Below are 127,488 nucleotides of genomic sequence, written 5' to 3' on the forward strand. Positions count from 1 at the left end.
GTGGAGTAAACAGACAAACGAGCCAATTACTGAAAAGCTCTGGCCTGGCTGCTCGTCTTTTTGTGCAACTTGCTCGAAATATTCAAATCAGGAAGACTGGAATCCAACACCACCAGTCAGTGCATTGTCAGGGCTGCCTCCTTAATCAGGCATATTAGTGCCTGCAAAGCTCTGATACCTTCAGGAGCACTGCCTGCTCCAGGTCTGAATATCTACCAGCTACACTTAATATCACATCCTTCATCATTGTCATTCCTGTGTAATCAACAGTGGCTGCCAATTTCATGCTGCTATAGATAGCAAAAATAAAAATGTACATCTATATGCAAACATCTTGATTCATAGGTACATCGCTGTGCGTGTGTGAAGCTGTGAATATACACAGGAAAAGTTATGGGTTTTTTTCCCTGAGAAATTAATTTCTTAATAATTTCCCATCAACAGAACATCTCATTATATATAAATGTTGTGAAAGACCTTATAAGACAGATAGACATGTGAGGGATAAAATAAAAAGTTGCTGTGGAAACCGCAACCTGAAATAAATCGTTCTTCTGTGCACTCAAAATCCCAGTCTTTGTCTTCTATTAGAATATTGTTTGCATATCATTTCCCTCTTTTAGAAAGAATCTGAATTTCTGATACACAAATGGAAATGCCATATTGACAGTGACTGTAAAGTGCATCTCAGATTAATGGAATTTTTTTTTCCTCTGCTGTGAGTATTTTAAGCCTTTCTCTTGTCTTGGTATCAGTCTGGTGTAAGGCAGAAAAAAAATGTAATCCCTGTTGGTCAGTACAGCCTGCACCATACAACCTGCAGCAGTTTTGAACTGATTATATTAATTGGACCTAATTTTGATGTAGGAGACAGCTTGGGGTAAGCTATAAAGGAGAGAATAAGAAACACATAGAAGATGCTAAGGCAGAGAGGAAATGTTTGGCTAAACACAAAACATTCTTTAGCTCTCAGCTTGCAGCTGTCATCATCCCTCTATAGCACATTCTTAGAAAAACACATTTCAAATAGGGCCTGTCAAATGAGCAAAAAGAGATTTGAGCTCTGGTATGGAGAGGCTGGATCACGTTCTGTCCTTGGGACTCTCCTGTAGCTGCTGTTCTCTGCAGTCATCTGTTGGCAGATGCATTCACACAGTGTTAGCCTGGGTCAGGAATGTGCTTTTGAAAAGAAGCTCCTGGTGCTCCCATGCTCACTGTGAGGGGTTGGTATTGTCCAGCAGCCTTGCAGCACACAGCAAACGCTGCATCTTTTCTGCAGCACCCCTGGCCTTCACCTAAAGCTCTCCAGCTGCTCATGGGTGTTCAGCTCACAGGATCAGACCAGAGCTAGCCCAAAATAAAATCCCCCAGCTCGTGCTGTGCTCTGTCAAATCACTCTTGCTGAGCTACGCAGCTGATGAGATAAACTTAGCTTTTGTTAAACAAGCCCTTCCTGCAGTGTGATTCTTCTTTTTAATCTGTTTGTATGCAAGAAATAACTTCAGCATCAGCTCCAAGAAGGCACTGAAAAATACCGATTTGCAGTGTTCATGAACTGAAGATCTTTTTTGATCACTCAAAGGATGTGTGTGGAAAAGATGAGACCAGCTATTGAGTGTGTTCCTCTGATTCTCAGTCTAGCAAAAAGCATTGGGGACTGATTCTTGACCTGCTAAAACTGGATTGCTTGGCAAGAAAACATAGCAGATATGGCTTCATGCAGGCGTTATTGCTGGCTAAGCCTCATGTTTTCTTCACAAATGCTGAAATACCACAAAGAATGATTAAAGAGAAATCTGCACAATTATTTGCAAATGCATTAGTCCCATTTCCTTTATTCAGTGTATATATATATATATAAACTGGCATAGAATTTCTACTATTCTATTGCACAACAGCTTGCATTTGAAAGGTCATTGTGCTTAAGTGCCAATGGAGAATTAGCATATCTGTAAAAAAAAGGAGGGTATGTGTGTGACAAAAAAATGTGTAAAAAGCCAAATTCTTGGCATACATCTACTAGATGTAATGTCAAAGGCAGTCCCATATCTGGAGTTCACCCTCAGCAAACATTTTAGATACAGACACTGTCTGATGGGCAGGGAATTCTTCTGCCCTTCCAGTTTTAGTGTCATCGATGGAGAGCTCAGCCTGGTAGAGTTTGATGGAATTGGGTGTGAATCAGTACCTGAATGTCTCTGTGGTGTCTTATGCCCTGCCCATGGCAGGGGAGGCTGGAACCAAATGAACTTTGGGGTCCCCTTCCAACCCAAACATTTCCATGATTTTATTATTTGAATGAGGAGCTGGCTGTGAAATAAGCCCAGACATTGAGAAACATTCTGGAGATGGCTTGAGAGTTTTTTAACTTTGTGTAATATTTTACAAGATGGTTCAGAATGGTCAGAAGAGAAAAGACCATAGGAAACCACGGCTATCTGACCCTTTGAAAACCTTGCTCAGCTTCTTACAGTCAGGGGTTTAGGACTTTGTGAGATGGAGGTTGTGTTTGAATAATCTCTTAACAGCCACTGATAAACCTGCCCTTCTTAATTCTTTCAATGTCTTTTAACCTTTTTTATGTTTTACATCTATAAGATAAGATCCAGCAATGAGTTCCACAAATTTAATTATGTTCTGTGACAAAATGTTTTTGCTGGTGATTGAAACCTACTTCTTGGTAGTTAAATGCTGAGAGGAGGAGGCATTACTGTGGTGAAGCTGAAGAAAACAATCAACAAGTAGCAAAAGAAACAGTAGTGGCAAAGAAGAGGAGCAAAGCACCTCACTGCAAAAGAGAGGCAAGAGTCAGGAAGAAGGATAGTAGGGAGAGGACCTCAAAGATTCCCACCTGTCCCCAAAAGGGCACATCCAGGAGTGTAAACAACCCTGGCTAAGGAAAAATTGGTCAGGTTTTCACTGGTGAATGGGAGACTCGTGAACCACATCCCTAAGGAAGGACTAGGACAGGGTGTTGAGGTTGAAAAAGATTCTGAAGGTCATAGGAAGGATCAACACTGGATTTTTCCCTGTTTAAAAAAAAACTGTCAGTGACCAAAGGGAATAAAAAAAATTACTGTGTGAAAGTGATATTCAACAAAGACTTGGTTTAGGTGAAATTTGGTAGGAAGGAAGGACAGAAAAGTTCCTCCAGATCACTGCTGTCAGTGCAAGGAGTGTGGTTGGAAGGAAAAGCCATGAAAAGGAGCAGCCCCCATGTGAGGGTGGATAATGCTGAAGACACAGCTTCCTGGAATCACACTTAACAAGGCTTGTGAAAAGAAATCTAAAGAAATAAATGAATAAAATTGTTTGGAAAAGTAGTGAAGTCCTTAGAGGTGTTTTTATAATACAAGGAGAAGGGGAAAAGGAGTAAAACTGCTGCCCACTGTAGTTAAGTGGGCAATATCTAAGTATATGCTTTTATATACCTAGAAAGTATGGTCAGGAGACAACAGATATGGTGTTCACACCATACAAGTGTTTATTGCAAGTGTTGTTGGAGCAGGAAACTGAATATCCTCGTCAAGTTAATCAATTACATTGAGGTGGAAGAGACGCAGTGATTATTACATGACAGGAGCAATCATGTTAGAAATGGGCTGTACAGAAATGATAGAATAATGGTTTTAAAGGTATTGGAGGAGTAGAAACATGTTTAAAAGATGTTAAGAAAAAAAAGGGTAATGTGGATAATGTAGATTAGTTTCCATCAGAATTATTCCAGGAAAAGATGTCAAAGGAAGCCCTCCTGGGATAGACTGGGGAGTTGAATTCGGATACAAATAAAGAATTACTGAATGCTTTTAGAGAGTGAAATACTCCAGAGAATTGTGTCACAGGAAATTTTCCTAGTCATCCAGACTGAAAACCATTAGCAATCATATGCCATGGGAGTGACAACAGAAGATCTATTTAACTCCACAGTCAATGAACCAGGGACTGATATGACTTAAAATTTTGTTTCTGAGACTAAACATTAATAACTTAGAGGAGATGTAGAAAAACTCTTGAGTGAGCAAGTGAGGTTGATTTCGTTGATGTGACCTGGAACATGGGTATGTGATCCCAGTTTAAAAAGGGAAAATCATGCATAACTAGGGGGAACTAAATGGTGAAGAACAGACCAAAAAAGCTCAAGATTTCATTTTAAATGAAGCTGGGAGTTTCTTTATGTTAAAGATGCAGAGATGTTGGGGACTTCTCTTCTAAACCAAAGAAAACATCAGCCCAGCCAGCTCTGGAAATAAGGGAAAATTCAATTAAAATGAATATTAGGAACACGGGGAAACCCTGAAAGGATGGGGAAAGATGATTGCCCTGCAAAAAGACCTGTGCTAAGGATCAAGAATTTCAGGGAATTGCTAACACCTGTGCAATTGCACAGCTGGTCTTGCAAAATACCTTTAATTGCTAAGCAGGGAGCTTGCTAGGATTTGGACAAGAAAAGCTGTCGTGAGAGCAGCTCTGAGCCCTAAAGCTCTCATTGCATCTGTGTACTTTGGGAGAGCCAGAGGACCTTGTGGGGTTGGAGTCATGGACAGCCAGTGCTCTGTAAGTAGGAAAAGGGTGTGTGGGGATAAGAGCTGCTGCAGAGGAACGTTTGGAGTTTTTCTGTAATGAGTGGAGCATTTTGGTCCAAGTTTGCTTTTGGAACCTGGTAAGGTGGGCTGGGCCAGGGTTCTGTGTTAGCCCAGACACTCCTGTGATATGAGGCACCTGTTTGAGGAAGAAGGGGGTCAGTCTGAGCAGTGAAAAGCCTTGAGAAATGGTACAAATTAAGTCTTTCACTGCAAAGTGTTAGGAAATTTTAATTATCAGTCTCATCACTAATTTGATGTGTGATGGCTTCACATCAGAGGATTTAGCAGCTGTTTGGGCAGAGATGGAAATGAATCTGTGTTGATGCAAGGCAGACATTCAGTATGACTCCCTTACGTTTTTTGTGTCCATTCTTTGGGTGTGTGTGGGGATAAATAGACACACCAAAAATCACCACTTGCCTAAGGAGGGTGTGCCCCTCCTCAAATCCTGTAGTGGCTGAATCTGGATCAGAAAACTGCTGGATATGGTAAGAGGTTGACATCTCCTTGATGTTTGGAAGATCACACCCTTCCTCAGGCTACCGAGTGGCAGCCTGAGGAGCCATCTTAGTGTGATGTTGAATGGACAGAGTGAAAATTTGATTGTGGCCTTCCACAGAAACCTGCTTAACATTTTTCCTACTGGCTTGATGCAAAATTTCCTCATGTGAAATAATTTTTCACTTTCCACTATCTCTGAAAACACAAGCTGACTACAGCTTTGTTTGTTTTCACTGATTACTCACAGAGTCTCTGATGGTTTTTGCTTTGTTTTACCTTAAAATTCCACTTGTTTGAGTCACAGTTTTGGTGTTTGGTTACTCTGTGTTCCTGGATTTTAAGATGATTGACAACCCAGTGGATCTGACACCACAGCTGTTAATGGCAAATTAAGTAAATCTCAATTGTACTATTTTTGAAGCCCCAGCTATGACTTCAAACAGTAATGGTTAACAATAAAGAGACTAGCCAAAAATAATAATTTTTATATACTTTAATTAAATCTCTACTCTAGACCCTGCACTTTTACGTTAAAGAATGTCCCTTGCTTGTTTCCTTCAACATTTTACAGACTTAAAAATGACACAATGAAGCCTAAGTAGACAATCAAATCATGTCGTAGTAGGTGAGGAGAACTGGGTTTAGTTCTTTGTTGCTGTTTTCTTTTGTGATCTTGGGCAATAGTTTCTCCTTCTCTGTCTCTCTCTCCGGTATGATTTTTTTATGTCTAACTGAGGACACAGAAGAAAGGAAACTTTCTTGTTTCTCTTGGAGATGCATTCTTTTAATTACTATAAAAGACAATGAAGAGTTCAGACAGTAAAGCAAGGGGATTGCGTCAAATACGAGAGGGAAAAAAAACCCAAAGCCACTCTGAGGCTTTTTACTTAAGGCTGGATTGTTTAAATATCTCCATCAATTTGTTGTGCGCTCTGTGAAGATGGGAAGTGAGGACACTAATAACATGTGCACCTTACTGGGTAAGAGAGACAAACTCTGCTGCCAACTCAAACCTTGGTCTCACTTTTACAAACATCTTTGCAACTGCTAATCTCTGATGTTGAAAAAGACTGTAGAGAAGACATCCATCAGTGAAATGGAAGTGTAGAATGAAATGGCATTTTCTTTTTCTGGTTTTTGGTGGCTTTTTTTTTTTTTTTTTTTTTTTTTTTTTTTTTTTTGTGCCTAGATGACTACAGCTTGGGCTTATTAACAACTTTGAAAAGGAGATGAGTTGATCAGCAAGGGAATGGCACATCACATTGATCTCCCATAACTATCAAGACTGTCCACAAATGGTGCTCACTGATACCTTGGATTTGATGAACTTCAGGCATAAGCAGCCTGGCAGGAAGGAGCTTCCCTGCAACATCTAGACAAAACAGCTACCTGACAGGACAAACTGCTGGCTGATAGCACTATCATTTAGATGAATGTCTGGTTTATTGCCATTTTTTCTTTTTTTTTTTTTAATCCCCATTTGCTTGGGGAGTGTTCTTTAACCTTTTTGGGACAAGGTAATATCTGTATTTCTGTACTTGAAAAAAAGTCCAGGTGCTTGACCTTGCTCTTTTGATACACTTGGAAATGTGCTAATGGAAAAACCCATGAATTTGTGGACAGTAATTCTGCACATAGAAGCTACGTATCAGATTCTGGCTGCCCTGTGGTCTGAAAAGCCTCTCTAAGCAGTAGGCTACCGGTGAAGAAGAGGGTTGTACTGAAGCAGGAGGAGATCACGGTGATGGGGTTAGAGCAAGGAAATGACCACAGTGTGGGGGATGTGTGAAAGAAGGAAATAGAAGTACACCTCTAAAGACCAGGGAGGAAATGGTAGCACATGTCATTCTTTTGCTTCATTAAAAAATAATTATTTTGTATTTTGGGTTACTAAGCCATGCTTTATATGAATAGATAGTCAGATCAGAAAATGTGTTGCTGAGGACAGTGATACTCCTCATCCCATTCTGGCAACAAAGGCCAGAGTCATCTGGAGCATATTCATGGTCGGCATTGTTTCCACAGCTGATGCCAAGCAAAGGGCAAGCTGGACTAATTGGTCAGCAGGGGACTTCCTTGTATGAAAAAGGCCCTCAAAAGGCTCAGGAGTGACCATACCTTAATGACAGCAGACTGTCTAGTGAGCAGGGTTTGTATTTCAGTGGAAGGACTAAAGGGGCCTGTCATCTTCCTTGGCTGTGTTTGGGCTGGCCTTTCCCTGACTGAAGTGACCCCAGCCCGGTGGACCTGTCAGCCAGCCTGTCCCACACTGTCCTTCTGCAGCTGCTGCTGGGACACCAGCTCAGCTGAACACTGAGACCACTCTTGGGAGGGTGCTCTCCCTGGGTGCTGCTTTGTGGATTTCCCTCATGCTGGTTGTGCTCCAAGCCACACTCAGCAGACTGGCTCACCATCAATCTTCCTTTTCCTTACCAGGACCTGGGGAAGCTCCTATCCTTATTTGTTTCACATCAACTTGCTTCATTTTACCTTGGGGCCTTTGACAGGTACCTTGTGTGATGCAGAGATGATCATTCACTCATCTGTGATCTCCTGAGGTGTTGGTGACAGTGTTTGAACTTCCCTGCTACAGTAATGAAACTCCAGGAGATGCATTTGAGCAAGGAGACCTCCCATGCCAGAACATTTGTCTGGATGTTATGTAATGACAAAAATAAATAAGTTGAGGCAGGGGAATAAGGGAAGGAGTTTACTCCACACATGCTTATTGTATGGCTAACTACTGCAGGTAGAAAGAGTCCCTGTGATATTTTTGCATAATGTTGAATATTTTAAAGAGCACTATCTGGCAAGAGATCCTACCCACACGTTTCTGGGCAATTGAATAGGAGGATGTGGTTTGCACTGCATCATGGTGGTGCTGAATGCAGGGTTACTGTTCATACATCTCTCCAAACAACCTGAAAATGTGAATTCTCTGCTAAAACTAGCTTGGCTTGAGGGTGTCTGAATATCTGTAATTACCACCTCTATAGCAATATATTCCACAGCAGAAGGGAATGAGATGGGATCATACTGCCACTGTGTATTCCCTTGGAAATGCAGCATGTATAACTGTAACTAGCCTCACAGTTGTGATGAAAGATTTGGATTGATTTTTTTTGATCCTTGGTTTGATTTTATTTTCCCCTCCCCCTTAGAATCCAACAAAACTTGTAAAGAAATTTCCAGGTCTGGCAAAGTTTTTGTGTGTTTTTTTTGGTTTGTTTTGTTTATTTGTTTCTTTGTTTTGTGTCTGTATGACAGTGAAGAAAGTATGCAGGACAGAAAAAAAAGAGATGTTGACAGAAGCACAGGAGTTAAAAAATCTGTCATAATTTTCCTTTCTTAGCTTTGCAAAGCAGCTCAAGTATTTCTGTGGCTTTTGTGCTGCCTAGATTTTAAAAAAGAAGAAAAAGCAAATTCAAACTGCAAGTGAATTGCATAAACAATTCTAGATTTACTTTTCCAGAAACAGGAATAGAATTGGACAGCTGACAAGAACAAGCTGAAGCACTTGGGTATAAATCAATGGTTAGGCAATGCATGAGAGAGAATTTCTTAACATGAAAAATGCCAGGGGAATTAGAAACAGCCCTTTCTAGAACACTTCCTGAGGTCTCAGAAAAACAGTTCCTTCTCTTGCTCAGAAAAAATATGCTGTCGTGAATCCCTTATGTTTGCTAATTTCTAACTCTGAAAACGATTGTTTGTGGCACTTTAGTTCTGTGTTCATGTACAAATATTCGTGGCCTATATGTGTTTCTTTGTGTACGTGTTCTGGTCTCAGATGAGACTTTAAAGCTCCTCTCCTCAGTACTTGGAGTATGCATTGATGTACTGCTGCCCAGTATTCCAACAAATTCAGACCTACTGTTGGTAGAATTTCACAGAAAATGTATGAAGACAGTAAGAGTTCAGTCATTCACACTTCAGCATAATTCTTCTTTCCTGGAATGAAATTCCAGTCATTGGCCACTTTATAATTCCAGAGCATAACTCCCCACTGCCCTGTGCTTTGCTTTGTCCTTGTGCAGTATGAGAGGGGCTACAGATTTTGGAAATGAGGAAGTTTTGGCCACTTTGCACAGTACTGTGCAATATCAAAAACTGGTAAAGAGCAACTGTGAACAAAACCTCTAGTCCAGTAACTACAAACAAGTCCAAATCAAAACCAGTTATTATAAATAGTGTCATTACCTTAAATAGGGAGCTAAGGAGCTATTCCTGTAGTACCTGCTATTATTGATGAGTACTTAGAATTAAATCCTGAGATAAACCAAATACCACATCAGAAAGAACTGGCTTCTCTAGAAACTGCCTTAGAAGCTTCTACCTGTCACTGAGGCCTTTAATATTGTTTTATCAGCTCCCCTGATCTCTGATAATTTGTAGTTTTTCTCCCCTATGTACATTTTTCAACTGCAAAGGTGTTTCTGCACACCATTTCAAACGACAGTATTTTCTGACCTTTGCTTGGGAGGTCGTATACACACTGCTGAACTCCCCAGACTTGCCACCTTTAATTGGAATGCTCTGGAGTCCCATTCAGCTCACAAAATGTTACTTACTACCTCAGTCTTGAAGCAGTCATGAGAGGAAGCAAATGTCTTGTTCTCTTTCTGGGAAACCTCCATGTCCTCTGGCACCTGGTTGTCCCAGGAGCCTCGTGCTATGGGAGTTTTTACCCAGAGGAAAGCTCTATTGCAGCTCCCTTGTTCACCAAGCCAGCCTTCAACCCACTCTGTGCTCAGTGGCTCCTCCCAGGTTTTTGTCCCAGTGATGGTTCCTCATGTGAATTAAACTTTCACTGTGATTTTTCTTCCTTTTGTGTGTGTGGTGCCCCAAGTCTCTAAATGAGCAGGCGCTGCGGTGCATCAGGCACAGCAGCACTGGCTGCTGAGGGAGGTGATTGTTCTGCCCTGCACTGGTGTGGCCTTACCTCAAGTCCTGAGGGCATTTTTGTGTGCCATGATATAAAAGAGATGAAACCATTAGAGAATGTCCAAAGGGGAGCCATGAGGATGGTGAAGGGCCTGGAGGGAAAGCCTTATGAGGAATGGCTGAGATCTCTTGGTCTGTTCAGCCTGGAGGAGACTGAGGGGAGACCTCATTGTGGTCTTCAACACCCTCATGAGGGGAAGCAGAGTGGCTGACACAGCTCTCCCCTCTCCGGCTCCCAGCCCTGAGAGAATGGCATGGAGTTGTGTCGAGGAGGAGAAAGGGGCCTGGATATCAGGAAAAGGTTCCTTACCCAGAGGGTGGCTGTGGAACACGCTCCACAGCAAACTGGTCTCAGATCCAAGCCTGTGAGAGTTCAAGAAGGGCTTGGGCAAAGCTTTCGGGCACATGGCGTGATTGTTGGGGTGTGCAGGGCCGGGGGTTGGACTCGATGATCCTCGTGGCTCCTTTATAACTCAGGGTATTGTATGATTTTCTGATAAACCCCCCTACTGAACGGGAGTGCAGGTAGACATGGGGGTTCTGAAATTCTTGCTGGCAAAGGGGGGAATCCCATGCTGATGGTTTCCCCACTTGTCGGCACATTTGTTCCCCCGCCAGGGATGCCTGTCAGCCCGGGGTGCCATGCTGGGCACTCGGGGAGCGGGGCTTGGCAGCCAGCCGAGCCCGGCCCGGCCAGGAGGGTGTGTGGGGACGGCAGCCGGGGCTGTGACCCCCGGGCAGGGAGCGGGAGCTCGGCCGGGGCCGGGGCCGGGGCCGGTGCCGGGCTCAGGTGCCGCTAGAGGGACCCGCCCGCCCGGGAAAAGGCTCCGCGGCCCGGCGCATCCTCCGGCACATCCCCGGCCCTGCAGCGAGCCACCAGCGGCTCCGGGGCCTGGCACGGCCAGAACAACCCCAAATCACCTCCCGTCCCTCCTGTTCCCACCCCTGGCTGCGTTTCTTGTCCGCGGAGAGGGGCTGGGGTTGCCCTCTCACGAAGTGTCGGGGGCTGAAGCAAAGCTGCTCTGACCCGTGAGAACCCAGCCCTCGGTGAGAGCCTCCCCTTCCTCCTTCTCCCCTTTCTTCTGTGTTTCCCTTTCTGCACCTGAGCCAATAATCCCTCGCTCCTCTTTGGTTTTCTTTGTATAGTTGAGGATGAGAGAAGGAAAAGCAGGTTATCATTTCACAGCCTTCCTTGTTCCCCTGAAGGGTCTTTAAACGAGAGCTCTTTAGCCCAACTATACAAAATAAGTCAAACCTGCTACTGAAATAACTTTTCCCCTTCCGTCACAGTGTGTAGTTTGTTGTGGGTGAGAAGAGAGTGTGGAGAGGGGTGAATAGAAAGGGTGGTTTAGAGGAGTGTCACTTGATTTATTTTCTCTTAAATCTAGGCTGCTTCCTTCTATTTCTATTTTATGCCCTGTTTGCAGGATTAGAGCTTGGACGGTGTTTCATTCGCTTTTTGTTATTCTTCTCCAGTCAAGTGAAAGGGAGGAGTGCTGGAGTAAATTGTTATAGAGTGCTTTAACACCATGTTCAGTGAGCTGGAGACACAGGTGAGGGCCAGGCTGGCAGGGGCTGGGGAGGATTGGCATACACTGGGGTATTTAACTGAGAAGAGCAGGAAACGTGGTAGTGGTTTGACTGTGTAAGTTGTACTTCTGAAATATAAAGCAAGCTGAGCATCTATCCCTGCCACATCTAAAGCAAGGGACAAAGACTCCACTCAGCTCTCCGGGTGCTTGAGGTGGCTTTTGAGAAGGTGGGAGGGCATTGGAATGTAGGTAAGATTTTAAGATATCCTTTCTTACTGCTAATTTTTTTTTTTTTTTTCTGTCTGCTGTTTGTACCTCTCAAGATCTCAGTACTTGCAGTTCCCCAGCCTCACTGGCTGAGAACGGCTGGTGCTGACCAGAGTTGTCACAGCAGTTTTGGAGAAGGATCATGTGTGCTGGGCTGTGCAGTGCTGCACTGACCCTGCGTGGATGGAGGTGGCAAAACCACCTCCTCTCCCTCTCTCAGCTCCAGGAGGTGCCAGGCAGCTCCGAAGTGAACTGGCACTTCTGTTAGCTGGATCTGAGCTGTGATGAGTTCAAGCAAGTTTACTTCAAGGCTGCCAAGCCCTATAAGGAGAAAACTGCTCAGTCTTTCTCTCTCCCTGTTTTCCTCCTGCTTCTCCTTTCCTGATTTGCTTTGCTCCACAGGTCTCATTTTTCACCCCTCAGATAGTAGCATGTGATTCCTTGTGCAGTTAAGAAAGGCCTTCCTGCTCTCCCCCTCCTTTTACCTCCCGTCTACCCCAGGATCTCAGGATGAGGTACTGGCTGCCTTCTTCCCTTAGCTTTTGGTTTTCTGACTGTAAAAATGAGATAAGACCTACCTGAGATATTTAATTAATTATTAGTATTTCTTCCACACTTTGAAAACCAGATGAAAGCAATACTTCTCAAAATAGAGGAGACCATCAATGAAAGAGGTTTGAACCAGTCCAATAGTAACATATATTTATGTGAGTGAAAAATGAAGTCCTGCTTAGCTGTTACGGATATATCTTGCTTGAAAAACTGTTTTGGGTTCAAAATGATTGCAGTTTGTTGGCTGTTAGATTTGAAAGACAAATCCTTAACCTGAAAGCATGTAGCTTTGAATTTCTTTTCTTAAATTCCAGTATTTTTGCATATATTTAAGCTGATGGATCACCTCAAACTTCAGAGGTGAACTTTTTATGACAGAAAATGCAAGCCCTCTATTGACCAGAGATGTTGAAGTAATTCAATGCTGTTTTGCTAATCACTGGCATTCTCCTTGAAGGCATCTTTTTTTGTGTCTGACTGGGGAGCAGTGCTGCTCTGTGTTGAGCCCACCTGGCCATGAGTCAGTTCAGCCTGCCTCCAAAGTAGTAGATGAATGTGAAAGGTTTTTTTTTTCTTTTTCCTGTGGATGCAGGCACAGCTTTACTGCTATTAGTTAGTGGTGTGTGTTTGTGGGGCAACTATCTTCCAGTGACTGCCAGACTAGAAACATCTGGAGTGTAAACTGTCTGATTCCTTATTTCATGGCTGTGGACTGTTCATGCAGCTTTGTGCTGTGAAAGATAGGAAACCAGGCTTAGCCAAGAGCGAGTTGCTTAGCAGATGCTTGCTGTCATACAAATTAACCACAGCTTTTGCATCTTGGAGTGCTGCCAGAGCACAGAACCAGCTATTGCATTAAATGTCTACCACCAGTCATGATCTAAACTGAAAGTGAGAAGATTAATCCCTCTTCTAGCATTACCTTAGCAGTTAGCGCTTTTTGTGGTGTTAAACGTGTTTTTCATCTTCAAACCCAAACCATGAAATGCAGCTCTGAGTTTCAGATAAATGGATGTACAGGAAGAAAGGAAAGGTCTTAATTTAGTGAGGGGGAAAGTATCATCCATGTATAGGAGGTATCTTGCTTTAAAGTGGAAAAAGAGGCTAATTTTTATTAGTGCTGCCTATCTGGTGCATAGCAATGAATACTTTCAGAACAATATTTAAAATAATTTTAGGCCTATATTATATATATATAATAGTATTATATTATAAACAAGAGTAGATACAATTGGTTTGAGCTATTAGTGGATTAAAAGCAATAGCATTTGATAAGCAGCATCTTTGACTTTACACAGCCCCAATCCCAACCAGGATTTGAAATTCGTAATTGTACTGATGTACTTTGACTAATGAAACACAGTACTTTTTCCTGCCTGAAAATATTCCCTTCTGAAGTTTTCCTGAGATGCAGAGTTCTTACTCAAGAAGGAAGCCACTTGAATGTGAAGTAAACAACTGAAATTTATGAAACTCATACTTTGGTAAGTTAGGATAGAAAGTGAGGATATAAAGTTGCTTTCAGTCACTGGTGTTCATTATGCGTCGGGGATTTGACACCAGAAAGATTTGACTGTTTTGAATTTGGCTGGTAACCTTGGCTGTTCATAGCCCTTGCTGCTGACTTCTGTTTGTTCTGTCTTCTGTAATCTTTCCTCTTAGCCAAGATCAGTATCATCAAAGATTTCATTTTTTGGAGTTACTTTATGAGGGCTAGATAAACTAAATCACAAAACCATTTATGTTTCTTTTAGACGTTTAGCTTTCCTGGTTGAGAAGCGAAGTAAGAAATTTGATCCTGGTTTCCAGAAGACAATGAAAGATCTGAAAAAAAAATTGTTTTTAGTGATTTCAGGATTTCACAGGGAAGGAGATATCAACATCTTGCTGTTAATTTTTAGCAGTTCTGCTATTGGTAGTAGGACTGACACATATTAGGATTCTTCTTAATCTTTACAGGGCTACTACAAGGGTTTCCTCTCACTTTCTTGCAGGATTTACTCTTTGGTGTGCAGTTACAAAGAGCCCTTTTTTTGTTCCTTTTTTTTTTTTTTTTAGCAGCAGCTACAGCAGTGACTTTCTGTTTCTCTTCTGCGAGGGGAATCTGACGTGCAAAGGTCATGTAGTAATGTGTACTTGCCTAGAAATAATGTGCTGAGTTTGTAACTGCTGGAGAAAATAATTTGGCATGGAGCTATTTCCGTGCACATCCCCAGCAGTGAGAACAATCAGGCGCCAGCTGAAGACAGTGACTGCCAAAAGCACATTTGGATGAGGTGGGTGTTTCTGGGTGGTACAGTCATGTGTTAACAAGTGGGACTGCATCACTAAAACAAATGTATTTTTGAGCCCCCAAGCTCCTTGTAGGGGTATGCCATCCTCAGGAGGAAAGGACACCAATAAAGCATCTGGCAGGGAGGAAAGGCAAAGAAATGAGTACAGCACAACGAGGTGTTTCTAACTGCTTGTTGTTTGCCAAAACCATCCACCTGAGCTGGATATTGTGTTCACAGCTGCTTCAGGAACAATTCTCTGAAAGCTGAAGTGGGAGTGGGTCAGCTGCTCCAAATCCAGTTCTCTGGGTGTTGGAAGAAATCTAAACTGATGGGTGGGCAGCAAACAGTAATGGGGAGGGCAGAGCAGGGATAGAGACCCAAGCTTTATGCAAACTCAGGAGGACATGTAAACCCTTTCCCTGAAATACACACACAGAGTCTTCTGGCGGAGGTGGGAAACCAGACACTTTTTTTTTTTTTTTTTCTCTTTGCTGAGACTGAACTCTCACAGGGCACAGAGCTTGCAAAATAATCTTAGCTCCAGTCCATAAAATTGTGCTCCTTCAACCTGGTGCTAAGGTCCAGTGGTGGAAGACTGTGTGCTTCATGGGGAGGGAAAGCAGCATCCTGTGGACATCTTAACATCTATCCATTTTGAAAGGGGAATTCTTGTATTTTTTTTCTGGATGTATCACATGCATGGGTAAATGCTAGAGATGAAATGATACTGTGTGGTGCTGTGTGGGGAAGTGTTTGGCACAGTGGGTTCTGTAAGGGAACAAGAGATGAGTCGCAGTCAGACACCAAGAAATGATGGTCCACAAGCTGCAAGTGCTTTTAATGGAATAACTTCCCACTTGTTTGGTCAGATTTCTTGTAGTGCCTCTCCCACCGCTGTGCTGAAGGGTGAGCAGATACAGCTCAGTGAAAATGGTACAAAAGAAACCACCCTGCATCTTGAGAAATGTTTAGCAGCTTAATTAGTTTCAGAATATAATACTGTTAACAGTGCATAACTGACAGATATTTTCTGTTTATCTACATATGGTTCCTTCTTTCAGCTTCACCCATTATTATTTAAATGAGTATTTTAAGTATCTTTCCTCCTGAAAAGCAGCCCCTATTTTTCCTTCCAATTTGATTTCACAAAATATTGTCAAACATCTTACTAGTAAGAGGGTAAACAATATAGTCTATACTCCAGCAGCCATAAAGGAAGTGGCAGGGGGAGAGGAATGGATTCCCCCAAGACAGCCAGGGTTACGAATCAGGAAATGTGGGAAACAGAGGTCTTCAGGAGTGAATGATTTTGTGAGATTTTCTGTGCTGCCTCCTGCTAATCTGCTAATCCTTTTGGAAAGCTAAAATTCATGTCTCTTTCTGGAGACAGTAGAGCACAGCTGATGCTGAGAGCAATTTTTTCTGTCAGCATAATGCAGCCAGTGCTGAGGTCATGGGGGCTGCAGAGGCTGTGCTCTGACTGCAATGGGAATAAAGCGTGCTGGCATGCACTGAGCATGAGCCAATTCCTCTCTGTCGCATCCCAGTACCTTCAAAATTTAGCTGTGCCACTGCTGTGCTACAGCTCCATGGTATGACAAGTGAGCTTTCCATTAGATTCCTGGCTGTGTTAAAATCAACAGCAAATGCACTGTTCCTGCTAATTCTGAATAGCATTTCATTTGGACCTTGATGTGAAAGCAGAATACAGTAAGTTGTAAGTGACAGAAACAAATTAGTTCGGTATCTCAAGTTTCAAACCTCGTCATCTTGCAGGAAACCCTTTTGACAACTGTTGTGTCAGCTGGTAGCCAGCAGGGAAAATACAAAAATTATTACAAACTCCAGAGTTTGTAATAATTGTTGGCAGTGTTGACTTTTTTGTCTAATATAAACCACTGAAAATCTCTTGGAAGAACAATTGCAAGGGCCAGTGACACCTTTCCCCAGCTAAAGGTGACCATGGTGCTGTCATTTCTCGGTTCCTTTGTGGTGTTCCTAGGCTGGTGGCCCAGGTACCAAACTGGAAAACCTTTGCAGGAGGTTGCTGCTGCTGACAGTGGGGTTTGTAATCCCTGTAAGGAGCTTCAAGTCCCTGTTCCTGTGAGGCAGCACTGAATGTCTGACAAAGAATTTGAATCTGGGCTCTTAGTGACACAGCCTGAATCTGTTTGTCCTGAAAAGTGCAAAACCTGGACTTTGGTGTGGCTCTGAACAGCTTCATGGTGTGGCATCTAGTGCATATCAGTCAGGATTGGCCAAGCTGCCATCTTTCAGGCCTTAGAAGGGATTTGTTCATTTGACTAACTAAATTAGGGTGGGCTGGAGTTCCTGTAATGCCTTTTTAACTCTGCTGGGAATGGGGATATGGATGGATGCTCTGGGAGAAGGAGGGGTTTAGAGGTGAGCTTCTCAGTGAGCATCCCACAGGATCCCCTGCCCAGGGTGCAGTGCATACTGAGGTCACTCCCTCTTCCCTTGCTGCAGAAGGTGCTCCACAGCCTTTTCCAGAGACCCATGCTGCCACTTGCTTTCTCACTTGCTTGGAAAGGGAGCACAGTCCTGGTGCTTAGGGCAGTTGAGAAGAGGCTCAGGGGCATCAGGCTTCTGAGGATGGAGGGCTGAACATGCTGAGCTGGGGCTGTCAGCCCCAGATCTTCAAACCTTACTAAGCCACCCTCTGTCAGTGGTGCTCAGCCCTGGTATGAGCTGTGGCTGGTTTGGTGCCGCAGGTCACAGGCTCTGTGCCTGGACAGGTGTGAGGACATGGAGAAAGGGGAGTCTCCTTGTCTCCTGCTTCTCTCCCTTCTAATATCTCCACAAGGAGAACCAGCTGCGCTTTATGAACCTTCCCTTTCCCACACAAGTGGTGCCTCAAAGCACCAGGCACTCCATGTACTCAGCTCACTGGAGGTGCCCCAGATGTTTGGCTGTTTCCCTTGGGGTTATGCTCACATCTGCCCTGGGTGTGCAATGGCAGAGGGCTCCCAACACTGGCTTGCTATGAAACTGGTAACTCATGAGAGCCCCATGCCTGCTGCTGAGATGCTGTGTAACACAGGGAAGTCACCTATGGGAAAAGGCAGGGCTGCAGCTTACTGACTTAGGATGATGGTAGATATGTTTAAAGCTACTACCCTTGGCTGTGAATGGCTTGGCTCTATGCTGCAGGCCTGTGCCAGACTGTTAAAATCATGTTGTCATTCCATGGTGTATTTTCTATCTTATATCAGAAGGGTTTAAAACTTGTGTGTGTTGTTTTACTTAACATTTCATTGATGACCGAGGGTTACTTTTAAAAAACTTTTGTTTCTTCATCTACTTCAAGTGCATATTTTCTTCATATTTAAGGTAATACCTTATGCTTCAAGCTAGGCAGCTGTGCAATCTCAACTGGATCAGAGCTACCTCTTTTTCTAGAGCAAAACCAATCCCAGATGATCCATCTCTTTAAAGCTTGGGCAATCAATGCTCCCAATATTACCTATACAAAAAAAGTCATTATAATGTAAATGCAGAGTCCTGGTGCTTTGCCTTAAATACAACAAATGCCATCTCAGTTATATAAATTTATACAGGTTAAAAAACAATGACTGTGTTCTTATATGAACAAAAGCTCTTAAAGGTATTGCCCACACCGTACAAGCTTCTGGAAGGCTTTCTTGAAATCTTCATTAAAGATTGTGTAGATTAAAGGGTTAATAAGGGAGTTTATATATCCCAGCCATGCTAGGAAATTAGACATGTCCTCTGAGATGTGACATGTTTCACAGGTATTAACAACTACTTCTTTTACAAAAAATGGGAGCCAGCAGATCACAAATGCCCCCAGGATCAAACCCAGTGTCGTTGCTGCCTTTCTCTCTCTCGTGCTGGAGATTCTCTGTTTTTTCCAGGATTTCTCGTGCTTGGATTCAGACCTGGGACTTCGTAGGGTGATGTTGATTTTATCAGAGCTCACCAGCGGATCTGAGGTTTTCTCTGTTGTGCTGGGCATTGAAGTTGATTTGGTGCTTCTTTCACCTGCATCCAAAAGGACTTGTCCATTCACGCCCTCCTCCCTCACGATCCGGCTGACACTTCTCCTGTGAAATGTCTTTGCTGCTTTGTAGATCTTGTAGTAAAGGATCAGGATCAAGGCCAGAGGGATGTAGAAGGCGCCAAATGTGGAGTAAATGGTGAAAACAATGTGGTCGTGTTTGATGATGCATTCGTCCTCCCTGCTGGTTGTCTGGTGCCTCCAAAACAAAGGTGGCATGGAGATAAAAATGGATATGATCCATACAACTGCTATCATGATGCCAGCGTGCTTAGGTGTCCTTTTCCGGGCATATTCCACGGCATCCGTGATCGCTCTGTACCGGTCCAGAGCAATGGCGGAGAGGTGCAAGATGGAACAAGTGCAGCACGTGATGTCCACGCTCAGCCAAATGTCACACACCACCTGCCCCATGATCCAGGTCTCCTTTACGATGTAGACAATGCTGAAGGGCATCACCAGGACTGCCACAAGGAAGTCAGTCACTGCAAGAGAGCAGATTAGATAGTTGGCGGGGTGGTGGAGCTTTCTTGTCACAATTATTGCAGTCATCACGAGAGAATTGATGGCCGTTGTCATTAGAGCCAGCACAGACAGGGTAATGGAAATGAGAATCTTGGATGTCACCCATTTGAAAGGTTCTTCTGATGTGCTGTTTTGTTCAGTTGCATTTATTAAATCCATGTTCCCTTTTAAAGATGATCTTTACCCGTAGCAGTTACCTGTTGGAAAAGTAAAAACATTCAGATGACACACCCTTGATTTTTGTCGTCTTAAAAGACTATGGGCCCTAAGCTTACAAGAAGTTCAGACTTAGCATTAGAAATGATTCTGGCTCCAAACTGCAGCCTAGTTTCTTGAGTGGCTAAAAATACTTACTTCCCTTACTTATTCTAAATGCTTTATAGAGGAGTCCTGAAACTGGTTAAATGTGAACAACCTCATCCTAAAGTAAGCACTAATACTTCTTTTTAGGCTCGTGCTGTCTGCTCCACTAAGCAATGTAATGACTGTTGAAAACAATAATGCAGCAGGCTTAATGCTTATTTTCCCCATATAAACTCGTTTTCCCCATCAATACGTGACTCATTCCTCATGTATTAGCTAAACATGGGATTTCTTAACTTGGACATAGCTTTGAAGAGAAAACAGATTGTGAAACATTGCCATATGCCCTGGAGTGACACCATACAAACAGGAGAAGAAAAAACGGTGTGACAAAAGTGTCATTTTACATCTTCCTCTTACACATCTCTAAAATGAAACATCTTAATATGTTTTAAAGCTTCAGATGGTTCACTTATTGGCTAAGTGAAATATTAGATGTACATTAGAGTCCTGAGAACATCTTTACTTTTCCTCAAGTTTTGCTGTTCTGTGGTTTCTGCCAGAGAAGACTGAAGAAGACTTGGGTGCTACTTGTTCTGCTAATGACTCTTTCTATGGAAATAGCCTAACTCCTCCTATGGCTTTGCAGGAAGAAAAATACAAAGAAATACTGATGAAATAAGTTCTTGGTTGTTCTGGGGATGTGCTCTTATCAAAAAGAGTTTCTGAGTACCCTGCAGAGTGCAGCTGAATTGGAGTTTCCAGCTTTTACTGTGAGTGACAAGCTCTGCTCTAAAGAGGATCAGGTTTCATCCTCTAGTGAGTGTTGACCTGCAATTTCTTGTGTAAGATCTACTTGATGAACACCTAAGTGGGGCCCATCTTTCACAGATTTTTGAGTGTATTGAGTGAGTTGCACTTGTTTTACATTGGATGCCACAAGTAGGGAAATACGTGAAATTAGTGAATATTTTTTCTTTCAGAAATTTGGTTTCATTAACAAAACTAAAGCTTTTTGATATTATGCTGGAGTGGCTGAAAAAGAATCTTGTTTACTGTTTATAACCTTGGACCCAACTCATTCACTTGGTTTGATATTTTAGTCCAGGCAGTGCTTAATATGCTACTGACTGCTCAAGAATGTTTTTAGCACTGACTGACCAACATTTAATTGAATGGAAGCACAAGGAAAGGAAATGTATTTTATGTGGTGATATTTGCACATGCTTAGCAGATAATTGTCCTGTACATGAGCTGATCACAACATGTGTGTACTTTCTGTGTTCCTTTCTCTGAACTTGAAATATACTTTACACATGTCAAAACAGATCTTTCATCATGTCAGTGTCACCTTAAAACCTTCTGAATACACACTAATTTCTATTTTGCAGATATTTTTGTCTATAGCTAGCTGCCTTCTAGGGAAGGAACAGACACATATGCTATTATCTGGTGAATGCTCAACCTCTGCTAAATAAATCTTCCTTTTAAAGCTTGTGCAAATACATAGGGAAAAAAAGATTGTTGGGAAAAAAACTAAGATATCTGTTGATATTCAGCAATTGATCATACTATGGTTAATCACTCATTATGGTTAATCACCTTATAAATTTCTAACCCTTTGGATATTAGTCCTTAATTGCAAGCAAGGAAAAAGCAATTTAGAGCTAATGAAAGCTGATTAATCGTTTTTGAAAGATTCTTCAGTTTGAGACTGTGGAGTAAGGAAGACACTATGGGTAGATTTGTAAAAGTGGTGTGTAGGAATAAGCAGTTTCCTTAGTGCTGCTGTGATTTGGATGCTCTTTATGAGAAGCACAGTGGCAGAAATGTGCACATTTCTGTGCAGTAATTATGCCTCTCTGTGTGGAGGCAGAGCCATGAGGGCTGTGCTTGTTAGGACTGCCAGTCACAAAATTTGGTGGCTTTCCTGGTGGGGATCCATTTCGAACTGGTGCAGCTTTACTGGGTGATCATTACTAAAAAGATTGTTTTATAAATATGTGGAGGTGAAGCATTTGGCAGTATTTAAGGACTGCTGCTTCTTTCTTTTTTGATAATGGCCAGAAGTGACCTTATTCTGGTTTTTTTTTTTTTTTTTTTCTTAAGTGGAACTCAATTCAGTCAGTTGCAATGGCTGGCTTCTGTCCTCAGCAAGCAACCAACCCACTTTTAGGAGTATGAAGGATGATCCTGTAGACAGTGTACTGGATTAGGATGCAGGAGAGGTGACCTCTGCCCCTCTGCTTAAGCCTTTCCTTGTCAATTTTTGAGCAAATTCATTACAGTGCTTCTGATAATTCTTTGTAAAACAAGAGGAATTCCCTGGAACCTTAGTTTGTTTATTTTTATTGCTTTCTCTTAGTAGCATGATTTATCTCTTGTAGAATGGGTTTAGCAGTGACTATTTCAAGCATGCAGCTATTTTCAGAATTACTACAGTCCAGATGTTTGTAAGGCTACTTTTGTGGAGTTGGCAGCTCAGTGCCCCTCTTTTAGAATCTATCAGCTTATCACTGATAACTCAAATTCCATGGCACCTGCTCTTGCTGCAGATGGAAGTGTTGTTTTTTATTATCTTTTCAATAGTCAGCTGTTGTTCCAAAACGCTGGAAAGACTTGAAATTTTGATTGCATTGCATTGTCCTGAATTTAAGACTGGTGAAAATGGTGTCTTGTACTTTTTATTATTATTTATGATTGTTGAACAAGAGCTCTGTAAACCAAGGAAGCTGCTGTTCACCTAAGATAGCATGCCTCTTATCTTGGACACAGTAATATTATTATTTTGGAGGAATTAGCCACTTCTACAAATCTTTTTTCCTTCCCTTCCAGATCTGGCATATTAAGGTGACCTGCATGTAAATACTTCCTTTTCTGTAGACAGACACATATATCATCTTACTGATCATGTTTAGAAGGCATGGGTGAAAATGTCTGTGCAGCCTTATCATAAAAGTAAGCATTGAGTTTGTCTAGTGACCACTCAAGAAAAATGGATGTTGCAGGTGTTTCAGCTTTTCTTGAGCATGTGTGTGTGTTATTAAGCACATAACCCACCATTGTGACTAAGATTTACAAAATAACAATGTAATTGATCTTGTTTAACAGCCTTAGTCTGCCTTTCCAGGTTTGGAAAACAGCACTACTCTGCCTTTGAAAACATGAAAAATAATTAATGCCTAATGCTGGAGAAACCTGACTGGGAATACCTTTGAGAAAGGCATCATCGGTCTTCTGTTTGGGGTTCTGAATGTAGATTGAGGTGCTAGAAATGTACAGCTCTTGATTTTTGGGCCTTTTTCTGTTTTCTTTTTCTTTTTCTGTTTTCTCTTTTTCTGTTTTCTTTTTCTTTTTCTGTTTTCTTTTTCTTTTTCTGTTTTCTTTTTCTTTTTCTGTTTTCTTTTTCTTTTTCTGTTTTCTTTTTCTTTTTCTGTTTTCTCTTTTTCTGTTTTCTTTTTCTGTTTTCGTTTTCTTTTTCTGTTTTCGTTTTCTTTTTCTGTTTTCGTTTTCTTTTTCTGTTTTCGTTTTCTTTTTCTGTTTTCGTTTTCTTTTTCTGTTTTCGTTTCTTTTTCTGTTTCGTTTTCTTTTTCTGTTTTCGTTTTCTTTTTCTGTTTTCGTTTTCTTTTTCTGTTTTCGTTTTCTTTTTCTGTTTTCGTTTTCTTTTTCTGTTTTCTTTTTCTTTTCTGTTTTCGTTTTCTTTTTCTGTTTTCTTTTTCTGTTTCTTTTCTGTTTCTTTTTCTGTTTTCTGTTTTTTTTTTTTTAATATATATATTGCTTTTAGCATTGGTGGGGAGAAAAACTTGCTGATCAGTGTTTAAGTACTGCTTTTGAATACAGGTTTTCTGAAGGTACTGAGAAGGGTGGGAGAAGGTGTTTGCTTTTTTTCTGTGTGGGTTCATTAGCAAAATGTGTCTTAATTAAAAAACAGTAACAGTAATCAGACAGCAAAATAAGCCAGGGATTGAATTTAGGGCATTTAAACTGCTACAGGCAGCAATAGCAGCCTTTGTGCTTTAAGTAATCACAAAATTGTGCCAGGGCAGAGAAAGCTCCTACTTTTCCACCTTCCACCAGGCTTCAGGCAGCTTTGAAATGGAACACTTCACTTGCCAGCAGGTGTCTCTTGCTCTGTTGGACACTCTGACCTGCAAGCCAATTGGATCTAAAAATTTTTATGGGGCTTTATAAAATTGTACAAATCCCTCCTAATGTGACTTCCTAATGTGTGTCTTTAGATACTGACCAAGTGATGTACTAAAGACAATTAGCTTCATCCATCATATTAAGTATGAGTAGAGGGAAATATTGCTGCTTTGGATTAAAAAAATCCCATTTAAGAAAGAGGAGCTTCTACTTGGATCTGGTAGGGGATGTGTATTTTGATCTTGAACTCCCATGTCCCAACAGAGAAGGAAGGGTAGAGGGACACTTTCACCTGATTCGTGGTGTTCTTAAATTCTTTCCTGCCAATAACTCTTCCTAAGGCTCCTAAAGGCACAGTGCATCCCTGGGACAAGGTTTGTAAGGGAAGTTCCTTGCCAGCTGAAGGCTGCTGCAGCAAGCCTGCCTTTCCTGGAATGCAAAGTAGATGTCTGTCAGGAGATTGAAGTGCGAAGCAGAAATTACAAGGTTGCCAACTCTCCTTACCCAGTCTGCATTTCTTCATGCTTAAAACCTTATTTTTTCTTTTTTCCCTCCCATATCTGCCAGTTAACTCAGAGGTAGAATTATTTCCAGTTCTTAATCTGTCAGCAAATATTTGTATATGCATGTTAAAGTAATGCTTAAGATTCCCTGTTTGGGTGATGCTATCCAGTCCATGGGACTGAGCACAGTTTGGACCTGAAATGTATTGGCAGCTGGAGGAATATCTTAAAAGCTGTTTAGTTATTGTTGTATGAGTCTCCACAAACTGGAGTTATTTATAAATTCCACTTGTAAAAGGTCACAACAGACCTGGAAACACAGACAACAAATAACTGCAAAATTACAGATAAATCAATTGAACTAATATCAACTAAAGATAATGTGGAGTTCTGTCTCCCAAGCACGCCTCAGGAGAAGCATAGGCAAATAAATAGGCTTAGCAGCATGCTCTGAATAGCAACATAACACAGGAAGGAAACAAATCTGCATCCTGGAGAATAGGTATCTCCATGTCTGAGCACAGGTGCTCTGATTTCTTACAGAATGGCAAAGGAAAGTACCTTTCTATGCCTTGAACCTGGGTTTGGTGCTTTTCTTAGTTGTGTAACAGTCTTAAAAATCCTTTGGTTGGCAAAATGATGTGCTGCAGTGTGCTTTGTGTCAGGCACAACAAAGATTATGCTTGCTTTAGATTTTCTGGATGTTTCTTTAAATTTGTTCTGCCAGCAGAAATAATCCCAAATGGCTAAAATGACAAAGTCTGATAGACTTAGCCCTGAAAATTACCACCCCAAATGTCTACTTTGTCATGTTATTGCAACAGAGATAGGTAGTGCTTCCACTGAAGCAGCTGAAATGCCAAGTCTGAAGCCTTCCTTTAGCTGCTAGGGAAGGGGAATTTGCCCTCTGCCACTGGATGCTGACAGGAGAGATGCAAGCACCAACTCCAGCAGGACAGGAATGAAGACAGTGCTCTCTGGTAGAAGGGAAGCACTGGAATAGCTCTGTCCTCATCTCCTTGGTGTAATTAACTTACCTTCATATTTCCCACTGTGATTCCCTTGCCAGGTTCTCTGCTTGTGTGTCTAGGACTGCAGTGTAGTCCCAGACTGCCTGTCAAGCCTGCCTGGAGGATCCTCCCCTGCTTGTTGTCATCTTATCTGTAGCAACCACTGCATCTGCTTATGTGGAGGAATGTGATGTTCAGAGGGTAATTATGCATTCCTTGCTGCTGCTAACGTTGAAGTTAAGGGTTTGGCTTTCTGTCTCCTTTTGGAAAATTAGTCACTTGCCTGTGTTTGCTCTTTATTTCATGTCCCTCTGCCATCTGTTTTAATCTAGCTGAGGGGTGTGGGGGGGGAGGGAAGGAGGAGCAGCAAGAACACAGGATGATGGACTTGCTTATATAACACGAGTCCCAAATCCAGCTTCAGTTACTTGGGTGGTCACAGAATGAACCTGTTATGATTTGATCATATTTGGCTGGAGAAAGAGAAGATTTCATTCCTCTATTCATAGTTCTCCAGAGGATATGACAGTGATTTGTTTCTTTGTTAGGTGAAGGGATTTGGTTTCCTCCCTCATTTGAGGCTGATCTGAGTCCCTAGGCCAGATCTCCCAGAATAAAGGCCTGGCTAGTTGTCTGTTGTGTTGTGTATGTTGTGGAAGAGCCCCAGAAATCAGGTCCTGGACAGTAGTTCCCATGGGAGCTGCTTCCTGCCATCTCTGCTGCTGCTAATGCTCAAAGCTCTTTAAATAAATAACTATATGTGACTATAACTATAAATAACTATAGGGTGGTGTTTGAGCACCCCAGCCCCCAGTGTGACCTCCACACTGAGCAGAATGGCACGACCATGATGATAAAGACAAAATCTCATGTAACCCTGTGGCCACCACCCTGTCCTTAGAGGCACATACGCTCTTGGACTTGGGGTTGGGATCTGAACTTGAACCCTCCTTAACATAAGTGGGCCACTCACTTCCATCCCCACTCTTTGGCATTCATCCTTTGTTTAGTCTGGATCTAACATGCCTGAAATGTTCCATTCAACCAAAAATTTTCTGTATTAAGAAAAAGTTTAAAATTTTTACTTTAGTCCTAGTGAAGAAAAAGCAAGGTTCCTGTTTGTTTTTACTTGAAGTTTTTTTTTTTTTCTTGATTGGTAGTGAATCAAAGAAGTGACTAATCACCCATTTTTTACCTAAATTGTACAACTAGATTCTTCCTAGGCAGGAGTGGCTTGTTTTCATTGCTATCAACTAAATTTGTACAGGGGGTTGAAAATGCAGAATGGTTTCCTTGTGTTCCAAAAAACCTGCCTTTTCAGGTAGGGGCTTGAAACCTGTAGGAATTACAAGGCAATGCTGGAGCAAGGAGGTTGAGAGGCAGTTTTAGTTTGCTTGAACAGTCATAAAATGCAGCCTTGTTTCTCCCACTTCCTACTCATCCTTATGCTTTGAGGCCATGTGTTCTTTGACAGCCCTCTGAAAACACTTGTGTGTGCAGCTGCAAGTCCCAAACCTCCTTCACTGACAGACCTCCCTCTGAAACTCTATTGCAAGAAGGAAGTTCAGTAACAAAACAATCAATATTTTCAAATGTATGCCTGGAGAAGATCTCTATTTCAATCTATAGCATAACAAAATATAATTTTCAGACTATACCCTGGTCCAACAGTTGGGGAATTATTTTTCTGCTCTGTGATCACCAGGACAGCTTTGAGGGAGAATTGGTCTCAGAAGAGTTTGCTGGAAGAGGAGTGAAGACGACAAGTCCCTGTGCTCCTCATCTGCAGCAGGATTCTGTGTGACACAAGAACAAGTCTGTGGCTGAGCACTTACAGTTAGGAGAGATGGCAAAATTCACTTAATCTTTAATCTCATCTCATCTCTGACTAGTTTTTGGAGACTGATGGTATTTTAGATAGTATTCGTCTTACTGCATATTTCCCAGTGTCTTTTACTGTACTTCTTCTCACTGTGTCATTTGTCTTTGTTCTAGTCCTCATCTGATCATCTTGGAGACTGAAGGTCATTTCCCCTTGATCTTATTATCCATATGGCATGGTATAATCCTATCTGATGCAAACTCTGCATTGGATTTGCCCTAAACAGCACTTCTCTAACATTTCCTTTATCAGGACTAACTGAGACAATTCAGGCTATTTCCCCTAAATGATGTGCATGTAGTCCTGGCTAAGAAGTACTTAAAGCAAAACAAACAAAACAGTCCTTTAAGCTGATGATTTTGGAATAGGGAGGGATATTAAGAGCACCAACCTTTTATAGGAAGCAGAATTCAAGATTTTTATTTTTGTCCTGTCTCCAAGGGAAAGACAGGGAGGAAAGCTGCCAGAAAAGCTGGAAGAATTTGTGGAAAGCTTTCTCAAAGTGATGCATCCATGGCACAGGATTCTGTTGTGGAGAAATGTTTGGTTTTTTCTTTCAGACAATGCTTTTCTGCCAGAAGATGATAGGCTGCCTTGCCTTGATCACTTCTACTCACCTTGATGACTTGTACACTTAGGTCAGGGCTGTCATTCTAAAATTCAGATTCTTTGCCCTCAAACTTAGATCTATGCTAACCAGGACATGATTTTTGATATATTCTGCATGGGGTGCCACAGTGCTGGTGATACAATACAGAGAACTGTTCTTGTACCTGCTTTCTCCTGCATGGAGACAGAGCATTAATGTGGGCAGGTAACTGATCAGACTTTCCATGAGCATCACAGGATAACCAGAAAGTCCTCATTTGCTTCTTTCATGTGCTTTTCCTGTTGTGTGGAGTTTTTGTTGTTGGGGGTTTTTTCTGTTTGTTTGGTTTTAATTATATTTTTTTAGGGATTTAAATCCTAGCATCGACACAACTGAATATTTTAGCCAGAAGAATTATGCTCACGCAGTGGATTGGCATAAATGCTAATGGCAGAAACCCCATTGGTTCCAGGGCTGTTTAAACCATCTGTGTCTTGAGATCTGGGATTCAGCTATGCTGGCAAAACTTCTCTAGTGCAGATTGGGCTTTAGCTTTCCTCCTTTTCACATTTTCCAACTACTCTGTAGCTCTTAAGCATGCCTTTCTCTTTGCTTCAGTTTCTTACTGCACTGCAATGTGATTCTCTTTAAAAGCTCCTGTGTTAGGTAGAATGAGTCCCAGGACAGCCTGCATGGAATCAAGTGTGTGGTGAGGAGAGCTGGAGAGATAGGGGAGAGTACATCATGTGCAAGAGTTGTGAGGAGCACTTTAGGAAGTGGAATGGCTGGGAAGGAGGGCTGCTGGAGTAACCCCTGCTTAGTGTTGGCATGTGTCTGTATTCCACACTGGGGCTGAACTGCATGGAAATGATACAAATACAGAGCTAAGATGCATCAAACAGCACTTCCACACAGTGCTGTGGAGGTCACTGTTTGGGATTTCTGAGATTTCTGGCAGGTTTCCTTGGCTCAGTGTGTGTCTGCAGCAGCAAGGATGAGAGGAAGGCAAACTGGAGCAGCTGCCCCAAGCCCAGACTGGCAGCTGGTCTGGAAATGACTTGTGTGTGGTCAGAACTGGGAGCCCAGCAAAATCTCCCAAGATCCTATTTTGGCAGAGAATGACTGTCTCTGCGGTCAGCTGCCATCAAACTTGCTGAAGAATTTCTGGAAACATTCAGCCTTGGGTGTATTTTTAGGGGTACAACACTTTCCAGAAAGCTTGTAGCAGCAGGACAGTGTCAAAAGTGTCCAAACACAGAAACAAGGATTTATCTTCCTTAGGAAGCTCCCTGGATGCGCCAGGTCTCTTGTAGTAGATGCTGTGAATACTAAATCAGCTCTTAAGCTCTCTAAAGCTTTGTGAACTCATTTTCATTTCTGATAGGAAAATAACAGACTGTCACACACAACTTTTTTCCTTTGCATAATTCAGATGTAGTTGTGACACTTGACACACAGCACAGATGACTGTGAATGGCTCCTTAAAATTTAAACAGATGATTCAGAATTAATTATGAAAACTAACCTTATAGTTGTCCCAGGAATTCAATACAGATAATCATTGTCTAAGAAGATCACCCAGCTCCAGTTGAACCCCAAAATTTCTCATTGATAAAGCAGCTAAAGAATCTTGAATGATAGACTAAGGAAGTATTTAAAAGTTTTTGGTTTTCCTGTTGTTGATACTTTTTTTTTCCTTTGAGAATCTATTGATGTTGGCTTTCTAAGATCTTTAAAACACAACATCGTGACTATGAAAGCCTCAGCACTGTACAGAAGTTTAGGTACAACTTTGTCCTAGGGGTTCTTGTAGGCAGCACTTTAGCTCTTCGTTTCCTGAGTTAAAAAAAAACTATGCAGTTTCAAAAGAGGGTTGTGCAAATCTAAGATTTAGATTGTAATCATAGCATGAAGAGGAAATAATTCTAGCAGCTGACTTCTCCTTAAGAAAAGTTCTCCTTAAGTTGTATTCTGAGAAAATGAAATTTGTGGTTTTATATGATAAGAATGTTTCTTTGAAAACCTGGTGCACTTTTGCAATGTATTTCAGTGTATGTCACAACGACTGTTAAAAAAACCTGTTTGACTGTACTTGCACATGATAAAATGAAATATTAGTCTGGTTGTGAAAAGAAGCAATAAACAGGCTGGGTCTAATTGCCCAAATCCACAGAAGGCACATCAGTGCCCTGAACTGCTGCAGGAGAGCTCAGAAAACCTCCCATTGATTCTCAGCAATTGCAGGCTTTCTGTGGCCCCTGTTGTTTCTGAGAGAGATCAAGATTGTAAGATGTGCTTTCACATAATGACATGGTAAAAAGCAAGAGTAAAGGACAGAGCCAAATGGTTAAAGTGCTGATCTTCAGAGACTGGAAGAGGCCTGGAGAAGTCAAAAGTGAGTCCTTGCTTCAGCATGATCTGGCTTGTTTGTTATGTATGGAAACAACAACATCATGCTTAGCACTGCTGGAAATGCCGAATTCCTTTCCCTGGGTTGCTTACAGCCCAACTGTCATATTGGGAAGCTGGAGGATTTCCCTAAGGACTAGAGCATGAAAAACTATTTTTCTACTAGGAGATTGGAAAAGACCAAATTATAACTTCAAAGCTGTCTGCTCAAAAATGCTTTTTCAATTTTAACCTCTGAAGCTACTGAAATTTCTGGAAAAAGGCTTTTAACATTTTAACATCAATGTACTGTTGATAAGCAATGAGACCTCTAGGACAGGTTCTGACATTGTTTGCCCTTGTGTAGGTACACATGTGTATATTGCATTATATTTTTCCCCATCATTTCTGTGTTTTCTCTTTTAAGAAGTCATCATTGAAAACTACATTTCCTTAGTGTTCAAAATGCTTCTTTGCTCTTTGAAGCTGAAGAACGTTATAATGTTTACTCTTCTGGAAAGGAGCAATGAACAGATTCAGGCAAGTGCCCACTTCTGTAGAATACCTTGGGGTTTTTTTCCTCATTTCAAGTTTTCCCATTTTCAGCCACTAAATGCTGACATTACATTCTGTGTTTCTTTTTCCTCTTTGTTTCTTTATTTACAATCTTTTGGATGTGATTAGTTCATATATACCAATTATACCCCTCCTAGTCCCAAGGGTTAGAGGCTTTCTTAAAAGGACACAGGGGGTTATCTGTGCATAAATCAGGAGGATGTTCTCTCTAATCAGTTGACCTGAGTATCTAAGGCTTCAGGTAAGACTGAAGAGAAGTAGTCAGATCACCAGCTGTTGGAACAGGAGAAATGGATGTGGTTGTGCCAGCATCTGAAGAAACTATGTGTATTTTTACATGGAAGCTCCATCTGTTTGTAGTTGCCTAGCTCTGGGATTTGAGGTTGAAAATTCCAACACCATTAGCTGCAGTTCCTGGCTCTGCTGTTTCTTGACCTCTACTGCAAGGTTATTATCCTTTCTGAAAATTCAAATGGATTGTTTTAGACCTAGGCAAGTAGTCACAGTATTTTCTACCTGCAAAGAGTTTGAGTTTCTTTGTTCTCTCTGTTTCTGATAATGCTTCCTAATGAAAAAAAATCATTAGGCAATAATTTAGGCCATGCAGCAAACTTTATCTAAAATCTTAGAATCGGTCATGTGGGAAATAACATTATATTATACACTTACACTCTTTCTTTTGATTACTGCAGTATGACCTGGTTTGACCATAATATTGACTGTCAGTATTCACTACATAATAGGCAGCACTGCATGGAAGAAAACTGCAAAGATATAACCATTCATTTATCAACTATTCTAAGTCCAAATTCAATTTTTAATTTTGAAAAAAACTCCTATAACAAACAGAATAGGAGCTTTCAGAAAATTTGTAGTTTGAAGTTGTGTTGTTCAAGGTAAAAATGCAGTTCACTGAAGTCCTTGCTTCCCTGTTATTTTCAGCTAGTAGTGGAAAAAATGCTGCAGACCTTTAAATACCATGAAAGTTTTTCTTATCTCAGTTGGAGATAAGATATTTTGTGAAAAGTAGGTGCAGAAGAGCACTGAAGAAAGAAGCAACCCCCCCGCCCCGGCCTAAAAAAAAACCCAGAAAAATAGAAAACAACCACAACAAACCAACCCCCAAAAATAAAATTTGACTATGTCTTATAATCATCAAATACGGCAGAGGATCATTAGATTAACCTTTTGTTATGATGAAAAGCATTGCTGTAAGATGTTTTTCAGCTGTATTTAATGGGATCAGTAGGTTTATGCTCCTTATTACATTGAAACGGATAAAGATTTTAATTTAGATAAATGGGTACCTGACATGGTCTGTTATTGTGGGTTCTCTTTTTTATATAACTGCTGCTTTTATGTTGGCTTCTGACTTCTGGGATGATTAACAGATAATTACTTTTCCTGTAGTGAGCAGTGCTGAATTTGGGTGGCAAGAAAGAATTATGTTCTTTGTGTGGATGTTGCAGCAGGAATGGTGTAGCCAGTGTCCATGGGGGTAATCCTGAATAAAAGCAGCTGCATCTGCCCAACTTGGCTGCCCTTTTTGGTTTGCCTCTGCCCGATTTAGAGAGCTGTGTCAAAATGTGCCTCTTCAGGCCTGAGAAACAGATGAATCAGTTTAAATGCTAGAGGTTGTTATTCAGTTGGGAGAAGTTATCGGTGCCGAACCTGTTTTGGAAAGGACATTGTTGGATGTCAGAGCGGGACAATACAAAACAAATCAAGCAACTGTGCTGGCCCCTTCTTGCCTCTCTGAACTGATTTCTCTCTTCTCTACCAGGGCACCTCTTTGCCACCTTGGCATCCATCCTGCACGCCCAGGATCCCATGTGCCCTGCAGTGTTCAGCAGCTGGTGCCAAGCAGGGTGGTGGGTTCCCTGCTGTTGCTTTGTGACTGCTAGGAAATCGTGCTTCATGATGTACTAAGAGAGCTTGGTGAGTGAATGACTTCAGTATGTAAAATGGACAATCCAGGACTTGTGTTTCATAAATGTATTAACACTGTCACCTCTGCACATAGTCCTGCAATGGAAGGATTAAATTAAGGTGTAAAATGCATTTAGGCTAGAAAGTATCCAGCTCAAATAATCTGTTACAATTTCCAGCTGTTCTTCCTTCCATCTGAGTGCAGGATACTTTAATCACATCTCTTTAGTTTCATCCAAGGTTACTTGGATGCTGTGGTGTGGAGTGCCAGTGATGACCCCCAGAAAGTTGTGCTGCAGGGTCACTCAAAAATAACAATGCTCAGTATCTACAGGTGTCAGCATGGTCAAATGGTTGCACATTGCTCAAGGTAAGCTTTTTAAAAACAAGTGATGATGAGAAGTTTGGATCTCTGAAAGAGTGAATGGCTGAAGCCTCAGGGAGCTGCTATCAGCAGTGCTGTGTTCAGGGGCGCAGCAGGTTTTCCTTTCTTCTCTCATCCCCTCCTGTTTGCATAATGAAATGCAGCAAAAAGGGGGTTTGCTCATCAGATGCTTGAACACAAGGCAATTATTTATCTGTCCTTTTCCTCCAGTAATTCCTTTACAGCTGGAAAAAATAAAAGCATTCCAACCTGGGCTCCTTGCCCTGTGTCGCTGACAGTCTCATACACGTTTTTCCTACGTTCGGCTGAACAATTGCCAGATCAAGGCTTAGGGTCTGTAAGCCTTAACAGGTTTTAAGATAAGAACAGTTTGATTGTTACTTAATAATGTATTTTTTTAGCCTAATATGATTAAAAATCTGTTACTGCCATGATAGTTGCTACAGAATACCCAGAAGGAGGATATTGAACTGTCTTCGAATTACAAGAAGTAGGTGTCATTGTGGCTCTTTTGCTCACATGTAAGAGTAGGTGCTTTTGTAGGGAAGAGGTGCTTTTGACCTTTTTTTCAACTGCTGGGAGTGTGCTTTCTTGAGTATTTGTGTGGGTGGGAAGTATGCCTGAGAAGGAAGCTGGGCTGCGTCAGTGACAGCATTGTGCTAACAGAAGTCTGCAGAATAATTGCTGAGACATCCGTTTAGGAAATTGGTGGCAGGGGGCTCTTCATTTGCTTGACTCTGTGGCACAACAAAGTTATTTTCCAGTCTGGAGCTGAAGGAAGTATTTGGATTTTTGACTGCCACTGTATGAGAGATTCATAAGAACAATAATAATCACAGCAGTTACTTCAGGCTTCTTCTTCTCCATGTGTTGGCTGCATTGCAGGTTGCTAATAAAAGTGGTGTTATAGATTGCAGTGGCTTATATATGGGAATAGGTCTTTTTATATTCTCAGTTCACCATGGATGATGTTTACTGCATTTGCACTTTTAAAAGCAGTTACGTAACATCAGCAAAAGGTGTGTCAGAGGAAAGGCAATTGACTTTGAAAAGTTTTCATAAGCTGTGTTATTAATTATTTATCTGTGTGGTCTCAGAGCAGGTAGTCTGAAAAGTAACTGCCTTTAAGAATGTCACAAAGACTGCCTGGAACTGCTGGGAGAGCACTATTTGGACCATTTATCTATCAAAACAAGAGACTGATGAGCACAGAAACTTTCTTCTGACAAGAGTAAAAATGTCAATCTGAGCAGTTCTTGCCGTTTCAAGCCTTTGCTTTTCATTTAAAATTCTACTGCCGTTTGATCAGAACAATAAAGTCTTGCTCAAATTCTGTGTCCTGTTCAATCAGGAGATTTTTTTATTCCTCTGTGCATGTTACAGATTCTAGAGAACTAACAATTCATTTGGTAGGGAGTGAGGAGTCCACATCCTCCTTCTGGACATGGTTTTTTGTGGTTAGAAATTATATTATATTGGCTATAAAGAAGCTTTTAGTGCTAATGCCATAGTCATATATAGGGGAGTTTTTGAAAAGACAACAACCATACTGCCTATATTTATTGACTTTTGGCTAAAGTCATAGATTCAGCTGCTTGCTTTTTCTGAAGCTCTGTTTATGACCAGAGAAAAGCTCTAAGATATCCTGTTTTCCATGAAACTGGATAAAAAACCTCATGCATCAATTTCTTGAGAAGCTCTTTTAACATTTAGGTGACTTTCTGTATACCTTTAAAGAACATTTCATCTTGCATTGATATTTAACTCAAATGAGTCTCAACCTATAGGAAATACTACTGCTAAGTATCTAAAATTGAAGTGATTTAGAGGAATTAAATGCAGTTAAATAGTATTTTCCTATTCTGCTATATTGCAAACAGTATGTCAGGGACTGTATTTGTTTAATTGCATTTTTGTATTTTGTATTTAATGGTACATCTGTTCCTCTAGGCTCTACTGCAATTTTCCTACTTGTACATAAGGAGTTAATGAAATAAACCTTCTCTATCAAGGAGATGTAATCCTTCCTCCAGCTCATAGAATTATGATAATAATAATGATTGGCAATAGAATATTCACATACATATAAATTTAATTACCCATTTTTTGTCTTTGGACATCTGGATTGCCAACAAAACAGGGCACTTAAATTGGTTTTTCGGTTTCTTTGTCTTAATAATCACTCAGATGTTTGATAATATTAGCAGTAGAATGTCTATGAGTAGGGAGAGAAGTTGAATATTTCCTGGCTCCCCTTTTCCTTCCTCATCTACTAGAAACACAGACACTGGTGAAGTTAAAGACAAGATTTTTACCTTTTTGCATTAGCTGCAAAGAAATGTAAAAAATGGGTGACTTAATGCCCCAGGAGGGGTTGAATAAGTACTTTCCTTTTGCTCTAGTGGCAAAAATGTCTTGAAGTAAAGCTGAGCTCGGTCCCCTGTTTCATAGAGCTTTTAGAATATTTTTCCGTGCAATTTGACTGAATGCTCCCATTTGGCTGCCTTTCCCATTCCATACCCCTTGGCAGCAGCAAGTTGGTCACATTTCCCTTGCAATCTCTGCACAGTCTGCAAGCAGTCTGAGCCATGAGCACTGTCCATTAGTTCTGCAGCAGAGAACCCAGCAGCAAATCCTTCCTGATGCATCTCCTGGGGAGCAGATTTGCTTCTTGGGTCCACTGCTTCTGATCCATCAGGTAGAAATCCAGCCTAAGCACACTGAAAGGTTACAGAGGACTTTGTGAGCTCTTGCTTGAACTTCATGGGGTGATTTATTAAGCCTGGAGAGCCATTTGGAAATGTAATGAGTGTCTAGGATGCTGAAAAGCTGTCTGAGACCCAGAGCCTACCATTAAGGATGACATACTAGTTTCAGCAGCATTTGCATTTATAAGGTTTTTTTACCTTGAAGCAATTATGGTTTCACCCAGCTGTGGTAGTGTAGGAAGGTTTTTGAAGGTGCAAGCTGGAGTCCAGGGTGCAAGCACTTTGCACCAGTCCTTGGGAGCCTTGTTGTGTGCACAGGGTGAGCTGAAATCAAATGCTGATTGATCCTGTTAATTGATCCATCACAATCCCCCTGCCAAAAGGTGCTTTCTTCCAGAAGAAGCTATCCAAGTGCCTTAAACATCTAAAGCAGGGATTCAGACATGGCAAATCAACATGCTCACCATGACTTGCATAAGGATGCAGTAATTTTCTTAGTTGCTAGTGAACAAGAGAGCTGACTATAAATAACTTAAAGACAATTTAGCTGGTCAGCAGCTGAAAACTTCTCTCCAAGTAAAGCCAAAATTCTTTGACCGAGTACTTCTTGGTGTGCTTCAGCATAACAAGACAGAAGGAGGCTCTTGGGTTTTCTTCTAGCCGAGGCAGAGCTACAGGTGGAAGATCCTTTACATAAAAAGGTGTAGCTCAAGGATGTATCCATAAAAGACAATTTTTGTAGTATTTCTTTCTAAGTCTTATATTCTCTGGTAAGAAATTTTTTCTTTTCCAGAAACAAGAGTATGGCTGAAAATAACTCTGCCGTAATACCAAATGTGCTTCAAAGGGCAACAGTCTCCTCCTTTTCAAATTAACTTGTTACTTAACTTTAAAGTTGATCCCTTTTGCATTTCACATGGCTGAAGTTAAACTGTGGCACATATTTGATTCCACAGCTGTTGGCAAGAGCTATTGTTTGGAAGCAGTGGGACCAGAAAAGACACTTTTCTGCCAATGATGGCAGATGGCCCAGCTCCAGATGAGGCATCATCAGTGTTGTTCCTAGGGTAGATTATCCTTGCCATAAAGGGGTTGGGCATTATCCTTAGTGTGCTTGGCACCTCAAGAAGCAAAGCAAGCAGCAAAGCTCAGGAAGGAAAGTTGGAGTAATCTGTGTAGTTGGTAAGCTGTCTTCAAGCATATTTTCAACTTCCTCTCTTAGGCTGAGCTTTTCCTCCATGCCTTCCACTGAGTGATCTTGTGTTTCTTAGCAGAAGCTACATGAAGGATTAAAAGTAATAGCATATTTTTTTCTGTTGGAGAAAGGTATCCCTAGGCCTAAGCTTTTGGTAGTGGAGAAAGATCCATAGCTGATGTTTATTCTGACACTGTGGTACCTTGCTTGAGTGTATGGACAAAATAAAACCTGTCTGTGTCTGTCTTTGCACAGAAAGAAAGGGAACTGGGGACTGGGAAAGTGAGATAGCTCCCAAAGTGACCTCTCTGTTCCCTCTGGGAAACTGCCATTTATAATCTGGAAAGGAATGATCTTAGCAGCCACCCCTATTATAAATCCCAAAGGGACAAGCTTCAGGGAGCACCCTGTCTCCTTGTCAGTGCTGGTCAAAAGGATGAAATGCAGTCACTCAGGAGGTGTGTGGGAGTGACAGCTGCCTCATGCACCTCTAGCATGGCTGGAGGTGGTGTTTGTCTTCCCATTGCTCTTTCATCTGTGAACTGCAGCTTGAAAACCCCATGAGGAAGCTCAGAGAAGCTTTTCTCCCAGGAGGGCCTTCTGCTGTGTTCAAAATTTAAAAAGTACCGTGCTGGAGCATTAGAGAGCAAGCTGGAAGTAAATTATGACAAATCAATTAGCTACAAGTGCTATTTAGAGAGTGTTTTGGATTGAAATAGGCACCTAAGAGCGTGAAGTATTCTGTCAAATCCTTGAACATGAGGGTGAAAAATGGAGGAAGTCCATTTTAGTACACATGTTCAGCCACATTAATTAGAGCAAACTGATGATTTTCTTCTGCTGGGAAATGTTGAGTCTGTACTCTCAAAAGAAAATCAGCTCTTTAGAGGGAAAACTCTCCAGCAGGTTATTGTGCACAGGCTCCACTTACAACCATGTGAAATTTCCCTACCCATGTGTCATGCTCCACATTGGGAACATTGGGGGAAAAGAACATTTTAAACCATAAATGGCGGGATTTAAATGACTAAATGCAGCCATCTAATCCTTAATTGTCACCCTACACAGGGAAGCCGTCATCTCCAGGGCAGAGTTGTTCTCAGCCAAAGTAGCTGTCTCAGTTGAGTCAGGTGAATTATGCCTAGAGGTGCTTATTTCTCCCCAATGATTGTAAAGGGAGCCTGGGAAGACTGACTCAGATATAGAAGTGTGCAGTGTGGCCCTCTAGAGCTAAAGGAGAACCCTGACCAGGAGATCAATAGTAGAAAATCTAAAGGTAAGATTTCCAAGCAGAACATTTGTCATGTCCACTGTGGTGTTACACAGTGGCCAGAGAACACATGGAATGAAAATTTCAGAGCTGCAGTGGTTCATCAGTGAAAACCAACAGAGCAGGGCATGCAGGGAGCATTTTTTTAGGATGTTTGTAGTAATATCAACATTGAGTTGACCTGTGCTGGGGAATTGATCCCATTGGGGTTCACCAGCTGTCTTTATACCCTTGTAAAAGGCAACTCAGAGGAAAAGCAAGAGAACTTAGAATTTTATTTCAGCCTGTTTGTATTACTCTTAGAAGATAGGTGCTTTCCTGTAATACTTGTTATTAAAATTCTCCTTTCCCCTTTCTCTTCTAACTGGAAAATTGTATATGGTGCCACTTGGATTTTATCTTATTGGCAATGATCAGTTTCTCATAAACAAGAATATGGGAATATGAGATGTGAGGTAATGGTCCAATTTATGAAACTAAAGAACTTTCAGTGAGTCTTCAACAATGTATTTCAGTCTAAATTCACACATTTTAAAAATGTACCATGGACATAGGGATGTGTTAGGGCCTGTGTCTAGAACAACAAAAGTTGGCAGTTTCCCTATATTAAACTATAAAAACACTTCTAACTTCAAGGACATGGAACTGCAACCTGCTAAATATATATTTTTTTTGAACCAATATGTGTCTCTATAAAGACAATGAATTGTGACTGCCTTCTCATCTTGTGCAAAGAACAATAAGTCTTAGAAGGCAGAAGCTTTAAAGATTGGTACTTAATTAGAAAGTGTCCTAAATGAAAAGTCAGCGTTTTAATAAATTTCCTCTAGGATGAAAGAAATGTCTCTCAAAGGAAATTGCAGCAGATGTGTGAGTATTTGGGATCACTAGGGAGACCTTGGCATTTGAAGGCAGAGAACTTGAACTGTGAAGAGTTTACTCAGTAGTTTTGAAGTATGTGTCTGTGTGCAAACACTGTGTGTGCATAACATTGAAAAATGTCTATAAACACATAGATATATAGGGGTTTTTATACACACTAAAAAATCCCAAAACAACCCCCTCCAAAACCAGGAATAGGCATCTTTCTGAGTAGCACTAGTGGGTGGGAGGAGAAGTGGTAGCAGAAGTTGTTGTAGGGGTTTGTGAGGAAATAGCACAGCCTGAAAGGGATAACTGGAGCCAAAGATGGGACCTCTGATTCCCAGGGCTGGGAATCATGCATAAAATCACCCTTTCCTGCCTCCTTCATTGCTGGTGGGACGTTTGACAGCTTAGTACATGCCATAGGTCCTTGACAAAACAAAAGCTGTCAGGGATGGAAGGGAGTGGGGAATCTGCTTCCAGCAGCTGTTCCATGGTCCTTTTAGACACCAAGGCTTGGTGTTCCCAGAGTCTGGGTTCCAGCCTGCCCTGGGCCAGGTTAGGTGCAGCGAGGAGGGGCTTGCTCCTTCTGCACTGCTGCCCCCACCTGCTGTGCCCACAGCATTTTGGGGAAGTCTAATGGGGCAGGCTAGGAGCCATCCTCCCCATGTGGGTTTTGGTTACCTCATCCTTCCCACACCAATACCACTGGGAGTAATTTCCAATAGCTCTCACATCCTTCCTCCTAAGTGATCCATGAATAACTTGGAAAAGCTCCTTTGGGCCATTATTTCAAACTGGCAGCTGTGAGTGATGCTGCTGTGGGAAGCTGGTACACAGTGTCTTGCACTCTCTTTATGACCCAGCTCATTCAATATGCTGGTGCTTGCAATGGGCTTCAAGGGACTTTGATGCTTAATCTGTGTTTGAAGTCATGTTTGTTCCTAGCACTTTTTGTAATTGAACAATTACAGAAAGTTACTTCTGGTAATGTAGGCTGCTAGACTTTCTTCCTGGTAGTTTCAGACCGCTTAATACTAATTTTCTTAAATCAATGTAAAATTTGTTAAGTCCAGCAAAGTCCTGTATGAGTTTATTTCTCAGTTCAGACAGAAGTATTTTATAAACTCCTCTGCAGGAAATGTCCAATTGAGTTGTTAAAATTTCTAGCCAGGTTCAAAATTACATTAACTGTTTTACCAGCAGAACAGGGGATTGTTGAAGAAACATCTGTTCTGAAAGGCTTATCAAATTTTTACTCCCTCATCATCAGATTAGTTTGTTGTCTTGTTCATTCAGTTGTGTTGCCTGACAATTTACTGCAATTTTCTCCTCATTTCTTTGACCTAGAGTTTGGGATTTAAAGGTTATAAGTACTAGGCTAGTAGGAAGCATTGGTTTAGTAGGAGAGAGAGAAATATTTCCTGCATCATAGCACTTTTGATAATATTGGTAAGCAGAAGACTTTTCTTCATTATCAAGTAATGCAATGAATGTTTCTATCTGATAAGAGTCCTCAAATTGCTGCTCATACATCCTCAAGTTGCTGCATTGCAATGATAACTTTGTATTATGGGGAAAGACAACTTTGGGAGTTACTGTGTACCTGTGCTCCCAGAAACAGGAAGTTTCACATTTCACAGTGTCACTGCCCACCTTGCTGTACCTGAACAGCAGCCTCTGCTTGGCCTTCCTCAAATGGGTTAGTTCCTCCAAAATACACTCCCAGAATTACCTGCCCTCAGGAGCCAACAATTAAGTGGGTGCTCTCAACCAGCACTGGAATATTGATGCTAATTTTCCATACTTTATAGAGATATCTATTCCTATATTTTGATAAATATATGTACAAAACCTTGTCATATGAACTTTCTGTGAATTCCTTGCTGATTTTGAGAATTACAGGATGATGAAGGCCTTCTCAAACATTCTTTTCCTTAGAGAACAGTCCAGTTCTCTAGAATTCCATCTGGGATACTACAGTGCAGTGCAGATGAGCAACAGTTTCTGCCATTATCATTTTAGTTCTGCAATAATGGAATTGGTTCATTAATAGAATATCAATTCTCTAATTATCTAATTCTCTCTATTTCAAATCCCATAAACCTCATTTGTACAAGAAAGCTGATTAGCACAATGCTGCAGCATGAAGCTGTAACAGCACAACAATAAATGTGTTATGCATTTTCTTAGTAATACTTTTTTTTGGTGATAAATACCTAGCTATTTTTAAAGCAACAATTGCAAGACTTATTGCTTTAATTTCCGTGGGAATTACTAAGGGATGAACGATTTCATTGATATAATGAATATAACCTTGCATACAGATAATGCTAAATGATTGGGGAAAGCAAGGTTATTTGAAAGATTTTGTGTGCTTGTATACAAAGTAAGTGATCCTTAAGGACAAATAAGGAGAGAAATTTGCTAAGGAAGCAGGTTTTGCTGGCTTGATGATTTTTTTTAATTTGCTGGACTAATGGTTTAGGCGATCCATTAGGTATCTAATGGAAATGTTTAAACCAGCTCTTTTTAAATGACATTTTCAGTAGTAAGCAAGTAAGTCAAGTACAAATACAGTATGCAAATAGAGTATGTTAATAGAGTTCATGTGGTACACATCAAGTTTGGAAACCCAAACTCCATCCCATGCATGTCTATGTTTAGAGCAGGTCAGTGCAGTGATTCTAAATCTGAGAACATTGGTACTATTCAGAACTAGAACAAAAAGAGTGAAATAAGACAGAACTCTCACTCATTCTTTGAAAAAATTTGCAGAAGTTCCTTAACAGAAGAAATCACGTATCTTGCGCTTTGAACAGAGCACAAAGAAATGTGGGGGTTGTGACTGACAGGTTTCAGTCTTGAAAATGGTAAAAGTTTGAACATCTTTCAAAAAAGACTTTGAAAGTAAGAGTGGTTGAATCATGCTGTTTGCCTGTCTTTTCCATGATAGCCACCTTGAGCTGCAGAACACGATGTAGCTGTTTATAGTCCTTTTTAAAAGGGAATGGAGTATATGCACATAATGCTTTAAATATTTCTCTCTCTCTCTCTGGGGATACTAAAGTGGCCATTTTGGGAAGAAACAGAAAAAAAAAATAGAATTCTAGGTCTCTTCCGACTTCAGAGAAGCACTTGTTAAAAATAACCATTACATTTCTTCCTCAGAAACTCTAAAATCTGAGCAGCTTTGCCTTGCATTCAGATCACTGCAGTCTCAGCAAGCACAGGTGCAAATATGCAGCACAAAGGCCAGTCTCCCTGGGGATGCTGCTCTCCTGTATTTCTTCTCCAGCCCCTCCTGCTTGCCAGACTGTACTTCTCACACAGCAATTTCTTCAGTGTTACACGAGCTGCATTTCAGAGGAGTGTTTAGAAAAGCAAAACAAACATGAGTGATGCCTTTCTGGGGGCCTCTGGGGGGAAAAAAGCTGATGAACCACAGCCTTCCTACCTCCATGCAGCTGGTGGTAGCAGCCAACCCAAGGTGTACTAGCTGTGTTTACCTCTGGCAGAGATAAACTGGTCATCCTTGGCAGCCTCATGTCCTAGGACAATGGGGATACTTTAAGTTATAGCTGGCTGTGCCTTGCTGTGGGTCAGTAGGACAGGCAGGAATAATAACACAGATCTCTTGGAACCATCAGCTCAGAGCTTTAATGACCAGGTAGCCAAGCAGTCAGAAACTTGTATAGAGCTTGACTGAAGAGTGTTCTCTTCCTATCTTGGCCCAAAACAGTTGAGAAAATGGAAAGACAAAGTGCTGCTGAGAAAATAGGAAATGTAGAAGGTGATGAATGCTTCTTGTGCGTCCGTTTTTTGAAATGTGATGAGACAGTTGCCATAGAAATGCTGTTCTCTGCTCAATACAATGGGTGCCAGTTCCAGGAAGCCATTGACAGCTGTCACAAACAGCTTTCCATGAATTTAAATATCTAGAGTAATGTAAAGGGAAATAATTCCTTGTGTTTCCTTATAGATCAGATGCTGTAAGTTTTGATTTTACTTAGGGGAATATGACTGAGCAGAGCATCAGCTGTTACACATTGTCTGCAAAGTGAATGTAACTGCAGTTTGGTTTTGCTGTAAACAAAGAACAGCATATGTTTTCCAGAAAGAAATTAGCTTGCATCTTTTAAGATTGTTTGGATAGACCAGAACTTGCAACTATCTTGACTTACACTACCAGACTATAAAGCTACACAAATTTGTTTCAGAAGACAATTTTGGCAGTTTGAAACAATATCCTCCATAAGAATAAAGTGCTCAGTAAGGAACAGTTTTCAGCTGCAAATAGCTTAGGATATCCAAACTATTATGAATACAACTAGTAAGTGTATTATGAAAGGTCATTTAGCAAGAAGGAGGCTTCTTAGTTGTTTTTGTGGCCAACATTCCTTATCCCAGTTGTATGCTCAGATACTGCAGGAGGTAACAGCAGCTGGGGGAGAGCACCAAGCACGTTGTATGAGCTTCTAGTCTACTCTTTTGGGTTATCACTTTGTTCTACAGGCCTCAGTTGAAAGCAAACTCCTTTGGGCAGAAGTTACTCATCAGAACAGTCAAAGTTGAGCTGCCTCAGGGGAGAAAGAATGAGATGTACCAAACAGCCAATGGAAACAATGCGTAAGAAAATGAAGGCTCTAAAAGTGTTTTGCAGATGAAAGAGTCAATTCATGGATACATTTAGTAGCTCAAGCTATTTACAAAATTTTGGTGGTCAGACGTGATGCTTGTAAGAACTTGTTTCTTTCATTATGAGATGAGAAAGATGAAAATTAAATTATTTTATGTAAGCAAATCCCTTTATGGAAGACTAGACTCTGTTACAAATGAAGAGAGGGCCAGTTCATTTTCTTTTCCCCAGAGCTTGCTGGACTGGAACAGCATCCTTAAACAGCCTTATAGTAATTTAAAAACGGAGACTGACTTATTTTAAAGAGACTTGCTGCTTTCCTTTTCTGATAGTTAAATTTGGGTATGCAAAAAGACATGCCTGTAGTAATTACCTGTAAAATTTATCTGTCCAGGTGAATGTGTTATGTAACCTACAGACAGAGTGCTTACTGAAAACTGCAGCTGGAGGATTGTTACTTTGCTTCCCCTGCACTGCCCTTCTAGTCTAAAGGGACCTCTCTGGCCCATCACGTCTTAAAAATTGAGAGTAGGATAGCTGCAGGCTAATTTATTAATTAATGGGAAGACTTGAGTCTATGTGAGAGTCTAGGTCAGAGATTTAGTGTTCACTTTTCCTTTCCATGGAATCTGTCCAACGCTATAAATTGCCAAAATATTCACAGCTACTCTGATGGGGGAGAAAGAGCTTAGCAGCAAGACAGCACCCAATCCACCCTCAGGGCACAGTGATCTGGCACTTGTCTTGCTCCAAGGCCTCTGTGGATCCAGCAGGTGAGCATCACAACCTTCATCTCAGACTCAGTGCCTCCCCAGGTTCTGCTGGCCGGGTTTCTGGCTCTGCTCTCCTTGTTATTAATTCCTGCTGTGCAGCAAAGGTGCAAGGAGAGCCTGCTCAAGTCCTAAGGGGGCAGGGAGAATAGTTAATGATCCTCTGTGCTAGAACTGACTGAACATCACTCAGTGGGCTACAGATGCTGTACTGGAATCTGGGGATCAAGGGGGTCCCAAAATGACTGGGATCCAAGGGGATTCAAGGTGCAGATCTCTGATTGAGAGTTGTGGTCATCCCTGCTGAAGGGATACAATTGCTCAGCACTTTGCATCTTGGGAAACTTGCCAAGTTCTTGTTCATTATAGGGCAAACTTAATTTGGCACCACTGACTGCCAGAAGCCTGAAGTCACACTGAGGTTTAGTACTCTGTTTCCTGCAGCTACTGTAAACAAATATGTGCTGTCTGCTAAGAGCATAATGTACTGGTTCAGCATTAGACTTACAGACAGTTTTGTTCTTGGAGCAGTTCTTTTATTCATAAAAGAATAAGAATAAGAATTTGCAAACCTATTTTCTCAACATCAGTACTGATCCTATTCTTGCTTTTCAATCTCTGATTTGTTGAATATCGTTAATCTTGGCAGAATTCAATTGCTTGAAATAATCATATTGTCTAGCCTGAAATGGCCTACTGTGAGGCTTCAAATTTGAGGGCTCTTAGAGCTGCAGCGTAATTTACATGATGCTGCTAGCATTTTGGAAGTATTTATTTCAGTTTGTAAACATTCGTGCTTTGATGAATGGCAATCTATTGTCAATAATCCTGCACCTTCTTTCTACTTCTCTGCTTTCACAACCAGAGACAGGACTGATTTTACCCACACTGTGTGTGACTTTCTTCCTCTTTAAAAACATGTTTTTTTTCCATTCTGTTGAAATGGAGAAAATTTCTGCCACTGGGTGTGTGGATGTGACACTAGTACTATCATCTGTGGAGAAAATAAACACAACCTCTCTTGAAAGTGCACCACAGTACAAGGTTCTCATTTATGTCACTGCCCTTGGGAACCAAACCACTTCATGTCCTTCCTGCAATCCACAGCCTGTGCTATGAGATGGAGCTCCAGAAGGCTCCCTCCCTTCCCATACTGTCCTGAATAATGAAACTTGAACCTGCTTGGACAAATTTCCCCCTTTATATGCTCAAACATTTTATTCTTATGGTGATTTCTCCCCTCCCTGGAGGGAGAGGCAGTAAATCTACAGAAGATTTATGGCTTTCTGTCAGCTGAGGACAGCCTGATACACTGAAACCACTGTGATCTCCTAGAAACATGGCAGGCTAATCTATTGAGTCTTGTAAAGCACACAGCTGTCTTCTCTTAGAGAGGAGAAGGTCTTTCGGCTTGTAAAACCTTTGGAAATGAAGGATAAAGAGGGCTAAAAGTTGCCCAATTTCTGCGTTCTGGAAACTATGATAGATTTAAAAACTTTTTAAAGTAAATCAGTTACCTTTATATCTCTAAGTCATTGGAGTGAAAAATATCCTAAACAATACTTACATAATGTTGCAAGATTTCTTACTCCCAACTCATTAAATGTTGTTTTATTCTCTGACAGCCTATGCCTCCAGTAACAAATGCCTCCTTTGGGAATGATGCAGACTGTGCCGAGCAGGGCACAGTCCCTAAAGTGGATATGTCTAGGTCTGAATTTAGAGAGACTGATATTCCAGCTGGAGTGGGTGGTGTCTCAAAAACCTCAGGTAGGTAGCAGATGCATTATCACTCTAATTTCTTGGTGATGGGTTTGGAAGGCTCTGCTACCAGCCTGGTTACAACAAGAGCATCAGCATTCTGAATTAAATTGCTTGAGTCATAGCAGAATGCATCAAGAAAGATTAATTCCTGTCCAAGAATACCTGATAGGTGATGAGTTTTGAAATTTTTATTTATTAAAAAATAAACCAAACCAAATCAAACATCTCCCCTTTCCCTCTCGGCCAGTCCCCTGTCTGCTTATTATTTTGCTGTAGCTCAAGACCCAACACCATGCATGCTGTGGTGAAAAATGTCACTGATATTACATGAAGATAATTACTGTTTTCAGTACTGCTTGGAGCATTTAATTTTGTGTTCAATACAAATGAAACAAACTGCTTTCACAAAATAACTTCACAGTTTCTTCCCTTTGTGTTTCCATGGAGGAAATCTCCATCTCCTTCTGGATTATCTATTCTCTTCAAAGAATAATTTTGCCCTGGCTGAAAGTCCCTATGAGGATTGACCCTGACTTAAGGGAATACTGAGTGGGAGACTAACAGAATTGAGTTAGAGATTCTTTACTTTTAAATATCAGAAAGTAACAGAAGAGGAGGTTGCTTGAAATCTCTGTTAATCTGTTAGTCCACAGATTAAACCCTTTATCTTATTCATGAAATTCATGATGCTTGTGATAATGAGTGATTATTTGTCTTTTACCATTAGAGGCACAGTGTAGCTACTTGCTGCATGGATTTACAATCTGCCTTGCAAAGGGCAAGCCCCAAAGGGGCTACATTTCAATGAATAGGAAGAGAAGGAAAAGGACAGGTAGATGTGCAGCACTTCTGTACCTTTTTGCTTTCAAGTGCAGCTTTCTGAATAAAAGGCCATCTGACCACTGCAGCTGATGGCTCTCAGCTCCAGTTTACCATCTCCTTAAATTGAGTCAATGGTGATTGCAGGTATCTAAAGAAGAGCTATAGTGTGTAGTTTCTTGCTCTAGAATATTGCTTCAACCTTGAATATTCTTTTAAAGCAGCAACTTTTGACTTTTTTTATGGCAATTCTAGAAAATTGTACAGAGCAATGGCAAAGCCTGAAAGGCCACAAAACTTGAAATTATAAGCAGGCATATAACTTAGAAAATTGTCTTCTTTCTCCTTTGGTGTCATAACAATACTTTCTTGTAGTTTTGGTAGAGAAGAGACCATGAGATACAAGTCTTCCAGCATGCAAAATGTTTCTAGCACCAGGTAGGGCTTAGTCTATCTGCTGGAAGATCTGGAGCCCAGATTGTCTATGGCTTATCCTCATGCCGCAAGTAGAGAAAGCACAAGAAGGGAAAAGAGAGCTGACCTTAGTTTTGTAGTGAGCAGGACAAGGTAAATGCTGAATTCTGCCTTAGGGTATGACAAAAAGAAAACAGAACTTTTTGTGATTTTAAGATTGTTAGTTTGGGTTCTTGGGCAGTAGATGGCCTGGTAGCTCAGTGGTTTATCTATCCTGCACTGGTTTTGTGCTGTGTGTGCTTTGCTAAACTACTGCTGAGCTTCTGCTCTTGTGCAGGGGCCAGATTTCTGTAAAATTATCAAACAACACCTGTCTGCCCCTTGGGGATCCTGTGTGCTCAGTAAATCAGTTGTTAGACTGTAGAACTTTATTAAAACTTAGGTTTTTGCAATGTCCTTGGTAGTTCATCACTGCTAAGCAGAAAAGCAGCCTTGTAATTTCATAAAGGCCAGTTAGGCCTTTCAGAAATAACACCAGTAGTTATGTTGATAGATTAAGTGTGGGATCTCTGGATATAAAGCATTGCTGTTCATCATGGGATATAAAAATTTATATGGAGGGATCCTGTTGTGGGAGACTTTCTGTCTGTGTTGAAGTGGGTTGATCGTAGCTAGAATTTGATTATCTGTACCAGCACGTTTTTGAAGTGAGAAAAGCTATTTGCATAAAATACAATAATGCCTCCCACCTGACATTTAGAGAGGGAAGAAAAGAGTATTTTCCCAATTTTTACTACCCTTTGTTCATGGTGGTATCTTTAGCTACAGGCTTGTCTTGTTAATTGATTGAATTATTTAAGGTGCTGATTTATTTAGTGAAGGCAAAATTAGTATTTTTGTCTCTGACAGCCATAGGAAGAATAGTCAAGGTATTTCTCTTGTTCTTTCAGTGCATTACCCAAGAACATGTTTCTTGTGTACTAGATAAAAACAGATGGAGAAACCTGATTTCTTTCTTTTGAAAAGCTTACTTCATAGTCCCTAGAAAGTTCTCTCTACAGGCCTTTTGGTTCTTTCTCCCTACAGTGGCCTCCCCATAAAAGATCAGGATTTTTCTACAGCTCTGGATGAGCCTTATGAAACTCTTTAGAAAGGTGCATGTTGTCCTATATGTTGTTGTGTGTAAACCAGAATTCCAGTGTACGTATTTTGTGGGCATTTGTTCACTGTTTGTAGTGCTTGTCTGCACTGACAAACTCTGATGTTGGCTCAGCTCAGAAAGTCCTTCTGGGTTTGTGTGCTGTTGCTGCTTCCCGTGCCTCTGGCTTAACAGCCCCCTCACTTCCCTCTCCCAGCCTGTCCTGTAAAAATGTGTGAGCTGCCTTTGTCACCCCGGAGCCCTTTCCTCTCCAAAGTGAGCACAACACAACAGCATCTTGCAGATGCACCTCCTCACTTGTAATTTATCCTTTCTTCCACAAGGAGCAACGCTGCAAAGTCCTCTAACTGGGGATTAATCTTTCTGTCTTTTACTCTTTGAGTTACTGCCAATCAACTATTATTTATAAAACAAGCTCTTGGGTGATGATGGCACATCTTATAAGTCACTGCTCAGTTTCTGCCATACCTAACTGAGACTACTGCCATAAATTCAAGTACGTTCAGCTACTCATTTATAATTTGGTCAGTACAGAACAATTTTATCCCCAAATCACTGCCCATACTAGAACATCCAAGCCCCTTTATTTACCCCCTACAGCTGTACAGATCAGAAACAGAGGGCAGGAGTTACCCTGCTGTGATCTCCTGGGAGGTTATTCATAAATTCTATTCTACCCTGCAGTGCAGGAGCACTACTACTGAGATCCACCTTAGGAGAACTGGGTGAATTTTGGGGGAGAAGTAGGCTCTGAATCTCAGAAATGAGGGCTGATCATTTTGGAGATGCTAACAACGAGCTTCAGCAGTGTTTATATGGATTGGCCTTTATTGCTCATTCCTTTCTTTGCCTCTGAAGCTATTGCAGTATTACTGATAAAGCCGTCTTACCACACTAGTTCCAAGAGAGACATAGAAGCAAGGAGACAGATATGTGTTATTTAATCTGTTGTTTGCACCATGCTTCAATCTCTAGGTATGACATGGGTGGTCAGTGTTGTGTTAGTCACAAAGCCTTGTGCAAAGGTGAGCCTTGGCAATTTCAGATGCTTATGCAATGAATACTGGGTAAGTTGCTTGAACTTCTAAAACTTTCTGAGGAAAAAGCTCTTTTGGGATGTCAAATCTTGTATTCATGCTTTAAGCTAAGTCTAATAGCCTGAAATACCTTCTCTTACTGTTTTGCAACATTCCTGGATCTGATGTTATCCAAGCAATGCAGAAAGACAAAAAACCCCACCACAAATATGGGAGAGCAATCTGAGGATTCCACCAAATAAACCTCAGACTGTTTTCAAAAACCCTCAAACAATTCCTTCCCCTCCCCACCTTTTGTTTGTTTGTTTGTTTGTTTTGTTTTGTTTTTGTTTTTTTTTAATTCTGGGCATATATTCAGATTACTTTGCTACTAAACATGCAGCTTCCACCTCCCACAGTGGACATGCAGTGCTGGTTAAAATCCAATCTCATTTAAATTCGGTACTCTACTATCAAAAACAATTTAAAAAATACTGCCAAAGACTTGAGACCTACAGTTACTAGTCACATGATGTCTAAGTCTATTTTGATAACCATCCCCTGTGCTTAGTTTGTTCCCCAGCCTGCAAAAACCAACTTGTAATTTACTGCTGCCACTAACTTGCTTATTATCTAGAGACTCCTAATGTAGCTGATGAATACCTGTGTTCTGTGCCATGTTTTAAAGGCTTTCTTTTTCCTGTTGCAAGGTGTGAGGCTGATCCTACAGATTCTCACTTTGAAGTGCTGTTTGTAATATTAATTTGGTGAAACAGGAAAGACAGCAGCAAGCTTTTCTTTCTAAGTTACACAATCCATAGAAAGGCTGAAGAGATCTGAAGCTTTGTTTGCCCTTGCAAGTTCAGAGAGGTTCATTCACACTTCTTGATTCTGTGTAGGTACACTTGTCTTCCTAAACCCATTAATAGTGAGGATCTGTGAGTCACAGAATCACAGAAGTCTTGGTTGGATGGGGCAGGTGCAGGTTGCCTCACCCAGCCTCCTCTTTGTAGGTGGGGACTTACTGACATTAGAGACCAAGTCAGCCATGGCTTTGTATTTAGGAGTTTTGAAAATCCTCAATAATTGAGACCTTACAAGCTCTGTGGGCAACTGCCCTGTCCTGCCAGTGAGGAGGTTTTTCCTTGTGTCCAGTCTGAACCTATTAAGACAATGTTTGTGAATGTTGTCATTCTTCATTATCTTGCCTGCCACTCTCAAAACCAGTTTGGTTTTATGGTCTTTAGCCTCCCTAATAGTAGTTGCAGTAGATCATCCTTTTTTTAGTCTGATCGATCACCTCTTCTTTGAGGAGGGAACAACCCCTGTTCTTCACCCTCTCTCACAAGCCATGTGCCCTGATCATCTCATAGACTAGACTTTCTCCATGTTCTCCACATCCATCTTGATCTCACCCTTCTTTACAGGAGTGGCTGAAGTACTGCAAGTCTGACCTGATCAGTGCTGACTGGATTGGGATAATGACCTCTTGCCCTGCTGGATATGCTTATTTTCATGAGGTCATTTTCTTTGTTTCTGACATAAGTGCAGTGTTGGTTTATATTAATCTGGCATCCACGGTAGCCTCAGGACCTTTTTGGCAGGGCTAATATCAGCCAACTTGATTTCCTGCCCTTGCAGGTGCCTGGGGTTTTTTTTCCCTGAGTGCATAGCTTTGCACTTGGCTGTGTTGAACTTCATGGTGTTTGTTTGCTCAGTTCTCAAATTTATGGCCAGCTCCCTTTGTGTCTGTCTTTTGTCATGTCAGAAACTTATAATCTATTATCCTAGAGGATACAAAAAAATCACAGGCAAGTTTCTGCTCTGATTTATTCTTTTGGGGGAGATTTCTCTATCCGTTAACTATAAAGGGAACCATGGAAGACTTATTGCCTAAGCTATGGTTGCCTTTTGAGAGTCTTCAGCTGTAGTTTCCAGAAGTGAAAACAGTGACACTACACAGAAACTAGTATTGTGTTTTCATCCTGCTGTGCAGTGCCAAGTCTGAATGGAATGGAACAAGAGCTTTTTCTTTTTTTTTTTTTTTTTGGTTTGTTTGCTGTGATGTTCTTCTGCTTTGTATCTATTCTGCCTTCCAAATATTGCGTTTCATCTTTAATGGTTATGGCACCCATTAAGCTGAGGACAGTCTTATGACTGAACCATCTTCACAGACTGTTAGCCTCATTATAGAACCTTAACTTAATGTTCAGACTGTCAGTGCATTAATAATTGTTTGCTATAAAATGTTGGCTTGCCCTCCTGCCTATTCTCTTCTCTTAAGGTTCCATTATTTGTAAGTAGGGTAACTTGTGGCCAGTTAACCCATGATGGGGTTTCCTTGTTACTCTTCCTGTTAACGTCTGATACACCCCAATTTTTCTTGTATTTTCATCAGTTCTCCTTTTTATTTTATTTTAGACACTTTGTTTTAGACAGTAAGACCCCAAAGGATATGTTTCTGTGCATATTCTTCTAATTTTTGTAGTCTCTCTCAAGGGTTATCAGCTTTCTGCTATTGACCATGCAGATATGATTTAGGTGTATTTAGCTTCTGCAGTCGTTTTAAACTTTAGGCCAATGTGTAGATTACTAAAAATCTTTCAGTAGAAATGCAGGTCCCCATGTGATAACTGATGTCATGCAGTAGTAGTGTGGTGGGTTTGTTTTTTGCCTAATTGTTTTGTCTGGGTCTCTTAGAAGCTGTTCATATAAAGGTTTATAGACCCCAAGATGAAAACAACCATTTTGTTTCATCTGATGGGAAAATAGAAAAGGAATAATCTTAGGCTGTAGCCTACCATAGAGAAAGCCACATGGGATGAGTACCTGTAATAAATATCTGATATTGCCTAGAGGGGTCACAGCAAAACACACATTTGACTCCCTTTGTTCACTAAAGGATAAAGGGCTAATAAGCAAAACCTGGTTTTGAGAAACCACAAAGATCTTTCACTTTGATAGACATCTTCAACAAAAACTTACAATATGAAGTCAGCATGCCTCATTCTGTTCTGTCTCAACTTTGGCCTGGACTAGGTAAGAGGGACAGTATTTTAACAGGGCAAGAGGTGTACTGTTGTTAAGGACAGCAGAAAAAGGCACTGGGCTGATGAGTGACTGACTTGCTCTCTCTCAGCAGTAGCAATTTCTCTTTTCAGCCACCAGCCATCCTGGATGCAGCCATATGAAAAGCCCACTGCTGAGGGGGAGTGAGTGTGACATTCTCTTCTGTGGAACTCAGAGCTAAATTAGCACAGTCCTCCTCCCCCATTTCTTCCTTCATGGATTGCAGTGCTGTGGCTGTGTTAATGAGGCATCAGCCCTGTGGAGTATGTAGTTCTGGTGCCAAAGTTCAAGATTGGTAAAAATGTCTGAAAATGTTCAGTTTTCTGCAGGTTATAATTTTTTACAAAAAGATTCTTTCATTCGATATTTCTTTTCTTGGTTGAAGCATTAAAAAAATTACCCATTTTATATACAGAGATGTTTAGTGCTTGCAATTTCATTGTCTTCAACTCTGATTTAGCTATGGATGAGTTTACCCACATCAGAAGACATCTCTGGTGGTGTTAATGATACCTAGTTTTTATGGATTTGGTGGTTTGCAGTATTCCTAGAAAGAGAACTTACATATAATAACCCTAAAAGTTTCTTATATTATTTCCCACTGTGAAATGTGGGGTTTGTAGGAAAAATGACCTGAAACAGTTCACAGAGTGATCTCTGGACTGGTGGTGGTTGAAGGGCTGGGCAGCATTCTGCTCCTCAGCTAAAATAAGTGTCTATTTCACACTGCTTTGTAAGGGAAGCCACCCTTGATTTCATCAGTGTCTTTTTTTTCTATTTCAAGGTCCTGATTTTGTTTGTCACTAGGGCTAGACAATAAGCAGGAAAGTGCCCAAAATGGATGTATGGAAAAATCATGCCTAGAGAAAGTGCTTGTTCCTAACTGCCATGAGCTGCAGGTTGGCTGCTGGTTGAAGAATGAATAATTGCATTCCTTTTTAAATGACACACTTTAGAAGTGGTGTGGATATTCCCTTTTTTTAGTCAGTCACATGTCCTGATCCAGCAATGTGTTTTAGTTCTTTTTAAATTCGGATGATACTTTGAAATAAATAAAGCCAGCATGTGCTCCAACACTGTTCTCAGGCATGAGTTCATTCCAACGTCCAGGCCCTACCTTTTAAAAATTGATAATTTCTAGGATAATTTCATGCATTCAGAATTCCTGTGGGCATTCAGCTGACGTGTCTCATGATAGACACCCAAAATCCAGAGTGTGTGTGATATGAGCCAGTCAGGAACTGAGAGCTGACCCCCAGCTCAGTGCCTTAGCTGCAATTCCACTCTCACTGGAACTGGAGAGTGCACAGGGCAGGAAGCAGAAATCAGGGCTGGTTAACCAGGCTGGTGATTTGAGGGATGAAGCTGATAGAAGAGCAGAAGCAGACAAGTGCACTGAGGGGAGCAGTTTTAAATACTTAATTATAGAGTGCCTGAAGAAGGCTGGGCGCTTGCTGGAGCACAGATCAAGTGCTTTCTCCTCTGATGGGATTAGGCCACTTTGGCTACTGGTGTCAAGTCCCTTTCAGACATGACACTGCTTTGATTCCTCCCACTCTCCAGAGGACTGTAATTAACAAGTTACTGCCTCCCAAGTGTGCAATTATGTTCTCTGAAACCCAATCACAAGGCCTGAGTGTAAAACATCCCCTGCCTCCTGCAAAAGCATCCTTCTGACACGTAAGTACCTCAGCTTTGGTAAACTGCAGAGGATGTTTTGTCCCCAGACAATGTGTTGAATGTGAAGAGTTAGAGAGGAAATCAAAAGGAAGACGTGAAATAAGTAAAACACAAATAAGGGTGTAAGTATACTTGGTAAATATTTTTGACATAAAAGTTAGAATAAAAGCTTATATGAAAGTCTGAGTAGTTGTTGAGTTTGCCAGAAATGAGGAATGAAAGACTTGCAAGGACTGCAAGTTTGGGTTTTGATGTTTTGCCAGAGTCTCTGTGCTGTTGACAAAAATAAAATTCAAGGAGTTATTACCCCTTAAAGACTTTTATTTACACTAGCCAAACACCCAGTTATGCCAGTCCCAATTTTAATCTTCTGTGAAGGCAAAACTCACTTTGAGAAAATAGTATATACAAGATGGAAATACAATCAGCTGGAAAACTGGTTTTGAACAGTAATCTTGAGTGTTTCACCATGCCAGTGTTACTGTCACATCTGACAAATATTTACATTTCTCTTGTTTAAGGCACTCCAGCAATAGAAAGAAACAATTCCCAGGCACCATTTCCCAACACAGCCAGAATTTGGAGCTAAACCTCCCTTGTTGCCAGGCTTGCTGGGCTCTGGGTGGGCATGAAGCCTGTTTTTGTCCTTCCCTCACTGCAACAGCCTTTAGGCTTCCAAATGTGCTTCCCTTGTTTAGACTAAAGAACTTGATTTCTTTGATATTTCTTCTTAGTTCTTTATTTTCTACTTATTTGAATCTTTTCCTTGATCTTTCCTGTGTGCTTTTCATTATGACCCTGATCCTCCTAAAGTGGTCAAAAATGAACAGACCAGTCTGGGGTGATGTTTTATGTATTATGCTATAATATTTTGTGGATTTTTCCCCCCCCTCTCCAAAAGCATGGCATTGTTTGTGATCCCTTAAATTCTCCTCTGCAGAGTCCCTCACAGCTCTGCTTTGTACAGGTGATTATTCCTAACTCAGTGTAGTGCTTTGAAATTCACTATGGACAATGAATGAGACAAACGTTTCTGTTTCCTCCAGTTTGCCCACAGATGTTCTTGATTTAGGGCTAAGTTGTCAGAGCTGTGCCACAATCAAGGACAAATTTTACCAGAGAAAGATAATTGTCAGTGCTTGAACTGTTGTTCTAGAAGAGGACTTGCAGCTCAGGAGATAGTAATACCGTAGGCCTTCAGGGAAGGTTAAAAAGAATGCATAATTGCAATCGGGAAAAAAAAAACCAAACAAAAAAGAGGAATATTCTAGGGGAAAAAAAAGAGTATATAGTTTTAAAAGTCAGGTTAGTTGCCTAGTGTCTTTAAGTAGTATCTTTTCTCAGTTCTACACGTCATGGCAACTTCAAATAAATTAAGTATAAACTGTTAGGCTACTTCCATACCAAGGATTAATGGCAATGCCTTGAGAAAAAAAACCCAAAAAGTAAACTAAGCAAAAAATAAGGGAAGCACTTAACTTTGTTTGGTAGATGATTCTACTAAATTAAAATATAATTAATTTTACTAAATTCTGACTTAGCTAATGAGCTTAGTTAACAAATATACAATAGAATCTTCAATTCTTTCACTTCCAAAAATTACTTTTGGAATCATTCTTGCTCTCTACCAGCTGTTGTCTTGTCTGAGCGATGAAGTCACTTGGAGGAACTAACCTGGAAATATGTTAGAAGTACTGCAGTTATTCCAGCTGCTTTGAGCAGGGAAAAGATACTAGATTAGTGTTTCTTCAAAATTAGTGTCCTGAGCATTGTTAGAAGCACTTGAAGCAAGACATGAAAAAAACAGCATTATCTGGGTTGCAGCCTACTGCCTTCCAAATATAAGTTCAACATGAGTCTGTAAACCTTTTTTTGGAGGGGTATCTCTTCAGTTCTGTTACCTGTACCACTAGTTAATTCTTGTATTCAAAAGGAATGGCTGAACAGAGTATTTTAGTTCTGAATGTGCACATTTCTGAACAGAATAGGGAGCACTACAATATTTGCAGTAGTCTGGCTGTTTCTTAGTTAATTATAAACATCTGGTCAAACTGGCATCCCTATTACTGTGCATGCTGCAGAATATAGTATCTTCCTTCTGCATGCTGTTGGTTTTCACAGGGATTTCTATTTCCTACAAAATGTTTGTTAGTGTTGACAACAGCTCTTTTTAGCTTGAATGTCCCTGAATGGATGAAAAGAATCTAGACTTGCACAACAGAAGGTAAGAAATCTAATTTAGGCAAATATTTTAAAGTGCTGTTGAATATATTGAAAAACCATCCCACACCTAAAATGACAAATGCCTCTATAGGACATATCAGCACTCTGCTGTCACATTGCAATATGTTGTATGTATGTTGTATGACATTATTGGATCTCCAGGTTTGCTAGAGAAGAGTGAAAAGGAAAATAGAATTGCTGTTTCATACCTTAGAGAGGAATGTAATCATCACAAAATTAATTCAGGTGCCTATGCCTAAATCTATCCATGTGTTTTCTGCTCTAAATGTGATTTTTGACTTCCTGCAGCTTTGCGAAAAACAAACAAACAAAAAAAACCCCAAACTAAACAAAAGAGAGTTGGCATGCTGATTTTGTGCCTTAGGATGAATTGATAATGAAAGGGAAAAGAAACTAAAGGCTTCAGGATTAGACACTTGCCTCTGGATCTTAAAATCAGCTTTAGTCCTCTTTCTGTTCTAATATCAGTTACCAATTCTGAAGTCACTTAAGGCTCTTGTCCTTCTGTATCAATCTCTAATGCTTGACTTGAGAGCCCATCTCTGATTTGCAGGAGTGATCAGGTGATGTGAAAAGCTGATATCCAGGAGGGGAAGAGTAAAACCAGAGGGCTGTGCATTACTAAAACCTGAGGCCACTGCCCATGGGGGCTGGGACAGAGGCCTTCACTGGATTTTGGAAAAATCTGTAGTGATGAAAACCACTGGAAAACACCATGAGCTTTTCTAACTCGCTGTGGGGTAAAAGTATTACCTTCCCAAATATGTCTAAAATGTTGCTTATGTAACTTTTGTGTTTTTACAATGTGGTTGTTTTTTCCTTTAGAATTTTCACTATGGGTGTTTGCAGTTATTTATTTTACATTTCTGGGCAAGAGAAACCTATTTAACTCAATGTCAGAGAATAAATTAAGTCATCCTTCAGTGTGTCACTTTCAATATGGAGATCACTCTGAAGATATTTTTAATGATTTTGCATCTAGAAATATCAGTCTGATAATTTGTCTAAACTCCTTGAATACCATCTCTTACAGATACACTTATTTAAGGAAACTTATGGTTTAAATTTTGACTGCACTGTATGTAAAATGTGTTTCTTAAAATTCTTCTTATCATTTACACAGATAAATATTAATATATCATTTTATGACCTTTACTGTTATCTTATTTATAATCCTGGAAAAACTAATTTGATTCAAAAATAATATATATTATTTTTATTTAACTAGCAGGGTACTATTTTTAAATTAGTGAAATTTAGCTGAAATGCACAATTTTCCTCTTTAATTCTGTCTTACCCACAGACCAGATAGACGGCTGCTAGAGTTCCTAAATTTTCATTCCAATGTGTAAAAGCAACCTCCATCTCTCTCCTAGGAGGGCTGGGAAAAGCTGTGGGATATTGTTATGCCTCATAAATCCTATGCTGTCATGGTTTCACTCCAGCTCTCTTCCCTCTTTCCCTCATTTTCCTGAGGAGATGCTGCCCTTGCACTCTGGCAGTGTTGCCTTTTTGCCTCCTGTTTTATTAGCCACGCAGTTCATGCACTAAAATTGGCTCTCTTAAAGAACAAGCCAGTTTCTAACAGGACAAACCTGAACACCAAAGCCTACAGGTTTTATGGCTGAGCCTGCTGCAGAGCAGCAGTAATGACACAGGGCAGCTGTGTCACACACATCTGTCCCCCTCCAAGAACATCCTTTGTATCCAAATTCTGACTCCCTCATGCCACAGCACAGCCATGTAATTCAAGTGCTGCGGTGTGAAAAATGTTACTCTGCCAGGTTAGCATGTGGGTTTTCATCTTTTTAGATTTACCTGAAAAAAACGCCAAGCATGTGATAAGAATTATATATAACAACTATGTTTTGGTGCTACAAGAGCTACCAGCCTGAGAGAGAATATCTGAGAGATGATTATAGGCTCAAACATTGCTTTGGCCCTGAGTCATGGCTGCAGCATTTCCCACCAGAAAAAATTGGCAAATGGACTGGCCCAGCAGGTGCTGGAGATTGCTCTGGGGCTCAACACTGGAGATTGCTCTGGGGCTCAAACTTGGGGTCAGCTTTCTGTGCTGACCATGAAACTGAGTAAAATTAATTGCTGTGATGAATTGGGCCTTCCTAGAGAATCATCTCATTCTAGCTGCTGTCCTCTAAGCACACTCACACCTGACAGTCTTCATCTCTGTTCTTGGCTCTTGCAAATGAAGGGGTGATAAGAACTAAAGGGCAAAAACTTATCCCAATACCTATGGATAAATGTACAAATGCAGTGCAGGCAGCACTTTCCCCAGGAACTCTTCTGGTCCACCTCTTTTTCTCCTGGCATTTCAGGAACATCCTGGCCATGCAGAAATTTTCCATTGCTTTCTTTCCAAAAAATTAGTTATTGTCAAATTATGTTTGCTCCAGAGGATGCCAGCTCTGGGCAGCCTGAGGCCATCTACACCAGCTGGTTTGGTGGCTCTGTTTCGTTTTGCTGGTGTGCTGCACAGAGACAATTTCTATGTGGCTTCAGGTGCCTTTTCTACAATTTCAGTGTTTTCATTTTCTAAATGAAGACTAAATTCTAGATACCTACTTCTCCTGTGTAGAAAATGACATATACCTCTGTAGGAATATCTTAAACTGGAATGGGAATTCCTGCTTTCCCTTAAGTCTTTCATGTTAATTTACACCTTGGCCTCTGGTGACAATTTTTAACCGAGGTACTACACTTCCAATCCCTTTGGCTTCTTACATGCTGCTGAATGTTGGCCTGACTGGTGCATTTGGATTTGTAAAGGAGTCACCACAGAGCAAACAAGGTCAAAACTGTCACTGTTTCAAATGAAAAGTAATATTTCAAATAAATGGGGAATTAACTTTGTCCTTTGAAAAGCAACTCTGTTTTTCAGGAATAAAATTCACCTCTAACTGCAAGAAGAAAATAATTATCACCAAGTTACTAATATAAGAGCACTTCTGAAATGGGCATGCATTTGGATTGAGATGTTTTAAGTGTGCTTGAAATTTATCTTAATTATGGCTCTAGGCATGTAAGATGGTGAAAAATAGTATTTCTATTTAGTAGGAGTGGGTGGTGTCATCTATTAACATAAGTTTGAATTCAGACAGTAACATTTAAAGTCTATTTATAAGTGAAAGACTAACAAACATATGAGTGAATGTAGGTCAGAGAGGGGATTTAGACAGAATGGGAATAATAACACCTCTGGCTACATGGGCTGATGAGGTACCACTGCTGCCAGGGAAAAAGGATCAGAAAAATAGCTTGGTGTCTAAGCAAACTGTGGCTGCTTGCAGCAGAACAAAATACCAAACATTCTGACTGAGCTTTACAGCCCTGCAGACTGCCTGAGGAGCTTTGTATTTCATCCCATAGGCAGATATAGAGTGCTTATAATTCAAATACCCACCACTTATCCCTGATAATGCTTTCAAGACATACCTGCCTGAACTGTAAAAAACCCAATCTGGTCAAGTGCTGGTTTAATATGCACAGACACTGGCTTGCAAACCACCATGGATTGTTTTCATGAACTACAACCTCACTGTCAAGATTTAATTAAGAAATATATCAGAGCCTTTGGAATAAAGGGGGGTTGTCTGGGGTGTTGGACAAGTGCACTGTGTGACATAAAAATTTGTGCACTGACCAAGCTGCCTTCCCAAAAGTGAAAAGGGCCAGGATTACTTAAAAAGCCACCAAACCATTCCCCTTACCTATAATGCACATTGTGCTTTCACATCATTCTCATCACCGTGAGCCACATTATGTAGTTGGGATTTGATTGTATTAACCTACATATTGCAGACTTGAAAATCCTGGGAAAAGGACACATTTTATGGCACTACAAAGTCATCATTTTTCTGCTACTGTATGAAGATTATTACATTTCCTGAAAATACATAACAGAGTTAATCCAAAATGGGATGTATTAGTTTTTTCTGTACAAGCAAGCTGTCTGGCAAGCAGCAGGAAATAAGTAAAACGATTAAATTTTAGTGACTTAAAATAATATTTGTATAAATGCATACACGTAGAAGCACTAAAAAAACCCACAAGAAAAAAATATTAAAACTGACATGTTGATTTAAATGAAGTTTTGAAGTAGTGAAGCCTAATGGGCAGCTAGACATCATTCACAAATACAAACTAATATAAATTAAGAAATGTTTCTGCTCCAAACCTCATGTGTTAAACCTAATCAGTATTTACTGTATTATCTCTGAATAGAATAAGGACAGCATATTATCTGTTTCAGTAATGCAAAGTTAATTTTAGCTGTCAGAAGGTTGGAGTCAAAGACCTATAAAAGAATATATTTCCTGAGTGAAATCTAAAGGGACATTTTAATTTGTTTCTGTTCCATTGCTTCTGAATAAATTGTTTTGAAGCAGATAATGAATTCATGTAAGTGCTAGTCTTCTGTTCTGGTCCTAAAATTTCTAAAAGCTTTCCTAAGAAAGCTCTTTTTTCTTACTTTTAGCGTATAACCAAAAACATTGGGGTTTTTTTCAGTGTTAAAATGCCTTTGTGAGGGCAGTTCAAGCAAGAGTTTTCAAAGTTCAGACTTGTTTAAAATGTTAAATATGCATTTATGTATAATTTTCAGGGCTGTAACTATATTGGCTGTTCCCAGATGCTCACCACTGGGGAGGAGAATCCTAAACTTGGAGAGAGTTTCTGAATTTTAATTTCCACTAACAAAGTGATTATTTGAAGGTAAGTCATTTGAAGGTAAGTGATTTAGAGCTGTTGAGAGATGAAGTGTGCAAGCAAAAGTCTCTCCTGTATGTTTTCAACTCACTATAATGCATATTCAGCTTCTGAGGCTCAAAGCTGCAAATCTGTCTTTTAGCTGTGCAAGACAAATTACAGAGAAATTTCAGTGGAAGAAGCAGGGAAGGTATTTGCAGGTATGGTTTTAATAAAAACACATACACCCTACTACTGAATTCATGAGACCCTGGCTATGAAATTATTAAAACTGCAACACTGATCACTACAGGATGCTGAAACAGCTAACAATAAAAATAGATTGGAAACAGAGCACAGCAAATTCATGGGTAAGGAACCACCACTGTTATTTGAACTCCACAGGTAACCTCCATCCTAGGAATTCCTAAGATGTTTTGAGCAGGACTATTCTGGTGTGGCTGTATTTAGAGAAGTCACAAAGTGAATGTTTTTTGGGTCTTAGTGAAAAATACCTGAGTAGTGACATGGAAGATCTTACTGCTTCATAGCAATGAATTATAAAGAACTTAACAGGAACAATGCTCTGTTTAGTGCTTTGGGGTTTTTGCATGGAAGCTGGAAAGTTTTTACCAGATTTTTAATTGACTGGAAGGATTCCTCTGGCCCTGGAGAACCAGGCTGAAAAGTTTTCTGTGGCAAAGTAGCAGCTTCCCCTTGAGTGATGGATTCTGGGCCCTGATGAGCCAGAGGGCTCAGTCACTCCCCTCCATTGGCACAGTGACTCATTTCCCTGGCTGCTGCTGTAAACTCTGCCTTTCTTCAGCTGAGAAATAAGGGCTGTGGTGTACCAGAACTTGTAGCACACTGAAACGTAAAAGCTGTTGCTAAACACAAGTCATTTTATGTCATGAGGGAATGGGAGGGAGATACAAGAGTTGGCAAGTTAGCCCAGCACTTCCAAGTACAAAAAGCCTCTAGTTAGTTTGACGTCCTTAGGTTTTCCTCTATATGCCTTATTTTTTCCTAGCTGGATCCTCAGATAAACTCAGGAATGTGGATTCTCTCCTATTTTTCGACAGAATTATGACTTTCCTTTCTGTAGGATAACCTGTTAAATTTTGCCACTCCCTCTTTCTACCCCTGCAGTGTCTAAGATAACAAGAAATGTTCTTTCAATATCTTTCAGATTAGAAGGCTGATTTGTTTGAAACAGGCATAAGTATCCAGCTCTTGCTGTGCTGCACCCTCTGTGTTTGCAACACAACTGACCTTAGCCCAGCCACTCAGAACTGGCAGCAGCAAGGCACCAAACCCCCAAACTCTCACTTGCTCCCTTCTTCCAGAGCTTGCAAAAAAAAAAAAACAAGTGGAAAGCACAGGATTCCTTCAAACCCGTGCAAAATTTGGTTGGTTTGTTTGTTTGTTTTCATCTCTGCTTTCCAATAAGGACAGAAGCTGGTGACAGCACAAAGCTGCCATGCTTGATGGAAAAGTTATTGAAAGCTGGAACCACAGCTTGCAGTCCCAGAGAGGGCTCTGCTGGTCTGCCTGCTTTTTATACCACAGAGAAGTTTTTCATAGTTGTGTTGTTTCTGAAAGGTTGTGAGCCCAAAACACAGTTTAAGCTGCTTTGAGTCAATACCTGAAGACAGCTGGGTAGGGGAACATACATGTTCTATACATACATACATTATTCTATACCTAACATACATGTTAGGTATAGAATAAAACAGCTGCCTGTGGAAACATTCTTAGGGCTGCAAGTTTACAACTGAAGGTGTATTTGATGGGCAGCAAATGTAAACTATTAAATCCCAACTTATGTGTCCTTCAATTGTCTGGCATAACTTCAGGTTTTGAAAGGCTTTAGTTAAATTGTTACAATTCATCTGGCTAAGACAGACCACAAGTGTTTTCAAAACCACTTTTCCCCAAGCCTTCACTTTGCCTATTCATACTGAAAGCTCTCTAGCAAATGGACCACTTATTATTGTATTTTTGTTCAGTATGAGTGCCTGGGTTTTGAGGCACTACTGCAGTAACACAATTATAAGCAAATAACCACTCCAGGGTAATTCCACACAAACCTTCATATTCACATTTTTGTACCTCAAATACATTTCCAGCTTACTCAGTGCATCAATTAATTAAGCTAATCTGAGCCTACTTATGACAAATGTCTCTAGCTTCCAAATCATGGAACTGTTTATCTTTTTGAAACCTAAATTGCAAGTGTTGAAGTTTGGGGCTTATGTTTGTGGGTGTTAAAGCAGTGAAAGAGATGGGAAAGCAAAAAGACCAAACCCAGCAATATTCTTGTGTTGGTGAGCAAGAGCAGCAAAACTGTCAATTTTTGCCCTTTCTTCTTATGGGTCAGTTCAAAATCCATCTCTCTGAGTAGCAGCTCAGCATCTGGCAATCAGACTTGTTGCCAAATAGTCCATTTCTATTATTTTAAATACCAGCCTGAATCCACAGCAGGTTTCTCAGCTGCTTCCTTATTTTACATAATTAATCAGTGCAATAACTGCTAAACTTTAGAAATCATTTTATGGAGGTGATGACCAAGACATCTGAAGACATGAAGTTCAAATACAGGTTTAATGTCTCCTCCTAGTCAAACACAGCATTTTTTTTTTTGTTTTAGGATTGCCTTTTTGTAAGCTGCAATAACAAAATAAAAACTGCTTACTGATGGAATTTGCCGTAATAATAATCATATTTAAGCAGGTGATCTTCTGTTGTTTTTTTTTGTTTTGTTTTGGTTTTTTTTTGTTTTTTTTTTTGCTATCCTATCTACTCTTTCAGATACAGCTGAAGGCATGATCTGTTTGTCCAGTTTAGCAGTATACATATTTATAATTTAAAACCAAGTCCTGTTCCAAAGTAAAGGAAATACTATTCTCATAACAGACCTCAGAGAACTGGACCTTTGTTTACCTGGCCAAGTAAACACCAACTCACTGAAGGAGTATAGAATTAAATCTAAGTTTCCAGCTTGGAGCAGGGATAGGTGAAGATCTCATGTTCACTGTCTCAAAATTTTCATTCCAAAGCCCTATTTCTTTACTGTTCTCTACTTCCTAAGCTAACCTTAGCCAGCTGGTTGAAATTGCTGTCTGCCTTGGGTTATTTTCTTTTCAGTGTAGGAAAAGAAGAAAGAAACATTTCCAGGAAATATACGTTAGAATATTTTCCAGCAGTCATGTTTTTCAGAGGCAGACAGAGAAAAGTTAAGTTGTTCTTGTCAATGTAAAATGTCTGTGAATATTTTTCTTGGCTGAAAAAATCTAGCTGTCTTTTATGACCCTGACATCTGACATAGGATGACCTTGCTGGTAGCCTTGACATCTTTGTGGAAGCTCAATTAAATCTAAGTAACAGAAAAATAAAATCTCACAAGATGTACAGACTTAGCACAGACTTCATAGATTTTTGAGAAATGAATTCTGCGAAGAATGCCAGTGCTAAGTTTTGTTTCCTCATAGAAAAACCACAGTGCATTGTATTTCCATTCCATTTCCAAGCTATCATCAGTCTCTTAGGTGCTCCATTGTCTCCAGCATGTCAGCAGCTGATTCCAAAGGATCCTGTTTTGTCAAACAGCTCTTTGTTAGCAGATTAATCTCTGGAAGCTGCTCTGGGTCAGAGTCACATAAAGAAATCCTGTATTTAGAATAAGTAATATTTTCTATTTTTCTTTACAGAAATATTGATCTTTCTTTCCAAGAAAGGACCTGAAAGACCCCAGGGCAAAAGTTTCTAGTGGCAGGCTCAGATAAAACCCAACACACTCCTTCAGGACAACATTTACATGTAAGCTTTGATTTTTATGGATTATAGCCCTTAGCTGTCATGAGAGACAAGGCTCAAAACAGCACAGACTGTGTCAAAAATTCTGCAGCAAGGACACTAAAAGCACACAAAGCTGTCACACACAAGAACCCCTGGAATTTGCTGCTCACTAAGGATTTGCCAGAATTTCTTGAACAGACCATGCTACCTGTTCCCCTGAACTGGAGATGTTGCAAAAGGCATTTGCTTATGTTAAACTACCCTGTGAACTAAAGCTTTTTTCCCCCCACTTTTTCTTTCCTATGTTTCTAATAAAACTCCTCTTCCTGAAGTCAGCAACTCCTACTGAGTGAGAAAGTTTCGTGCACCTGGTTATATAAAGGGAAATGAAACTGTCATTTTTTAAGTTTTTCAGCTTCTTTTAGTAAAATTCCTCTCACCTCCTTTTATGTCTCTGCCTAAGCTAAAAGCAGTCTGTGCAAGACAGGTACTCTTTGGCACTTTAGGCACCCTTTTTGGGAAAGGAGTGAAGCATATACTGGGGTGAGATTGTGCTGACCTATTTACACCAGATATTTTGCACCTCACCAGTGTCTGCTTCTCTCTATTACTGCAACAAGCAAGCTGGAGTGATTGGTTCAAGATGTCTATCTTTGGTCAGTTGAATTCTAACCTTTATTTGCAGGTACTAAGTGTTTAATCTTTGACTGAGAATAAGAGATATTTGGCAATTTTCAGGTGGGAAAGGTGGTGTTGTGATAGTCAGTAGGAATGGATTCTAATAGATTTTAATTCGTCCTACTACAGCATAGTCCTGGTGTTTAGTGTCCTGAGAATCTCACATTTTTGAAAGGGAAAAAGATGTCTCTTCCCTGAAGTAGATTGAAGTGCAAGAGAAAATGACCTTTCATACTGATTCTTAAGTCACGACTAAAATTCTGAATTTGAGCATTCATCTGCTGAGCTTTTAGAAAATGAATCTGCTGAGCTTTGCTGTACCCACCCTATCTGCACTAACTGAGCTTAGTTTAATTCAGCTAAACACCTTTAGGTGATGACAACACTGTGTTCAAAACAGGACACAAACTTATATATTGTAGTTACCATCATTTTAAAAAACACATTTTCAAAGTCTGAACATTTCTCCCCCCTATTATTATAAGTGTATGCATTTTACTGAAGTAGCAGTAACTTGCTTTTCCTTATCTTAACTGTTAATGACCCTATTCATTTGTAGCTAAAATTGTCCTCCCCAGAGTGCACTGGCTTCAGCAGAATTACAACTTGCATGATTTTAGCTGATAGACTGTACTGCAGATACATAACCTAAAGAAGTAACATATTTCTGGCAATACATGATAAAAGAAGCACTTGGCAAAGGTCAGCTTTTCAGATGTCTCGTGGAAATCTCATTAAGTACAGTCTTCTGATAGGTCCTCTTCTTCTGCCTCAATGTCTGTACCAATTGTCCTGAATTTCTGATTGAGGTTTGGCATGTCAGTGACTTTTCTAACAAGTTAGAAGGTTCCAGTATAATTAAAATAACCTCAAAGTCAAATTTAACAGGTGAGAATTTTGATAAAACTTTTTGAATTCACTATATTGAATGAAAGTAAAACAATCCTTAAATTATCAGTCCTTCTGAATGTAGCTAAGACTGCTAAGATTTGAGTGAATGTCAGGCAAATTCCTAAATATTTGAACTAAAAAGCCTTGCTGAAGCAATTATTCTCTATTAATGGGAACTATGCCAAAATGAAACCCTTGTGCAAGCAGAGCCTATCTTCTTTTCAGTTTTCCATTTTAAATCCAAACTTTCCCTTCATTCCAGCTTTCCATTTGAAATCCTAACTTTTGTCTGCCATGATGGCTTCTTGTTAAGCTGGTGTTAAAAGTTTAGGTTGGTGCATATGTTAAAAGAGTGCAGGTAATAGAGATCAGAAATAAAAGTAGATGATCCAAAAGTTGTGATGAACTCTAGCTCAGTGCTGAAGCAAAACTCACCACTGCCAGCATTGTTTCTGCCTACAAACTCCAGAAATTGTTTAAGCTGAGCCACTACAAACAGAGAAAAGTAAATATTTATGTGGTGACGTTTTCTTTGATCATCAAGCCAGTTTTCAGCTGACAAACTGCTATAAAATAAAAAGATGGACAGCAACTAAAAATGAATGAAATTAAGCTGTGTATTAGATATGAATCAATTACAGAGTGAGATGACAAGCTCATTCTCTTTCCTGCTGGAGGTGGGGAAGCAGAGTACTTCATGACCTTGAGGTTTCTTTCAGAGCACATTTGCTTTCCTTACATGCACAGCAATATGTGAGCTTAAAGGCTGGCTCTTAAAATCTGCATTGCATTCCCCTTTAGGAAGTTGTAAGTTACAGAGAGTCTTCATTCATGTTTTAGAGGAGTCTTTGTGCCTATTTTCTGCTCTTGTACTCATTCAGGATGCTTGATCCCAGCATTACAGAGATCCCTGCAACCTCTGCTTCATTGCAAAGGTCTTGGATTGAGATGGCTGCCAGAGGCTCAGCAGTAAGGAACATATCAGCTCCAAAGAGCTAAGGCTGAGTTCCATGGGGCACTGCAGGGGTCAAACTCACTGGCATCCTCTATGCTCATGTACAGAAGGACTTGTGTCATGTGAGCTTTTGGTCAGCACAAGCCTGCAGGACGCTCTTGCCCTCTTCAATAAACTTCAGTCACTTGTGTTGTACTGAACTGAGAAGAAAAGCCATGCAAATTTGAAACCTAAAAGTAACCCCCATGAGACATTCAGCTGTCCCAAATATAGCTGGGACAGCTGAATGTCTGGTGAGTGCCCCAGTGGAGGCATCACTTCATTGGGGATGTGCGTTGTGGAGCACCCTCAGCCTAAATCACAGAGAGTATCTCCTGAGACACCGAAGAAAAAAATTATGGAGTCCATTCAAAGGCAAGTAGGTGGTAAATGTTTACATGGATTACAAAAGATGAAGTAGCCCACTAGATGTTGGAAGATGCAAGTACTTAATCCATGGGAGAACAAAAAAATGCAGGGATATCTCATGCTTCTGGAAAACTGCAGAAGGACAGAGACTTCACAACCCAACTTCTGTCCACTGACCCAGCTTCAGTCTCAGCCTTATTGAGGGCTATGAGATATAGGAACAGTCTACCAATATGCTGGTAATTTAAATGATAGATGCTGATAAGTACTTTTTTCCCTTCCTGCCTGAGCTTTACTCAAATTCTTCCATTAAAATATATAATTGAGTACCTAGACAGTTGCATTTTGATTTGCATCTCTTGCCAACCCAATATATCTTTCAGATAAGCCTTTCATGCATTACTTTTAATAATAATGTCTTAAATTAAAAGGCTGCTTCCATCAGCATAATGAAGCAAGATAGCCAAGAAAATAGTTATGTGCCTGAGAAATTCATTAAAGTAAGAAAAAAATCCATGAAAAAGGGATGATAATGAGAAAAATATTGAGCTTCAAAGAGGACAATACTGAAAGGAGAGACTGCATTTAGGGCTTACTTACTGCATGGGAGGGGCTGTTTTCTCTTTCCAGAGATCTTGCCTTTTTTTTTTTTTTTTTTTTTTTTTAACTCTGACAAATCACATAAAATTTTGGCAACTCAGTTACTTTTAAATTGCCATAGGCATATGGGAGTTTACAAGCACAAAACCTGTGCCTGATAGTGCTATCAGGGATTATTTTTTATGCTACTTCTGTAAGTGTTAGTTTTAATGATTTTCCTTCTTCCAACACTGTGAAACCTACAACTTAATAATGACAAACACCAAAGCTGCTCAAAGAAGGCAATTTATTGTAATCAAGATATGCTTTCTAATTACCCTCCTGGTCTCTATTTAAGTTGCAGATTGTGATATTTATATTTATCTTGGAAATGCCTTGTCCTAATAAAATCCTTTTTAAAAAAGAAATATTTGAAAAGGTGCTGAAAAATATTACAGAGAGTAAAAGGGACTAGCATAGTGAGCACTAATGAGGCACGTGCTTGCCTTTGAATTGCATTCCCTCTTCCTCTCCCTCCCATCTTTATCCCTTATCTTCAGGCTGCCAAGGCAGCGTTAAACAAGAAAACCAGTTCCCATCTGACTCCTCTCTGCCTGTCTGCTGAGCTGTGCTGCTGCTCCTGGCAGGCTGTGGGCACTCAGGGACACACAGAGGCTTTGCAGGAGGAGCTGACACACATCCAGCCTCAGACAGGTGTTGTAAACCTGCTCTCTGCTTGCCGCGACTACACAGAGACAAAAGGCTCTGCCTGGGACAGAAGAACCCTTGGCTGCTGGAGCACAGATGGTATGAAAGTGCTTTGTGTGACACAAGGTGTTAGAAAATGCTCGGCTCACTAACATGTGCTGTCAGGACCTGTTTTCTCCAAGCTGCCAGCCTGTCATTGTCTTTTGGAAACCAGCATGCAGCCAGGAAAACCATTTCCATCAGAAACAGAAGCCCTGTTTATACTTCACTTTCATTTTCTCCTACCAGGTAATTTTTCTCTCTAATGTCACCACAGGTATTATCGTAGAATTAAGGAACAGCCAAAATTTCTCTTTCATTACATAAAAAACAGTAGCTAGAAGAGAGAAAATAGGTTTTAAAAATGACAAGAGTAAAGGAAAGAGAAGCTTTCAAACCAAGCATTCCCCACACCTGAATCTGCTGAACTTCCCAGATACAGTATAAAAGTCTTTCTTTTCTCCATGAAGTGTACAGATGGCAGTTGGAGGAATTCCCGGCCAAGGTAAAATCCACCTTAGAAGTAGGAAATAATACATGTTTGGGAACTTTGTCTTTCTGTTTATGTTTTTCATGGAAGCAGCAAAGGCTTGTAAGGGCTGAAACTGGCCCCTATTCTGACCTATTTTTCACTAAAATCTGTATGTTTCATTAACAGTACCATGAACCAACTGTGACTTTAGTCCATTTTACAGCTACCCAGTGACATTTTTTATTATTTTTTTTTTTATTACAAATGCAGCAACCTTGTCTTTAACTGTAAGACTTTTAAAAGTGCAATTTGCTGTATCTTTCAGAGTGTGGATGCAATCCTGAGATGGTAGGGGTCAGAACTTGTATAGATATAGATGAGGGTAAGGAGAGCTGAACATGGGAACACATCAGCCTTAAGGGTCTTTTTCTTCCTCTAGCCAAAAAAAAAAAAAAAAAGGCAATGTGAATAAATACATTAGAAAGTCTCTGAATGTCAAATGGTGGCACATGACTCTACTCTGTCTCAACATGTGGAATTTTCAAGTTCATTTATGAGCAATCATATTTCATGTTAATTTGCTCAGGCAATTAAATGATTGTTGAAGATTTACTTTGTTTCTTTTTTGCTTTATTAATCTCATATCTCAATGTTAAATAACAATTTTTTCTCATGATACTGTTGCAGGAAGTTTTACTCTTCTGTTTTAAACATTTTTGTATTCAAACTAATTGAATACATTATCAGTTAAATTTTATCAATGTTAAGCTGTTATATTTGAATGACTGCAGGAAACAAGGATTTTGGGATTTTATCTTTGTTGTTAAAAATCTACAATTAGGCTATGGAAAAAGTCACTTGGTAAAACTGCACAAGGCAAAACCAGAAATAAGATCAAGCATACAGTGGCTAATGTAAAAATTTAGAAAAGTCTTCTCATAAAATATCTTTGTGCTGCTGGGCTTTCCATCTTCATAATGTCTTGCAAAGGTTAAGTCTTTAAAATATATCTGTGCAATGAAGCATTATATTGGCACCAATGTTTCTTTCCCCTCAGTTAAAGTAGATGTTGAGTGTTTAAATGTCCAAGGCTGTGGAGAAGGTCGCTCAGATCTAGGACTGCAGACTAAGCTGCTTCTGCAGTGCCTGAATTTCTCAGACTGGGCTGGACATTCCTCATTTATTTAGTCATCCTTCTGTCAGCCACTGCTCTCCTTTTCTCAACTGATTGTCCTCTTTGACAACTTTTCCTGCAGCTTTCCATTGCACTGAGTGTGGTCAGATTGCCCCATTAAGCCTTCAATAACTCCACAGGTCAACCCTCACTTGGCTGGGTTTCCCTGCTCACCCTTGAGGCTTTTTGCAGTGCAGACTTTTCTCTCCTCCTGTACCACTTTAAGGAAAGGTCAATCTGGCAGAGGTCAGCAAAACTCTGTATTCAACCTGCTTTGCAGAATCCCTATGGAAGACCCAACCAAATTAATTTGAACTTTAAAGCAGGTACATCCCAAACACATGTGTAAAGTCTCTGTGTGTCAGGGTAAAAAGCAACTCACCATCTCCTGTGTCAGGAATCACCTTGGAGAAGCTACCTCTGGGAATAGGACTGGTAGTAGGAATTCAGTCAGCCTTAGCAACACTGGTTACTGCCAAAAACCTGCAAGAAAGCAAAAAACCATAATATAGGCTCTGTAAATGATAATTAATGATGTCTACTTCAGGGGAAGGAAAAGATTCTTCAGGCTTAAACTGTAGTTTTCAGGATCTCTTCAAATAGCTGGGAATGATTGTTTAAAAGCTTAGAGACCAGTGCCAGGAGCTCCCCCTGCTCAGAGTTCACACAAGAGCATAGCTGGTGATGACAGAAATACTTTGAAATGAGCTAATGACTAGCAAGGGCCTTGCAGGATTGGACACACCAGAAATCGACTCCACTTGAGGAACTCGAGAAATCGAAAGGTCTGACTTGTACTTTCCTGAAGATAAATGACCTGTTAAAGCAAAGGGGAAGGAAGTTTAGCCAAACCAGCAGTTTTAGTGTGTCTCAAGCTTTTAGCACCCGGGTGCATCTGTCAGGTGCTAATTGTCAACTCCCACTGACTGCAGCAGGAGCCTGGGACACTTGGCACTGTGCTGTATTAACCTGCTGTTATTACGCTAAAGAGATAAACATGCCAGAGTTGTGATGTTTGAACTGCAAGGCATTGTTTCTTGCATTCTCCCAACTTTAATATCTTTTTTTACCCAGTTAGCAGTGTCTCACAGCAAGCAACTGCCTAAAGAGGAAACATAATGCAAAAGAATATGCACTGTGAAAAGTCTGCACTGTGAAGTGCAGAAATATATCATTCCACCAAGAGTAGGCTGATTTAATTTTAAATATAAAATCTTTAAATAGCTAATGTGCTTAAAATGTAGAAAATCAGATAACAAAAGCAGTTCTTGTTTCAGAGAACAGCAGTCAGTGAGAAAAATGAATAAAAAGAAGACAAAGTGACAAAAGAAATAAGGAAATATCATTGGTTTTCTGGGAAAAAAAGGATAAAACCTAATAATTTTTTGCACATTATCAAATAACATGGTAATTTATCCAGAATATAATTATGCTAACACTTGGCTGTTACTTGGTATCAGATGAGTTCTTTCAGCTCAGAGTGTTCTGGGGCACGTTTTGAGGGTGGTTACAGACCTGTTTGTTGGGATTATGGCTAATATCCTTGGAGGTGTTCAAGAAATTACTGGATGTGGCACTTTGGAAGTGCTGTGGTTTAGTTGAAAAGGTGGTGTTTGGTCAAGGGTTGGATTTGATGATCTTGGAGTTCTTTTCCAGCCTTACAGATTCTATGGTTCTGTAGGCTAGGCCAGGATAGTAGGTCATGTGGCTTCTTGAGGTTGTCAGGGCAACTTTGGGAAGTTCTGTTTTCATTATTGCTAAAGGAAGTGTGAGAGCATCCAGCAAATCATGAGTTACAACATCAGTACTGCATGTTTTGCAAAAACTTGGGAAAGTAAAAGCTCTTATACTTTTGTACCCATTCCACTGGCAGACGTAAGATATTTTTCAAAAATTAAGTCTCCTGCTTAGTACAGAACATTAACCTTCAAAATGTAACTTACTGGCAGTAATAACAGAGTTTAAAAAGCAAAATGAGTGCCTGTGCTCTGTTTTTCCCTGTTCTCCTTTGTAATTCAGATTTCTCTCTCTCTAGGCAAGGTCAGAAAGGACAGAAGGCAGAGGGGCCAGCATGACCGGCTGTGGAAACAGGCAGCACATTATGATCCACTTTTTTGGATCTCATTGAGCATCCACCAGATGACCATCAGTGACTGATAGAGGTAGACGCAGATTGGCCCTTTTGTCTGGTTTTGTTTGGAAGTGGGTGTAACCATTGCCTCCATCCTTTTCTCTCAACACACTCCTTCAGATGTAGCAAAACTCTTTTCTGACTAAGACTTCAGGAGTGCAAAAGAGCTGGGATAATTTTAGGGTTACCTTAAAATGCTCAGAAGGATTTCCATCTTAAGGGGTGGATAGAGAGGAAGCTGGCTTTAGTTTTTGTTCGACATCTTGCACCTTAGTTCCAGTGTAAGAAATTTTAAGTATCAGAATGTCTAGGCAGCACCTAAACACCTCAGGGATTTTATTTGGCTTTTTTAACATATAATAAGTCTCTGTTTCTTCACAAGCCCAAGGTTTTTTCGTGCATACCTTGCCCCCGCAGTCTATCCTTTTCCCATTTTCTTCTTTTTCAGCTTCTGCATCTTCACATTTTCATCTCCACCTCAACACAGCTCTTTGCATTCAGGCCATCTCCAACTGCATTCCCTATTTCTCCCTTGGTCCTCTAATGCAAAAAGGAATATTTCTGACGTGCATATTGTTACACATGCAAGAATTTAATTGTTGGCACTGTCATCCAATGACTTAATTCCTGTCTGAATGGGGAGAGTGACCTCCAAAGGGGATCTGGAGGCCCCCTGACTGCTTAGATCACTATTTGCTCCCTGTTATCTTGTTTGAAGTGCTGCCAGCCACTCCTGTGCAGGGAGATTTGCAAGCTGCCTACAAGCTCTTGTGAAGACCTTGTCTGAATGGGAAGGATGTGGGAGTCCTTGTTGATGATACAGCTGTATGGATGGATGTTTTACCTCTTCATTTATCATTATCATTATAATTTCATAACCATTACCTTATCATTTTCAGCTTAATTAAAATGTAAGCACCCTGGACCTAGAGGATCAGCACAGGAACTGAACAGACATCTCCAAGATGAATTTCACATAGCTTGAAAGCAATGTTCATATGGATTTATGCTTTCTTTTATGCATGAGAAAGAACCCAGGTAATGTTCAATGAGTTGAGTGGGTTTAGAGTAGTGCTAAATGCAGCCCAAGACAGAGAAGAAGACATTACTGCAGAAATAATGATTTTTGAACTACTGATAGGTAAATTACAATTAGAGCAGTTTTTATTACGGTATAACATCCCCACATAAGCAAAAAAGAAAGGGGAATTACCCCAAGTCTTAAGAACTCTCTGTTTTGTTTAATAAACAGAAGCCAAGCTTTTAAAAGACTTACAATTGTTTTGTACATATGAGGACCTAGTATTCCTGAACAAAACCCAAACCTCTTTTTACCCACTATAAAATCATTTCACATCTGCTCAAAATCCCAGCAGTCTCAGTTTCTGTGTGGCAGCAACTTCCTCTAGGAAGGTAGTCCAGCAGAAGAAATTCTGGACCTGCTTCCATCTCTGAAACACATTTATTGTCTCCATTGCTTCTCAAGTCTCAGGGTACTCTTACTTCAAGTCTGAATATTTATTATGGAAGTTGAAGTTTGCTGGTAACCAAAACCCAGAACTATCATTTCCAGCCCTCCTTCCTTTGCAAAGACATTGATATTATGAGGGCTTTGGTCTTGTGAAACACAATGGGAAAAATCTCATTAAATGTGTGGAAGGAAAGCTCTTCTTGTGGTTAAAAATAGCACCTGCAGTAATTCCATGAGAAGAATAAAAGTGACTTTCTTACCACATGGAGGATGCTAAATAAGACTTTTTAAAACGGTACCTTTTTCTAGGATAATTATGGAAGAAAAACAGCTTTCCATGAATCTAACAGCTGTTTTAAAGGCTCAGCTGGCAGCATCATTTCCTATGATGCAGAAGATCTAAGTTCAAGATCACACACAAGTTTTTGTCTTCTCAAAAGGCAGCAGGAAGTGAAGGTGGCATAAAGAAAATTACGATCTTACTGCAACAGCAAACAGAAATCTTTCTGTGATCAAGAGCTGAGTTTGTGTTTCCTGTAAAAAAGTAGCAAGGAGTTAGAAGCAGATAATACTCCCTAGAATGGCTTGACATCCATAGCTGGATGAGAATTCTCTTTTTCTTTAGATTTACAGTGGCTGCATCTGATGTTCCAGAAAATGATGGATCAGTACAGTCCTATAAATCCCAAACACATATGTAGTAAATCTTTTCAGAAATAACTTACAAAACAGCCTTCCAGAGGAGGAGAAGTCTGCAATAATGACAGCACACTGACAGTGCAATAAAGAGGAATTCATTATTCAGACTGCAGGGGTTGACAATGGCCAGAGGGCAAATGCATAAAATAAGAAGAAAGAGTCGATGCTCAAATGTCAAAAACTCCCTGCCACAAGTGGGGAAGAAAGAGAAATGTGTTCAAAATGTATTTCCTCTGTATACGAATGATGGTGGTGATGATAATAATAGCAACATTTATCTGAGTATGATAAATATTGCTAAGGGTGAAGCATTATATGACATCATCTGTGTATAAATAAACTGTCCCTTTTCAGTTTTCATTGCCACAAAATTAAAAGTAACCTTTGCAATCTAGAAAGTGGCAGCAAACCAAACAGTTAAATATGTAGGATGGTTCATTTTGTGAGTAATCCTTGTTGATGGTTTTTAAGCTACTGTTCAATTCTAGAAACAAATCTGATTGTTATCATTATTTCTTTTATTACCTAAAGAGGATAATACCTACTCATGAGTGCAACTACTTCAGTATGAAATTTTGCAGGTACAAACTGCAACCTCAAACAAGATCTGAATCCCACAAAGGAACAGCAATAAGCTGGGCAAAAGCCCAGTTGTTTTTCTGGAGTTATTTAGTTTTAAACAAACTTCCCTTGCAGTCTGTCTGTTTTTTATTTTTAGCTCCTCCTTCTTCACTATTGAATGCTTTTGTAGGAAGGAAGGATTCTTGTTCTGTATTTTTCTTCCCCTGACATTTCCCATATGAAGTTACAATCCTCTGATGGCTTGTATGAAGAGGATTAGAAACATGTTATCACTAATTGCAGATGAGGATTTAAAGGAGGGCTGGGCAGGAGATGCACAAAGATGAGATTGCCTGACCTGTCTTAATCAGGCTGTGGATGCTTTGTGCCTGCCTCTGCTGCTCCAGGAAGTTAGCCTGCCTCCCACATCTGTCCTCATCTTATGGAAAGGGAAAATTGTTGGTTGTTGAACAGGATGAAAGACTGATTTCTTTACTGCTCCTAAAGACCCATTTCTGCCATGAGGACTACATAAAGTTAGTTGGCTCATAATGCACAAGGGAGTGTGAAGTTGCAAAGAGGAATCACTTTTAACTCAAAAAAAAAAAAAAAAAAGGCAAAAAAAAAAAAAGCCAGATTATGCTTGTGGGATTGTTTCTTACTCCTCAACAGATTTTTTGTTGTTTGTATTAAACTGTAAACTGAGTCACTGTATCCTCACATACACCACACAAGTGTGGAAATAGCTGTGGCTAAGCAAGCCCTTACCATCTGTGAGCATTCCCACTGCTAATGTCAAACCAGTACCAGTTTGGCTAACAAGGTTAAGGAATTACATAACTTAAGTGAAATTACAACAGAATTATGCCAGCATGTGTTTCCCTCTCTTTTGCTTGGGGATGAATCAATTATGAAACATAAATTCAAGTAATGGATACAATATTTATAATCATTTAGGCCCCAAGCATTGATTAACCATGACTGAGAGAGTTTTTTCTTGTGGAAATAAATGTTGGATCATAAAGAACCTGTAAATTCCCATTTAGGGCTGTGAACTACTTGGAAGGACATTTTACTCTAGCCCTAGCAGTTTTTGAAATGTTGAATCTGAGGAGATAAGATGCAAGAAGGAAGGCCAAGTAGTCGGAGTTGCTTTACACCCATTGGTATGGATCATTCCTCAGTGAGTCACGTAAGTAGAGGAAATTTAATGAAGATGCTCCTTCATCTACTTTAAAAAACAATGCTACATTCTTCAGGCCTTGCAACAAGGTCAAAAGTGACTCAGGAGTTCCAAAAAGTGGTAAAGATGAGCCAGAGTGATATGAATTATCTTCAGACTTGTAATGGAAACCAGAGTTTTGTCACAATTTTTAGGACTTGTCTGTCAAGCTTTGACAGATTAGGAATCTGAAAAGGATGATTCTGGATTAAGACTGAAAATAAAGCCTGAACTTCATTTTCAAGGAGAAAGTATGTTTATTTTGATTAATAAAGAAATATGCAGTAAAACTACCTCCTTCTCTGCCAACAAAGTTATAACCACAATTCCACATCTCTGTCTCTCTCATGACAAATTTTGGGCTCTCATTTTGGCAATAAAAATGTATTTTACAAAGTCATTTGGAGAACAATCTGTGATTTACTTAAGGAACAATGGAACACCTCAGTCTTCTCAGAATTAAAGGCAAATAACATTTTTAGCTGCATTAATAGACTTGTTGATGTAACCTGCTGGTTCTTGGTCATCTAAGTTTTAGATGTACACCAGTATCTTTCTGCAAAATCTCTTGCTAAAATGGGCTCATTTTCTTGTCATTTATTCACTCAATCAGAGCACTTCTAGTGAGGGAAAACAGGGATTAACAGACAGTGGACTAAGTAGGGGATTAAAAAAATGTGCATATTGTTTCTGGACTGGTACAACAGGCTGTGTGCTGTCCGTTTCACAGACAAATGTCTTAGATATCAAAAGGCCACATCTCTAGAGCAGGCAGCCCTTCAGTTCTGTCTAATTCTTTTAGCAAAGTTAACATATGGCTCAAACTTTCCTGAAACAGTCACTTTCATTTAAAGTACAGCTATTGGTGATGCAAGACTTAAGGGAGACAAAGTTCTTGGAAAATGAAAGGAAATCTTGATATAAGCGTTACCAGTGGCTTGGCAACCCTTTGGAGACAGACAGCTTTGGTGTTGGTTCATCTTTACTTTTAGAGTTTGGAGTTCTGGACATCGGGCTTACAGAAACATGCTGAGACTAACTCCTTTCTTTCTGATGCAGGTGCTGCTGCTGGAAAAGTTTTTGGAGAAGAGTTCTAGCTGTGAAACACAGAAATGGTGATGGATACAGCAGGGGGCCACTAAAGGTACTTGATTATATTTTTCTTCCAGAGAAGGTCTGTAGACCTTACATAAATGTTTATATTATCCTTCACTTCTGGTTTCAATTAAATTCAATTTAAGAATCCCAACTTTTACACAATATTTTCAAAACTGGCTGGTGTTTGTGAGGCCTTGATGAATACAGCTCTAGAGGATGCTGCTGTCAGAGGTACCTTTTGAAACAGATGTGTTTAATGGTGATGTGCAGTCAAAGAATTGCTCTCCATGCTGCTAAATTACATTTTGTTTCAGCACTCCAATCTTTAAGCCATATCCAAAAGCTGGATCTGTTTAGGAAAATTTGCTGGCAGCCTGGCTGAGATTACATCTCAAGCAATCATTTTAATATGTAGTTATAAATCACTTCTAACTTTCTGCATGTAGAGTGTTTTCTGTTGATGTATTTGAGAACATTGTAGAGAGGTTTGTAATTAAATGAGGAAAAAGTAGGACTTCTTTTATGAAGAAATAAATTTTTAATGCCGTAGAAATAAGGGAATTTTGAAAATGCTGTGCACTCTTTATTTTGGCTTTGTACCTGAAAGTTGCTCAAGAGTAATTGCATTTCTCTTTAAAAGACAGTGGAGGGAAAAATAGCCAGCTTTCTTTTACATCTGGAATAAAAAATTATCAAGTAGAGAGACCACAGATTTAGGTAAAGATTTCTAGATTTTTCTACAACATTTTCAGGGACAAGCTCTCCAAAATCTTTTGCCAAATTGTATACCAAACTTTATCTTTCTATGCATTAAAAGTGCCCATGCTGCACAGTAGGATTTAGCTTTAAAATGATGTGCTAGGGCTCAAAAAAACATACAGTTCAGTTTCTAGCACCAAATGTAGAAAATGCTCTTCTCTTCCTTGTCCTTTTCCAGCCCAGAGTGGCCAGTTTAGTGTTCTGCCTGGTTTTGATTAAAGGTGAGGTACCACTATGATCCAGCATGGCAATTACTGTATTCCAGTGTAAGTCACAGATCATTGCTGCTATTATTTATTCTGAGACAAAAACATTCGTTCACCCCACTCCAGCTACAGGCTGCAAATTCTTAATGGCTTGACTTTTGCTGTGAGTGAAACCAGTTTATTTTTCATTTGCTCCAGTTGCTGAGATAGCTGCACTATCTGTTGTCCATTCTCTGTGGAAAGATTAGAAATTTGCCAGTGCTCTCTTTCACTATGGATCAGAAACCAGATAAGTTTTCAATGTTAAGGATGGTCACTTGTACCTCACCCAGTTTCTCCAGGCTTAAATAAATGTGCACATCTGTCAGATCACCCTCTCTACAGAAATTTTCTTTTTTCCTTTGTGGAGTTGGTGGGGGTGTCTTGCACACTTGAGCCTATATTGGCATATTCCTAGAAAAAATGGATGATAGACTAATGAGTTTATTAATTTTTTTTTTTTTTGTGAAAAAGGTTTACTAGGTTCACTTCATTTTGTACAAAGCCAGAGGCAAATATGGAGCAGAAATCTACACATAAGCAAAACCCCAAAATAGCTTCCAGCCCCACAACTTTTCTCCTAGAACTGTTTAATGCAGGAAAAAGCTGAGTGCACAAAGCCACTCCACTGCGAGCTAGTGAGTCACTGCCTTCAATCTGCGCCTCTTTGGTTCAGACTGACGTACTTGCAGCTAAACTTTTTAGGCTTGCCAGTTCTCTGGAGAAGATGTATATTACAGAAAAGTTGGGAATTTTCAAGCTACAGCTCATCTATTCACCATGTATAGCACTTCTGAGAAACCAAGCATCTAACAATAGGGAAAGGGAAGGGAACGGGGGAGATATGGATCTGAGTACAAGACCTGCAGAAGTGCTGTCAGCTTGTTAGAAACTTTTAGGACCTAAAACTTTTTAGTATTTAAGTACCTGCCTTGAAGAAGCTGCAAGTAGCAACAATGGGTGAAAGTGCTTTTTTTAAGAAGCAAGTAAATCTGTCCCTTTCTTAATGCAAAAATCCACACAATCTGTCAAGAAGTGGTAGATCCTCAAAGCAGAAAAATACCAATGGCATGACATTTCCTGGCTGTCCTACTAATGAATAGAACATTCAGTAGAATCCTAGAATGGCTTGGGTTCCTCAAAGATCATCAAGTTCCAACCCCTATGCCAGGGGCAAGGACAGAGAGTAAGCAATGAGAGGTCAGGGAAGGACAAGACACTGGAATGAGGTGTGCAGTGGAGTGGATAAAAGCAGGCAAAGCTACTGTAACTTATCATACCTGAAACTGGATCTTTCACTCTTTCACTGTTCCAGAAAACAAATTTTTCATTGTCCTCAGCATCCCTTTACATTGCAAATGACAGGAATGAACAGGTAGAAGAAAGATCAGTCTTCAAAATGTGAAGGTTTTAAAATGGAAAAATGCTATTGATTTTAAGTACACAGTGTTCATGCAGAAGATTAGATAATCAGTTTTATATTGAAAATATCAAAGTGCACACAGAGCATTTTTTTGGGGAGTAATAGAATATTTTCTTTTATATTCTTATGAGAATTCTATTGTGCTTGCTCCACCATAAATTTTCCACTATTGTTTATGGACAGTTCAAGAATTTGAAGCCAAGATTTGATACTGCAAAAATTCAGATAAAAGCTGTGAAGTAAAGGAGGAAATTTGCAGAACAACTCAGAATTTCCTATTCACATTGCTTCAGAGAAAAAACATCTTTAAGAAAGCTGGATGTGTAATGAAAAGGCAGGTAAGTGTTTCATCTCATTATTTTCCTGTCCTAAACCTCAGGCTCATATACCCTCCTTGGCTTCAGAAGACAAAACTGCTTACTTTTCAATCATGAGTAATGCTTCCCTAAAAACCCTTCTCCCACCTCTTAAAATAGTTTCCAGTGTTGGAGCAAGGTACAACCTCAGCCAGAAGTGGTGAGGTCTAACCAAATGTCTCATTATCCTGACTGGGGAGTTAAGGCAGAGCCGCAAGCTCAGCTAGCCGGGAGGAAAATAGTCTTACAATATCAAATCTTCTAAGCTAGGAGATTCAAACAGGAAAGATCCCAGGGTTTTTAGACAGACCCTGTTGTTTGAAGCCTCTCTTAGCCAATGTGGCACCTGTCAAGACGCAAGGGAACACCTGGCTGTGTGTTTACAGAGATGTGTCAGCTGATAGTCACAGTTGTATCTCACTTCATGTGATGCAAAGGAGGTCTGGCACTTGCCCCAGGGTGGATCCCGTGGAGACTGTGACTGCCTCAAACCTGCTCCTAGCAACTGCTGCCATCTCCATCTCTGGCAGCATCTGATCTGCTTGTGGGGGCTGGAACATGAAGTATGCTTGGAAAAATGCACCCATGGATGCTCTTCTTTGCCTGGGAAGGAGTGACTTGAGCCAAGATTCTCTTCTGCCCTTCTGGGCTTGGTCTTAACTACTTTGCAGGGCAAGAGACACAGGAAAGAGGGCACAGCAATGGAACAGAGCTGGGCAAGAAAGGGGGATTTTGTTAGCCCCTCAGCTTAACCATAACCTTCAGGGTCTGGAGGATTACACAGAAGAAAAGTTTGGATGAGCAATGCTGGAGATGAGGCAAATGGCTCATAACTAGCCATGGTCTGCGTGGATGTGGTTAATGCTGGAAGTGGGTTTACGATTTGTGCTCAAAGAGCCTAAGCAATTAGATTTATTCCTAAATACCACAGGATCCATGTGGCTAGTTGAGCAGATAAGATTTATGCTGTGGGAAAGATCTCTGCAGTAACTAATACCTGGTTTATAGTGGGGATGGTAAAGCTGAGACAGAACATGCTCAAGGTGTGCCAGTGGTAGAGCCACAGTTGGTATCTTTGATCCCAGGGATGAGGGTCTGGTCTGGCCAAGATTTGGGAAGGGGAGTCAAAGGGAAGGATAGCAGTAGAATGGGGAGAAAGGTCACATTTGCTGCTCTGTTTTAGGGGCAATAGGACGGAGGAGAATGACTCCCTGCATACTGAGACTCTGCACTTCTGGGGCAGCTAAATGGAATATGTGGGGCTTTAGCACTGGAGGATACAATTTGTAATGCATTCATAGTGAATGCCTATAGCTGATGCTGATCTGAAGACTAATTTACTGTTGGTTGGTGTAGGACCTTGAGGACTTCTGCTGGTAAAACCCATTAGAATATGGATGCTTTTGAAAGAGGAAGGTGTTGCTGAACTCTGGTGAAGGCTGCATTTCAGGCAAAGATTACATTTAAGGAGCTTGGCAATGAGACTTCAATAATTATGTATCTTTTTCCTTCCTAACATATTTGCTTGGCAGGTTAAGGGAAGGATTGATGATAATATAGAGCAGGTGGCTCCAGATGTGCCAGAAAGATTGAGAGGAGAGTAGGTACAAGGAAGGTGAATGCTGGATGCTGACAGTAGGAGTGGAGTTTCAAGGAAGGCTGCTCAGATTGAGGAGAACAAACATGAGTGGAAGGAAAGGGGAGGGAGAAAGTGTGAGGAAAGAGGCAAAAGCCAAAGGCAATTTCCAAAGGCTTCTCTATTCATCCCTGTCCTCCTCCTCATCTTCTGGGTACACCCTGACTGAACTCATGCCCTCTCAAAAACTGAAGGAAAAACTGAAAGCTACAGCTCTCCTTTATATTCACACTAAATGATTTGCTGCCTGCTCAAGTGACCTGGCCAATTTCAGCAACCAGAGATCAGTGCACCTTTTTCACCTCTTTTTCTCTTGCTTGTTAGCAGAAAACAGGACACAGCTGATTTTCTTTTAAAGAGTACTTTTGTTCTGAGCATTTAAAGTAAATATTTTTATATTGTGTATCTTAAAATTTCTGGATATTGGTCTTCATCATTCTCAAGCACAGGAATAGCATGTTAAAAAAGTATCAGCTACTGCAGATCATGAAGAAAAGGCATAACAGGGTATTAGATGTATCTATATCTATGTATACATTTGCATATGAGTGAAGGACTGAGACACCAAGAGTATCCAGATCTCAATAAAAGGGCTGAATAAAAGGAGAAGCAGGATACTGACTGTGAGGGTGACATGATATTGTAACCTGAAAACTAATTAAGGAAAGAACAAAATTTAAATAACATTTGGATGCAACAGCAGGAAATACAAGGAACAGGTGTTTAACAAGATTTCTTTTGACTGTTTAACCTCTTTGCTAATACCAAAAATCCCAGACTCTGTCAGACTTCAGCTTTACCTCATGTCAGTAGTTGTCCTTTTGGCTATTTCATGACTCAGAGCATTTATTCTGCTGTTAGTTTGTCTCTAGGGATCTGGGTCTCTGCCATTAAGTGGTTTTGATCTCCATTGCATGTGTTGTTTTCTCTTCAGGGAGCAGTGAGATTACATGGCTGCAAATAAGGCCCAGAATTTGTGACTCTGCTCTGTGGGCTCCCAACAGTGTCTGCGGGAGAGATCGCCTCACAAAATGGGGTAGGATTTGTTTCCTAACACCTAAAATCCAGGGAAGGCTTTTCTTTGTGATCACTATAAAATACGAAAGCATAAATAAGTGTTTTGCAGTGTTTCAGGTATTGGTACAGTCTGGAGGGATAGCTTTTAAGAGAGTAGGTGTCTGACACCCTGCTGAGTGACTGGGATTACATGATACACTTTATGTATTGAGATGTACACATCTCTTAAGAAGCTCCTTGTTTAAATGACCTTCTAGCAGTGAGCTCTTTCTCTCTTTTATATTCTGATTTCACACTGTTTCTTGGATTTAGAAAACGAAAATAAGCTCAGGTGATACCTGCTTTGACAGCCACCTTTTAATTGTGTGTTTACTTCCATCATGATTTTAAAAAGTTTCTTCCTGAATTTCTTTTGTTCAGTGCTTGAAGTGAAGAAATTGTTAGAAGAGTATCTCTGTAAAAGCATGCTTTCTTTAGGAGGGGGCTTCAACAACTTTAGACAATAGACAGAGTCAGTATTGGATGTCCAATTCTGCCTGCATGAAATTCCCACCCCTCACTCTCCTCCTACACACATTTAGACCTCTGCATTAGCTGCTGCTTCTTTTTGTTATTTTTCCCTTTCATCTTCCTCATTGCTTTCCACCCAGCATGCAGTCCAACCTGCTGGCTGATATTCTCCTTCCATAGAGGGTTTGACACTAGAATCTTCTACAAATAAACTGATCTATCTTTTCACCCCATTCCTCCAGTAGATGTATGTATGAGAGGTGCCTTTCTCCTGAACTTTGCTCTCCTGTCCCTGACCTCTCTCTCCACAGAAGGGCTGGACTCCCTGTCAGGACACTGAGGGCATCAGCACCCTCTGTCACCTCTCCCTCTGAGGGGCTTGGCTGCCCTGGCTCAGGGCTGTGACATTTGCTCTCAGCTCTTTGTTGCTCACTGGATGTTATCTCCAGAGTTGATGGTGACTTAAATTCCCCTACCAAAGATCCTGTTTAATCCCTTCCCTATTGTTATCATCAGTTATGATCTGTAGGTTTTCTGGTTTCTTTTTCCAGTTTCCATCTATTTTTTGTTTTCCCCTGATAACAAGTTTAGCAAGGACACACTTGCAGTGTGCAGGGACCACCCTGATCTCCAGGATGGGACTGCTGAAAGAGGAAAGAACATTTCTGACCTGAAGAACCTATCAATAGATGTACCTAACTCACAACTTCCCACAGATTCCCTAGCCTGAACATATTTTTCAACCTTGAATTTAAAAATAATCTGCAACACTTGGAAACAGGAGATCCACTGTGCAACATGGTCCAAGTTCTTGCAGTGTCAAGTCTGAAATCAGTGTCTCAGTCTCCATTTCTAAACTCCTGGGAAGCAGGAAAAGAACCAGGTTGAGTGCAGGATGCAAGAGACTGCCTGTATGGATGCTGATAGAAGGGTGGGCTTGAGTGCTCAGACAGGATTCAACCCATTAAGCAGACTGATGCTTTAATGCTTGACACCCTAGAGAGTTGCTTCTTATACAATACTTAATCTTTTATCATCTTAATTAACACTAATTGGTAGATGATTGCCTCTAAAAGTACTATTCTATGGAGAAAACGAATCTCTGATATTACAGTCATTGCTATTTGGGAGAAATCATAAGGTACTGCAGCTCTATGTAAATGATTAAATAGATTGTCTTTCTCTGTTTTGATTTGTATCTGTTTATATATTGTTTTCCTTGATAGTCTATATTGTAACTCCCACACCTGGGGAGTTTCATCATGTTTTTTAAACCATAATGTGTGGCTAGAGGAGATCACACTTTTGAAAGCTTTAATGAACACCCATTATTAAATAAGGGATTTAGCTGTTTTCTTTTTTTTTTCTTTGTTTGCTTTCAGTCAGCATACTAATTCTGCTTTTATGTAGAATTTGCTCCTCCATTTATATGGTAGGGCAATTTAATTTTTGATCTGTTCCTATTTTGAGAAGGAATCCTCCTGCATACATCCCCAAGATCCTCTTTAAGTGAAGACTGTGATTACAGAAAAGTAAAAGCAGAGATCTTAGATCTTAGTAAACAAAATCAGAGGATGAATTAATGTTTAAAGCTGGCTGTGACACTAAACTTGCAATTCACTTATTATTTTTGGCAGCAGCGTGTCCAAACTGCCAAGACCATTCTTGGGAATCACAGCTGTGATGTCTATAATAGCTGAACTACAGGAAAGCTGCAGTTAGGTCATACTGCCTTGTCACTGCTCATGAATAGTGCAAGTGATAATAGTTACCATTACTGCCTACTCATTTTGCAGCATGTTTTGTTCACTTAAAACAATTCCAATTATTAACAGCATGATAAAATTGTCTGCTGAGTGCATTCCCTCCTGCTCTACATGGTTGACTCAGGTAAGAGGAGTGGTGGGGGTAGATCAGCCCCAGCTGAATCCAACTGAGCCCTGTGGGTAAGGGCAGAGAAAGGTCATGGAGTGGGCTGGGAGGGGAGGTCATGGGACTGGCTGGGGCCAGGTGGTTTTTGGAGGCCACCTGGGAAAGGAGAAGCTTCAAAGTGAAGGTGGGGAGAGTCCAAGGCCAGTTAGAGCCATCGATGGAGGGGAAGAAGCTTGCTGAGCTCTCTGTGCAGTGAGTACTTGAATGCGTTTTCCTAAGTAGGAAAAGGTCTCAGGAGTTTATTGTCAGCCAGAGCTGCTGGTCAAGGGGGACTTGTTAAAATTAGATGCTGAGCTGGAAGGGTGTTAGGAAATTGATGCTTATTACTGTGTTTTAGCAACCTAATTCTCAGAGTGAGTTATATAGGGCGTGCTGCCAATTATTTTCAAACAGAGCTTGAAAAGTGCTCCTGGCCTGAGGTAAATACTACCAACTTCAGAAGAGCTCAGCTGCTGTTTCAGAGCACTTACATAAACATACATTCCACATCTACAATTATTTGTTTTGTAGGATTAAGTTTCTTTTAGATGCTATCAATGGTTTGGAAACCTGTGCCAGCCTCCTGCATCCACAGGCTGTTTGACCACAGGTGTCTGGTTTAGAAGGTCTGCAAAGCATCTATTTTGCATGTTTGCAAGGAGTCCAGGAGCAAATTGCTTGATAATGCTGTTACCAAGACAAGCCATATGTGGTAAAATGGCAGAAGCCATGGACAAACAAAATATTGCAAAAGCCTAAGTACTTGCAATAGTAGGTGATATGATGCAAGAATTGTCCAGAGCTCCAAAAGATTCTCTGTCTTGTTAAAGGTAATGAACTGTTTTTATTTTTAATTTTATTTTTTATTTATTAATTTTCTTTTGGCTCAGCTTTTTGCTTTTCTCAGCTGGTGCTGAAATGATTTGGCTTAGCCTGAGGGAAGTGCAGGGGATTTGCTGCCCCTAGACCTGGGAAATGAATTTTGGCAGGGAAGCTGGCACGTGCTACTCACAGCCTGTTTTGAGCTGCAGCCAGTCAGTGGGGTCAGCCTTGGGGCAGTAAAGCTGAATGCTGAAAGACACTGTAGACTTAATCTCATAGGATTTGGGGCAGGAGGAAAGAAAACTTAGAAAACAAATAATGTGTCAAAGGTAGAAAGAACTTTCTTGCTCTTGGCAGGTAAACAAAAATTCTGATGTAGAGGCTTAACACAGTACAGGTGTAATTTTTTTTTTTAATAGTAATTGTTTTGGCTGTACCCCTGCAACAATAACTCAAGAACCTGTAGTACAGAGTTGTTTTTCAGTCTGCAGCAATTCTTAGGTTTATAAATCCCTGCATAATGTGATTGAACGATGTTTTAAAAGAGAGTTCCTCATCCTGACTGCTTTGTCTGAAAGATTGATCCAGAGTTTCATGCTGATAAGCATGAAAGCAATTTTCTTCCTTGCCCAGCTTCCAGTTCTATCTCATGCATTAAGAGTTCATATTTACTTGAATTTTTACTGATGTCTTTGAAACAGATCTCATTTTTCTGTTTGCCCCCTCTCAAATTTGACATGACAAAACTGTCCAAGCTCTTTTAACTTTTCCATTCCTTCCTCTTTTTCCTCTGTACCCATTCCAACTAACATTACTTTTTTTTCAGAATGTAAATTACCAGAAATTTAGTCCAAATAGTGTTTCAGTGAAATTTTTTAAAGGTCTTTTTCTCTTCCAAAATTATCTTGCCTAAAGCATTTTCTGATGATATTAACTTCTTCCACACCTGCATCACACCAACAACTCACAGCCAAATGCTGATTGACCAGTGCAACCTGACTTTCCTCCTTTTAGCCATCTCTTTGACATAATCTCTATGGAAATAGTATGAATTCTTGTTATTGATCCCTAATCAAACAGTGATTTGGGATCAAACAATTCTCTCTCCTAAGCTGTAAAATATCTTAATATCTTCCTTTTTTTTTTTTTTTTTTTTTTTTTTTTGTGAGACTATGTTATTGCCTCTTGGCATAGAAACCCAAGAGCTACAGTCATGTTGGACAGCATTCTGTAAGGTCACATTTAAGGATAAAAGCATAAATCTCACTCATTGATCAACTAAAACCTCCTGAGACAACTAAAACTTTCCTGAGACTCATATAAAACCTAAAATGTGTCCCATGCAGGTTGGTGATCATGGTTACAACAGCAAGACAAACCCTGACAAGGGTTTAGTTGCCAAATCCACTCTTTTGGATTAAAGTCATAAACAAAAAGGCAGAGCAAACATAATTAAGTTGGACACAATACTCAGATTTACAAAGCTTTTATGCATTTAATATGTGCAAAAGCCAAAACAAACAAGAATTTGAATACAACAGAAATACTGTAAAGTGAAAAGATTTGATTGTGTAAACAATTTCATCCCTGATTTTTCTTTACAGTATGTATTTTCAAAAACAAAGTCAGTGTGAAAAAAAACGCTCCAAGCTGCCATACTAGAGGATGATCTGTAAGTTTTTCCTGTAGCTTTGTAGTGAAACACTGCAGACCTTTCTCTGATCTCCTATCTATAACCAGACTATTTATCAGGTAATGTTTAGTTATGGGGAAGAAGCAGGTAAACATACAAATGGCACAATCAAACAAAACACATTTAATTGCAAAAGCTTAAAGTTATTCACTGCGTGGAAAGTGGACTATATCTAAGCCAAAAAGCCACTGTTCTATTCCATAATAGTGACAGATTACGAAAAATTACATTCCACGACTCCCACAAGTCTACATCTGATGTGCTTGCAGGGACGAAACACAAGTCACTCCTCAGAAAATACTGAGCTGTGAGGGGATGCTGAGAAGAATGTGGGATGGAGGAGGCATGGGAAGATGGAGGGAAGAGCAGATGATGTTCTTCTCTCTCTGACGAGACATAAAAGCTGAACAGCCCCATTCTACACCAACGTGTTTTCAATACCTACACATTTTCAAAATGCATTAGAAAAGGATTGTTACTACGTCTGATGTGTGTCACCAAAGCACAGCTTGTCAGGGAAAGAAGAGATTCAAACAGCCTGAAGACAGAGAGAAGTGTGTTCTAATCACAACCTTGTGTTTCTTCAGAAGCTTTGTGCCATCTATTCTCCTTGGTATTTCTTGTAGTTAAAGGCACTAAAGATAGTCCAAAATCTGATCCTTGCAGTGTCCAAAGACAATATCTGCAAAGTGTTTTGGTGGCTGAAAATAGCACCAACTAAACAACATTTTTTGCCACTGGAGCATGTGCACTCAGATGCATTGATAATAGAAGGAGGTGGGCAGTTCTCTGTACTAGACAAACAGAGCCTTGTGAAGTAAAGTTCATCTGAAAATTTTACCAGAGCCCTACAAATTCAAATGCATGAAAAGCTAGAGAATAAATAGCTGCATAGAAAATTAATAAGTGAAGTGCTGAAATAAAATGCTTATAGTGAGCAGAAATACTGTGCAAGGATAGTTTGGTGTGTCAAGAATTTCTTGTAGGAGTTATTGAAGGAGTAATATAAGTAAGGACAATTTGGGCTATAACAAGGAAGTTAAGCAATCAAGAGATGAGATCCAACAAATATCAAATGTCAGAAATTTATTTAAAAGCTACAATTGTGGCAATATCATCTTGAAGGGTGTCATATATCCATCCCAGTTGATGAACAACTAATTAATCTTGTAATGCTAGAAGCTAAAACAATCCCAGACAGTGGCATGGGTGAGGTATCTTTACATCTGGAAGAGAATATGTGGTGAAATTTAAAGTTTTGCAGATCAGCCAAACATCCTTTATGCTCAGTGTAGTGTTCTTCTCTCATATTATGCTTCCTTGAAATGAACTTCTTTAGCTTGATTATTTTTATAATAATTTTATTTAGGAGGAGTAAATGTTCATAAAATCCCCATTCCACTTTAAGTATCCTGAACCAGCTCAGCCTGTGACTAAGAATATTTTTTCTGTAAGAGAGTCTCTTTACTTGAGGAAATTAACACAGCATTCCAGTGACACAATTCTGAGAGGAGCATGATTTTTATATAACCTTAATCCATCCATTTAAAAGAAGCTATGCGGTTTCTACTTTTAATGGAAATTTAGTTCTCCATCACGCTTAAAACTTTCAGGGAAGACAGAAATTTCCTTAAATGTAGACGCATAGAAGTGTTTAGACTTGAAAAGGCCCCTGAGTCCAAGCATTAACCCAGCATTTCCCAGTCCTCCACTAGACCATGTCCCTAAGCAGCATATCTGCACATCTTTTTGACACCTCCAGGGTTAGTGACTCCACCACTTCTGTGGGCAGCCTGTTCCAGGGCTTGACAGCTTTTTCCTGACATCCAATCTAAGCCTCCCCTGGCACAACTTGGGGCTGTTTCCTCTTGTCCTGTCACTTGTTACCTGGGAGAAAAGACCAACCCCCACCTGGCTGCACCCTCCTTTCAGGAAGTTGCAGAGAGTTATAAGGTTCCCCCTGAGTCTCCTTTTCTCCAGGATATACACCCCTAGCTCCCTCAGCTGCTCCTCAAAACCCTTGTGCTCTAAAGTCTTCTCCAGCTCTGTTCTTCTTTGGATGCATGTAATTATGAGGGTTTGTGGTTTTTTTTATTGAACATTTTCTTAATGTTCAATTGTCAGTCTTTCTAGGGTGCAGTGCTTTACATCTGAAAGTAAAATGTCTGAAACAGATGAGAGGATTTTGTCTTTTTCACTTCATTGGCTACAAAGAGTGTGGGATGACCTGCCTGGATAGGTTTCCAAATTACATACAAAAATCTTGTCTCAATGGCACCAATTGATATAACTTCATTAAAAAAAATAGATTTATAGAAAATATATGGTTGCTGCATTGCTATCTTTTGTATGAATATCTGGCTGGACTGAAAATTGGCTGTGATAAATCCAGTGTGCTTTAAAGTGGATCAGCAATACCACTTGGCAAATCTCTCCACCTGAGGATTTTTTTTTTCTACTGAGGAAATGGGGGTAAGGGAGTTCTTTTCTACTTAAACATGTAGTCCAGAGCCCACCTGCTTGAGGAGATGCTAGATAGCTCATATTTTTTGCACATCCCTTCTCTGAAACCTCCTGCAGCAGTCAAATACCTAAGGATCTACTTTTGGGTCAGTTCAGAGCTCTGAGCAGAGCCTACAGCCCTGTGCTCAGCAGCAGCTCCTTACCACAGGCAGAAGCCACCATCAGTGAAGTTTTTTAGGGGGCCTGTAACTGTCCCAGATCTCTGCACTTGCTGTAACTGGCTGCAATTCCCACAGTCCTGGAAAAGATCTGTTCCCTAATAGTACATCTCTTTTGAGGGTGTGTGTTAAACTACCATAGAGAGTACAGGTTATTTAGTTAATGTCTCAAGTGAGAATTTTGTGAACTGGATATAGACCTTTCCTGATCTGCGCACAGTACACACAGATTTGACTGTGCCAAATCTGAAATTACCATGACTAAACAGCTCTGCATTAATCATCTTGCAAATTTAATTTTAGAATGAGAACAAATAAAATTTAAGCTCATCTTTTAGTCTCTTAGGGGTTCTTTTTTAAACTTTTTGTTCCCTATTCCTCCTTTTCCCTGTTCATGTACTGAAGAGTGAAAAAAGGACCAGAACAGTAGATTTCATTGGCTATTGATCCAATGTGTTAATGCTTCTACCACTGCCATGAGAGCTACTGTAGTTGGAAAATAAAGCAGAAGAAATATTCTTCTTAAATTTCTCCAGCTGGTCTACTGGGTTTTCTGACTCCACATTCCTCTTGAGTGATAGAGGCTACTTTAATTTGCACAATATTAAGACAAACAAGCAAAAAAACCCCACCCCAAAAGGCAAACCCACCAGAACCACCTTTGGTAGCCAGAGGTGTGTAACTGTGCCATCCCCATGCACCCCTGTGGTAAACCAAAAGTGAATGAAAATTGGTTTGCCCTTACAAGAATCTTGTAATTTGTACTTCAAGCACATAACAGCAGAAACAATGCACAGGCTAAATGATTTAACAGCTAATAAAATAGTGACTGTCCAAACTGCTTGTACAAATAAAAGGTTAGATCAAGTTCACGCTGGGTTTTCTTAGACGTGCATCCAAAATGCAATAAGAATTTTCTAAAGGGAACACATAGTGCTTAAAATACCAATGCAAATTCAAAGATTCTGTTCTGCACCTGTGCTAAAATTCATGCTTGAGGCAATGCCATGAGAGAAACATAAGCTACTGGCGTGCATCAAAATGAAAACTTTAGGCTTCTATTTATGCACATTGATGCATGGTACTGATGCGTTATATGCATCTGAAAACAAAAACCATTTTCTCTCCTCTTTGAATGTTTGAGGCCAGGAGGAGCAAAGAAAGCCCTGCCACAGGGGAGAGTTGTCTTGTGGTTTTGTGGGGTTAGAAAGGATGGGGTTGGATCTGGGTCTGGCCCCTGTGCTTGGGGCAGTCCAGGCACCACCCAGAAAACCCTTTGTCCTTGTTCCACCCCTCAGCATGAAATTCCAAACCCCCCGCTGACATGATTTTTGGCATTCTGAACTGAAAAAAAATGATGTACCCTCTGGTACTCCAATAATGGCCTTGGAGTACCAGAGGGAGGGGCAAGCTGATTCCCTGCACTATGTCCTTTATCTGTGCCTTTTTTTTTTTCTTTTTTCTTTCTCCTTGTCCCTGGGCTGTTAGGGAATTGGGAATTGTTAAAGCTGCTTCTTCAGGCTGATGCTTCAAATCCAGCCCAAGCTAACAATGGCTGTTTCAGGGTATGTAAAATTAACTTCTCCCAGGTTTCAGTAGATCCTGGGTTGCACCTCTTGAAATAATTGATAGTGCTGCCAGAAGTCTTAGCAGACAAGCCAAAGTCTGAAGTTGTGATGTCCCCAGAGATCTTACTGGAGATCTGAGATGAATCATTTCCAGGGAGCAATGGGAGATAATTATGGAGTTCAGGTGCTTTAGCCTACATGCATGTTTTGGAGGGAAAAAAAAAAAAGCAGCTCACAGAGATACATTCCAGATATATTCACTAGGTACATGTCCTGTACACAAACGCTGTTAACAAAATTTCTAAAAGCTTGTAAAACAGCTTGCTACTCAGATATGAACTGGCTGTGTAATGCCTCACTGGAGATCTGATGAGAATGCTACAATTGTATTTTACTGATTACTTCTGGCTTTATAGAAAAGCTAACACTTCCTTTAGTTTAAAGCCACAAAGCTGTGTCCAGCTCTGCAGGCCATAGTTTCTGCCCCATCCAGCCACTCTGCTAAAATCTCTTGGTAAAGCAATTTTACATTTCTCAGAGGATATTGCAAAAGGGTGGAAGAAAAGAGCAGAAAGATGTAGAATCTAAAAAAATATGAAAAAAATATGAAAATAACACTGAATCAAAACAGCACCACCTCAATGGTCCTTCCCTAATGGTTTAGTTAACCATTTATCTGAGAGCTGGATACACAGATGGCACTAACTCCCCACCAATGCAAAGTGCAGGATAAATGTCATGTTAAAATAATGTATTACTGTAAATTAACACATAAGTTTTCCCGAAAGTGCACTCAGTTTGCATGAAATAGATGTTTTAATTTACTAATATTTAATGCTTCTACTCTGTGAGCTCCAGTAAGAGTTTTCTGTTGACTGTTTGTTATTTACAGGCATATATAACTGCAGTCAACAGCAGGAATGTAAAAATATTTACAGGTAAATTTAACTCAAATAAAAATCTCAGCAACTTAAAATTATTTGAGGAAGTTGAGGAATATATTTTAAATGTTAACAAAAGAGCAGTTAAACATATTTCAAACTGTCCCATCTGGCACAGCTGTAAATAACAGTCTGTCTGTTTTAAACAGTCCTCTGTTGACTGTGTCAGCAAATGTTAGGATTATTTGCTACTAACTGACAATTTCATCTTTGAGTGTATTTATAAAGTTCTGCAGCACTGACACTAGTACATATATCATTTCTTGCAGATTGGTATAATGCTGAAAGAATCTTTGTGCAAACATACTTAAAGCTCTTCATCTTTATGTCTGAAGATGTTGATATGGATGGAGTTAGAGAGATTTATCATCATCTTCACTTTGATCCCCTTTCCTCCAAAAAAAGCAATAAGCTGAAAAATTCATGCATCTGGAGAAGGAGGGAAGGCAGTTTCATCTGCCACTGAAATCACTTAGGCATGAGGGACTGGCTGACTTCTGGATGAGAGTGGGTACAACATAAATGTCTCACAGATATTGTGTGTGGCACAGTGGTCTCTCATCAGAGCAGAATTTATGGGTGTTTCCTAGCTACTAGATGAGTGGTGTGTAATGTGATTCCATAAATTACTGTGAAAAGCAGATAGCAGTACAATAAAAGTAAATACTGTTAGCAGGAACCAGTGTATGTTACCGTGTGTGAACAAAGGAAAAATAGGGAGAGATCACCTCACTCTTGCTCATGAGGGCTTTAATAGTGACCTCACACTGGCAGGGATTCCTGATCTTTGTTCCAAATGAAAATCAACATCTGGCATGCTTGGTTGGATATAAAACAAATATTATGTGGTAAAGTGTGTTTTATGAAACACACTTTTCATTCTTTAAGTAGCAATTATCAGTTTGCTGCTTCCAGTTTAAAGTAACTGCTTATTGTGTCAGATAAAGAACACTCTACCTGTGCTACCATGCTGTTACCTCTGCACAATGCACATAAAACTTTCAAACTTTCTAAGGCCAAAAGTGGATGAAAAAACAAATGAGAAGTTTAAGCACTAAAATTTACACTGTTAAAGAAGAAAGCTAAACTAATTGTCTAATTGTCTTTTTCCAAGCCCTGGAAACTTATTTGTCCTAGAAATTTCTTTCATGGGGTTGGGTAAAGAGGAGGTGCTACAAGTGTACAGCAAAGGGCAGAGCAAAATGAATGTGAAAGCAGCACTCAGTCCCAGGTATTTCAAAAGCTGCTCTGAGAACAGACTTTATCTAACATCTCCCACTTCGATGTAAAATTACCACCCACTCAGTATGTTATTTATGTGTATTCAAAGGCACAGCTACTTGCTTGCCTTTCAAACTGATGTTTTAACTATTTTCTTTGGTGTGCAAGCCCAGCACAGGAGATGTGCTGACAGTAAAGCAGGTTCAACATTTTCTTGTATGTGGCGTTGTTTGTGAGTTCTGGTCTGTGCTGTCTGTGCAAAAAATATACTGGCAAGAAACAATGCTCAAGTGTCAGTGAAACAACTGGGCCAGAGGATTCCTCATTAAAGCTAATTATGCATGAGAAGACTTTGCTTGATTGTCAGCTTGAGTTGGTAGCACTGACAGATTGGGGAAACCAAACCAAATTTAACTTGCAGATAATGTATACTTTGCATGGATATAACTGACAGACAACAACTTATAAAGTTCCTCCCTGCTGCTTGTGTGACCACTTTGCAGACAGAACCATCATTTAAATGGAAGTAGAAAGCACCACCACTCTCTCCTGAAGGTTTCATTGTGATCAAGTTAAATCTGTTTAGAATGGAATAGTTGGGTACAGAACACCTTTAAATGCATCACAAAAACCATGTTGATAAACAGCCTGTCCCTTCTCTAAAACAAAACTGAAGAAAAAAACAGCTTTAATGGAAGGGTCTGTGAAATTTAGTGCCTGTGAGGTAGCCAGATTTAAGATAGACTGGGATATTTTTTTTTGTTGTTAGCTTTATTTAAAAGTAGAATTTTCTTCCTAAAGTTGAAACTTTTGAAAGAACTGGTCTTGTATAAGCAGGAAAAATTCATATGAGGATTGCAAAACTAAAAAAAACCCCTTGCCCAAAATCCTGCATCCTCCTCCACGTGGGATACATGGGTAACAATGTCTCAACATCCCTCCAGACCCCTTCATGTTTCAGGGCCCTGTTCTCTTGTTTCGTTCTCTGGTTTGTAGCAGTGTTTCAACTACATCAAACTGATGCTTTGAGGATGAGAAAAGAGATGCTGGCAAATTTCATTTCTAGCTTTAAAAAAAATTCTGTGATCCAATTGAATTCCATAACTGCATATCAATTGTTATAAAGGCAAAAAGGAAAAAAAAAACCAAAAAAACAAACCCAAACCCACATTAAGAAGCTTCAATAGAAAATGGAATTGGTTTTAGGGATAAATAAATACAAGTTAGCTACAAAATGTCTTTGTTCAGTGGGTTTGAAGAACAATTGAAGTGCAGACTTATTCAACAGTTGGGTTTTTTTTAAGCTTTCAGAAATGACAAACATTAGAGTTGGCTGAAAGGAGAAATTACAGAATTGAAATCTGTGGTGTATATATATATATTTGCAATTATTACTTAATAAGATGCATTCAGAAGTAGTAAAGATGTAATATGCACTGAAAATAGTAGACATGGAAGAAAATTGCATCAAGAAAATAATTAAATTGGATTTCAAGCCATCCATTACACAGTGGAAATGAACTTAGAAGAGGAAGATACAGCTTGACATGCAAAATAATTATTTTAAATGCGTATATGCATTAAAAGAGTGTGTCAACATGCAGGCACAGCTCCAGTGACCTTGCCTGGTAGGGCATGGGGAATTTCGCCATCAGACTGCTGCACGCTAATTAGCACTGCTCTCGTTTTCCAAAAATAGAATAGTCAACTTTATTCTTTATTTGCAGACTTGGACTATTGCAGAGCTTTTTAATAAGAAACCTTAAAGTGCATTTGTGAAATGAGTCAGATATTTTAACTGGGTGTGTCAAAGCAAATAAAAAGGGACTTATCAAAGCGATGTGTCAGTGGCAGAAGAGAGCTGGCTGAAGAGTTCACATACAAAACATAGCCCTTGGTTAAGTTTGGTTAAGCCCTTGGAGGGAATATCCCATTTACTTGAAACTTGAAAAGCATAACAGTAATTTTCTAAAGATACTCGTGCCTTCCATTCTATTCTCATATTTCAACACAGTCAATAATTTGGTTTAGGTTTTACAAACTGCATAAGCTCCGTTAAAGTTAAGAAGTAATTGATTGAGGGAAAATAGTTGGGGGCTTTTCCCTAAGTGTACCTCTCATCTGGGCAGCGTGGGTAGAGTCAATTCCATGAGTGGAGGGTGAGCCATGTAGGGATTTCAACCCCTGCTACAGCAGGCAGGTCTTCACTTTTCCATTTCCTACCTCCTCTCAAAGAACAACTGGCAGAACTCAGTCTGTGCCATGCCAACACATTCAACAGAACCCTTTGCCTTCTGAGAGAACAGAAAGAACAGACCTGTTTGTTTCTGGTCTAGGAATGTCTCTCTTCTACCCACCTCAGGCAAATTAATCTGTAAATTAACAACCCAAACTCATCAATCTCCATTTCAAAATACTTCTATGCCAATTACCCTTAGAAAACTTAGAAAACTGTTCCCCAAACCCAACCTAATTGAACTGAAGGTAGGATATGTTCTTCTAACTTCATGTTGTGTTTGCTCTCATGGCAACATTACCCTTTAGCTAAAATATTATTTTCCCTTTTCTGGTTTTTACTTCAACTGTGTGTTTGTTGACAGAATGCTTATCTGCCAAAGCTGTTACTTTGGCAAACTCAGCAACTGCTTTGCAGCTGTATGGTCACTTAAAAATGGATTGACACAGCAGAATTATTGAAAGTATTTGCTCTACCTGTTATTTTGCATCCTGTTCTTTCAGAATTCTGCTGTGATGATTATTTGGTCTCAAAAGACCAAATAAGCTCCTTAGCAATTTTTCCTAACCTGATTCCTCTTAGCCATTCTGCCTCTTGTTCCATGTTCAGCATCATGTCCTCTGATTGAAAGGAGGCACAGAGTTATTTACCCAGGTTTTGGGCTGTACTCAGATTATCTTTAATCTCTGTCCTTCCTGCATAACTCCATTCCTCCCAGTTTACTTTAGTATCCTTTGCCAAGTCTAATTTTCACTCTAAGTCTGCATTGTTAATTTCTAACACACAGCTTAATTTGATGCTCAGTACTTTCTTGTTGGTTCTTCATACCCAACATCTGTTTTCATTGCTACTGTTCATCCTACTGGGCAAGCCTATTTACACATTTAAAAGAGCAATCAAACGATGGAAAAACACATTTCCTAAATGGGGTACTGCACTGTGCTTCACAGTTTCCAGGTCAGGTTATTCTAGCAGCTTGTTTGTGTTGTCCTAAAGCAAACTCTCATTAGACAGATACCACATTCCCTTTGCCTACTTAGCATTGCTTAGTATGTACCATTTTCTGTTTATATGTGGCTTTCAAGCTATATTCTGGGTGAAATACTCATTTGTGTTCTACAAAGATTTATGTGGCTTTATGTAGCTTCTATATTCACTCCTAAATGGTGATGAAATGAAACTTTTCTATTTACTCCATGGATGACATTTATGGACTGAGCAAAAAATGAATGTGAAGTACTCTGGTAATTCAGAAGAAAAACACAACAGTAGTATTGGTTTCCTCAAGGAAGACATATTTTTGATACAGTGGTGTAAAATGAACACTAACCGGAATTTCAGCAATAAATCAACTTTTATGACAAGGACAGTGCATTAAGCTTCGATATATTTATGCTAATACAGAAGTTTTCAACTCTGTTTTGTACATGTGTTTAGCTAATTTCATTCCTCATATTCTCCACCTGCTCCCACACATCTAATAACTCCTTATTAAGGTTGCCTTTTGTTGTCTCCCATCATGTTTCTCTTGAATTGCCTCTTTTTTCCTACTGCAGTTTGTTTTCAGCTCCTACTTTTAGAGTAATTTCTTGCTTCAACTGGCCGCTTTCATAAAACTAAGCAGCTTTTGCCTTGAATATTTTGTGATAGGCAACTTGGAGCACTGTGAGGTCTCCTGCCACCTCAGTGTGAGGGGAGGGGAAGCTGTCCTTTGCAGCATCTGTTGCCTAGCAATGTTTCTCAGGTGCCTTTAGCTGTGCTGCATTGTGATCAAAGCTGGAAAGGCTGAGCGTAAGGGAAAGCGAAAATGGGCTTGAAAAACACCGCAATCAAAGCACAGCTCGGTGCAACGTTCATGATTTTTACATGGCAGGGGAGAGACCCCAGCAACATGTGTGCCATTATGTGCAAAAGGCTTAGCTCTGCTTCCCAAGTGCACAGCACTCCTTGGAGGAGAGAAAGCAGCATCACCATCCAGCAGTTCTCTGCTGGACTGTGTGGCACGACTCTGCCCATTCAGGAGTCAAACTGATAGAGCTCAGCCTGGATTTCTGTTCTGAAATCAGCTGAGGCGTTTTCAGTCACCTTCAGGTGGCATGAGAACCAGAGCCCAGGGAGGTAGTGTGTTTCCTGTGGGATGCATTGGTACAGGTGGGATGGAGCACCCTGAGAAACTCTACTGCTTTTCACCCAGGCGTTGTTCTGTGGTATTCACATTCTTTGAACCTGAGAGAAGCAGTGAGAGAAGCAGAGAAAAAAATGATCAAAACAATTCTTATCTCATTCACTGCTCCTGTGTGGTGCCAAAGTAGAATGCAGTATAGAGACTATTTACCCAAAGTGATGGTGTTTTGTTTCCTTGGCCTATCAGGGCCAAGTGTGTGTGCAAACTGTTGGTCAGCAGACAGTCACATGACTCTGGGCACTTGAGTTGAGAGCTTGTGCAGATTCACTTTAGATGTAGTGTAATATAGTATAATAAAGTTATTAATTAGCCTTCTGATATCAATGGAGTCCTCCTCATCATTCCTCCTGGATGTTGGGCAAAAATATCATTGATATTGTTCAAAGATCCAGGCATGGCTTTCATGTACCACACCATCACTGTGACCCATCTGAGCTATTTCATGGCATTCCAACTCATCCAGTGCAGCCCCTCACTAAAGGTGGGAAAGTTCCCCGTACCTTAACACTGACCCTTCCGTTTTAAGACTTCAAGAATAGAAATTGTGGAATAAACCTTGCATAAGAAGGATTTGTTAATATGGATGATGCCCAAGTCACTGAGATGTCAGGCTAAGTTCTATTTGTGAGATGATGCTAATAACTTAGATGCAGTGGTTAGTAGCATTCATGATGTTACAAGGAAAATGAGATTAGTCATCCTTGCAAAACTAATCCTCTCTCAGTGACATCATCAGGATGGGAATATCTAGATTAAGTCAGATTGCATTTTCCAAAACTGTGTTTGTTGTTTGGGTGTTTGGGTTGTTTCAGTGTGACTAATAATTAATTTAGGCATTCATACAAGTATTTTATCTGTTAAGTGACCCCTGAATAGAAACATGAGCATGTGTTCTGTTGTTGAAAAATTGCTTTCTCTGTGTGGTAGACAAAATTCCAGGGAAAAAGGTAAGTAAATTATCCTAACAACAAAACTTCTCAGAAAACCAGAAAGATTAGGGTACAGTAGCTAAAAAAAATCTCTTGGTAATCTCTTGTCTTTTTTTAAAGTTCACAAAAAAAAGTATTTTATCACCCTGTCTTGCAAAAGTGTGAGAGGGGAACGTGGTAGAAAGATCATTTTGAATTGCACTTAAAACTTTCAGTACTGCTAGAGAGTTAAGCAGATAAGTATCTCCCCCAACTAACCAGCTGCCAAGCAAGACTCTTCACAATGACATTTCATATACCATGCTTTTGGCATGTGAACAAAATCCATACCCTGCTGCTTCTCCCTCTCCTGATACCTCCTCAATTAGAAAGATCTTAGTTATTTGTCACAGTTTTATGTATTATATTTCATGAAAAGAAAATCAAATTACTTTCAGGGAAAGGAGTAATTAGTAGCATACTCACCCAGCTCCATGATTCCTCTAGTATTTTCAGACTTCAGCCATTCTATACTGCATGTGAATGTCAAGTTTAAACTGATCATTTATTAAATAAGATAATCTTTCAAGAAGAAGATAGTCTGATATTTTGTTGACTAGAGAAACTTTAATTGAAAGTCTTGATTTGCAACAGCTTTTTTCTTAACTTTCTGAGCTTGAAAGAGCAGTTTTTCTGCCCTTGTTTGGTGTCTGGTTTGAAGTTTTCTCAGAAAGGAGTTTCTACAGTTCTTCACAAGAAAGCAAGGGAATGAGCCTTCAGAAGTAACAGATATAGGACTTTTAGTCTGAAGCTATTTTCCTTTGCAAGGCCGGAGGAAGGAAAGGAGATAGAAATGAGATGATAACAGTAGAATTATAGTTGGACTGAGAGTCACACTGATCCCTCTCCTGGTTTTGGACTTGCTCGAGCTTCCACAAAATATACCTTATAAATCAATAAATTAGTGAAGGTCTTTCTTCCTCTTTAAACTCTGGGAGGGAGAACATTCATCTCCCGCTTCTGAAGGCTTGGCTACAATGCAAGTTAGGAGAAATTATGGTTTTATTTGAAAAGTTTTGCACAGCAACTACTAGCCAAGATTGGTCATTCCTCATTACCCTTTGAAATCTGTGCTGCAGTGCATCTTTGACACCACAGCACGCCAAAAAAAGTTAGTCCCATGACTGGTTAGTCTCTCTCATATTGAAGGGCTGGGAAAAATTTGTTGTGGGTGTTTTTTCCCCCTAAAAGGGTAGTGAGAAACCACATAAGAAGATCTTAGAGTGCTGGGTCTGGAGACCAGCATAAACTCAAAAATCTTCTGTATCATTCACAAGTCTTTTGTAAACCATGCCCGTTTTCCAGTTGTTGTGTGCCAGCAGGGGAAGAAAGGTGGTGCAGTGGGGGTGCTGCTGTCTCTGGGTGTGCCATGGCACAGATGGGTGGCCACAACAGTCAGTGGCTTTGTCAGTCTGGACAAAGGAGGAAAACGTCTAAGGGGCAGTTTTTGTGAACTCTGCCTGCACCAAACAGACTGAGTCCAGCTCAGTTTCTGGGCTTAGGAAATCACTATTCATTTTTAGGAATGGATGTGATGTGGGATGAGGGTATTTAACATTGGTATGAGTGTGAATGTCCACCAGCCACATTTTAGACTCTTTTTGCAACCCCCTTTCCCTGTGACTGAAGTCCTGCTCCCTGGCACAGGGTGGCTGGGCAGGACCAGGCATGCTGCTGTTCTCCTGGGAGACACATTCTATCCTCTGCTCATTCATTGGTTTGTGTTGTCTTTTGCTGGTTGTGCAAAATACAATTTCAGCTGTACCCTTAGTGGCTGCAAAGGAATGAGATTTTGGAAGGGTGGAAGGACAAAGGTGGTGTGTGCTGCAGAGCCAGAGGTAACAGAGCAAGGCTTGTTCACTGGGTTTTGCACAAGGGCTGTGGCAGCAAGAAGACAACATTTTCCATGGGTGAAAGGTGTGTTCAGAGACACTTTACACGGCTGGTGATGCTGCCTCTGGTGCCCTTGTGGGTAGTTGTGAAGCCTAGTTGATCATAAGTGCCTCATCTTCCTAATTTTCATCTACAAGCTCCAGTGAATCTTTATTACCCTGCCTGAATGCTTTTCCAGTGTTTCTGAGGAAGGGCAGGGCATTACTTTTACAGCCCAAGTGATTTTATGGAAAGGATTGAACTCGGGTCAACAACAACTCATCCATAAGAAGTGCAAGCTTTAGGGAACTGAAACATAAACCCTATCAGAAATGGCACAACCACCTAATTCAGTGCAACCATGTGGATGTGGAAAACTTTCAAATTATCAAATTAATTCTAGCTTTTGCTGTTCCTCTGTGAAGAAAGCATGATGTTATATCTTTCCTAGAAGCTTTGCTTTTCTTCTCAGTGCTGAAGAAAACTGAGAGGCTGTTGCATCCTGGAAGGAAGAGATTCAGTATTGAGTGTGCACAGCCTGTGCATTGCTTTCTGTGAGGGGCAGGGCTTCATTATGGAATGGTAGAGGGGGACCATATGGTACCAAAGTATTTTCCAATTCTGTTTCTGCACCATCTTCAAAAGCAACTTTTCCATATCCCTGCCTCTTACAATTCTCTTTTTTTTTTTCTTTCTAATTTATTTTCTCTTTTCCCTGATTTTATTCTTTCCTTCTATAAGGCTTTCCCTCACTTTTTTTCTCCTTTTCTGGTCCCTGCCCAGACTTCAGGTTCTAATGTGCTCTGCCATTCCCTTTCCAGTTCCTGGCCCAGAAATCTGTCAAGTGTGCTGGAATGTTGCTGGGATGGAACTGAATCAGTGGCAGAGTAGGGGAAGGAGTTAAAACTGAAGACTGGGAAGCTTTGAAAGAGAACACAATAGTTATTGTGCTAATTTTCATCTCCATAGCAACACTAATGCAATGTTTTTCCCTCACTCCTGGAATTCCCCTCCAATGTCTCCTCCTGGGCTCAGCCTGGAGACCAGCACTGGCACAGAGACTGGGAGGGTGCCTGTATGGCTTTGAATTGTTGAAAAATGGATGAGATTTGAAGAAATCAGTAGTAACCTCCTGGTACAACTCTATGGGCTGCCCCTGAGGTGTGGGACAGATCTGACCAGGAGGTTTGTCACCAAGGAACATAAAGGGTCTTGTTGAGATGGCAATGGCAGGTGGTGCAGTAGACAGCAATAATTCTGTGGGGAGCTTCTTACTGAGGTTCTGTGAGGATGAGAGGTCAATGTTACTGTTATAGGTGACCCCTCAGAGAGACACTCTTGAATTTGAATGTATTATTCCTGAAATTTGGGTTTAGGTCATCTGAAGGTCTGAGCAAATTGCATAGCAAAAAATTAGACATTTTGCACAATTTTTTTTTCTGAATTCAAATCATTAATAGTGTGAGACTATGATTAATGCAAACTCAGTATCTTAAAATCTGTAGGCATCTTTATATATATTAGTTTCGGTAATGTATCTTGTAGAAGTTAAAGGTAGCTGAAGGCTCAGAGCATCAATCAAACTGTAAAGCAAACTACAATCTCAATTGCATTTTTTCCTATACCTGATATCTTGGTAGCCATGCTTGCATTATTATAAGCTTTGGGGTTTTTTTTTAACCCTAGTGGTACCATCCTACTGAGCATGAAAAATCTGGGAGGGAGGAGCCTTTTTGATACTCCACAAATGCAAGTGTCCCAACACTGCTGAACACTGCTGTGCCATTTGGAGAATGCCAGGGGGCAAACTTTGAAGAGGCATAAGAAGCACCAAGAGGGAGAAGAAAATGTTAGAAAGTGCTGTTGTGACAGATGGTGAGATAGTAGGCTGTTCTCAGATGGAAATATGTTGAAGAGTTTTGCTTCTCCAGTCTGGACAGCTTCTTGAGAACAGGCTGGGGGCAAAAACATCCAGAAAGCCTCAGAACAGCTTTAATGTGTGAGCTGTAGCTGCTGGGGGAAAAGAGTCAGTGAGCAGCTTTCTCAGTAGCTGTAGTGGTTGAACATGTCCTGGTAGCAGTGCTGGATGTCCACGAAGATCCATCAGGAGTCCTGGCTGGAATTCCTTGTGCCTTGTCTGAGAAACATTAATGCTGTCCACAAACATGGGAACGCAGTGGTGATCTTCCTAATAATCCATCAGTGCCATTTGGAGCCAAACCAGCACCTACTGGGAGCCTTTTTTGTCACTGGACCCTGACTTCTCTTGCAGTGGTGGATTATCCGAGTGTTCCCTTCTTGACTCCTGGCACTGCTGGATGTTGCCATCAGCTCTGGTGCTGCTCTGGCAGCTAGGACAGAGCACAGAGCTGTTCCTTTTGAGAAGGTCTTCACTGGGATTCCTCAGGTTTGGACTAAGAGGAGATCTCTTGGAAGGTGTGTAGCTCTGCAGCTGGAATGCTGCAGTGTTTAAAGTGGGAATGTCACACGGGTACCCCATGGAAACAGGGAACTTGCAGCTAAACTGAGGGCTCAGTGAAGGAAAGCTGCAGGAAAGTTAACTCAAAACACAGAACTGCTTTCCCTGTCAGCTGACTCTGAACTTAAAGTGATGTCATTTTCAAGCAAGTGTTCCATTTCACCAAAAGTTTATACTTAACTACTCTTACATACCCTTCTTAGCCTGCAGACATGAGGCATTTCTATTAAAAAAAAAAAAAATAAAAGAGGAATAAACCTGGGCATCTTTTACTTTCTCTACTACCTTCTGTCCATCCCTTCTGCCATCTTTAAATCCCATAGCCTTAACACCCAAATTAGAGACCTTCCTCTCCCCACATATTCAGAGCCTAAAGTGTACATGTAGTTTGCAGAGCACTGAGTGGGCTTAATGTACCATCAGGCTGGAATGTGTTAGGAGCTAATTCTGGGATGCATGAGCACAGGAATTGTCATGGGAACACAGCCTATAATCAAGAAGGATAAAAAATCCAGTAGGAAACCAGGGTATGGGAGACTTCCATCATGTTGTTCAAAACAGTCTTAAAGACAGAATTATTTTGTAATTATTTCAAAGGAGACACCATGCTGTGGAAACCCCTGACGAAGCAAATTGCCTGTAATTAATAAAAGAGGGAACTTTAAAAGAGTAATTTCTTTGGTTATGTCCAAAGACATAAACCTGCCCTTCTAGACCAACTTATGAGAAAAAAAAAAAAACATCTGGGGAGTCAGTTTCCCTCTGACTGAAACTCAGCTAGTAAACATTGTGTAAAAATATGTTTCCTCACTTTTTTTTTCAACTGACAGAAAGGAAGGTTTGACTTAGCCTACCACACAGTCAGATGCTTCCTTTTAATCCAGTTTCCTTGGGAAATAACAGTTACAAGATTGTGCCACTGTCAGTCCCCATGAGCTCCTTTTGAACTCATTGCCCAGTTTCAACTAAACTTGCAGAGAGATCAGGAGTCCCTTTGCCTTTGATGAAAACAAGCAGATACAAGGCAAGCCCCTGTTAATGGAAAGGCCACAGCATGTGTTCAACATATTGTTAGACATTAGAGAGTCTGTGTGAGGGAACAGAAGGACTGAAAACTTTTGTAAGAAGAAAAACTACAGCAAGCAAGCTTTAAAAGTGTCACTGCTCAGATAACTTTTTGGGAGTTGCTGCACTAAGCTCCATGATATAAGTACTTGTAATTGTTTTCTAATTCCAACCTGTGCAGGGCCTCCTGATAATTAAAGTGTCAGCGTTTCAGTGATGAAAAGCCCCATTGAAAATCAATGTTCAGTTGCCATTGCTGCTTGCAGAGAAGACAGAAAGGTCTTGTGAAGGTCTGCAGAACCAGCTGTGAAAGCCTTCTGTCAGCTTGATGGGAGGGGAGAGCTGTAAGACCAAACCACCATTAGCAAATTCTGGTCCTTTAAACTTAGGGCTGGCTATAGAGAAAATTAGAGGCACGTCTTTCATGTGGAGGCCTCCAGAACTGCATGTCCTGCTTAAAACTTATTTGCAGGTGTTCTGCCTGTTCCCATACCAAGAGAACAGACTGAGTAACCCTGACTCAAAGCTGCAGGGAAGCTCCTCACAGGAAGATCTGTCAATGTAAGCAATGGCACATCCTCACAGAGCTCAAATGCCTTTTACTGTTCAGTGCAGACTTTATTCCCAGATCTCTGTTAATCAGGGGAATGCTCCTCACCTTGCATTATGAGTCAGGACAGTGAAATGCAGGGAGACTAAATGGTGACACCAAGGTCACACATTTTGGCAGAGGATGAAATTAAACCCAAACCCTCTGAGCTGTGACCTGGCAGTGACTCTGAGAGCTGTGGGAAGGGGCAGCCTTGGGCTCTGCAGGGTGGAAAGCCTTTCCATATGCTCTGCCCTTCTTTCCATCTCAAACCAGCTCTCTGATTCCTGCTTGCACTTTTCTGACTGTGCTTTGGCTTATCAGATTTCCCAGAACTGACCATTATGCCATCACTTTTGAAATGGCTTTTGAGTATAACCCAGAGCAAGACTTGGTATTACAATCCTGCTTACGAAAATGGCTTGCTGCCTTTTCCTTAGAGCATTCATAAACTATGTCCAAAAATACTCCAAAGTAGGTGCTAATAGCCTAGATTGATTCTGACTGCATAAAAGACAAGTAATTTCAAATTATGAAAATTAACTACTTACATAATTTGATTTATTCAGTTACAGTCTCTGTGAGGATTTAATGATGGTGCCTTATTCCCAGCTTTGCTGCTGCTGTTGAACTGACAATATATCACAAGTGTGATTCAGAAAGGTCTAGCAAGAATGCTGGGGTGGTATGAGGGAAAAACAGGTAGATGATAGAGCAGAACTTAAATTTCAGTCTCTGGCTTATAATTATTCCATCTTTTTCTCATCATCTGTGTTTATCCTATTGCATTGTTTTAGCAGCTTCTTTAGGATCATGTTTATTATGTATATTAATATGTATATTTGCAATCTGATTACATCTTGTACTGGAATTCCTGGCTCAGACTTGCTGGACTTTTACAATCCATGAATGATTCCTCTGCCTCAGAAATGACCTTCCTGTATTCCTACTCCACACAAGCAGGCACAGCCCCTGAGTCCAGCCCAGCTCCTGCCTCTTGCTAAGGAAGATGAACCCTGCAGCCACTTGCAGATGCTGGCATGGAGAATGTTCATAGATCCCTGACAAGGAGCATAAAGGGATGGTGTACTTGTGTCTGAGAGGCAGCAAGCTAACAGCAGGAAAACCTGGTTAAATAAGGGTTTACTTCTGTAATCAGACACAGAGCCCCATGACACAGTTTGTGGTAGAGCCTCCTCCCTAACACAAAGAATCCAAATCTGAAAAGCAGAGACTGCACCAGGAGTATTTCCATCTTCACAATTTATTTGTGAAGGTCTTACCTTTGCTGTGATAGGGACCCTTCTACTTGGCACTGGCTTCTGCAGCTAAAATGGGGTAAAAAACAGACAAGCAGCATTTGCACACAAAAAACATTGTGACTTGAGCAAGGGGAACTTAGAAGTAACTTTGGACCTAAATTTGCAAACAAACCTAAGGGATAAGAGTAGCTAGCTGGATAAACTTCCATAAGGCAGAAACATCTTTCCAGTCTCCTCTTTAGCTCCTTTAAGGCATTATCATCACTTTGATCTAAATTGAATTGACTCCAAGCCAGTTTATTGCAATGTATGAGCTGCTCCCCTGTAGATGCTGGAGATGAGGCTCTTGCCTGAGAGCTCAGAGTGACACAGTTCTTCCTCAAAGGCACAAAATGAGAGGTGAGAACAGATTCCTGTAGTTCCCTCCACCACAGAGACAAGAAAAAGTGATTCTCACTTTCAGAATAGGTTTTAGAGGTAGATGAGGATGCAAAGAAAGAAAGAAAGGTCTTGTTTACCCCTTCTTTTCCCCTCCCTACCCTCAACCAAAACTACCTTCTCTTCCCTGGCTGGGAGGTAGCTGTGTCTGAGCAGAACAGTTCTGCCCACAAGGCCCTTTCTACCCCTCCTGGCTATTTCTGTGTTGCAATTCAGCTCTTTCTGGGCTGGCAGCGACTGCAGGCAGGAAGAGTCTGAAGAAAGGAGTGACAAAGTCTTCTTTACTGAAAGCAAGAGCAATACTTCCTGATCCTTGATCATTGATTACAGCTCTTTAAAGGGCAGAACATCCAGCAATTGCATTTGACAGGTGTTGGGCAAGAAGATTTGGAACAGAAAACATGAGGGGTATGATTTGTTCTCATTATCACAAAAGAAGATTTTTGTTTCAGTTGGAACAAACAAGTCTTTTATTTCCTGTCTTCTTTTATTACTTCACCAACTTATTAAATTCTTTATTTTTATTTTCTTAATATCTCTGCAATGCCTTAGCTTTTTAGGTCAGTGACTCATATCTACAGCTGCATATGAGCAAACCTTTTCATATAAATGGCTTAATTTTCAGGCTGACCATGTAATTTTATCATTCTTCAAATGATCTGTGCTTCTCTAGATTAAATGGATGAGTTTCCAGAAAGTAAATGTGTTTGGGCTGCACAGACAGAGCTTTATGTCAGGTTCCTGCCAAAGAAGTCTGCACAATATTGTCTCAATAAAAAATGAGAAAGTAAAAATCATTTAGTCACAGGTGTACTACACATTAAGATGCAGAAAAAGCATCACTAAATTATGTCATTGCATAAGTAGTTCCCTCAGTAACAGTTAAGGGAAGAAACTAGTTGGTCACAGCTAAAGAAAGCGCAGCTTTTAAAAAGAATTGGCAATAAAAAGTCAGAATTACACTTCTATGTAAGTTCTGATGAATTCAAGCAGCTCCTGCAGTTTCCAGTGCTCTTTCCTGTGTAAATGGTGCTTCATCCCATATGTATTTTCAGCACATCTCTCTGTCTGAGACTTTAACTTAGGTTCTTTGCTGTTGCATTGAATTTCAATCCAGATTTCTGTGCCACTTCCACCAAGGTACCTCCCAGATTTATGAGAGAAGTGAAGATATATGTACTGTTCCCTTCTTTCTTGGTTACAAACCTCTGTGATACATGGAAGTCAGATTTCAGCAGACTGAAAAAGGTCAGCAAATTGGTTGCTTTGTCATCTTTCTGCATTTAAGTCCACTTAAATTCTATATCTTCCAAGAGAAATTCTGGCCAAACCTGTTTTTCCAGTCTTTCATAAAGAGCTTCATCATGTAACTTTTCTGATGGAGCAGAGATGAGCAATTTCTAAAAAAGGCTTTGACTGGTATGAGCTGATTGGGTGTGTTGCAATGACCCTGGTAACTGCAGAAGGTCACCACTTTATCCTCACCACACACCCGAGAAGTCTGTCAGCATTGCTGCTGTGTTATCTGGGGAGATGAGAGACAAACTCCCTGACCCCCTATATCATCCTTAGGCAGGGGTCTGCCTCTCCCTCTGAATCAATAAAATGGAAGGAACTGTCACATTTCCAGCCTCCCAGACTGCAGTGGGATGGACATTCAGTAGAACCCAGGTGATACTGCAGTAGTGGAGACCACATGAGGCTTTAAAGGGAGAGAATAATCTCTGAGCATCTGCAATGGAAAGCATTTTCCAAAGAGAATCAGGACCCATCCTCTTCCTTTTCCCTCCTTGCCTCAGGATATGTCCAAATCAAGCAGACCCAGCCCCATCTTGCAAGTGGATGCAACACAGACCCCGTGCTTCTGGGGTGTTGTTTTCTCATTTATCATGAGTTGCACCCACCAGCCTTCACAAACAGCCCTTGACAAAGAAGATTTATTGAGATTTTCTGCAAAAACATATTGAAAAGGAATGAAGAGTTTGCCAAAAATGTGTTTCTCTCCTCATGTGGATGTAAATCAAATCCCTTGATTTATTTTCTATACTCTTTGATTCCAGCAGAGGTCAGCTCTGCCTGTGCTGGGGATGGTCAAAGCAGTTCAAAGTGTGGGCGCCTGCACACTTTGCAACACCAAGCTCTGCTTGCTTCCCCCTGCCCCTCACAGCACTAACTTCAGCCCATTTCAGGCCTTCCTCTTAAATGGAGATAAAAGGGCTTTGAACCAGAGCATCTCTGTCTCCAGGACTGCCTTAAAGGCTGGTTAGAGAGCTCTTCTTGCTGCTGCTCTGTGGCTCCAAGCCTGTTTGAGAACAGTCTGTAATGAGTACAAGGAGCAGGAGACTGTGCCAGTGGTCCTTGGTGAGGTTAAAAGTGTTGCAAGATGAAAAACCCCCAAAGAGCAAGAAGTTATGTCTGGACTGTGCTTTCCAATTACTGAACTATTAGGGAAACAGAAATACTGCCATCCTGTTGCAACTATCTTCCTTTGCTGCTGTATCAGGATTGTTAAAAAAAACCCTGAAGCTGTGCTCAACAATGTTTGGTTAAGGTTTGTTCTGGCAAAAAAAAAAATTGTCTGTATCTACAAAAAAAAAAAAACCAAACTTCTTTAAATGGCATTATTTTGGTGGATATATGGTCCACTAAAATTCTTATTTCCTCTATCAGTTACAGTGGTTCTTTAGCTCTTCAGAACACAAGACAAGAAACATTTTGAAGCTGAAAGCAGAATGTGTTGACAAAAACTCTCTAGTCTAACCATATAAATCTGCAAATGTCCAAGACATGTTTTTATCCTCTCTTTCCTTTTTAGAGATTAAATTATTGCTACATTGAGATATTTTGTTAATTGTCATTAGTGACTGACATACTTTACAGACTCTTGAAGCTGGAAATTAATGACTGCTTTTCTGAAATTAGATGTCATGCTTCTGACAGAAATCTTTCATGTAACCAGTGATGTGTGCCATTGAGACAGCAGCTGCTTCTGAAGGATAATATCTAGAAAACTCCAAAGAATCTCACTGTAAATCTAATGCCTGGTTTTCTTAAATAATACTTTTCACACTTTTCTGCTACCTTTTTTGAATTTAGCTTGTTAATACTAAAAACCAGATGATGTTTCAGTGCATCTAAGCACCCCTTTTCTTTGTTCTGTTTGGAAGATTTTGTAGATGGAAATGACTGAAATGACAAAATGTGGTTTGCTTATTTCTTACATGTAGCTGTATACAACAAGAAATGAGGGCCATTACTCTAACAAACTACCAGGGGAGCCAATAAATAATTTCAGCACAAGATCAAGGATAGGACTAATGAGCAGCAGACTTGACTTGTTACCTGAGAATTGAGAGAAGAAACATAAGCCCACTAGAAAGAGGTGATTAAGATGCACCTTCATAGTGAACTTGCACTCTGTGGGCAGTTGTGCTGCCCAGCTCCAGCCTTTAGGAGTGTCAGATGAATGTTAGGCAAAGCAAGGAAAGCTATTTTTCATTTTAGTGCTTGTTCTTCCTGATGGCATTATCTGTTACAGGTCAAGCAGCTACAGCTGACAGCTTCATAGGTCATCTTAAAAACAAGATATACACCCAGTGCTGTTGCTGCTGATTAAAGATCACATATCTATGTGCAGATGACATTCCTGGCTTTTGGGTGACTACAGTGGATTTGGAATTCCAGTGTGAACAGCACATTGTGTCCCAATACCATGTACACACACAGCCCAGGCTGTTGTTCACGTGGGACTGTGTAACTGCCTCACCAAAGAGCAATCTGTGTTCTGGAAAAGCGACAGCAATTGTAAGGCTCTTATTCTTTGCTGTTACAAGGGGATCTGGATGGTCCAATACTTACAGGTGCTGGCTGCCACTACAGACAGTCATGAGCAGGCTTCACACTTAATGCCCTCTTTACCTGTCTGTCTTTGGCAGCTGGATCCAAATACAGGTATTTTGCAGGTCAGATTTGTCTTTACAGAGAGTTCAAAGCACCACTGACTTTTGTGCCAAAAACTAATGGATGCATCCTGGGTTCCTCATCTTGCTGTTTGATTTTGTCATCTGTCCTGGGGTAACTGACTTGCCCTGGGCTAAGGAGAGCCTGATCTGCTTTTCCCAAGGAGAAATCTTAGGGTGTTTCTAGGCCACTGACAAAATCTGAAATGCAAACAAAAAACTTAATCCTGAATCACAAATCTCTGAAACAAACAGAAAAAGATGTCTCTCTTGCTGAGAGTTGTCTGCTGCCCAGCTGAAGTGGGGCTGGTGCCCACAGTATTCCTGTTAACTCCATCTAGAGCAGTGTGAACAAACAGCTGAGCCCACACTGTGTGGCCTGTAACACAGGGCCATGTGGCTGAAAGACATCATCACTGTTTTTTAGAGATTTTATGGTTCAAAAGACCTAAATTGACATGAGAGCTCAATCAGTAGATTGGTAGTTTGATAGCCTAATATCAAAAGGGGGATAAATTGCACATCCTGGGACATGGAAGGAAGGTTTGCGAGCCCTTGAGAGTAGAAGATCTGCTGGAAGTGTGCTGGAGAACACTATGCAGCACAGAAAGATCCCAATCTGGATATGGTCCTGGCTATTGTGCTTATTTGAAATGGTCTCCTCAACAAATCACCTCTAAATCCACATCTGGCTTTTGTCTCGAAAGGAACTGATTGGTTTTCTGCATAACAGGGTCCAAACAAACTCAAACTGATACAGCTTTGATGATCAGGAGATAGGGACTTAACAGCAAATCAGAGAAGTGACAGTGTAGACACAGATCCTTATTATTAATAGTAAATGGTTGTTTATTCTAGATGTAAACATCCTAAAATATTAATTAAAAAAAAAAAAGCCAAAACCCCCATAATCACACAAGGCTTTGGTCTAGATGAAAAGAAACACATTTTGCCTTTTACAAAACAGCAGGGGCCCTTTTTGCCACTGGCAACTGTCAGTCTTCAGGTAATTTCATAATGGGAGCTGTAGTACAATCTTTGAGAAGAGAAAGACTAGAATAGAAGAAAAAAATTAAAAGCCTTCAATAAAAGGCAGAGTGAGAAGGAGCTTGATTTATGACCCTAATGTAAAAATTCTTTGTGTGGAAGAGATGGTAATGATGCCATTATGTTGGGCAAGCCCAATACAGAAGATTGTTTATGTAGATACAAGTGTTAGGACAGAATGGAAGTCATTTCCCTGGGAAAGAAATCAACAGCCTTAAATGCATCTTTTACAGAGACCAAAATGCTATTAGACTTCTAAAGTTTGACTTTCCTCTTTTCTTGAGAGGATAATTATATTATTTGCTTGTTTTTTCTGGTACATTTGAATTTTTTTTCTGTGTCACTAAATAATGTCTGTCATTTTTTGCTCCTGGCTGCTCCCCTGGGTGGCCCCTGGCTCCTTCCCTCACTGATCTGGGGTTGTCACTGGCCCCATTATGGGCACCTGGCTCTGCCTGCCTGTGCTTGGCTGTGTCCCCTCTGTGAGGAGTGCCTGTGCTGGGGTCACCTGGGCTCCCAGCCCATATCCCCCATGCAGAGCAGCCCTGCTCTCCCTGTTCCCCAAGTGCCCAGGTTCAGGATGTGGATAGCCATGTAGCAGTTTTTCTAAAAGGAGTCACCAGTGATATCATCAGGACATGAATCAGCTCTGTGATATTGCTGGGGTGTCAGCTCTGCCCAGCCTGTCATTTCCCCTGTTAAATTTGCACTCCTGATTGTTCCTGCCCAAGAGCATCCCTGATACTGGCTCTATTCAACTGCATTTTTAAGGCAGCCTTTAATTCTAACTCAGTTGTTCCATCCATTTGTGTTCCTCCCCAACCTTTCATCACCTGCACGCTTACCAACTCTGGAGGTTATTCCCTCAGCTCAGCTGTTAATGAATAATTAAACACTAATTTTTATTAAACTATTAATTAACACACTTCAGGGTACCCAGGAGAGTCTCCTGAACAATCACAAGTGGTGTAAGGTTTATAACTTGACAATAGCTATAATAATGAGCAATTTTTGATTAAAGCTTTCCAGACAATGGTACATACTCCTAGTATTTTCACCCAACACACATTTATTGCTTTGTGTCTGTGGCACTGTTAAAAGCTTGTGCTGTATTTACCAGGATTTATTATAACACAAATTAGGGGAAGAGACTCTGATAACTGACTGGGCTGCATCTCTAAGTAATATTGATGAAGTCCAAGTTAGCCTACATCCTTTAGTGATTGAGTTACCAATAAGCCATGGCCTAAAAATCTCTCTCAAGGATGATATTTTGATCATAGACCTCCCTGTTTCAGTTGTCTCTGCTGGTTTCAGAGCACCCCCTTCTCATCAATGACTCAGTGAGCCACAGTCATCGCAGTGAGGTGACAAACTTGTACTCCGTGGGCTCCACCACTGCCTACTGCAGTGGTTTCTCCAAGCCAGGCTGATCTTTTATAATCTAGCACAAAGCTAAGGATTGGAAAATGAATATTGATAGCTACTTCACCCCACCCTTCCTATTAAATTTAGAGGTAATCTTAGGCTCAATACAAATAAACTGGATGGATTTAATGCTATCAAATCAACAGTGCTAGGTAAAAAAAAAAAATATGTGTTTCTTTCCTCCTAGAGGAAGGATCACTCTTATACAGTGAAAGATCCAATTATGGCCCAAATTATGGCCATCTAGAGACTAGCTAATGTGGTTATAATACAAATAAATCATCTGCACTTAAAACTGGAAAATGTTTATTTTGATGTATTACAGCCACCCTCCAGTAAGTGTCATGCATAGTGGCTTCTGGATTCAGGCAGAAACAACAACCCAAAGGATTACTGCTGCCCACACAGGAAGTTTTCCAGGCAGGGCAGTGCTTCCATGTGAGTGCAATCAGCTGCACTCCAGCAAGTCAAACCCCAGGAAACTCAAACAGAGGAGGATGAGGACGGATGGGCTGCCTGACACCTAATTGCTGTGAGGCAAGAAAAACAGCAGGACTGGGAGGACAGAAGATACAAGGTGACACTGAAGTCATGTTCTGCTGCTGGCCATAAGAGTGATTCACTGAACAGCATGTCCCCTGTCAGAGGGAGGGAACAATAAGCAGGAACATTTGGCATTCCAGTCCATGAGAAGACCCAAACCAACTGTCCTGCTCTGCTCACTCAGTTGCTGCAGGAACCAACTACAGACAGTTCTAGGAAGAAAGGGAAAGGAATGTAACTTGACTAATATGAACTTTTATTTTCACTGCTGTGATAAAGGGGAAAGGGAATGCTGACTCTTGTCGTTTTGCCTGTAATTGTTATTGCAGACACGACTGTGTTACAGGTACAGTAATTTAATACTCTCAAATTCTATTCTGAAGGTCAAAGTGTTCTAACATCGTCATATTTTTGACTGTGACTTACAGCAGCAGAGTTTGGAAGTTCTCCTCAAGTCAGGAGAAGCTGCCAAATGAAACCACACTTCAATAGGTACAAAGTACCCTTTGGCAGAATTCCATCAAATTAAAATCCCCTCTCATTACTGCATAAACATTTCTGGGTGAGATAGCCAGTTCCAACCCTTCTCACCCGTGTCAAAAATCTACATACTGGATCAGACATATCTGTGATTCCTAGTTTTCATTTCTGCTTTCCTTTCCTATTTCTCCAGCAGGTCATTGTCCCAATGTTGCTTCACATTTCACCATAACTTTTTGTTCATTCACATGGGTTTTGTATTGGCCTCCATGGAGCTGTTCTGTGTGTTTGTGTACATATGTAAGCACAGACACCTACTTCCTTATGCAAGTAGGCAGCTAAATCACCTTGGCCCCTCTTTGCACCTCACACACAGCTCAATTGCAGGATTGTCACTCTGCAATCCACTATTCCCAGTGGCAGAGAATGACTTTAACAGTTAGGCACTTAGGGCACAAATACTGTGTTTGTGCATGAGCCAGCTGACTGGCTGATTCTTTTTAAATGTCTTTCACCATCAAACTATTCTATTTTCCATACTCAACACAAAACCAGTTCAGTCAAAGCCTTAAAAGGTAACACTGCCATTTAACATAGTGGAGTAATAGTTTCTTACAAAATACAATTAGGTACAAGATTCTAGGAACAAATAAGAAAAAAACCCAAAAATCTTAGGCACCCATTTTTTCACTTTGATAAGCCTTGTTTTAAATTTGAGGGTGCTTGCCACTCAAAATTTTCAAAGCTCATCTTGCATTTTGGCAAGAAGAAACAAGACTTAGACATAGTCAACAAGGCTACTTTTCTCATATACTGATAGGGCTTTTCCAGTCCTCCCATTTTGCAGAGGAGCCAGTGATGTGGGAGTCCTTAGGTTGGACTTCTTGTAGTGCTGAGCAGCTGATGCTTTATGGCAGAGCAAGGCTGTTTAAAATTAATCATCCTGCTTTTAATTTTGGGGTTTTGCCCTCTCCCCTATGGCAGACCTGCAAATGCACACACAGGGATGTGCACCTGTAGGAGGCAAACCCAGTTTCATAACTCTTCCATTTCCAAGCAAGCTTCCCAGATTACCATGTGACACACTCCTACTGCAGGCAAGGCAAATTTAAAAGTGTTTAGTCAATTCTTAGGATGTCTAGGTCTGTATATTTCACTGTATTCCCATGTGCTTTTCTTCCTCCAGTAAGTGGAGAACTGAGGACCTAAAGAGAATGTGGAGGAAATGACCTCCAATTCCATTTTCTTACTCCAGCATTACTTTAGAACGTGAATCATCAAGAAAATAAACACTTTAAATTCAATATATATAATATACATTCCAAATATTTTCTAAAATGTGCCCTGGTTTTAATTAAAATGTGAATTGTATAGGCAGAAGGACTTGTTCCTCTGCCAGGAGCAAATCTCCAGCCATGGACATCAAATGCTCATGGAAAAAATATTTTGTTTTTTTCATGCATTGAAACTTCTCCAACTTTATTACATTTGGAAACAGAATGTAATAGCAGAGGGCAACATTATGTCTGACATATATAATTAGTTTACAAAAAAAAATACAACCAGGGGACACATTTTTGATAGAACCACTTTTTTTTTCACGCAATAGTTGCAGGATAATGGAGCACACTGATCCTTTTTGCTAAATGGTATGACAAAGAAAATGAGCATTTGTATAAAAATGCCATAACAGTTGAAGCTTGAATTAGGGAGTCTGTAACCTTTGCTTGTACTTATAAATTACCCTGCAGATGAGAATGTGACATCAAAAAAAAAGAGAAAGGCATCCAAAGCCAAGAGATGCAACCCATCAAATACTGAAATGCTTGATGTATATGTGTACCCAATGTTAATCACTTCAGATCCTATAGTACAAATTGCCTCCAGCAGTTTCTAAAGTTATAGCACAGGTTAAATGGACACCCACAGATAGAGATTAGTCATTTAAAAGACAAAGGTATAAAAACTGATTTCAACTGCTAAAGCTGTCTTAAAGTCAGTTTTTCATGCATTTTGAAGCTGTGCCTTTTTTACCCCGTATCTGGGTGAGGGGTTAATAGCAGGGCCAAACACTGAATCTGGCAGCATTTAAGGCTTTTTTCCTCCAGTAAATACCTTAGAGAAAATTGGGGCAAAAAGGTGTAACTCTTTCAGATAAAATAAATTCAGTTGACTCTTTTAGCAGCTGTGCATCAGTAAGTCATTAAAAATATCTGAATTTTAATCACTTGTGCTCTCTCAAACACTAGAATAGTGGTATGTCACCCCTCAGATGTGGAATTAGCACAAAATGACATGAGAGATGTCCTGTACCCCCAGCTCAAGAGCAATCTCGGTACTGAGGAGTCAGATTCTGCATGCAGTGGGTGCCTCCTGCCTGACTGAATTCTGTCAGCCCTTTCATTTGCTGCCTGGATGAAAAAACAGCCAATTTGGAGCTCTCAGGGAAGGAAGGAAGAGGATGCATGCAAGCAAACTTGCTTATTTGCAAGTTTCACTAGGGCAGAGAGAGCTGTAGAGTCTAAAACTTCTGGGAATAATAATAATAATAATTACAATAAAACTCCAAAACAAAGGCTTGAATAATCTCCTCTTAAAAAAGCAGACTTATAGGTAAGTCAGAAATCCTGTTTTAGATACTGTATTAACTTTTCACAATAGTTTGGAGCTGATTACCTTTTTCTTTCCTTTAACATTCCAGGTGCCTCAGTCTCCACAGTCAAAAAGAAGAAACTCCCAGCTATTTATGACAGGCTTGGTGGAAATCTGAACTTTGCAGGAATTCCACCAAAGAGAGAAGGTGTGAATGGTAACTCTGAAGAAGCTGGGGTACCAAGAGCAGTTGACTTACACTACCTTGAAACAACCTGTACCTTTCCAAGTGTTCAGAAAGTAATAATCCTTGGAATTACTAATGCTCTGAGCACTGCTGCTGACCAATCACTTAACCCCTTGAAGTCCTCTGTGCAGGAAAAAAGATTACTCCTAATTCCATATTCCTGTTTCATACAACACTGCAAGAAGTGAAGTGTGCAGTGTCAGCACGCAGCAGTTTGTATGATCATAAACAAAAATAATTTTTTAAGCTCCTAAGCAAAGTACTCTTGGGTCAGTAGATCTTAGAATTTGGCAGACAAAATTAACCAACAAATGCATGTTTTATCCCATTTTTAACACTAACAAGATAAATGATAGATGAACATAAGTTTTTCAAAGATGAATTTAAACACAGATGTAATCACAGCAGGCAGCAGTTCAGAGCAGAAGCTGTGCCAAGTGCATGTGAGGTCCTGCCTCTCTTCTTTGACTACTGACACTCATTTCCAAGACAAAGTCCCTAAAATGCGTGCCCAACAGCAAATATTGTAAATCCCTCCTTCCTTTTTCCTTTCCCTTGCATTGTTTGTAGTCCTCTGTGGCTCAAAACCTCAGCTCTCAAGTCATGCACTTGGACAGTATCAGGTGTGTGCCTGTGCAGGTGAATATGCTCATGCATGTATGGGTAGGCAGATTAATATGTGATTGACTTCTCAGAAAGGAAAGAAACAAAATCAATGAAGAGCAGCAGAGCCTACCCTGAGCTAAGTTTTTCCCAAGTCAGACTTGGAAGTTTAGCCCATATTTTACAGCAAAGTTCAGGTCAGTAATTTTTATCAACTATGCAACTGATGCTCTCATTTTCTCTTGTTTGATTAGAGTAAGACAGTCTTTTCTCCATGTATATATTGATTTTTTTAAACTAACCTCTCAATTTTATTTTCCTTAGGTAAATATCTGCTGGATTAATAGTCCAAAAAGAAGAATAGTTTATAGTAGCAAGCATAAGTATCTGTGGAATTATAATACCTACCAAAGACATTTAATTTCTTAAAGTTAGTTTTCACAATGTGCAGAAAGCCTGGGGTTACCCAGTCTCATAAAGCATTCAACCAATACAGGGGCTGTATAAAATAAATATCCTCTCAAAAGCCCTCTGGATTATGAAGCTGTACAAATTGTGTGACCTGTACAAACGAGAGCATGCTTCTATCTCTGAAAAGGCACCTAAATAATTAAAGGGCTAAGAAACACGACTTGTTTCAGTTCAGATGATCTCTTAGCAGAATCCACAAGTTGAATCAGGATGAAAACAGAAGACAGTTCACTTGTTAACATCATAAACTAGAGAGATTCAAAGCCTAGTCAAAATCTCAGCTGAGAATACCAGCACAAAAAATCTATCAGCCTACAGGACTGCATGTGTGTAGCATAGACACATCTTTCCTGTATTACTAGCAAAAATTAAAGGAAAAGCAAACTCAAGAGGATGCTGCCACAGTAAGTCTCATCTATGTTCAGGTTGGTAAAGCAAGTAAACATATTCTCAAGGCTGGTATGAACTAGGAACGTTTTCATTCCTCAGTCCAACTTCAGGAAAAAGCAGAAACAAGAGTCCTCCTTTATTCTGAACCCCAACATTTCAAGTTCTCCGGCAGCACAAGATCAGATAATTAAGAAAAACCAAAGGATGACGAAATGAAGCCAAATAAATAACAAATATTTACATGTATAAGCACACAGCAAGCAAGATAACGAAAAGTTAGCTAGATTTACCGTTTTAATTATCCAAGTGGGTGGTTTGTTTGGGTTTGGGTTTTTTTGAGGGGGGAAACGTCGGGAGCTGTTTTCACGAGGATTCCTCCATACGCATCCGCACCGCGGCAGGCGCCGGTCCCGGAGCGCGGAGAGCGAAGTGTTTCCCTCCGCAGCCGGCACTGCCCCCGCCAAAAATGAAACGAGAGAAGCGGGGAGGGGCGGGGAAGCGGCAGCCGGCGCCGAAAGCTCCGGCGCCGCCCGACGCTCCTGCCCGGCGCTGCGGCCGCGGCCGTTCCGCGCTGCCCGCAACTCGCGGGAGGCGGGGGGCGGGCGGTGCCGGGGCCGAGCCGGCGGGATGCCCGGCGGGATGCCCGGCGGGATGCCCGGCGGGATGCCCGGCGGGATGCCCGGCGTGCTCCGCCCGCGGCTCCCGGGATGCGCCCACCTGCATCCCCGGTGCGATCTGACCGCGGACCCTGCGCTTGTGCCGCCTCCGCGGCTCCAGGGCTGGGAGGGGCCACACGAGTCGTCTGGAGTGGGGGCCCGTGGCGTATCCTAAATTGGGTGGAAAGGTTGCTGCCTGGAGCGGGGATGAAGGGGGAGGTCTGTTTCAAGCACCCGATTTATGTGGGATTTGGTATCTTCACAAGTGCGGGCTCGTGGGTGAGGCTGTTTATCCGCTCCGAGATGTTACGACCGGGCTGTGAGGAAGGGGTGCCAGGGTGAGTGTGAAGTGGTGCAGAGGTGGACAAGCACGTGCTCAGCTCTTCTGCAGAGAAACAGCGCAGCTGTCAGAGTTGTGTACTTGGACCAGCAGAAGCCGAAGTGGGTGATGGCTTGCCGAGGGGCTCAGACACGCCTGGGAATTGTGACCTGCTGTCCCTGGGCTGAGCCCCAGCTCTTCAGCACCCACCTGCGCTCGCACACCGTCTCGGTGCCTTCTGTCCCCCTCTCCTCGTTGCTCAGCGCTGGGACTCAGACTCCACTCCTCTCAGTGGCTGTTTCCAGCTCTTCATCAGAGAGGGCTGAGTGCCGCACACAACCTGTTAGCAGGCAGTGCTTTGAGCTCCCCTTTGCATGCTGCTCGCAGCTCCCTTCCATGGTGCACATTTTTCCCCTGGTGCCAAGTAATCCAGAGTGCTACTCAGTGCCCTTTCCTTTAGCTCATGATGTTTATTGTTTGCTTCTATTTATAGGAATTTTTGTTTCTGAAGCAAACCCAAAATATGTTTCAGTGAAACCAGTCCCTCCATCCCATTGCAAATACTTACTCCACAAAAGCTTAAAATATTTGTAAGTACTAGAGGGTAATTTCTAATGTTGTTTATTAAGAAAAGCAAAGCCTTTAAAGACAGAAGTTCTATAAAGTACCTGCTTCACACAGCCACGTTGTAACTTCATCATTCTAATTAGATGCAGTTTCCCCATGCCATTTGGTGCCTACCAGGTGCTGAACTTGCTGCTTAGGACCTGTCTTCTGCAGGCTTTTAAAGTTCCAGCTTTGTATGAGCTGAACACTGTTTTTCCTTTTGCAGGTTTTGGCACTAGCGACTACAATCTCTTCTCTCAGCTACATGCATCACTGGCTACTGTAGAATTATACTACAAGTGACCTTAGAAGTGGCAGAAATAATAGCAAAACATTCCTGCTCTGTCCATTGGTCCTGACCAGTAAGAGTCAACTGTTTATGATTAATCTCTGCACTGTAGTCTGCATCTGGTGTTAGATTGATGCCATTACACTCAGTCCAGCAGGAATGTGAAAGTGCCTCTCTAGAACTGACAATTTTTTATATTGTTTTTTTGCTGTGTCTGTAAACCTTTAAAATACATTTCTCCTAGGAAGACTGCCTGAGTGACATTGATGGTGGCAGAAACTCTCTAGTAAGTCCCAAAACAGTATGAAGGGCATTGGATGTCACAGTGAGAGCGAGTAGTTTCTCCATCTCCTTCAAATATCTCCTTAGGACCTCTTGCTTCCTGTGGTGTTTGCTAAGAGTTTGCTCATTGTTATTTTGTGTGCTGTTTTGGTTTCAAACTGTGGCTCATCCTCAGATTGTGTCCTGCTCAATGTAATGACATCTTTTTCAGCTGCTGTGCCTCACAGAAATAGATTTGATGGTAGCAAGGGGCTTTTCTGTTTTGATCATATTAGGCAGCAATTTAAAGCTTATTTTTCGGAGCAATTTTTTTTTTGGTCATTGTCTTTTACACAGGAATGGTCATGCTGGGGCAGGGAGAAATTCTTTCTGAGTCTGTTGTTTTCTCTCTGAGGAGGGCTGGCAGTGGGTACTTAGGACAAGAGTACAGGACCTGGGCAAATACAGGGAGATCTTTGTCCTGGGACACCCTCTCATCTGGCTGAGGCTTAGGCAATGCAGGTTTGAAACATTGCCTTTGCTTTTATATCTTAACACATTGAAGGATCTTTTTTAAAAGAATGTCTACAGGTGGTTTTTGAACACATTTATGCTTTTGGTATCTGCTCCATCACTCCAGCAAGGCATTCTACAGCACACACAGCCATGGGGCTTATGGAAAAGTATTTCTTTATTATTTTAAACTTCTTTCAAAAAAAAAAAAAGTCAAGCTGAAAGTCAAGAAGCAGTGGGAAAGTTTTACTTCTCTTAAGTGATATTTGTGTTAGTTTAGTTAAAGTTATTTAATCCCCTACATAAAATTAAAAAGAAAAAGAAACCAGAAATGGGTAATTGAACTGGAAACATCTGCATATAGGGTTTATTTGGGAAAGAATGTCCACACATCCTATGAACTTAAATCTCAATTTTATGAGACAGTCTTTTTGCCCTGAATTTGCATGACACCTCCTGCATTAAAGTCTTGGTCCTGGACTCAGGTGCTAAGACATTATGACAGTAAAATGGTAATAGTGGATTGTTTGAATGGTAAATAAAAAGAAAATTTAAAAATTGAATGGTGGTTGGTCTCTGAGCTGGTGTGTAAAGCTGGTGTTGGAGAAGAGCAGGGTACGAAACCCTCAGTTTAACACCTTGTTTGAAATTCCAGTATCCAGCTGTGAAGTCCACATTGCTTTTCTTTTTCTCAAATTCTGCCTCACATGATTATGTAGTGAAAGAAGGACTAGATCTTCATTGTCAGCCACCAGCATTTGTAAACTCCCCTCCCTTCTTGACAGTGTAGACTTGATACATCTGAAACTTTTGGGGGTTTCCATCACATTTAAATTCCCCTTGTGCAATAAATCAGGTGGATAATTTGTATTTCCTGTATGACATCCCTTTGCAGGCTCTTTTCCTTTCTGGAATGTTCCTTTCCAGAAATGTTGAGAACCTTTAGTTGTCTCCTGCTTCTTCATCCTTTCCCATTCACTGATGTGGATCAGGTTGCTGGTTTGCTTGCAGATGCCTTTCCTCTCTTCTTGGGTTGTAACTGCAGGTCTGGAGGTTAATCACATTGGGGTGCTGGAGTTTTTTCCCTCCTGTTCTTCCTTTTTACCTCTCATATTACCTCCTTACCTCTGCTGATTCCAGCTGTGACAGAGGAACGAAGGAAAGTTTTAGTGAGGTTTTTGCAGTTGTGACACCATCAGATACCCCCTGGATGCATTTGCCTTCTGGGGAGTGGAGAAGAGGCCCTGAACACATTTGTGTGGATATAACCAAAGACACCAAACAGAAGATAAAACAGCTTGAACTGATGTAAGAAATTAATGTGGCAGATACTGCTGTCAGAAAGATTTCCTCCCACTGGGTTTATGAAAGGCAAGTATAAAAGTGGCTGTTTAGTCTCTGGGGCCACGCTGTCTTGTGTAAGAAGCTCCTCCTTGGCAGTGGCATTTATTAGGACAATAATTCAGCATTGCAGGGGATCAGCACATCCTTTTTTGATTTTTACTGCCAGGCTCTTAGAAGAGATCTAGCTGACCATTTCCCCCTGCTTTTAAATTCCTCTACAGTTTTGCTTTTCTTTCAGAGCATATGTCTCTGTTGTGCATATCCTGACTAGCTCTTGTGGGGTGAAGGGAGACTGAATCAGTGTGACACAGAGATTTGGGGCAGCCTCAGCCCTAGGACAAACTCTCCTCAGAGCAGTGTGAGGGGTCTCAGTGGCTTTGTGGACAGGAAAGATAAAAAGGAGCTGGCTGAACAGTTTTGCATCAGAGCCATCTTTTGTAGCTATTGCTGAGTCCCAGGGTGACCTAAAGCCTGATCCCTCGCAGTTCCTGCCTTTCTACTTCACCATAAATACCTACACATTTGGGATAAATTGTGCCATGCAGATGCCAGGTTAGCTTCAGTTAGATGACAGGGGTTATGATATTATTTACAGTATGATGTCTAGAGAGGTGAGAGTTAACTCTGCACAGCCATCGTGTGCTGTGGTGTGCCCTTAACAAGGGTCAGAGGAGCAGGTCAGGGGAGCAGGGACAAACCATCTGCAGTTTGCAATACCAGGTGCTCAGCATCTCTCCAAGTCAGACCATTTGTTTGCATCCTTTAATTAAAACCCTCTTAGTTCACTTAAAGGCCGATTATTAAGCGAGAATGAAGATTGCTGCTTAGGAAAACAGATGATCATTTCTGCTTAATGAAATGTGTGTGTCTCATTGCTATCCATCTATAGAGGGGAAAACGGGAAGATGTTTGTTCCATGTAAATAATATTTACACTCCATGTATTCCAACCTGCTCTCATCACAGGGGCCAAGGCATCAAGCTCAAGAGAGCCCTCCAGCACATTTAGGAGGGCTATGGGGCAGGGCATGGAGTGTTACTGTTCGTGAAAGAAAGCTGGAAAAGCTAAGGCTGCCTCTTGGGAAAAAAAAAAAAAAAAAAAAAAGGAAATGCTACACCTATTATGTCAGATGGTGGGAAAGGAGATGGCCAGCACCTGGAGGCTGAAGATAACGACTGGAATTTTAAAAAGCATGAATGTTGCCTCACAATGGGCAGGAAAAGCAGAATGCAGTGGGAAATCACTCAGAAGAAAAGCATGGATCTTACTGTTAACAGAAAAATTCATTTGAGTTTTCAGAATGTGGGAACTGGATATGACACACAGCTGAAAGAGAGGACAAGGATGCTTATATCCTAATTTATTATGTCAGCAAGGAGTTTATTACCTCTTTCTTAGATTTAATATCTTCCATTCCAGTTGTCCACTGGGACTTCAGTGGCTTTCTTCATGCCAGCATATACCAGAGTGTATATTCATGTACTGGAAAGAACTACAGAAGCTGTCAAAATCCCTGTACTTTTCTCAGTCTTTCAAAAGTGAGGGTGTCCTCCATATTTCTAAACTTCAGTTTCTATGAAATACAATTATTTATCCAAAGTGATAACTGCCTAAGAGGTAGGTGGATATGACAGCCTGAATTGACATGGTGGTGTTTGGTCAAAGGCTGGACTCAGTGACTTTGGATGTTTTTTGTAACCTTAATGATTCTATGATTTTATGAAATCTATTTTTAATTAAAACAAAGAACATAGAAGAAATTTAGATGAGAGCCACTAGAAACCTTGATCATTTTCACTGCTCCATTACTGGTTAACTACATTTAACAGATGACTTATTTAGACAGATTGCTGTCTCTGGGAATGCATGTTTTTTGTCTTCTGAAAATTGTATTTTCCACTTGGCTGGGTGCTGCTGTTCTGTCAGCTGCTGTGATCATGTTTGCACACATGCACACACACACAAACACACAGAGCCTGGTAGCAGGGCAGCATCCCACTGGAAAAGGAGGACTTTGACCAGCAACAGGGAAAATTGCTAATTATAGAGAAAAATGGTGTACAATATCCTGATAGCTACAGTAACAGTGCCCCTACAGCACATCATTAAGCCCATTAAAACTCTATGATTTGATGAAGAGGTAAAAAACCCATAATACATTCTGATGTTACTACACTCCTTCTCTTTGGATAGTTTAGAAGGATTTTGTTCAAACTCCTGTCTAGAAAACCCAGAACTTCATTCCAGAATCATTTTGATAAGAAGCACTCTGGTCTCTGCCCAAGGGTACTGACCAGTTACTGGGATGGTTTTGTTCTGATTCAGATTTGTTGAAGATTTACTGAAGTCTGTGGGGCTCAGTCACTTTCACTGAGAATGAGAGTCTTTGTCATATTCAAGATAGTTTTAAAATGAGTAAAAACTTGCTGAAGGGAACAACTGCCTCCACCCTAAGAAAAGCAGGTCTAACAATGCCAATGTTAAGAGTACTTAGATGTGTTTTCTTCAGTAAAGAAAAAGTCATCCATATTTAAAATGAACCTAGGATCTAGGCTGGAGAAGAATCAGAAAAAGACAGCTAAATAGCAGAGGAGTAATAAAGCAAGTCTTCCATGGTGGCTAAATGGTGTGCATGCATTTATTGCAGTGCTGTCAAGTCTAGCATCCCTTGCTTTAAGCTTTTTTTTACACTTTTCATGGACCTTTGTCATGATTTTGACTGAATGACACCAATATGACTTTTTGCACAGCTAGATCAGTATTTGCTACTGTTTGCTTCAACCAAGTGCTGACTGCCACTAAGACTGCAGGACTTCTTAGTTTAAAAAATTCTTCTCCCCTTCCCTTACCCTTCTTACTTCATTATGTTGGGTTTGCATGACCAGGTTTTGCTGGTGGGGGTCTGCAGGGGTAGCATCTGTGTGAAGCTGCCTCTGTGTCCAACAGAAGTCATGCCAGGTGGCTCCAAGACAGACTCACTGCTGGCCAGGGCTAAGCCCTTCAGGGATGGTGGAACAGCCTCTGGGATTTGAGTAGGAGGAGGAGGAAAACCTGCACAACAACCTGTGGCTGGAGAGAGAGGTGAGAAGGGAAGAGACAGTTCTGCAAACACCCAGGTCAGTGGAACCCTGGAGGATCCCACAGTGGAGCCTGATATTTAAAGTGACTTTGTTAGTGGATGCCTGAAATAAGGCATAAGGAGAACTGAGCACAGACACCACTCCCTCTACTCCTGTGCTGCTGGGAGGAGGGAGAGAAAATTGTGAGTGCAGTTGAGCCTGAGAAAAAGGACTTTGGTGGGTAATAAAACAATTTCCCCTTGTCAAATCTGTTTTGCTGGTGGGTGATCTCTGCCTTTTCATATAATGACCTTTCTCTGTTTTCCAGCTGAGAAGGGGATGATAGACCAGCTTCCATGGGCACCTGGTGTCAGCCCACCACACCTAGAAAGACATTAAAAAATTTCCAACTCTGTTTGGCACTAAACAGCTTCTACTGCTTCTCTTAAAGAAATCCTTTTGTGTGGTTGGTTCTGATTGACTAAAAAATAGAAAGCTGCACAAGAGAGAACATTTAATATAAGTTAAAATTATTAAATTTGCTCAGATATCTCTGAGTCTTTTTGTTTTCTGCTGCTTTGATTAATATTTTGAAAATTGCATTGAAAAATAAGTACCCTAGGGACATATTTGTTGCAAAGGTTTTGAATTTTCCATTATTAAACAGCTTGACTG

The 127,488-nt window shown here is 40.5% G+C and overlaps 2 protein-coding genes and 1 long non-coding RNA gene across 6 annotated transcripts in view; 2 read left to right on the forward strand and 1 right to left on the reverse strand.

The window, feature by feature from the left end:
- LOC103818414 (cell surface glycoprotein CD200 receptor 1-B-like) overlaps positions 1 to 554 on the forward strand; it is a 22,156-nt gene extending 21,602 nt beyond the window's left edge. For both annotated transcript variants that reach the window (XM_030234839.2, XM_030234842.2), the window contains exon 9: positions 1 to 554. This exon is cut by the window's left edge and continues 5,457 nt beyond it. The gene's annotated coding sequence lies outside the window, so the exon portion shown is untranslated.
- A 14,909-nt stretch (positions 555 to 15,463) lies between these two features.
- HTR1F (5-hydroxytryptamine receptor 1F) lies at positions 15,464 to 120,231 on the reverse strand. 3 transcript variants are annotated; one of them, XM_018916850.3, is made up of 3 exons: positions 120,057 to 120,231; positions 71,330 to 71,430; positions 15,464 to 19,416 (listed from the first exon to the last, which is right to left on the reverse strand). In XM_018916850.3, exon 3 carries the CDS (start codon positions 19,376 to 19,378, stop codon positions 18,275 to 18,277), a length of 1,104 nt encoding a protein of 367 aa, XP_018772395.1. In that variant the 5' UTR covers positions 19,379 to 19,416; positions 71,330 to 71,430; positions 120,057 to 120,231; the 3' UTR covers positions 15,464 to 18,274. The 3 variants fall into 3 exon arrangements, 2 of the variants coding, with proteins under 2 accessions (XP_018772395.1, XP_018772394.1); XR_007778078.1 differs by lacking the exon at positions 15,464 to 19,416 and adding an exon at positions 23,276 to 26,977; XM_018916849.3 differs by lacking the exons at positions 71,330 to 71,430; positions 120,057 to 120,231 and adding an exon at positions 22,735 to 23,090.
- LOC127059854 (uncharacterized) lies at positions 72,991 to 80,886 on the forward strand. Its single transcript, XR_007778084.1, has 5 exons — positions 72,991 to 73,109; positions 73,978 to 74,116; positions 76,856 to 77,001; positions 78,091 to 78,175; positions 80,740 to 80,886. It is a non-coding gene; the product is annotated as an uncharacterized LOC127059854 (long non-coding RNA).
- Positions 120,232 to 127,488: the final 7,257 nt, after the last annotated feature.

Source organism: Serinus canaria, chromosome 1, assembly GCF_022539315.1.
Source record: "Serinus canaria isolate serCan28SL12 chromosome 1, serCan2020, whole genome shotgun sequence".
Lineage (NCBI taxonomy): Eukaryota > Metazoa > Chordata > Aves > Passeriformes > Fringillidae > Serinus > Serinus canaria.

What these genes read in the sequence shown, in the direction of transcription:
- HTR1F (XM_018916850.3), bottom strand. Translation starts at nt 19,378, where the DNA reads ATGGATTTAATAAATGCAACTGAACAAAACAGCACATCAGAAGAACCT.